Source organism: Malaya genurostris, chromosome 3, assembly GCF_030247185.1.
Source record: "Malaya genurostris strain Urasoe2022 chromosome 3, Malgen_1.1, whole genome shotgun sequence".
Classification (NCBI taxonomy): Eukaryota; Metazoa; Arthropoda; class Insecta; order Diptera; family Culicidae; genus Malaya; species Malaya genurostris.
The window spans coordinates 5774257-5918435 of NC_080572.1; the positions used below are offsets into that span (position 1 = coordinate 5774257).

At 36.7% G+C, this 144179-nt stretch overlaps 1 long non-coding RNA gene and 1 pseudogene across 1 annotated transcript; both read left to right on the top strand.

Annotated features, from left to right (window-relative positions):
• The first annotated feature begins 10683 nt into the window (after positions 1–10683).
• LOC131439708 (U4 spliceosomal RNA) lies at positions 10684–10843 on the top strand (annotated as a pseudogene).
• Positions 10844–11923: 1080 nt separating this feature from the next.
• LOC131438909 (uncharacterized) lies at positions 11924–111153 on the top strand. The gene is made up of 3 exons (XR_009231010.1): positions 11924–12859; positions 110342–110438; positions 110504–111153. It is a non-coding gene; the product is annotated as an uncharacterized LOC131438909 (long non-coding RNA).
• Positions 111154–144179: the final 33026 nt, after the last annotated feature.

Genomic DNA, 144179 nt, shown 5'->3' on the forward strand with positions numbered 1-144179 from the left:
AATGTAATGAGGCAAGTTAGGAACAAAAGACTTTTTATAACTTTAACAAAAAAAAAACAAATTTTATATTAGGAACATCTGCGCGGTTTTTTTTCTCGAAGATTGAACTAAATGAAACAAGTTTAAGGGACACCAATAGTAAAGCAATGACAAAAACACATCCTACTCTCAAACGTTATCAATGTCAAATTCTCTCACTGATGGGACTAAATTCAATTTATCTTACATGTCGTTTTCGACAATTGTTTTTCACCCAACAGCTAGCGTCATTCACACTAACAAGACACCGTCACTAAAGAAGTAGTGAAAATAATGTGAAACTCCATTAACGGCATGCAAATAAGCAAGTCCGTTATTAGTTTGGTATTCTTCAACAAGCTGCTGTTGTCTGGCGTCCTCACAAATGGAAACCATGAGCGAATACAATTTGCAGTCGCTCCTCGCTAAACTGGCAGCGTCGAAATTTCTCCAGCATAGACAGACATAGTCAGTCAAGCAGGCACGGGTAATTTCTCGGGCACTCTATCCCATGAAGTGAGAAAAACCGTCAAACCAAACAGGAAGAATGCAACACGGACCAAAACAACGCTACGGCAGCAACTTCTTGACGAGCGTGAAAAGAGGAAAAACTAGTTTAGTGTGTGGTGTCAGCTGGTGCAACTGCTGCGGCTGCTGTCGGTGCCGACAATGCAATGCTCCAAGGACTTCCAGCGAAATGCAATAAGAACTGCCAACTTGGAAGGCCCTTAGAACGCGCTACAAACACATTGTTTGAACAGATAGAAAAACATAAAATAGAAATATGGAATCGAGCTTTGCATTCCTAATGAAGTCAGTCAGTTGTTCGCTTCCTGGAAACAAAACGACGTTGGGGTCTTGGATTCCGACGCGGGGAGGCCAGCTTAACAATGCAGCGCGCCCAGTATTTGTATGGGACGATGAAAATAGAATATGTAAATGCACCCTAGGAGAAAATAGGAAAATTCATTATTTCTGTTGCAGCAGGCATGGATTGCTGCGTTCTCTGTGCAACTTCGCTGCAAGGACTTGGTGAGCCGAGAAACCATGACATCCTTTTCCTTCTTCTGCGATGCACTGCGGTTGGTTCTATCCCACGCCTGGGGAGAATAAGATGGAAGTAATTATTAAACTATTATGTTGTTATTTTCCACTTCATGGCAGTGACGTACGTTGTGACCATTTAGCTATTTGATAGGTATTGAATTGGATAACCGACAGATGAAAATACAAAATCCTTTGATTCTTCCTTTCTGTATAGTTGGCCATGGTTCAGTTCGATCAAAAGTTACTGGAAGAAAATTACGATTATTCCTAAGAATAATAACACTTATGTCAATATTTTCCGAAGCTATTGTCAATAGGAGAAAATTGCGAAACTTTACAACAATACTCGGTGCCGGGTTGCCCATGGGGAATCTACTTGTCTCTACCTACCACCCCGCTCACCCGCGAGAACTGTCGTATAGCTTTCGCGAACCGCGCTTTCCAGCAATTTTCTACCATCGCGCCGTCGTCATCATTTATGAATAATGAAATTCCTTCATAACAGTTACTTTTATTGTTATGATAGCAGGCCCTGTTTCGGTAGCTGATGTCTATGTGGGTGCCATTGCACATGTGAGTGTGTGTTCGAGCTGAAGGCCCTCGGATCTTTCATGAATTCGGAATGATCTAGGTTTTGGAAGTTTCCAACACTGGGTCGGAATGTGAGATCATTGAGTTGGATAAATGTTAGAGATTTACTTTTTCAGTTGTAGTTAAATTGATCTGTTTATTGATTCTTATACATCGTGAGCTAAAACGTATGTTGTTGAATAAATTTAAAATGAGCCTTTGTAGAAAAAAATTAATATTTTCATTGAAGAGTTAGAATTTGTGTTCGAAAAACTTTCATCCAACTTGATTGCTGAAATTCCTATGATCATTGGTCCTCTAAGAATCTCAACAAAAAAAAGCATGAAAGTCTACGTTTGTCTACGAGGGGGAATGAGAGGTTTTGTGCAAAGTCTCATTTTTTTTATCCACAAAGAAAAATTACGGAAGTCTGTCAACCAAGCCAGAATTATGTTTCATTCAGTCAGATTCTAAATAAAGTAAATGTATACCATTGCTGAAGTGTGAATTCCCAAAAAATATCCCTTTCCTATCGTTCATCCGGTAAAGACATTCGAGAATCATTGTATCTCATTGTCGCTTGTGTATCTGTAATAACTGAGAAGTTGAAGAACAGTCCCGTATCGACGGAAACAAAGCCAACAGAAACACATACAATGATCACGAGTAAGTGAATACCGTGGTGGCTAAGTACAGCGAAGCATGCTTAGTTTCGTCCAATCAATTGGACTTTCTCTTCATGTGTTTTCATATGCAGGGTAGTTTAATTATTAAAACAATTTCCTCGGTTAGGAGTTAGCTACGGCTTTGAGTCCCGTCTCTGCGGTAACATTTTCGCGGTTTTCATCACATCATTGTGTTCATATGTCAGTTTTTCAATCTGTTTTACCGTTAGATACTGATCCTGTATTGTATTTTTTTATACTCAAAGTAAAAGAAAATACTCCAATATGAGGTTTAAATACATTGTCAAACGAAGTAACTTCTTCTTGAAGTTTTTACGTTCTCAGATACCACTTGTTATCATTTAATTTTCAGTGCAAAATAAATCCAAATAACTTTCCATTCGTCAAACTTTACTAAAACTGTATTGTAATTTTAGCTAAAACTGTATTGTAGTTTTAGTTTACTACTCGGTAACTTATGAACAGTCCCTAATTTGGGCGAAAATGAAAAACTGACTTTTGAACGAAGCCTCGGAGACCCATAGTGTTATGCACCATTCGACTCAGTTCGACGAGATCGGAAAATGTATGTGTGTGCACTTTTCAAAGATATTTTTACCGCTCTTTTTTCTCTGGATGGCTAAGCCGATTTTAACAAACTTAGGTTCGTTTGAAAGTTACTATTGAATTATGAATCGAGTTCACTGCTGGCGCTTCCGGTTCCGGAGATATAATGGTACAAATGACGTAAACGAATAAACATAGGCTTATTTGAAGACTAACAATGTCAACAATGGCGAACATTTCCGTTTCGAGATAGATAATATTATATGTGACGTAATCAACAAATCCCAGTGGTTTTTGAAAGTTACTATTAGGGTACTCGATAAGCTCACAATACTAATGGATGAAATCTTCCAAATGTTTTAATAAGACTATTTGAATGGCAAAAGAAAGACATTATCACGCCACTAGGTGAATTATGAAGAGTTTTATGGAATAGTTTTGATAGAAATATGCGATCTTGCTATAATCCCTCCCATGGTTGGTGGGTTTGACGATATTGTAAACATCATCAAATACAATCATTTAGCGTTACAATTTGATAAAGATGTGTGTTACAACTTTTGGTGTATATGTTCGATAGATTGACTTCAAGAGTAAAATGAAATTAGAAGCAATTTTGGAACTAATTTTTCGGCGGTATTGCTTCACAGAGCCGAATCAAAGATATTGTATTCGATTTTATCACAATTCATCGATCGAAAATCGAGTAATCTGCAAAATAACATCCGGCGGGATTATTTTCTACCAAGAATTGGTTCACTGGTTTCCTGTTCCATGTCGTAAAAATCGTGCGGTTAGGAGGTTAAACAATGCAGTCGTGAACGGAATATCTTGGGTTTTTCCCTTACTGTGTTAAGTTAAACGAAGCCCTGCACAGTGGACGATTTCATTCTTCACAACTCGTAGGATTTAAATGATTCAAGCATTTAAAAAATCCTTCCATTAATGTCGGTTTCTTAAGAACTTTAGATGGTGAGTACTTGCCTGATGAAGGTGATGTACTTCACTACCTTTTTAACACTCACTTTCCAGGATGTATGGAGCCATCACCGAAAGCTGGTCCCGAGACTTTTTCGGATAGTTACGGTTCTTGGACCCTTGCTCGAAGCGTTGTGACGATTGAATCGGTCAAATAGGCAGTTGAGAGTTTTACTCCGTACAAATCTCCTGGAAAGCATGGAGTTTTCCCAGTGTTACTGCAGAAAGGGTATGAACATTTCAAACATGTTTTGAAGAAAATACTTACTTTTAGTCTTGCGACAGGATATATTCCAAGAGCCTGGCAGGAAATAATTATCAAATTTATTTCCAAAGGCGGTCGCGACACTTATGAGGGAGCGAAGAGTTTCAGACCTATCAGTCTTAGCTCATTTCTTCTTAAAACAGTGGAACGCATAGTCGATCACTATATCAGGAATGTTAGTCTGGGCGTGCATCCGCTACATGGAATGCAACATGCTTACCAGCGTGGAAAATCCACTACAACCCTGTTACATGATGTTGTGTACAACATTGAAAAATCTTGCTTGGGAGTTTTCCTAGATATTGAAGGTGTCTTCGATAACGTGTCTTTCAATTCAATTCTGGAAGCAGTCCGTGGTCATAGCATATCTTCAAGTATCACAAATTGGATACACGCAATGCTTAGCAATCGACTTCTTTGTTCATCGGCAAGCAGAGATTAGAAAGCTGAGTGTCTGTGGGTGTCCTCAAGATGGTGAACTATTCCCACTTTTATTGAACCTAGTTGCTGATGGTTTGTTAAGGAAGCTTAAGAACTTTGGAATATTCGCATATTTTCTCTAAAAACTATAGGCATTTATTGACAACACATCCAACATTTAGCAGAATCGGCAGATTTTTTAAAAAATGTATTTTTTGAAGAAAATCGAAAATAATCAATTTTTTGATCCACCCTAACGAGGAAATGGTCACTCTAATGACAAAATAAAAAAAATGCGGTTCTCATATATTCCGATAGAGAACGATTCTTCTCTATCTACGAATATTACGAAATTCGGAGAGATTGTATATCAGTTTCTCATATAATTGCTGATTGTGTATATATGTATATTATCTATAAAAAAACAAACAATCATACACGGTAAAAATACAATCATACACGATAATGACGAAAACTGCATCTGAATTCATAAAACAGAAACATGCACACACATAACAACAATTTTATGAAATCAGTTTGAATCAGCACAAAAAAGGCGGATGGGTAATGTTAGAGACATAACTGGATGTCGTGAATACGAAAACAACTGGCATATTCCTCAATACTTTGGATAAATCTGATGCTTTTGGTACGAAAGAGTAAATTCAATCAATTCTCTATAATGATCTGTAGCACTGAATAGTGCTTTGAATTGTCACGACCAACACACAGTGAAAAGTGCACAAATCTAATCAAACTGTTCTATATTTGCACTAAACTGAGGATACTTATCTTCGATTTGCAAAGAAGAAATCCTAATAGTTCTTTAGAAAACTTAGAGTCATTAGAACGGCTGATTTTGCGTGATGCTCTCCACCGTTGTCCTTTTTTCGTTGTTTTTTTACCAATGCAAACGACTGGCAGCTGTGACGTAATCGCTCTTGTCGGAAGCGAAACTAGCTTTGCAAACGACACACAATATATCTGCTCGCAGTGGCGATAGAATCCAAACTGTTCCAATTTTTGTTAAGAGGTGTCTTTTTACGTAATTTCATCTGTAGCTTTTCCACTAATGGGCGGTCCTAACGGCTATAAAAAATAGGAGCATGAAGAATTTTAATTTCGATTGTTTCGTTTCCGATTTGCATTTCATTGAAAGAAACTATCAGGATGCTGTACGGGATTCATTCCTGCCTTTTAAGAAGGACCAAATTGTGGAATGATGATGAGTTACGATATTAAACACTGTTCGGAACATTTTTCTCGAAAGATTTGTTGCTATGCATGGTTGAAGTTGAAAATTACGATTCATTTGGTAGTTAGATGATATAAATCCTTTCACAGATCACTGAGCTCTGAGCTTTGAAAATACGAGAAAGGCAAACGCGCCGTATGAATTATCCTCTTTGATTCTCGTTTATACCAAATATTTCAGAAAAGTTTAATTTTGAATTATTTGAGATTATGTCACACAACTGAATATTTTATCATAAAATTGTGATCATATTTTCGATGGCATGTAGCAAAAATTATGTTAATTCGTTAGATACAACAAGAGATATTCACGATCAAAAACTTATCACTCTCTCAGAGTGTAAATTTTGAGAAGGCGCCCCTTAGTAAAGTAAGTCGTATTCACGACAAAACAGTGACCAAGTGGGCACCATAGACTAGAAAGTCTGTGAGTTGATTTAAAATAAAAGTAAATCATATCAAGGGTCCAGTGCAGAACTGAAGCCTCTGTGACTACTTACAAAAGATTTCCATCTATAATCACAATATTATATTTGTTCGGTATCCCTGCTTAAATCAATCCCGTTAAAAGTGTCGTGGATTATGACAAGACTTCCCTCATACTTTGATTTGAAATTTCTGTACAAGTGTTTAGTGAGTAGATTCCTCTCTGTCTGCTTATATGCACAAACTGATGAACTGGGTCAGGGTAAATAATGCTGACTCCTTGAAATATCTCGACCTGACATTCTTACACAGCCCTTAATATATATAAATGTTACGAAATTTGAGTTAGAATTCGTTGTGTGATAAACGCAGCCAGTCATTGACGCTAATATCTAAAATTGTTGATGCTCGTATATGCCTCATTTAGGGAACGTAAAAATACCTGATTTTTATATTTGTGTTGTGTTTCCTTGACCAATCTTAAGTTGCAGCGAAACGTTTGCATTGAACGAACTATTTATCATATTAAATGTTATATCTAATCGTTTTGAGACCAGTTTTCACAACATGAGCATTGAATTATATTCAGCTCTTATTACTATTTAAGCGTTATCTTGTTATCGGTAAAAATTAATGGATAAACATATTTTGCCTTATCTTCTACTATTCCGAACCAGTGTCTGCATAACCGTGAGCGGGAGGCAAACTTTTCCCATACGCACATTTCACGGTCGAGCAAGAATAAACAGCACATCACAATGAAGATGCCGAGTATCGTGTTAGCAGTAACGGCAGCAGCGAGAGCACCAGTGAAAGTTTTATCCGGGTAACGAAACTTTTCACCGCAGTTTTCGTCGATCGGATACGTGAATGGAGCGGGCTACCGATGCCCAAACACATCTTCCCAAGAAGCTGCTTTCTAAGTTCATTTGAAAGCAATTTCCCATCAGAGTCGCATGCTGTCCCGGAAATAGCGTTTGGTAACGCGAAATACGGTGAAGCATGTTCCCGCAAGGACTTTTACTCATCCGGATGCTGGAGGCCTTTGGATGAAATACGGCGATAATGGAAATTTTTAATGAATAGAAAGCTGCCTGTGTGAGAATCCCGCTCTTCCACGAAGTATGTATTTCGCTGTGTTGCTACCGTGGGATGGATATTAAGCTTGTATAAATTGTTTGATTACTACCATGGCATGACGACCACGTATTCTAACTGCGGACAGTATGCCGTAGGAGTCACTGACATACTGTAGATTGCAGCACAAAAAGTGCCGACTGACCCAAGAGAAGAGACCTCAATGAACTAACAGTGCCAGGCGGGACCGGCGCAGAGAACGACAACCGCCAGCAGCAGCACCGAAGGCATCGATCGATGTTCACATTCCTGCCATAAATCCTGCGTCCCGCAGAGTACAGACTCGTCGAAACCGGGTGGAATTCGGTCCCAAACATGGTAACACATGGTCGCGTCGATGCTGAAGATGAACAAGAACACCATACCACCCGCAAAGAAGAAGCGCGTTTGTAATCAATCTGTCATTTGGCGAATTACGTTCATAAGTTTTTCTCCGACATATGTGTCGTAGCTACTGACTCGAACTGCTCCCCGAGCTCAGTGTCCACCGGATGCTGTCCATGGTTCATCGGCTCGGCTGTGTGAGTGTGTATTCTTTTTGTGCGGACTTTCTATCCGCCTGATCGACATGGTTGCTGCCATCATCCGACAGTGATGCCATATTCCCCAAGATAAAGTTAAAATATCTTACATGAGTGCTGTTATCAATATATTGATCAAATAAATCGAGCATATGGGACTCAAAGTTATTGTTTCTAATTTATTTGTAGAATTACAAAAGGGCACAGATTCACCAGGGCATTGATCTATTGGGTGTTCGCTTACATATCGTAAAAAGCGACAATTGTAGGTTACATCGCATATCGCTATCAAATGAGCCTACAATTGACGAAATTCTAAGCATTCTATTCAAAATCCGAATTCGAATTTGATCAATGATCAATCGTTTTCAGACATTCATGAACAAACCGATATCCTTCGATCTCGTCGAACTCCGATTAATGATCAATTTTCCAAAAATTATATATTCTATGTGTAAGGTGAAATCGAGGTAAAACGAATTCGATTGGAAGTTGGTTGGTTCCTGATCGATGCAACACTCTTGATCGTACTCCTCGTTAAGATTTTTTTCAGCTTTGACAGAAATCTACATGAAACATTTTGTAGGAAGCCGTCAAACCATTATTCAGTTATGTATAGAAGAGAAGAGTAGAGAAGAGAAGAGAAGAGAAGAGAAGAGAAGAGAAGAGAAGAGAAGAGAAGAGAAGAGAAGAGAAGAGAAGAGAAGAGAAGAGAAGAGAAGAGAAGAGAAGAGAAGAGAAGAGAAGAGAAGAGAAGAGAATAAAACGGTTAGCGAACAATATTAACGCCCTTGAACCTAGTTTCCTTGTCAATTTGATATGTTTTAATTGTATGTATCAGAGCCTAACTTCGGACAAAATCGTATGAATGAATGGTAAGACAACTTTTCTAAAGCCAACTTCGGGAGATCTTCAATTTGTCTTCAACTTGGATGTCTACACGGAAAGACCGAAATCAGCATTTTGGCGAAAAAATTAGTTGATTTTCTGATTTTAGTTAGTTATTTTTTGAGACAACTAAAAAAATCTTACTTTTGCTAATTCAGATTTACTAATTCTAGTTCCCTTAATAATAATAAAATATTTGTTGAAATGGCTATTTTTTTAGTTGAATTCACCAATTAAACGTGCTGTCATTTCTTAGCTAAGGCACATTTCATTTCCATTCAACTATTTTTTACTTGAATTAGAGAAATAAAACGTTGTTTTCAATCAACATAAATGGTTGAATTGGTTTCTGCAATTTGCAGCTATATACGCTCTGTCACCGAAAAAACGTTAACACCGTAATGACTACTAGCCACTAGATGGCACACTCCTATCGAAAAAAATTTCATTCGCGGTTATCTTTTCTGTATTGGCAGGTATAAATACGATGTTTTATTGGAGAAAAAGACATAAGCGAAACATAAACTTCTTTTTGAAAATTTTACTTCTAAATCGCTGTTTTCTTCATTCGACTTCGCGAAATCGACTCTCACACAGAAAACTTTGAGCGCTTGGAAAACAAAAACCGAATACAAGTAGAACACCGGACGGCGTAGCCCGGAATGCTAGAAGATACAAAAACATCATTTGACATGTACAATTAGAGTGCAACATTCGAAACTCACTTCACTGTTCCGCGTAAAAACATTATTACCCACAATCGCTTCAAATGCGCACAAATTCCGAATAAATACACTTTCCACTAACAGTTTACGTCATATTCACATATTCGTTTAGAAATTTATGTATGGATATATCGTAACACATGCGAAAAACATTTAAACAATTTTCAAGCAGTTTCAACAAGACTGTCCCTTTTAGCTTTTTAATGGATTGTTTTGCTTTGACACTTCTCATGAGTTTTTGGCTAATAAACTTGTTAATAATACCCATTTCAGTTTTGGTTTTTTTGTGCTGTCCTTCAGTAATGATGGTGATAGATAAATAGAAACAAATTTTCTGATTTTAATAACGAAATTAGTTGTCAATGAGAATTTCGTACTGGATTAAAACATTGCTGGTTTGTGTCCAGAATATTCGCCAACTAAACCCATTCTCTAAAAATAAAAGTTTTTTTCAGCAAAGCAAATTCTCAATTTTAACTAATTTTATAGTTATTTTGGAAATTTTATTGTTAAAATCAACTAATTCAATAACAGTAATACGAATTAGGCGCAGAGCTAATTTCGGTCGTTCCGTGTATATTCAAGAATTTTTTTTTCTAACAATAAAATAAAGTAAGTCGACAATTTTTTCTAGTATTTTATGGCCTAAGTGATCAGGTGCACGGAAAAAATATAAACGTTTTTAGATTGCGCAACACCACATATGACACAATTCATAGAATGTAATGCGTAAAATGGCTGAATTTTACAAAAAATGAACTTTAAGCGTTAAGCTTGTGCTCGATCAACTGTAAAAATGAGTCGTTTTGGGTTGTTTGAATACTTGGCGTTATCGGAAGACAATTTCTTAGGTACGTGGAAAAAATGGGTGGGTAATGTCAGATACATACCTAGATGACGTGAATACGAATAAAATTGACACTGGTTTGAATGAATTCTTTTCTTATTTATTATAAAAAGGTAAACAAACGTAATAGAAATTTATCGAATATTTTGAATAATTGCATGATTCATGATACTGTAAGTAAAATGATTCCGACAACCGACGTATAACATGTAAAAAAAACAAATATTTCCAATTTATAATGTAAATTATTCCTAATATTGTATTTTCAAGGGTACCTTTTGAGAAGTATAAAAACATGTTTGGTAAATTGTTATATCTGAAATATTTACCAAGATGTAAGTCATAAATTAAGTTTAGCTTTGCGCAGTGGCGATATCGTAAATAATGAGGTACAACCGAGGTGCGATTATTGCTAGTTGAAAAGTCATACATTAAAAATAAGTGGATACAATGGAACAAAATTTATTAGAATCTGCTCGGTTTGGGCTGCTTGAATTTGGAAATTTGGTTATGAATTGAATGACTAAATGTATCGTCTTAAACAACTTGCACAAATATGTTTCCCTCATACTGGTCAATTAGAAATACTCATCATACTATCTGTTTTACTAGCGAACAAAATGTGTCGTAAGCCAACGGCACTTAATCACAGAAATTATTCCGTATTTATATATGTCGGATGGCATATATAAATTCTTGGCACTGAATTTCACCTAAATGCTGCATATTAGAAAACTCTAACTTTGAGTTAATTTTGGATATCTCATAGTACTGACAGTTTTATTATAAATTGATAACAATGTTTCCAATGGCGCCCGATAGTAATGTGAAAAAAAAATTAAACACTTAGTTATAAATAAGATATCAATTGAATAACTTCAGCGCAATTCCAGCAACACTGTCCATTCCGGTAAAGTTTTTGTCGAGAATGCGAAGGCCACGGTTGCCAACAGTGGTATTTTGTTTATGAGTTTTGCTACATTAAATACTCTCAGACTCGAAGCGCAGTGCAAAGCTTCTTCTCATAAAGCTCCTTACCCAATCTCGGACAGCCGGTTCTACTGCAGAGAATCGATGCAAAAAACGAAGAAAATCTAGAGAAAATCGTCCAGAAAAAATTGCCTGTTTACATCTGTCGCCGTCATGCCGTTGCGGTTCAGGTTCTTTCGCTTCACTGCTGGGTCTACTGACCACTGGTGAATATATAGGTTTGCCCATATCGATTGCTTAATAGCAACAATAACTTCTACCCTGACTATCCACTGTTTGTGTAGTCTCGAAGCGTGCGTAGCGCGAGAAACCGTAAATGGGAAAATAGTTTTGCTACATGCTGGGTGAGGCTGGAAATGTAATCGAATCGGCTGATGAAGGTGTGATGAAAAAGATTCATCGTTTCCTAGCTATGACAAGCTTTGTTTGGAGTGAAAGCTGAAGCGAACAAAAAACATTTACTGGTGACAGTACAGCAAAAAGGAAACAAGTGTTCTTGACACGCGGGACACGGATAACGACTAGCTGCAAATAGGGATGGAAGTATATGTAGGTAAAAAAACAAATTGGCAACCATCAAGTCGATACGACGTTTCATCATTGGGTAAAGCATCGGTCGAACAGTTGATTTTTCACTGTAAATCTGGAAATTACGATTACTGCTTCGAGTTATTGCCTACTATTCTAGTCGCTGTTAAAAATTTGATTTGTGATAAGCTGGTTTTGAAACTTTTCTGTGGTAATTGGACTAAATTGATAATTGTTATGAGTTCTCTAGAAAGATTGCATGACATGCATGCTCTACTAGACGAGACCGTGAACAAATTTGGCTGAATTGTGAAGAGAAAATTTGTATCATGAAATGCTTTGGATTGAAAGTGAAGAATTTAAACTGCAATGCTTTTAATGAACTGATGGGTACTAAACGGAAACCCATCAGCAGTTACCATATTTGAAAACTTTCCAAATGAGGAAATCGAGTTGTGTAAAGTTGCATTTCGTCAAAGTTGACTTATTTGCTGTTAGTTTCTATGGAAAGGCGAAATGGAAAACAGGAATACTCCGAATAGTTGCCAACTTTTACTTGTCCTCGTGTCATGTCGTAGCTGTCTCCGCTGCAAAAGTGACGGAAGTTAGGTGAGACTAACTTTCATCACTCCAAAGTGTTTAATTGAGTTTAGAACAAAACACTAACTTAGTTGTTAACACTGTATACTTTGATGTTACACAGCTTCGCCGCTTGACAGAGAAGAGTTGCTTCAAGCGGACTCCATTGAAGATGACAGCTTTTTGCAATTGCAGCTGAGAAGAAAGTTGTTCCGGGATTACCTTTCATCTTTGAGTATTTCTGCGTACAAAACAATAACATCGGTCCCGAAAAGTAATACGGGATTAAATTTTAAAACAGAGGTGGAAATAAGCCCATGTTGGGCATGAAAATGTGAATCAAGATTTCCGATTGTGAATAAAAAAGCCGAACACCGTGAACTAAAAAAAGTTGGGTATCAAACTAAAATTGCTATTGAGGACCTTTTTAAATTGTAAGTAAAATCAAATTTTATTTTTTCAGAAATCAAATTTTATTATAATATCTACAAATAAATATGGGATCAGGGTCATTTCACCGAAATCCATTTCACCGAAAGCCATTTCACCGATTCCTGCAATTGTTTTAATATTATAATTGGAATTGATTTAAAATAAACACAAATGAATGATAATACGTTAAAGACCGTTTTGTTGACCTACAATTGTACTTCTTGAATAAAGATTGATTCTTGTAGTCTTGAATAAAGATTGATTAATCAACCTTAGAACGAAATTCCCAAGGAAACTTGTTAACTACTAGCCACTAAGCATCAAAGCAATTGCATAGGTGTGTGTACCAATCAAATGTATGTGATATATTCCGTTTACTAAGTAAAAAAGTATATAATGCGGCTTCGCCACATAGATTTGATTCGTATGATGTCCGACCTCGGTACCGTTCGTTTAGACCTGCCCTTTTCATATTATATATTACAGCAAAAATTCATCGAAATACTACAATTTAAAAAAATTGAGATGAGAAAGGCTAAAAATCATTTTCTATGCCTATTTGTAGAAACTGTCGCAACTCGCTTCAATAACACCGACGACATCGCACCCTACCGAACCCTGCCGCACCATACCGATTCGCTCGCGCGGTGCACTTTGCATACAGCGCGCGTATACAAAAAATCAAATATTCCCAAAACCCTATTTGAGCACAAAAATTTTTTTGTTGATTATGAAAACCAATAAAATATGCAACATTTTAGCATTTAACAGAAACAAAAATCGCGTGAAGAAGGTACTTTAATATCGATTTCTTTGGAAAATTGAAGCAGAAATTTTAGTAAAATTGATCATTTTTAAACAATTTTTTCTTCATTCTATGACAAAAATAGTTGTTTATGCATTTGCAAAGTTTCGTATATTTCAAAAGAGAACTTGAGTCTCAGGAAACATTACAATGAAAAGGTATATATATGTTAATGTAACTAAAAATAGTATAAAAAATTCGAATATCGACGAAATATTTCACAAACATGTTCGTAGATACTAATACTACAAAACACTAACACTTATTGTAAAATCGGTTACCTCGTGAAAAATGGGGGGGGGGGGGCACTTCGGAAATTTTTACTCATATTCAAGATAAAAAGTAATTTGAAATGTATGTGTGAAGCCAGTTTTAAAGATTTATAAACTTGTCGTGTTAATTTATATGCTAGTTTTAATTTGTTTGGTGGAGTTTTTCTGATCCGGAGCAGTGCTGTAAAATTTCATTCAAATCAATTGAAACTGAATGTGGAACACATTGACGATCTCTTTATGGCAGTAAACTTCACTCTCTGACACACACAATGTTTGCTGACGGCCCGAACGGGCAGCATTCAATTCATCATTCGTTTCTCTTCAATTGAGGCTCAGTTTAACCACCGTCAGTTGATCTCTTGAAATGACAAAATATATTTTCAATAGTGTGAGAGCGGACTTCAAATGAGGTTCATGTAAACATTCGAATTGTTTCAAGATAATAGATGAAAGACAAACCAGATAGCTGAAATATCAATCACAGAATACACATAAATTAATTGTTTCCTCCTTTAGTTTTCATTTTTAATACTTTACTCCATTTATAATTCTATTCGTTCGAATTTACTTACTACCAAGAGCGAAGGCATTGAAGCAGGTAGACTACTTGGCACTCGAAACTGAGCAAGCAAAACTTCAAATGACTAGGTACGATTAATCAACTGACGATGAATTCCGGAAGCTTCACTTGAAAATGGCAGCAAAAGTCAAATGAATTAGTAGGGATATGCTGACTGTCAGCGGCCATAAATTTCATTTTCATCTTATATTATTCGATTGAAAATGAAATTTTACCGCACTGATCCGGAGTGGTGAATAACCATAAGGTAAAAAGTCTCATAATCCTGGAATTGTAGAATCGGAAGATGGCTTTGAATAAAATTCAATTCCTAATAGCTTTGTTTTGATCCAAAGTTCGTGTAAATCGATCGAGACCAGTTTCAGCTTGGACTTATAGATCACTTTAATTTTCGATTTTTACATCGTGATTCAAATGAGGGACAACAACAAAAAAGTGAAACATGAATGAAACATTAATTTCCAAAGCTTTTTATAAAAAAATCTGTGTTTTTGATACTGTTTGAAACATTGCAGATTTCAAAAAGTGATTGAGCGTTATATGAACGGCTGATAAGTGCAACTTACCGTTGAAACTCCCTTTAAGTAGTTAAGTTTAAGTACGAAAACCAAATTATTTTTTGTGTGCCAAAACTGGACTTGAACTTTCCAGAGTACGAAACGTTTAAAGCCATTTTAGTGCAAGAACAGAACAAGAAGCTTTGAATAGGATAACCGGATAAAATCTTAGCCGGTTACTTTCAGAGCAAATGTGTTGATTTTTGAATATTGAATGTTAAGTATTTTATCAAACAGATTCAAAGTCGTCTGATGTATTAATTAAACTTATGCGATTGCAATCCACTATTTAACCTACAATTTGTTTGAGATCTAAAAGATTTTTGAATACTGGATATTGATAACAAACCTTACATTTTAATCTAATTGTATAGAAATCAGATATTTTTACATCCACGAATTAAGTTCGATAGTATATGTCTATTAAAATATTTTTCGAAATCAAAATTCATTAAAATGTGCAAAATTATCATCAATTAAAAAAAGTAGTTTAATATAATTACAATTACAAAAGTGATCTAGATTTAAGTAGAGTAATCTAGATCATATTTGAATGGTTAAGAGATAAAAAAGCTTTAGAATGATTGAAAAGTTCAGGTACTTTTCCCCGCTTTTGAAAACCTACACGGAACGATCAAAAATAAGCTCTGCGCCTAATTCGTATTACTGTTTTTGAATTAGTTGATTTTAACAACAAAATTTCCAAAATAACTATAAAATTAGCTAAAATAGAGAACTTTGCTGAAAAAAACTCTTATTTTTAGAGAATGTGTTTAGTTGGCGAATATTCTGGACACAAACCAGCAATGTTTTAATCCAGTACGAAATTCTCATTGACAACAAATTTTGTTATTCAAATCAGAAAATTTGTTTCTATTTATCTATCACCATCATTACTGAAGGACCGGACAAAGAAAACAAAAATGAAATTGCTTTTATTAACAATTTTATTAGCTAAAAACTCATGCGAAGTGTCAAAGCAAAACAATCCATTAAAAAGCTAAAAGGGACAGTCTTGTTGAAACCAAGGTTGCTGATCCTATCAATGAAACATTACTCGAATGAAACATTACTCGTGAACTATTCTCTTCACCGGCGATGCTCTCCGTGCGGCGAGCAGTTTGTATATATTCCGTGTCTGCTTTATTCATTCTTTCCTTCCACTCAGAGAATTGAACCGCTTGGCAAAGCAAGCAAGCATCATATATGCACTCTGTTCGCTCGCAGTGAGTTCGTTTCGAAGCATTTAGGTAGAAAGCTATTCGGTGGTGATGATGACTCGCGTTGAGTCGAATTTTCTACTCACGGTGATTCGTTCTCTGCGACGTATGGTGGTACAACTGAATGACCGCACAGGATAAAATTTTATTCCTGTATAAAGCTTATAAGAAAGATGTCGAATCTTTTTGAATTGTCTTCACTGCACATTTCTTCGGTGTTTGCTATACTTCAATCGTGATTTGTAGCATTAGGGACAACTTTGATACCTGCCAGAATATGTTATTGATTAATAATCAAACTGTAAAGGGTTATTAATGGAGCGTTTTTGTGTGTCGTGAATATGTAACTTTCACTCCTATTCCGTAGTTCTATAATAAATTCATTTTGTGTTTCGATCGAGTTCACCTTTCCAAACAAATTATACCTCATTCGAAATGCCAAATTGGTATTTTTCATTCGGTCGAATGTAGGGTTGTTTATTATGCCTGAGAAGTAATAGTCCCAAGTTTTTGTCAATTATTATTGTTTCTCATGATCGTGAAACTATTTATATACCGATTACAAAGCCATTCGACGATCGTTAACTTAATAATTATAAACATATGTGATGACACTAATAATTGCTTTTAATTTCATTCATAATAAACTAATAGTATTTGTATTGACTTCGAGACAAGTTGTGTCGAACCAAGTCAACTACCAAAAAAGTTGAGACCAACTTTGATGATAAACACTATCAGTTCGTACAAATACTAGAAGAACCATAAACACCAAATAATTCCGTCACATTCAATATACAGGGCGTTAGAGCTACAATATAATAGAAACTAAAACCGAAATAGAACTTCTATAATTTTATATAAGGCACTAATTTGGAGGCCAACATAAGATTTTACTGAAGAATGATTTTTCTATTATTATCAAAAACAAACAAACTCTCTACAGTTACTTGTTGGAAACTGTGCCATGGATAATCGTGCAATGAAGACCTTCCGCAGTTTCCAATAACGAAATAAATATCTAAAAATCAAGTATCATACAATCAAACACAACAACATTGTGACATTAGTGACGTTAAATAAAGTGGAATTAAATGCATATTTTTTTTCTTGATCCTATATTCTCCTACTATCTCCTGATTATGTGATAACAGAATTATATTTCATTTGGACTCTTTGTATGTGATCCTTGAAGTATTCACGTAAAATTTTTTTGGCTCAACACAGTTTTAAGGTAAATAATACAATGAGTAGTTTCAAAACTGAATGTGTGATATGAGTAACAAAAATTCTAAATCGCACTATCTGACAAATCGATAAACCACGCGGATTGTGTTATTTTTCAAATTGAAATCGTTTCCTCTGTAATATGAATATTGTAAAATGTTATGAAATTGAATTTACAATTTCTTCTAGCGGATGTTCTTTTTTAAAAAAAAGCTAAACCGATCACTTCGGGAGTCAATTGTAGAACATTTTATTTTCAATATATTTTTGACAGCAATATCAGATTGTAATCTTAATTTGATTTCAGCTCATCAATTTCTCAACTGATATCACATTACGTTATTATTTTGCTGTTTGCTTTTGGAAGAAAAACTTACGAGGCAATAGTTTTGTGAAACTCCAAAAATGATAATATTAAATGCAAAAATTTAATGAATGCATTAAAATAGGACTAAGTTAATAAGGCAATACAAAAATGCAAAAGTAAATTTCAATGGAACATCTATTCCTCCAATTTTATGTTGCGTTTTACAAAATGCTTCGACATCCTGTGGCAGTTGGCCGGAACCACAACCGTGATTCTCAATTTAAAATTCTTAATTTCCTGATCGTAGTACAGTTATTCTAATCGATAATTTGCGTAGATGTATGGTAAAAGATGCTGAATGAGTATTTAGTTAGTAATGACTATTTCTTTGTTAGCCTTAATTGCTTCTTCTTAATTGCTTTGATTTTTGCAGAGCAAGCAGTTACATGGCGTCTCAGTAGGTTCAAACGTTGTGGAAAACCCTGCACTCCTATTACTTCTATAAATCAAATCTATGCGAAGAAGCGTTAAATTGTGTTTAATATAATAAAAACATGAGAAAATAAATCATCCCTGGAATTAAAAGATTAGACTTGCCTCTATAATCAATATTCAGAATATATTTTTGTCACTCTATTTGCATTGCATATTGATATTGCGTATTGGACTTGATCATTCATAATCATATGTGATTTTAAAAAATATCACTGTAGATATTTCAGTCCATTTTCAAAATCATAAATAAAATAAATATCAAACCAACCCGAAAGAGAATCAAAAGTGTTGCTACAGTTATATGTGGAAAATAATTCCTTTTATTTTATTTCTTATATAAGCCATATAAACTGCAAAATTTTCACTTTACAAAAGTGATTGTCCTCAGGTGATTCAACTCCAGCTTTTTTAAAATCTATCTGCCATTACTTGCCGCAAAATTTCAACAGCACGGAGTACGAACGTGAGAATAGTATTCGGTGAAATCTGAATCAACTGTTTCATTAGTTTTATTGCAGTAGGAAGTACATTATATGTACATTAGTATACGATTTTAAACGACGTTTTGAAGTGGACTATTAGTTTTATTTATCAGTTTAATTTTTATCCAACCCAATCGTTTCGCCATCTTCCAATAATAAGTAATGATATTACGTTTAAAGTTTTCCAAGCTAATTTGTGATGTTCAACGCACACCTTTTATCAGGGCAATATCTACGAGACAATTAAACTAAGCAAAATAAAAAATTGCTTCCATCGCATCGCTAATTTTTGTCTTCAATTTTTTTCGCGTGCCTTAGCTAAGAAATGACAGCACGTTTAATTGGTGAATTCAACTAAAAAAATAGCCATTTCAACAAACATTTTATTATTATTAAGGAATTAGAATTAAAAAATCTAAATTATCAAAAGTGAGATTTTTTTAGTTGTCTCAAAAAATAACTAACTAAAATCAGAAAATTAACTAATTTTTTCGCCAAAATGCTGATTTCGGTCTTTCCGTGTAATTATTACCAATTGTGTCGTACGGCAAGAAAAGTAAATAAACAAGCCTTAGACAAGACAACTGCCAAAAAATATAGGGTTTAAATTGTATAAATGTTATATTGAAATCGGGGATTTATCATCGGAGAGTTAATTAGCATGTGTTGCGAAGCCTATTCTCATGCGACTGGAGCACTCGAACCTCGTTCTTAGCTAAATGCGCTGAAAACGTACGAAGTGTTGCACATTCATTTCTGCCGTGGTACGTAAATGAGCGAACGAGTTTTTGTTAGAGCAGCTCTTAGCCTGTGCATTGCTGTCTTTAAAGAAATAGAACAAATTTTCGCAATAAAAAGAGCGCATAGGCATAAGGTTTGCTGCTACTCTGTGCAATATACAGTTCCCAAATTTTTAAAAAATATCGCAATTTTAGTTTTGTCACACAATTTTTTAATTCACGGTGTTCGGTTTTTTGTTTCACAATCGGAAATTGTGATTCACATTTTCGTGCGCAAAATGGGCTTATTTCCACCTCTGCGTCAAATGAAATTATTTGATCGACTGCGGCACTCTATCTGTCCTCTCAGAAGATAACCAGCACAGGAACACCAGGTGAACATAGTCACACTCTGAATTAATTTCGGAGTGACCGGAATATGAAGAACTTTTCAGCGTTGGTGTCTCATTTAAACTTGCAAGTCATCTTAATTTGATCGATTCATCCATCCATGTATTTTCTTGTACCAGTCTTGTATCACCGAGGATCATTTTCCCCGGGTTGTTCTCTGAAGGTATTGGGCATATGGACGAATATAATGATATAATGTCAATATGATCTGCGAAGTCAAACTGCATGCACAATCTTAAAATCATGCCATTTTTGCCCATATTGTTATCCTAAAAAATGTTTATTAACAGATATTAAGTAGTATAACCTTGCCGTCTTCCGCAACGAAATTTGAAAGGACGTACATCCCTCGGTCCATTATAGCCTTGACCAACCATATAAGTTTTTTCCGGGAATTCGTAGTAGTGCTTAATCTTCCACAGCTGGTCTCGATTTATTATGTCGATGGTTGAATCGAAACCGGGTGTTCGTATCACGTGCGACCATGATCTATGCCTGATATTGCCTCACGAATTCGTTTGCAATCGGTGAAAGTTGACGGTTTAGGATTTAAGAGAGTACCTTGTAAGCGGCCTTCTGCAAAGTGATCGCACGGTCGTTGCAACAATTCTGCACCATTCCTTCCATTTACTCCTTCGGTAATAGGTAGTCTTTTCACATCTTGGTCGTTAGTACATCACGACCGTACTTTAGTAGCTCGCTTGGTGACTGATCAACGATAACAGCCTTATTGATTTTCGACCGACCAATATCCTCCCAGATTTCATGAAGATTTGGAGCTGCAATCTATCGTCCTCCACACGAGCTCCCAAGTTGGTTATCGCATCATCATTTTCTTTTACATCGCCGCAAAATGTTCTCGATCACCTCACAGTTGTTAGTGAGAAGATTTCCGTTGGTGTCCTTGCCCATGTCGGCCTATGGCAAATGGCCTCTGAACGAGCGCTTTAATCTTTTAATCTTTGCAGTCAAATCTCTTTCCACCGTGCCATTTCTTTAATTCATCCTCTGATCCTGGAGGAAAAGAATTTTATTTTTGGCCACATAAGCGCAGCCGATTCAGAGTGTACAGAACCATTGCATGGCTGGTGCTACGATTCTGCTGACACTACGAATCCTTTCAGGTCGGGGCTCGAACATACGACAACTGGTTTGTAAGACCAGTGCCTTATGCATTGAACCACCAACCCGGGCCACATGCAATAGCTTTTATATCATTTCCTCATTGAGTTGACCCAATAAATGTATATACACGGAACGACCGAAATCAGCATTTTCGCGAAAAATTCAGTTGATTTGTTGATTTTAGTTAGTTATTTTTTGAGACAACTAAAAAAATCTTACTTTTGCTGATTTAGATTTTTTATTCTCATTCCCTTAATAATAATAAAATATTTGTTGAAATGACTATTTTTTTTAGTTGAATTCACAAATTAAACGTATTGTCATTTCTTAGCTAAGGCACACTTCATATCCAGTCAACTAATTTTTTAGTTGAATTAAAGAAATATAATGTTGTTTTCAACCAATATGAATGGTTGAATTGGCTTCTGCAATCTGCAGCTATATGGCGCCCTGTCACCGAAACGGTAACACCTTAATGACTACTAGCCACTAGATGGCACACTACTGCCGAAAAAAATTCAGACGCGGTTGTCTTTTCTATATTGGCAGGTATAAATACGATGTTGTGTTGGAGAAAAAGACATAAACGAAACGTAAACATCTTTTTGAATTTTTTTTCATCTAAATCACTGTTTTCATCATTCTCACTGAAAACTTTGAGCACTCAGAAAACAAAAACCGAATACAAATAGTACACCGGACGGCGCAGCTCGGAAGATACAAAAAAACTTCATCACAATTAGAGTGAAACATTCGAAATTCACTTCACTGTTCCGCGTAAAAATATTATTACGCACAATCGCTTCAAGTGCGCACAAATTCTGAATAAATACGATTTCCACTAACAGTTTACGACATTTTTACATATCGGTTTAGAGATTTAAATAAAGATATGTCGAACACATGCGAAAAACATCAAAACAATGTTCAAGCAGTTTCAATAAGACTGTCCTTTTTAGCTTTTTAATGGATTGTTTTGCTTTGACACTTCTCATGAGTTTTTGGCTAATAAACTTGTTAATAATACCCATTTCAGTTTTGGTTTTTTTGTGCTGTCCTTCAGTAATGATGGTGATAGATAAATAGAAACAAATTTTCTGATTTTAATAACAAAATTAGTTGTCAATGAGAATTTCGTGTTGGATTGAAATATTGCTGGTTTGAGTCCAGGATATTCACCAACTAAACACATTCTCTAAAAATAAGAATTTTTTCAGCAAAGTAAATTCTCAATTTTAACTAATTTTATAGTTATTTTGGAAATTTTGTTGTTAAAATCAACTAATTCAAAAACAGTCATACGAATTAGGCGCAGAGCTAATTTCGGTCGTTCCGTGTAATGAATAAAGAGTGGATTTTAGAGTGCCACAACTCCATGATGATCCCGGACTACATTGTCCTACCTCCACCTGATACGTATTTTTAAAGTGGGAGGGACGATTTATATTTTGGATATTTAATTACTTACTTCTACTAAATTCAGTTACTTCTGCTAATGTCGAAAAATAATTTGCAAAATTTCCAAAACCGATTGTAAGTTTACTCAAAACCGAGTGTCAGTTAAATTTCTACTCATACTGATGTATACAGCTTGAGGAACGAACTTTATCAAATAGCGTTCCATGATTCGCATGTACCATGTAATCAAGGATAATGCAGCATCCCACCGATTCGTTGAAAAACCTTGAGCTCCACCTGAAAAGCCTTGCCGAATCGTGTTCGAACGCCACAATCGCTGCATCACTTAGTGGAAACTAATTTACATGAACACTTCAATTATATATATTTATTGCACAGTTTCCACTTCAGCAAGAGGGCTTTCGGGCTCATCGAACGTGATTCAATTCCAATCACACTCCCACCAAGAACCGTTCGATGGACCTGTGAAACAGGGCTTTTATTCAATAAAATATGGGAATGAAATTAAAATCGGAACGAACAACCTATTAATAACCATTTATGAGAATGCTGCTTCACGGATTGCAGCAAAGCGTCAGAATGGGAACACTCGTGGACGGATTGTGCAAAAAAGGCCCGTGGAAAGAAAAAAAATAATTACACACGACAACATAAATACTTCTGCGGTGGTGTACTCATAGGAGATGATTTTTTTCGCGCTTACTCGAAGGTTTACATTTATTAAGGATTACATGCGCGGGATGAGGCAGGTAAGTAACCAAACGAGCAGTATTGTGATGTGTTACAACTGGGTGAAGCTGAACATGACGCATTACATGGCTTTTGCGCGCGGTCTCCTACTGTGTGTCTACGATGTAGGACCTGTCGATTGGGGTAACAGAGCTGATACCCAACCTAGGCGCAACCGTTCTTGGTCACAGTGTGGTGGTGCTACATTACCATAAATGGATCAGCCTGTAGACAGGCTGAACGAATTAATCCTTGAAGAATGGAAATCATTGCGGTAGGTAATAACAGCATCCAATTGGGGATTGTGCTTAAGTGGGTTGAAGAATAATTCTCGTTGTCAACGCAGCTTGCTAGGTATGCATTCTTGATTATCGTCAATGAGCAAATGTTTCGTTGTTGCAGAATCGTTTCGGTCCTACTGTTTTTCAATAAACATCGGCAGACATTTTCCCTGGTGTTGTTCATCACCACCAACACCGCCTTAAGGTTAGGTTATGCATGTTTATTTGTTGATCTTATCTACCGTTATTTATTTTTGGCTTCATCATCATCATCATCATCATCACAGCCAATATTCTGCAGTAGAGGATTCCAACAGCTACCAACAATCTCATTGGTTGGACATCCAGTAGCTCTCCCCGGCTGAGCATTGATGGGTTTCTCATCAGCATTATTATTATCATCAATGTAATCAACGCCACATGTTCCTGCTCGGTGACTATGGCTGATGCATGGTCAGGAACAGGCCAGTGAAGGCGCTATTTCTGAGAAAGAACTCACATTCAACGAGACTACTGTTTGATGTGACATTACTCTCGAAATTGATGCTAGTCAACGACTCTCGGCAGAGCCATAGGTGAACCCATCTGTAAGACCTGCTGAGGTTCTAATTTAGACACCGATATGAGACATAAAACATGAACATTTCGTCGAGTGCACATTCATGAATAAGTTGACAAATGTGCGAGTGAGAATACTCAGTCTGTTTCGGTCTTGTTGCATCATACCTAAAATACATTTATTGTAATTATAAGGGCGATTAACCAAAATTTTTTTTTCATATTCGAGCAATGTAAATATGGTAAAGTAATTAAAAAATGGCAGGTGCTGATTATTACAATGTCTTATCCCATCATTCCGTCGTCAATCCCGAAGACCGTTTCTTAGCTCAATGCTTTTCGCTACAAGTGTCGGTCAGGAGCCAATCTTACCAACATTCTATTAAATGACCACAATTTAAACAAGTCTTCTGTTTCTCTTTTTGACTTCAATCCTGCCAGTCAGCTACTACGGGCTGTTAGGATGATGCAGTTAGCATAATCAGCAGCAAACAAACGGCACAAACAGAAGTGACATTAAATGATTATTTTTCCGAACTCCGCTGCGAGGCACTGAAAATGGGTGCATCAACCAACGGTGGTTTCTCTTTCGTTCCAACTGCATCCCAGCAGCTTACAAAATATATAAAACTGAATAAAAATACGATTTATTTAATTAAATCTGCTTCATTATGCAAATTTATTGAATGTTCTTGGGTGGATAGCCGAGTCGATGAAGGATCCTATCTTGTGGCCCAATGGAAAAGGTGGTGCAACCCAATCGAGAACATTAAACTGCTATTTTTACTGTGATTCGTGCCGGAGGATATAAATAAGACTGACAGGATTCGGCAAGGATAACGGATGGACGCGATGACAAAGGCATCATCGTCATCATCAACAAAATCGTCAACTGCCATCAACTGCTGCTGCTGCTGAAAAGTCGAAAACTTAAAACCGATATAAAGTCGCAAAATTTATGGGGCATCCCTCTTGGCGTCAATTCTTTTTACATTCTTTCAGCACCTTCCACAGCTGAGACGAAACGGAATCGACCGTATTTCAAAACACTTCAGCCCGGTTTGTTCCAAAAGACGACTGAAACAAGCCAAACCAAAAAGGCATCGGGAATTAAAGATTCAATTTTATTGTTATTATCAAATTTAATTAAATTTTATATCGAATATCAGACTTGCGAATGGTAAGTTATGTCCGGTCTCTACGGGATTCGATGCTTCAGCAGAAAGACAAACAATGTTGTAGGACGACCGGCAGCGAATCCTAAGGGCGGAACGCCGAGAATCATTTCAATCGAACTTCTTTATTTTTACGGCAACGCATCGTGCAAAAATACTTCCCAATTTATGGTGAAGTGGCACTTTTTTACACGAGCACGCTTCCAAAACACAATTTATTTGATTGGACCGCACCATGTTAAAACTGTTACAATTCAGTCGTTGCTCTGCCAGGACGAAACTCTCCTACTAGTGTCTGCAGTAGCGGTACAAAAGCGGCTGCGGTCGCGGCGATTTTAAATTCCATCCATGCGGCGATAATTTCTTGCTAATATCGTAAAAACAGAATTATTCAACTCAAATCAAGTAGAATGCTAATTTCTGCCACTTTTGTAAGTCTCGCCTCGTCTGAGCTGGGCGTTCATGGCTTTCATGGGTTGGCTCACGGGCAGGTTAGTCGCACAGTTGCGAGGCGAATACAAATTGTGCATTACCTCAATCATGCTTCAGTTACTGTCGGGGGCTTGCAGGTCATTTCTACGAACACTAGTAAAATTGGAGGCAGTAGCTGAGCCGCTGGCCAGTTATAAAAGGAACTTAGGTCGGTGGAGAATGGGCAATGGCTGGTGATAAATTTTTGAAGCTAACTAGCTATAATGTGGCATTTTAATGTCTTCTCAATGTCTAACGCAATCAGAAAGCCTTGATTCTGATGTCGACCGTAGTGAATTTAATAAATTACGATTGAGTCCCCAATGTAGCTTTAAGGTTTGTTTAGTATCTGACAAATTCGTAAATGCTGTAGTAGTAAACAGAGTATCACTCTTTTCGAGGATTGCTTGAATTATTAGTAAAACACACCATTTTTTTTTTTGCAATGTTTAAGCTAAACATAACTGCAATTGTCAAAAATTTAGATTCCGTTACTTGTAAACGAAAAAATAGAGATTTATAATAGAATGATCACCAGAATTACAAAATGGCAATGTCAATCTGTCAATCAATCTGACGGCTCTACGTCTACTAAAACACAAATCGTTGACTTGAAGAACGTTTCAGCGGGTTTTGTTCATTTTTTTTATTAGGAAATTCATTACAGAAAATGTTTTAGCAAAGTTAGTTTATTCATCCTCCGCTTCTAGGCTAAATGCCCGCGTCTTGGGCTAAACGCTACCCGTGAAATTCACTGCATCTGGTTCTACTTTTCAGAGCAGATTGAGGAGCGAATAATTCACTGATCGCATTCATTGCCATTTATGTTATGTTTAAGGACTGTATCGTTAACTATGAGTGCCAGAATACAAGCGCCACACGATGCGAGCTAGTTGGGGTGTTGTCAGAGTATATGCGGAATGCGGAGCGAAGCGATGCGATTGATGATGAAGATGATGATGATCATGGTCCCGCCTCATACCCCTACAAAGGTGTGAATTGGACGATTTATTTAAATGATAATAAATATTGCATCACATATTTTAACCTGTTAACTAAATATAAAACGATCTGGTTAATCCAGCAGGTATAGATTCTCTTTCTAAGGTACAACTGAGAATAAGAAAACATGCAAATATTTCCGGTTTATTTTCCAGGGTTATTCAAGAAAATTTCCTACCCGGAAGATTCTTGAACAAATCAGGAATCGAATCAGATATCTTTGTCAGTATCAGACAGTAATTCAACTGGCCCTTCCCGCTGGACCAGTTCATCGATACAAACATCAGCTACGATGGAGTAACGAGACTGCGGATGAGCAGAGCCAAGCCGAATTCCATCAAAAACTTCCGATCCCGATTAGTTTCCGAAATATAATCAATAAATCATTACTCAACTCTTACAAAGTCGAGATTCGAACTTGACACGTAGAATGCCAAAGCTCTCAAAAATAAAAGAGAACATATCTAGTTCCAGTCATATTCATTTTTCAGATTCAGAGATCTCTACCTGTTTTGCGCGCGCGAAGCTCATACTTTTGTAGACAACTTATTTTTTTTAACTCTGAAATTCATCATCATCATACAGAACATAACAACCTAATGCGTCTTACTTGAAAAAAAAAATAAATTAATAAAATAAATACAATCTTCGTCATTTTACACAATTTAAAAAAAATCAAATTGCACTAATTCATTAAAGATATAATTACAGAATAGATTTTACGTGTGAAATACACAATTTTTTGAATTCCCTCAATGTTGCAGCCCATTTGATTTGTCCTGGCATCGAATTGAAAAAAAAAACTAATTGTACCTATGCAAGTCACTTCCTCTTTCAATCCGATAACACAAATATCGAGACAGCATTCCATTTAAGATTTTGAAAATGAACACCATTGTTTAATAATATACTCTCTGTTTCACTGAAAGCCATTGTAATGCAATCAATAGAATATTAGAGGAAGTATATCTATTACATTTTAAAATCACTCGCATGACCTTATTTTGCGATAGACAGAATCGATGAGCAGAAGTCAATGTGAGGAAAGATTATTGATTTATACAGGAGAATTTTACTACTGGTCGTTAAATCATTTTTAGGTGGCATAATACACCGTACTTTTTGGCAACCTTCTTGATGACGTGGTTAACGTGAGATTTGAATGTTAGCTTTTCATCATTTATGACTCCAAGATACTTCAAATCTCTAAAGCGATCAATAATCTCTCCATCAATTTCAATATTGGCTTCCTCCTCAGTGCTTGAAGCAGAAATAATTAAATATTTAGTTTTTGCGACATTCAGTTTTAACTGCTTGAATTGAACCCAATGAAATGAACCCACTGAGCCAGAGAATGTGGGTCTTCGTTGAAATGTCAAACCGCTTCATCCAAATCCTTAGCTGTACTGAACAGAACAGTATCGTCAGCAAACAAATTTATTTCACAAAACCGTAAAACTCGCTTCATATCATTTATGTACATATGAGCTTTAATCCGTTGTTTTGATGGATGTTTACCCGTTGTTTAAGATCATCCTGCCTCTATGTTCAGATAATCGTCACTTCGCGTAATTTAGAATGTATATTTTTCATGTTTTCCACGATCGGGCGTCATGCTCCGCATATATTTCAATAGACAATTTTTAAGGGTTTTAGAAAATAAGATATTTCATGTATTTTTTAATGTATTCAGCGAGTGTTTGTACGTAATTTTGAGGAATAATGATTACTTAAGATCGTCATGACTGAAACTCTTCTGTGTTATTCTCTATAGTTAAGATATAGCTTTTTCCTTAGGGGGTACATTTTACCCCATCTACCCCTAAGCGTATAACGTTGGAGTGGTAGGCAGAAGGAAACGGTGAAGTAGACTGATGATGAGACATTAGAACTGATTTGCACCCGATCTCAAATGAACATGCATGAATTCTTCTATTCAATTTGGTTGTTTGTTAGTGTGTGTCATATGCAGAGTAGTTTAGTTGACGAAACAATTTCTCAGGAAAGAAAAAATCACGGGTTCGAGTTCCGTAGTGGCGGTAACGGCTGAAATGACAGTGTGACTGTGTGTGTGTGCACTTCTTCTTTACGAAAAAATCTATTTTAAACTGCTGAACCAATTGGCACGAATCTTGTTTCAATTTGTAACATCTAACCACTTGTGTGACTCAAAAAATGCAGTTTCTATTAGTGTCTAGCAACATATTGGATATCGGTTGAAAACAGTTGTCGTTACGTTGCAATGCCAAGCTGAAAAAATTTAACTACCTAAAAGTTATGTCGTTTTCACCTGATGCCAAACCTAATCCAGTTTGCACCCTAACTGCTGTCAAATCGCTAGTTTCGAACCTAGTTTTAACGTTGTTGTACTGAAAATCGAGTTAGTTATGAACCTCGATTTTGCTCAAACCCGTATAAAATCTGCGATTTTTGCTCAAACCCGTATAAAATCTTCAAAATTTGAATAAAAACTAGTAGAGTTTGTACGTCATGTTAGTTGGTGGCCGTACGAACCAACTTCAATCGGGTTCTGGTGCTGAAAGTACATATAATAGTGAACCCACTTCGTTTTCTAATGGATGGCCTAACCGACCAGAGAATTATTTCATTCTCTATGTTATACTAGTTAATGCACAAACAATCTCTTGGTGTCTTTCAAAAATCGAAGTGAAACATTTTTAAAAGAATACCACAGTATTACATATGAGGAAGGCATCATTACACCACTAGGTGAATTGAAACAAGTTTTTTGTTTTAACGTGAGAGTTAAATGGAAGTTCTTTAAAAAATTATGTTTTGATATACACGTCACCTATGAAAGCTTTACTATTCTCATTGAACAATTTGTAGAATATTAGATCGTGTCGCTTTCGAGGGTGCATCTTACTTCCAATATTCTCTAAATAAATTTACTGTAAATTTATAGAAGTCAAATATGAAGCTTATATACAACTGTTTCATCTACAGCGATAGTTTAATGAGGCATTTTGACATATCACATGTGCTGTTCATTGCACCCCTGGAGAAGCTTCTGACTCGTCAGAATAACGAAATAAAATGGGTGTTCTGTGAAAAAATACAGCTTTTCTGTGCCTTCCTCAATTTGTCTACCAGCCAGTCAAATGCCAGCAGCGGTCATGGCTTTACATTGTTTCCCATCCTCACGAGACGAATCTAATTAGCGCCGAGACCGGTGGACCGGTTGTCTTCTTGCAGTCGAATCCGATCCCACCCACAAGAAGTAGCCAAGAGCGGTTTTAGCTTGTGTACCGATTGTGTCCGTTGCCGGGATGAGATATGAGACATTTAATTTATTGCCATTCAATCTGATCGACTCATCTGAATCTCGTTTACTCCGGCCTGGGTCGGAACCGGTCGGAACATGGTCTGTTGGTTTCGAGCGGTACATCGGTAAGCAGATAGAGTATGTAATTCTCGTTCACAAGATTGAACTGAAGGTGGTGGCCCTCGTTTGACTGCAACAACGACGAAGACGGCGATGGTGGTTGTGAGAATTCCGACTGCATATTCGCAATTTAGCACTTCATCATCCCAGCACCTTAATGCGTTCCTGCCATGATCGGTTGGGTTGGTTTCGGATCCTGTGACTGTGACATCATCGCTGCTGGAGACAACATTCTCACACTGCATCTTCTTGCCGATGTCTGTGCGGATTGTTTTATACCACGGAATGGATAGCCCGGGGTTGTTGAATTTTCGAACGGATCAAGTTCCTGACTGTTTTATTGCTGCACGGCTTCTCGGACAACTACCCGTTGTACACCGGCTTGAGATAGCCCGTTAAAAAGATTTCAATGCGATCAGGGATTTCTAGAATGAATGGTTTTTTGCCAACCTGAAACGGACATCCTAGCGATGGAAAGAGGGCAAAAAATAGTTTATTGCCAGCGACATTTACACCAATCGCAATTGGTATGTAAGGAAAAATCAACTGAGATGTTCGAGTCCGTGTGCGTGGGTGGCGGTTGTTGTGGATAATTTATGTCACTTGTCACTCGGAAACACCTTTATTTTTGAGAAGTGGACCATCTTGCGGAATGCATGAGTACCAGGGAAGGTAGTAAAACTGAAAAATGTCTACAAGTATGTGAGCATACAAGCAATTTTATAATTTATCCCCAATAAAACTGTCAGTGACAAGTGAGGTAAGGAGCTTGTTTGATGCTGTTTCATGGTGAGGTGAAGGCGCGTTGAAGATGTCGCGTGTTGTCTTCAGTATTATGGATGGATATTCATTTATATAGATAAAAATAATTAAACTAGGATACTTAAAGGAGATTAAGCTATGCTAGGTTGTCACAGTGATCGTTTGTGTTACCGTAATATCTAGTAAACATATTTTAAATTATCATACGTCTACCTCAAACCTCATTCAGTTATTCAGAATGATACCTCGCATAATGGTCCTCTGGTGGGACAAGTATTTTTTTTTGACTTTCCTCTTCGACTTGTCAGTGCGGTAACATTTTATATTGACTTTCGACACGTCAGAATAGACATTGTACCTTTATTGTAAAATAAGTGCGTTGTAAATAGCAATGACTTTACGTCTGCTTAGCGGATTATGTTGATCCGCGAGATGGCATTAGTAGATCAACATAATCTGCTAATGCACTGATGAGCTGAATGCGAAACGTAAATAATCAGTTTATATTGGGCTGTTAACCCGATTTAGTAATACAACCTATTTGGAAACATTCTCGTGCATGATCAGTGAAATTCCCCTCACCCTTTCCCACCGTATTCCACCACGTAGCTCCAGGTTTCTTTCATACTCCGTGCTGATGGCGGAAGGAAATGTGACGAGCTTTGCCACCCCATCGTTGGTTTAGTGAGCAAAAAAAAAACCTGGACTATCCCATCTCCGGAATTGCCGTGGGCAAATAAAACAAAAAAAAAGGAGGAGCAGTTTGAAGCCTCCCTAAAAACGTTGCGCCCGGGCCAGTGCCCCCTTCGCCTCCCTTAGTTACTACGCCACTGTGATGACCCAAGTTGAATTATTGATTTGCATAATTTTTTCTAAGAATGGAAAATATTAAATTTGAATTTTCGAGTTCGAGCAGTAAAGCCTTGTTAGTTTTCTTCTTCTGTTGTGCAAAATAAAAAAAAACTGAAAATTCAACTCGAATTTGTTACTGTTTTTCTGCCTTTCTCATATAGAAAGGTTATGCAATCACTTGAAAAACCGACTAGTGAAAATTGGGCCGGAGGGCCAAGGATCATATACCATTCGAATCAATTCATCGAGCTGAGCAATGTCTGTGTGTGTATGTATGTGTGTGTATGTGTCAAATAATCTCACTAGGTTTTCTCGGAGATGGCTGAACCGATTTTGACAAACTTATACCGTTTTCGTTTATTGATCAGAGCAGCCCGAAAGCTGACCCAGAGTCGCCCAAACAACGTTTGATATGTTTGTTTTAGCAACCTGAGGTCGCTCTAGATCGGACTCCAATCGCGTAGTTTCGCTCTGAAAATTTTCTCGGGTCGCACCACGCATCCAGCCGAGTTTGTTTATTTTATCTTTTTTACATGAGTTGTTGTTTAGGGCGCGTAAAACGTGTTCGTTTTACTCGGGGTCAGAGTAGCCCGTGTCTAGGTTCAAAAACGAAAACGGTATTAGATTCAACTGTAAGGTCTCGTGGTCCCATACGGAATTTCTGTGTTTCATCCGGATCCGACTTCCGGTTCGGAAGTTATAGGGTAAAGTGTGTTCAATATTGTACAAACCTATTCCAGCTATCCTGGTTCCCGGTATCCGGTTCCGGAAGTACCGGAAATAGTGGTCATATATACCAAAATGGATCTCACTCACTTTTCTCAGCGATGGTTTGACCGATTTCCACAAACTTAGATTCAAATGAAAGGTGTTTCGGTCCCATACGGAATTACTGAATTTCATCCGGATTCGACTTCCGGTTCTGGAGTTATAGGGTAGAGTGTGTTCAATATTGTACACCGTCACTTAAACTGGCGGAACAAAAACCGTAAAAAATGTTATAAACTGAACTCTAAACCGTTATTCCTAATCTTAGGGTCAATTGAAAGGTCTTATGGTCCTACCAAAAATTACTGCATATTTTCGGAAGCAACAAACATTTAATTTAGAGTACGTACTAGTAGAGTTTGTATGTCATGTTAGTTGGTGGCCGTACGAACCGACTTTGACTATACCGGTTCTCGGGTTCCGGTGCCAGAAGTGCATAAAATAGTGAACCCACTTCGTTTTCTTAAGGAATCGCAATCGAAGCTCTGTTTTATTCTGTATGTTATACTAGTTAATGCATAATCAATCTCTTGGTTTCTTTCAAAATTCGAAAAGAATTTTTTTTAATAGAATACCACAATATTATATGTACATGAGAAAGGCATCATTACACCACTAGGTGGATTAAAACAGGTTTTTAAAGAAAGGCTTGCCTACTGCAGATCAAAATTTATCTAAAGAATTATACGTTTGAATCAATGCTATGTCTGAAATTCACATTGGATTCATTGCAAAAACATTGGATTCTAGAACTACGGAAATGTACCAAAGATATTTTTAAAAATAGTAGGAGACGCAGATCCTGGACTAAAAACGATAACTTAAAAATCCCATTGTCTTTATTTATATGTCAATATGTCAGAAATTTTTCGATAAATTACATAAATCACGTTTTTGTTACTCAATGAATGCTCTATTATTCACAAGGAAGCCAAACATCGCATACGAACACTTCATGCGAGTAGTTCGAGCAACGGAATCATTTCGATAAGACAGCTGTAGGGACTGTGGAAGCATATTAACATCCCGACCGGCCATGGAATGCATTGTACAGTAGAAGTCAGGTCGGAAAAAGCGAAACTTATAAAGGCGGAAATGTAAGAAGAATGTAAATTTAACCTACTACTATATGGAGAAATATCCTCCTCGAACAATGGTTTGAGGTGCAGCGTTTTTGTGAATATAATCTGGAAGGATACAATGTATGTGTGCCTTACCGGTATGTGTGTTCTCAATGTTTGCACTGGGAGAACGTTATACGAGAAGATTTTATTGCCATTAAACGTGGTGATGTCTCCGGCCTGGTCGGTGCGCTGCCACCGGAGCATTTGCCCATAATGGGTCCTAGTTAGTTTATGCGGGTTTGCACAAAGAGACTGCACAATGTTTGTTTTTGGTAGGAAAATTAAGCATGAAAGAGTAACCCTTTGCCTCTGGCAATAATACAGTCCTTTTGGTTGCTTTCTAGGTAGAGTCAACTAAGCCAAACCAAACAAAGCTGCTTGATAATGAATATTAAAACTTAGTTCCAAATTCCATATCAAATTGTTTTGTTTAGCTTGAAAATTGTGAAATATTTCTGGTTTATGTAGAAACAGGAACAGCATTTACTTTTGCTTGTTTTTGGATGTACTAATACCTGGTACTCTGGACAGGAATCATAGCAAGCTACGCTTAGACAGATACTATCGACTCGACTCCCTAATACACATCGTGTTAAAAATATTTACATAAATGCTACATAATGCATTGGATTAAAGCAACACCAGCTATTTTCTGCAATTTTTGTTCGACCGATTCAACCCTTTTTGCTAGCTAAATCCATATAAATTTGGCCGAGTTCTCCCGGGCCCCGGGAAGGCACTTAGAATAGGGTAAAAATGGCCACTCGGATCATTTATCCTAATTAGAAGAGGGTGGTGAGTTCAGCAGGTTCACTGACTGTACTTCAACTAATGCTACTCTGTTCGAATTTACCGAAGCAGCAGGTGCTGTACAACGACAGGACGGTAATCTTCGCTTGCTGAGTTGAACTATCATAGTTTTATACATTTTTATGATTTTTTCTTGCTCGGACTTTGGAATTGTCCTTTTGTAGATATATAAATGATTGATGTACCGATTAACCTATGTTAGGAAGTTCATTACAGTCTCTGAACTGGAAACCTCACCGAAACTAATCAAACTTTACCATGCGTACTGTCATTCAATATAAAATTCATTTCCATCACACCAACAATCGACTGTCTTGCGTCCCTCAGGCAGAACTGATGCCGTCGTCAAACCGAAAGACGAATCTTTCTGAAATGCAACAAGCCAGTCATTTGTCATTGAACACATCGTAAAATCTTTAGCCGCTCAACTCTGTCGTTCAGCGCTTCGGATGTTGCCGCAATGAAGGATATTTCTGCATGGGTTACTGCGCGCGCGAGAATCAACGAACAGCCGTCGCACTCTCTGATACGGCAGTGTACCTGCCTGGTGGTGGCTTCAAACTCAGGACAAGCTTAATCGTGACAGGCACCGCTTGCTGCGCATCCATTTTCGGCCGGCGCTCACATCGGTCAGTGCATGAGATTCGACCGGAACGGGACAAGGGACGGCCGTCAGTGCCTGTATGTTGCTTCAACACATGAACAATTTTTGCGAAGATAACTTCCAGCACAGAAGCTAAAATTCCTCTTCAGTCGTTTAACTGTCAGCCGTCTTGAATGTTTTCTGTTCTACAGCAGTATTAAGAATTGCAACTGAAAATTTTTCGTATCTTCCTTGTTCATTTTTTTCTGTTGTTCACGTACTGCGCAAAAATTATCGAATGCAGCCCAATAAAGCAACGAAAAATGACGAAGATGCGAGTATGAAATGAACATTTGCCAGGTCGTAAAATATTTTTGCTGACGAATTAATTCTCATCAACGTTCTTTTTGACAGGTCGTTACGAATTACTTTTAAGAGTGAATCGTTTCAATAAGGAAAACGAATTGAAGATTTCTGCTACTGTTCACGGAACGGACCGAGGCGAGTAATACATTAACCTGTAGATTTCGGGCTGGTTCTACCGATTTGAAATTCTTGACGGTCGGCATGTCGAGGGTGGTAATGTGACGAATTCCAAACTTTGGAAATACTGAAATATGAGCAAGAGAACCAAACCGTTAAAAGCTAACAAGCTACAAATGAGAAAGCTATAAAATGGCTTATATTACGTGTTTGATAAGTACCGTTTGGGAATAAAACACAGCACCAAGATGGTCGGCATGGAATGTTCCTGGTACGGTCGAATGACCGCCTACAAAAGAGAAAAACGAACGACGGGAACGGTATGAGAAAAAAAAACGATGGTTATATTTGAAGTGCATCGTAAAAACATCTTGTTTTACTTCGATTTACTACTAAGGCTGATATGGGTACCAATAAGTCCGTACATCGTTTTCCGTGTCCTTTGCGTGTAGTTTTGGGTGATTCGATACAGACACAAACGTTTCCAATCATTTGGTTTGCTGTGGAGTACAAAAATACCATTTTGTTATTAAGCCACGATGATCGTTTCGATTGTTTGAATTCTTCAATTCTGTTTATAATATTCTCAACCGGTTTCCTTAGTTAACACGTTGTTAATTTAATATCTTGGGGCGTTGTGCCGAAATTTCGGTTAACCGTCACTAACGCGATAAGATCACCTCAACACAGCACGGGTGCGAAGCGAGGGTTTCGCACCCCGAGAAAGGATCTCTCTCTCCACAGTAATGCATATAATTTCTTTACATTCTGAACTTCATTATTCCTTATTTGTTATTCAAATTGGAATGTAGTGCTTATACATTAGCCGTGCAGTTTGTTTATGAACTTCCTCGGACTACCGACCCGGGCATCCGCAGGGTGCAGAAGGCCATGACGAATTTTTGACGAGTTTCTGGTAATAAAAATAATGATAATGAAAGAGCCCAGCAAGCCTTGAGTCGGGACAATCGAACTTAAACGTTCGTTTGATATATTCCGTTTCCCAATTTATTTTTTCTTTACTACATAACATCGGCTCAGGCTATGAAACAGGGGTGCGACTGCGAAACGAACTCGATTCGGCTTTTGGAAAAAATGAATTAAGAGTAAATAACCTTACTTTGGAAATGGTGGCCAGTTTGTAAACAAGCTGTTGACAGTTTCATTTAAGGTTTATTAATTTTTGGATGCCTGTTTTCCAACTGCGAAAACTCGGCCGTCCCAGACTGATTTGATGTATGGGAACGGGTGGGTGCAAGATTTGCATAAATTTATTTCATACAAGGTGAAATACGAAGATTAACCTGGGGCTGTGCTATCTATCTCGACTTCCCTTCGGACACGGTGTGTAGCTCCAGGTTGGGTTCGTAATTCGGCAGCAAATTTATGACAAATTATGAAAAATTATCAGATAGGTAAATTTTCTGGTTGGAGAGTTTTTTTAGCTTTCAAATATAAAACTGTTATCTATATTCCAATTAAAAACTTAGGACCCTTTGTTCAGTAAACTAATGTTACAAAAGATTTAGACAAAGGGTTCGTATGTCAGAAAAACCTTCCCATCCACGTTGGTATGATTGACGACATCAAAAGTGTTGAAATATCGAATGGAAAGATTTTAACTCGAAATTCAAATTCAATTCTTGCTTCTGCAGTGCTGATCAGAACATTTAGTCGGGTTTGTAACACATTTCTAACTATCACTTCAGTCAACATATTCCTAAGCGTATAGCCTTACACTCATTTCATCCATAGAAAAAAAAATCGCTTCTTAATACAGATGTCGTGCCACGCAGAAGAAAAATCCGCCGCACTCATAAGCTTTCTAGTTCCTACGGAAGGCAATAATCTAACTTCTTGACGTTCCAATTTCCTTCTTGTGATGCTGGAGGATTAAAGTCCCAGAACAGTCAGTATCCGAAGGCATGTTTCACCGAAACGGTTAAGTTTGTTGTGCGGTAATAGTAAACAGAAGCACCGCGTGCGGCTGACAAAACCACAGACCTTTCTTTCCACGGATTAAATGCACAGGCACACATTTGTTGGGTCTCGGTGTGTCCGTCCACTTGGTTTTTCGTCCGCCTTCAAACCAACCAACAAGGTCAGCAGTTAGAATGGCGGGAAAAATTTATGCTCATCCTGCCGTCGACACCTATTTATTTTTATTATCGCTGACCACATCGTCCTTTGGTCCTGCGTGAGTGTGAGTGAATTTTACTGTCCAGGGATTTCCCCTGGTTACGTGCCCGAGATAGGACCAAATGTGATAAGAAAGAGGCGCCTTTCACATCGCATCCAATTCCGGCACTATCTTATCTAGTATGTTGAAGCTCCGGCACAAGGGAGAAAGGAAAGGATCGTCTTATTGATTATTTTGGTTGTTTGTACTATCGTAAAGCAATTTTCATCAACTTCAATTCAATCTGTAGGCAATTGATATAAAGTATAGTGTGCCTAGATTTTATCAGCTAGTTTGGATCCAGCCTCTTTTAAATTTACTTCAGGTTCCTACTTTGCACCAAGCAATCATCGTTTAGAACAATTTAGCTGAAGTAGTTGTTTCATTGATTGGAAGAATGTTCTCTGTCCGGCTTCATTTGTAAATTCTAATTGCACATTTGCGAGGTCCAGCGCAACACAACGCAGGCAACTATGTAAGGGGAACTGCGTTGCTGCATTCGTTTTTGTTTTTTTGTTATTGTTGTTCTTAAAGCTTTACTGACCGAAGGCGTTGAGGTTTTTAATGTTCAATGTTAATAAATTAGCAATGGTTTATGACCTTCGACACAAAATGGAACAAGTGAACATGTGTCAGCAAGGAATGTCTAGGAAAGCGGGTTCGACGAAGAAGATCGAAGATTCATTGGTGGACGTTTGAAAAGGAAGATTTTATAACTACATCAACTAATAACGAATAAACGAATGAAGTATGCTGTTGTGGGTAACAACTCTCGCTTTGTATGAAAATAAACACATATTCTATTGAAATCGATATTCACTCCACGCCTGGCAATTATTCGCAACCTTGCGAAGGACTTTGACTTGCCTGCTGGCTAGCAAGTGCTGTTGCTGTCAGCAGAATAACAAGGATGTGTTGCGATTTACTGTTATTAACATTAATTACTATCGCAAATAGGTCACCGCGAGTATCAACATGATTGATAAGGGATAGTTATCGTTCCCTCTAGGATATCAGTGCGGACGAGAAGGGTCATTATAGGTGAATATAACAGAAAGCATGTCGTCCGCATCACATGGGAACCGTTGATATCGCATCGACATCATTCTGCAGCAGGCAAATAACAATTGTAAAGCATTTATCATTCTTCATTGCTTTAATAGTGGAAGGACAGCGAATACGATTCACCAGTCGAAACAATGCGAGGGTATTGAATTGAAATGGAAATCGATACGAAATGTGCTATTTTCGAAAAGGCACGCGTATGTGACAATTATGGTAATTTTTATTATTCGCGATCTTGCCGGACGTTAGCTGGGAACTATTGAGGGCAAACAGGGGATCACATTCTCTCTGTTCCAGTACTGATAACGAAAAGTACCCGAGGGAGATACGGAATAGCGTCAGTCTGGTTGGACCCGATCTGTCTGCACACAGATATAACATCGACTCAATTAAACGCCACCAACCGAAGTGAACAACATAGGAAATAGATGGAAAACGGTATGTTGTTTGTTTAGCAGAAGGTTTTTATAAAGGATAGTTGTTTGCACTAGATCAAGCAACCATGGAACGCATGTTTATTTGTTTTTGGTTCCAAACACTTACTCATCGAATCGTCGTATTTGACTGGAATGTTAATTTTTATGGATATAAATCAACGACCCTCAATCATCAATCATCAATCATCAATCATCAATCATCAATCATCAATCATCAATCATCAATCATCAATCATCAATCATCAATCATCAATCATCAATCATCAATCATCAATCATCAATCATCAATCATCAATCATCAATCATCAATCATCAATCATCAATCATCAATCATCAATCATCAATCATCAATCATCAATCATCAATCATCAATCATCAATCATCAATCATCAATCATCAATCATCAATCATCAATCATCAATCATCAATCATCAATCATCAATCATCAATCATCAATCATCAATCATCAATCATCAATCATCAATCATCAATCATCAATCATCAATCATCAATCATCAATCATCAATCATCAATCATCAATCATCAATCATCAATCATCAATCATCAATCATCAATCATCAATCATCAATCATCAATCATCAATCATCAATCATCAATCATCAATCATCAATCATCAATCATCAATCATCAATCATCAATCATCAATCATCAATCATCAATCATCAATCATCAATCATAAATCATCAATCATCAATCATCAATCATCAATCATCAATCATCAATCATCAATCATCAATCATCAATCATCAATCATCAATCATCAATCATCAATCATCAATCATCAATCATCAATCATCAATCATCAATCATCAATCATCAATCATCAATCATCAATCATCAATCATCAATCATCAATCATCAATCATCAATCATCAATCATCAATCATCAATCATCAATCATCAATCATCAATCATCAATCATCAATCATCAATCATCAATCATCAATCATCAATCATCAATCATCAATCATCAATCATCAATCATCAATCATCAATCATCAATCATCAATCATCAATCATCAATCATCAATCATCAATCATCAATCATCAATCATCAATCATCAATCATCAATCATCAATCATCAATCATCAATCATCAATCATCAATCATCAATCATCAATCATCAATCATCAATCATCAATCATCAATCATCAATCATCAATCATCAATCATCAATCATCAATCATCAATCATCAATCATCAATCATCAATCATCAATCATCAATCATCAATCATCAATCATCAATCATCAATCATCAATCATCAATCATCAAGCATGACGTAATTTCTTCGGTGATATTACATGTATTAACATGCCAAAATAAATTTTAACCTATTTTCACATGCATTGAATTGTTAATGTAAGTGAATCGCGACGCTTCTTTTATGTGCATCTAAAAAGATGTAAACTTTTCTAAGTGTATGGAAACCGAAAGCTCATTGCTTATTAATTTCCCAACTAAGGATTTTTGTAAAGATGAAGAGATGGTACCATAATTACCAAAATATTGTTTGCATTTAATATTCCTTTCTTTTTATGCCTAATGGAATATTCAGACTTTTAGATCTTAGTTAAGCTTCTGTTGTACCTCAAATTAACAAAATATTTCAACTCCTTTGGATTTACGCTAACATTTGATTATCACAATGTTTAAGTTTTTGCTGTGTACTCCCTTAAATGCTAGACAAGTTGTGGTACAGATAAAATGAAAAGAACACCGTTAAACCATGTTCGTTATGATGAAGTAATTAAAAGTTATAAATTTTTAATGATAAAACAAATTAGATCATGCTCTGCAGGCACCCAACCGCACGGAGTGCAAACGATAATAAGCAATGTCATAAGCTTGTGTGCATCCTCCATTAGACTGCTTCAAATTGCCTGTGCCAGAAGGAACTGGTGGAAAACTCTTGGCACGACAAAGATAAGAGTCTGCTAAATTTGTTTTTCACAACTTTTGAAACGATGGGAAACTGAAGGAGGAAGGGATGACAGAGAGATTACAACGGAGAAGACGCCAAATCTTCCTCATTAGTATTCAATGTCGTATTTGTAGCGAATATTTGTTTGCCCACCCGTCCATCCCCTGGCAACTGATCAGCGGCGAAGAGGTAGTGCCATTATAAAACAGATTCCACGCCACCTAAGCGCCCACATGCTCAAGATTGCCACTGGAGAGGGCGAAGGGCTCATCTTCGTTACTCAGCATAGGTGTCTCCTTTGCATGTAACAATGCTTTTACGGAAAGAAATGGTATTACCGGGGGTTGCTTGAGTTACCTCCAGCTGATATTAGATTTTAGTCGTTAGCTAATCGAATTAAAAGATTTTAAGAAATGAAAAATCATCGGAAAAAACTTTTTTACTGAAATTGTGACTCGTCACAATCGTGCGAAAATACGATGGTTAGTTCTGTATAAGAAGGTAATGAATCGAAGTTTCTGCAAAGTACTGTAAAGTGTATTTCAATTTCGTTTCTTTCGTTATCCCAAACCGCCGCTAGAAGCTCAGAATTAGAAGAGCCTTCGAGATGCCAATAATTTTGAAACTCTTATCACGCGCTTCATTATTCACACCACCGAGCAGTGCCAAAGTGGAGTAACAACTTTTATTTGTTTAACTTCTTCTTGGCGAAACGTTTTTCGTATCGTTTCTGGTCGAGTTGGGGACTTTGAGAAAACTTTCGAAATTTCTCCACAGAATTGAGCTGCGCATTGACTGACTGGTTATTTAGCAGCTTGTGAGCCCTTGGGTTTGTTGGTTGGTAATCAAATTCGACACCCGTAAATATGCTAATGAGATGTCGAGTGATGAATAGGATAATAATTAGCTTAAAAAGTTGTCGTTCCTAACCGGCTCCTGTCGGCCGAATTTCTGGTTCGGCACGTGGTTTGATTGAATCGCTATAGACGGACGCGGGGAAACCGGAAGACTCTGGCGGGTTTCGAGATAAAAGAAGTGCTTGTTTGATTGCCACTTGAAAAGTTCCCCTTCTACAGCTTTTCTTAAAATCGCGAGATACAACACGGTACTGAGGGACAGTCGCAAATAATCAATTAGTGAATGATAATTTTGGCGATCAGATTTTTTTTGAGGATTTTGTCTTTCACGTGTAATGGGAATATCTAACAAGTGTCGTTTCAATTAATATTGGAGTAAATAAATTTGCTTTGATGTGGTTTAACATCTTTTGGTGTTTATTTATTCCAGAAGTATTCTTTATTTTACCTAATTATGGATGACTTGTTTCCACAAGCTCATAATTGGATCGGGTTACTTATAAGAACAAACAATTTCTTGATTTACAAACGCATCTTCGTTGTCATTTTGTATTTGGTTAACTTTTCAATTTCTAATTATAACTTTTACAACCTAATATCACAACCACCATCCCTAACACTCCTCATGACACACTTGTAAGTCTGCTCATATGCCGAAGAAAAAAGCTCCCCGAGTAGAAGATGACTTCTTCTAAAATAAATATGCAATTTTCTTCAGTCTTGGCATGAGACGAATTCATAAGCTGCTTGCTGCGTAGAAATACCAAACAGGAAAACGGTTGAAGGTAACTGATGAGAGAAATTCAGCTCGAAACAGTTACTTTTCAAATTACGACCATATGTCGTGTAGGTCTTAGAATAATCATACTAACTTGCCATCGTTCCACTCCGTCATCAATTTATGGGGTTAGTACTTTAAAACTTTTCCTTTGGTATAACTTATTCATTTTCAGTTCCATACCGACGATTGGAATGAACATCGTCCTCGCTTTGATGGGTGTGAAATCCGTTTATGATCTTCTAAGTATATTCGAAATTGCATGATGGAGCTTTGATCAGGGTAAGTCATTCTCGTTTGTGTATGATTATGCGCTGAACACGGCAAAAATGTGCTCGATTATGTTTGTTTGTACATTTTTGAACTACGAATAGAATACTAAATCAATTAAAATCTAATAGCAGATAATTTTGTGCATTTAATCGAAACTCTACCACACAGGAATGTCTTAAGATTTATGATGTTTCTTTTGATTTTGGGTGATTTTTGAGTTTATTCAAAAAAGAGAAGAATCATGGTATTATCATAGTCTTTAGTAAGGCAGAAAGTAAATATTTGTGTTAGTTCATCCTACTTTCGCTTTTAAATATAATCGAATAGTCTCTTAGAATTATCTAAAATTTCCGTAGACACCAAATCAATACGAAATATCGTTCCTGGAAAATACGTTGTTTTATTCAATAAAAAAATAATTCGATTTTTCGAACACAAAGAGAAATAATTAAGTTAGATATCAAGAGAAAAACTTCAAGTATTCCTATTGATTCAACTATTTCGAAAATGTTAGTAAATTTTTCCACTTGGTATTTCAACAAATAAAATCGGCTACCGATGGCGTTACAAATGATTGAATTGATCATTAGTTATCGTTATGTTATTTACAGTCTGTTAAGCAAGAGTGTGCCCATCATTGCTTGCGTTTCGGTAAGTGATATCGACTTATTTATTTTATCGGTAGAGGAAACCGCTATTTTTGGCGCTTTGAAATATATGTATATGGCATATATGTAATTAAAACAACTCGTTTTAATCCATCTAGTGGTGTTATGATGCTTTCCTACCAAAATGGTTAAAGCCGGGGTGTAATAAACGATATAAAAAAATGTCATCCACATATATATTACTGTGGTATTCTATTCAAAATTTTTCTCTTTGATTTTTGAAAGAAACCAAGGGATTGTTCGTGCATTAACTAGAATAACATACGAAATGAAACAGTGCTTTACTCGCGTAGGTCATCCTTGAGAAAACGAAGTGTGTTCACTCTTATATGTACTTTCTGCACCGGAACCCGAGAACCGGTATAATCGAAGTCGGTTCGTACGGCCACCAACTAACAAGATGTACAAGCTCTACTAGTTTTTTTTATTCAAATTTTGAAAATTTTATACGATTTTGCCATCGTACTCTAAACGACGGGTTAAATTTATGTTGAATCCGAAAATATGCAGTAATCTTTGGTAGGACCCTAAAGTTGGGAATATCGGTTCTGTTTGTTTTTTTTTTGTTCTGGTTTAGTGTGATTATCATAATTTTGTAAAAAGTACAAATTAAATAAAACGGAATATCAAGGATGGTAAACAGTACATATGATCCCATTTGCTAATGACGGTTTATCTATATTAAATTTTCGTTCGATTCTTTAACGTAATTCTTTATGTTTTTTTTTAAAATTAAGCCGTCTACGGTAACATTTTCGCGGTTTTCATTACATAATTGCATTCGCATGTCATTTTTCCAATCTGTTTTCCCCGTTAGATACTGATCATATTTAAAATAAGCTCAAGACGGCTCTACGTCTTAATAAAGACTGAAACACAAACCTTTGAAAGTCAATTGAGTATCTTCAATATATCGTGTTTGAGATCACATAATCGTCACTGCATCTATCACATATTGGCTGCGATCGTCGTGTATAGATGTAGGTATGACACTGATGTGGATCCCGATAGGTAGCGAAATTGATGAAACTAAAAATCGTGGTATTGTTTTCGCGTAACCCCGGCTAGTCTTTACTTCAAGTGACATTTTCGATGAATTTGTGTGAAGATTTTTTTATCATTAATTTATCGTTAATTTAATAAATTAATTTATTTATTAATCCTTCATCGATTGTTATGTTTGCTGAGGCCAATGTTAATACAAATTCGAAATAAGTTTAAAGGAATCTTAAATTTACCAAACAAGAAATGAATTGCCTGATATTACTGGATAAATTGTGTCAATGATTGATCCACCGTTGGGGAGCTTCAATGGCAGTGTTCTTTGCCTAACCGAGACGCCTAATCGGATGCGGTCATGCATACACCTTACAGTAGCTCAATTGACAGAACAGTACCGCAGATTGATGATTTTAGGCATGGTTTTTTACAGTTTAACTTTCGTTTTTTATTCACAAACTGTTTGTTGTATTTATTAATCTAATTTTGAAAGCAATCTGCTTAAGCTCTATGATGCTTTTGACATATTCAGCTGTTGTTTTGATCTATTCACAGACGTTGCACTAAATTAACTTAATTTCATTACGGATGGGATTCCATTCCAAACGGGCTTAATTCTATGTCTTCTAAGCCTTCATTTGATAGCTACCTGGAAGGTTTCAGTAATCATACAAGTTTTGTCTATCAAGTTTTTTTTAGTAAAACTTTCAGCTCTCACAAATTAACTCTATTATCAATCTTTTCTTATATAATCTGATAAATCTTCTACTGCAATGTTTATTTGCAAATCATAAGCTGCCGGTAAAAGTCGGGTATAAATAAATGATAAAAAATCGGGTATAAATAAATGATATCAAAAATCATAAAAGAGTTCGTGCTGGCATCTCATCAGACACGGTCGACAATTGCTTACGGTCGAGACGATAGAAACAAAGACAATACAGTGTAGTGAACAATAGAGTGTACGAAATGGGCAAATACGATTTAACAAAACCTGAAACTTGGCCTACAAGGCCAAATTCAATTTGTATTGATTTCAAGCGCTGCAAAGTTAGGCCAGCAGCAACCGAAATTGAAATCTTGCTTAAGGAACGAATGCATCTAAACGTTACTGATGTAAGTGAGATTCAATTCAACAAGGCGTCTAACTGTGTGTACATTATGTTCAAACGTGAAAAAGATGCAATTGCATTTGCTTCGGTTAATAACGGGGTGCACAGTATTGATCATGACAATGTTAAATATAAAATCCCTGTGTACATGGTGGACAATGCCATAGAAGTACGCGTGCATGACCTTCCCCCGCAGACCAGCGAGGAGTATGTTCGTGAATGTATGTCGCAGTACGGTGAAGTTCTTTCCATCGAAAGGGAAGTATGGCGGAATTTTTTTCCGGGTATCCGGAATGGCGTGCGAGTAGTACGTATGCAACTACGTAAAGCAATTCCATCTTACATCATTTGTGATCAAGACGGGATACATCCGTGTAAAACGCTGATTACGTATGAACATCAACTGGTTACATGTCAGTTTTGTGAACAACCTGCACACTACGGCAAACCTTGCACTGAAACTGCAAAAAGGACATCTTTAAACAAAAATAAGGACAACCGCCCAACAACGGAAACTAGTGAGCGCATTACTTCTGTTGTATCATCAAACCCACCAACAACTGCAATTAAAGCACAACAAGGCGCGTCTACAGCAACTAACAACCAACTCAAGAATACGAATTACAAGGAAAACGAAGAAAAAACGGAAACCAACAACGATATCACCGATGCGGCAATGGAGGACGAGACGAGCCACGAACAAAGTGCCCCTCACTCATCGCAAGATAAAAATGGAAGCTCCTCTCCCCCTAGAAAAAGGGTGACAACGAGATCCAACGGTAAAAAAATTATTTTATCTAATAAAAACATGGCTCATTCGGCCACGTAAAGCTTGTATGCAAATTGGCCTGAATAAAAAATTTTTTATATACAAAAAAAAAAAAAATCATAAACTGCTAACAGTATGACGAAATATTTCAAAGTATCGAAAGTATTGTGAAAGCTCAATAAACCTCAGTCAGCTCAGCGATTAGCGATGAGTTTCCTTTATAATAAAAGGAAATGACACTTTTAGTGGTCAGCGGTGACGATTGTTCCGCTGTCTCAATAATTTCTGTTTAATTCTGTGTGCATAATGAACGAATTTGTTATACTCTTGATGGTCATTTACATCAGTGTATTAATCACGAGTTTAATTTGAGTTGAGCTTTTCTATGATTGCCGAGATCATATTTTTCCTAAACATACTGAAAAAATGATTCCATTGAAGAAGGTCCTTCAGATTTCATAATTTGAAAAGCTTTTGGTACGTGCTCTGGTGGTACAAAAGCCAATGCTTCTACTTTCTGGAATGTCATATAAACGTCTTTGTTCCCAATGTAACATACAGTGAGCGAAGTCCAGTGCACTGTACATTTTTGAAAAAAAAAGCATTTTTACTGCGAATACGGAAATGCTTTTATCAAACTATTGATTGTTACCTTTTCAAAATCTGTGAGTGTTGTTCTTGGATTGAGAGTAACATTGAAAGATTTTGCAACTTTCGATAATTCACTGAAGGCACGTTTATCGGTTCGTTCGGTTATGTTAGGTAAGAAGAAGTAAACGGAACGAACCGTCTTGCCTCACCTGCACCCACATGCCAAAATATCGAATAAATAAAAAGTAATGTGGAACCGTTGCGAAAGTAGCATCTAGCATCCAGAGATTCGCACTTGCCAGTCGACGAATATTTGCACTGGTTGAAAACAACAATATTCGGACATGTTCGCTATGCAAATTCTTCAAAAGGAATGGGACTCCATCTAAAGTTATTGGTGAATTCTTCCATAAGGTCATCGAAATCACTCTCAGACAAAGGATCCTTCGGATTAGAATCAACAGATCTTTGAGCTCTTTGACATATGCGCTTCTGTGCCAGTTTCGAGATCATGGTTTGAACCTGTAACTTCTTCATTTTTAAAAAGGCATGGATGGGATAGTCATTAATCTGTAAATTTTAATAAGAGCTTTAAAATAAAAATTATCAAAAAAAATCGAAACCGTGATTTTTTTTAATTTAACTTTTTTTGTTCATTTTGAAATTATTGAGAATTTTTTTTTCAGTGTATATTTTTTTTAGAGAGCCCAATCGATTCCCTACAACTTCTTCCTGCACGCTATTTTTGTACAATTACCGGTTTCCGAGTTACAACGATTTCAAAAAGACAATTTTTGTGAAATGCAGAAATACATACGCCCTTTTTAAAAATCAGACGTGAGTCGGATCGACCTCTCCATCGGTTCAAAACTTATGGTTTGCCATACTGAAGCCATGTGCAAAGTTTCATCCTAATCGGAGAAGGTCGATTCTGATTTTGTCACTTTTTTCGTCTACTCATTGCTGGAATTGCTCTACTGGTTTTTCGGTCGTTTGAGTGAAGGAGTTCCAATTTTTTTCGTGGTCATTTTCTCATTCAATTCTCTACCCGATTTGCTGGTCATTCAATAGAGTACTCAACATTGTTGTTCCCCAGTTGCATCTCACACACAGCTGGAACTTAGTGAACTCGTCCTGCAATACGTTGAAAACGTTGGAAATCGGTTGGAAAGCACATATACCAATAAAATATCAATATTCATTTCCATGCCACCCTCTTCAGGATAGTTTGATAAGAAACACTCTTTCTTGGTACAGGGTTGAAGTGAGTTTGAATATTTCATGCGTTTCAAATCTGCATCAATTTACGAGCTTCAAAACCAATCAGTTCGACCCTGCGACACTCCGACACCGCATCATCAGCATCGTTTTTCAACTTCCTTCCGTCCATATGATCCGGATGCTGAGACTGCAGAAAACTACTAAGCGTATTTCTATACCGAACTTTTTTGCTTCTAGGAATTCCTCTCAATGGTAAAGTAAGTCCGATGCAACTACTGGCATCACCTCCATCACACGTTCAACTTTGCCCAGAGACCTTCAGTCCTGTCGGAGCATACGGAAGCCATCGATCTCATCAGGAGCTTGGGTGCTCCTTTCTTTTTGGCTTGGGGAAAAATTATCAATAAATTATATCGAAGGAACGTGCTTATAATAATAATTTATCGGAATGTTTTCTCTCAATTTACTATGCACTTATGAAGAAGGATCAAGTTTTTCGGGAGGTAGGGTGCGGTTCTTTTGTATCATGCTCGTTGCTCCGAGGAATTGAACAGCTAAACTATTGGCCTTGAGAAGTGGAGAAAACTTTCATGGCAGTAGATTCCTACAATTTGGTTGGTAAGCATTTCCGCTCCACAATAGGAAGGAAATGCTTCGTGAAAGTATGCTGGTGTGAAAAGTTTAAATCAAAGAAAACCTGCAATGGTTCGAAATGGAGACCAAGTTTTTGGTGGGATATGGTCGTTCTTAATGATCCTGCGACTGTTGTCAGGGTCGAATTGCTTCAAAGAACTTTTAAATTTTTTATTCTCAGATCAACCTAAAGTAGGATATTTCACCTAAAACATAAATTTTAACTAGGTAATTTGATGAACCATTTTTTGATCCTTTGGCTCAATCCGGCTCTGATTAGCATGATGCACCCGGTGTGGAGATGCTTTCCTGCTTGTTCATTATTTATGAGTGAGATATTTATGCATTTTTAATTGAATTTTTGCTAAATATGGATGAAAGAATTTTAAGTTTTCCTCGTGAGTTTCAGAAAAACTCATATTCGAGAAATGTAAGGTAGAACTGTCATCCGAAACGGCATTAGCAGAAGCTGCTTGTGTCTGGGTGAAAAAGGGAAGTAATTGTGAAACCGATGAATTGATATTCGTGCAACGTAGTTGATAGCTAATATTTTACTGATTGGCATAGTCTCGATTTTTCTGCAGCATGTTGCACAGTAATTCGATTCGCTGAAAACTTCAGTGAGTATACAGCTCGAAACATAATTGCTGCCCAAGATTGTGGAAAAGTATGCATTCCAATTCTCGTTTATAGTGATATTTCAAGCTGTTGCGTCCCACCAACAACCTGCACCGTTGAGCGAACAAAGAAAAATTCCGAAAAGCCTGTTTGTCAGCCATATTTTGCAATTATATTTTATTTCATAATTATTTATCGGTCCTCCTTCAGTCCGAACAGCTCAACAGAATGTATTTGGAGTGGGGATGTAAAAACTTTTGCTCTGTCCAAAAAGTATTTACCGGATTTATATTGATGAAACTGATGGAGGATTTGGAGTAAATTTTTCAGATTTCGCATAATTCGTTAAAACTATAAAGGAAGACAAAAAATGATAGTAATTTTTGTATATACCAATCCATTCAGCTCAATAATTTCGTCACTTGTCTGTGCGTTTCCGTATGTAGAGCTCTATATTTCAGAGATGTAGGAACCGATTTTGATAAAACTTGTCTCAAATGATAGGTCTTCCCGTCACGGTTTAGAACCTGATGTTGATGCTTTTAGAGTTACATAATATATATATATATATATATATATATATATATATATATATATATATATATATATATATATATATATATATATATATATATATATATATATATATATATATATATATATATATATATATATATATATATATATATATATATATATATAAGTTAACAGCCAGCGTTTCCCAAGAACGTCACCAATAGCAGACGATCGAGATTCCCACAGAATGAAGACCGCAGCATCAACAACAATCGTCGCCCCAGCATCAGTCACGTACACGGTAAACAAATCTTGTATCGCGTTACCGGCGCTAGGGAATAGTAAATCGACAGGGTTCTCACGATCGGCAGCTAGCTAGGTTAGGCTTAGAGTAAAGTTAGAACAAAAATAAAGTTAGTTTCAGTTTAACCTTAGAAGTGAAAAGTGTTCTCTCTTTTTAAAAACCCCTTTGCGAGGGTAGATATTTTAAATGGCGCAGTCGTTCGGATTGTAGTGCGGTTTTTTAAGTGATTTCTTTCGGCACGAAGAGCCATCCCCGAATGTACATCGGTGATTAGTGAAGAGATCCAGAAGAAGCTGCACCGGACCCATCATCTAGTTAACAGCGAGAGAATATCGCAACCTAACCGTAAGTAATTTTAATCTTTTAATTAACTATTATCACATAAGTTTAACGCATTTAACATTTCTTAGCTATTGCCTAAAAGTGAGCTATTGACATTGTAGTGAAGTGAAATTAATTTTAGTTAAACAAATCAGTGAAAATGGAACAGCACATCGCTGCTCTCAATCAACAGATCGCCTCACAGGAGGACGAAATTCAACAATTAAGAATGGAGCTTCTAGGTGCGTCAGAAGCTGCCCAAGCGGCTCAAGTAGCAGCTGCCGAGGCTAGAACAAATATGCTACCTCGAGCTGCAGGAGATCCCGAGAGTATTTTAAAATCTCTCCAGACTCCCCAGATCATTCGAGACCTTCCCAGTTTCGATGGAAACCCAATAAAATTGCATTCTTTTATTAGAGCCATTGATAGTTTAATGCCAACTATCAATAGAGCTGTTGGAACAGATTGCCACCAAGTTTGGATTCAAGCAATTCGAACCAAAATAGTGGGAGAAGCAGACAATATTCTAGAATTGTACGGTACAAATTTGAATTGGACCGACATAAAGCAAAATTTAATCACACATTATAGCGACCGACGGGATGAGGTGTCTTTGACACGCGACCTCTTCGCTATTCACCAAGTGAACACTGTAGAAGAATTCTACAGCAAAATCTCGCATGTGGTGTCTCTGTTAGTGAATTTGCTAAACATCAGTGAAGAGCACACAGCTGTGAAAGCAGCGAAGAACAATTTTTATCAGCAGCTAGGACTAAAAGTATTTTTGGGAGGATTAAAGGATCCGTTAGGACCAATAATCCGGGCTCAGGCCCCAACAAATTTAAAGGATGCTCTTCGATTATGCATCGAAGAAGGCAATTACTCTCACACACGAAATAAACCATTTGGCACACCTCCACCAATTCCACAAAAGCCAAATTCATCTCCACAATGGCCCATTAAACCGTTTAACAATAGATTACAATTTCCACCATTTTCACAAAAACCCATTCAATTTCCACCACAACGACCAATTCAATTCACACAACAAAGACCTTTTCCCTTCCAACAACCACGATTCCAATTCCCGCAACAACGACCATTTTCCTTCTCACCGCAAGGACAATTTCAAAATCCCCAACAACGACCATTTCCGTTTCCTCAAAGAGTGACTCAAAACCCACAACCAAAGCCAACTCCAATGGAAGTGGATAGCTCCATTAGAAGTAGGCAGATAAATTATATGAACCGTCCACATTTTCAAATAGAGGAATTTCCAACAAATTGTGATGATTCCTATTTCTATGATCCCAATGAATATTATTATTACGATAATTATAACCAACAATATCAAACTGCGTATGAAAACACTAACGAACCTCCACCAGTCGAAACAAACCCCCAACATTTAGAATCCAATCAAGAAACCGATAGCAAGGAAGCCGAAATTGATGATCTAAATTTTCATCAAGTGGCGGCAGACTTTCATCCGACGTAAATAATTTCATCCCTTACATCGAAATAAACACTTCCAAAGGCTTACTAAAATTTCTCATAGACACAGGTGCAAACAAGAATTACATTAGTACCAAGCACGTAAACCTTCAAAAATGCAGATTTACCGAGCCAACCTCTGTTCAAAATATCAATGGTTGTCATAAAATAAATCAATTTGTTGAATTTAACCCCTTTATTCAGATTCCTGGCACACAAAAATTGAAATTTTATATCTTTGATTTTCATCCTTATTTCGATGGATTAATTGGATACGAGGCGTTACAATTGCTGAAAGCCAATATTCTTACTGCTAGTAACGAACTTCAATTTGCTTCTGGAAAAATTCAAATGCAACGAAAATATCCTCATTCTCAACGAATACAATTAAACTCTAACGAGACGAAATTCGTAAGCTTTCCTGTTAATATCAATAACGGCGATTTCCTAGTATCAGAAGATACTTTTATTTGCAACAATATACTCCTGCACTCAGGCTTGTATAGCGCAGTGAATAGTCGAGCTTGTTTAGCCATAACTAATAGTTCGAACGAGTTATCGCGAATCGATATTAGTCAACCCATGGAATTTGAATTAAATAATTTTGAAACCCAACCTTCACCAAAATTTGCCAAGCCGATAAACCAGCGTTTATTCGATCAATTGCGATTGAATCACCTTAACTCGGACGAAAAATCGAAATTGTTGAACGTCATCAGTAGAAATCAGGGTGTATTTTTGTTAGAAGGAGAACACCTTACCTTTACTAACGCAATAAAACATAGCATCAAAACAAAAGATGATTTGCCTATTTACTCCAAATCGTATCGGTACCCCTTTTGTCATAAGGAGGAAGTACAAAAACAAATTCTCAAAATGCTTGAACAGGGTATTATAAGACACTCTGTCAGCCCTTGGACTTCTCCGGTTTGGATCGTCCCGAAAAAGATGGACGCTTCCGGTCAAAAGAAATGGCGATTGGTAATCGACTATCGGAAGTTAAATGAAAAGACTATCGATGATCGATACCCAATCCCGAACATAACCGACATCCTCGATAAACTCGGGAGATGCAATTATTTTTCTACGCTAGACTTAGCATCCGGTTTCCACCAGATCGAAGTTGAAGCATCAGACATTCCCAAAACGGCTTTTAATGTCGAGAATGGACACTATGAGTTTTTGAGAATGCCCTTTGGACTAAAGAATGCCCCCTCTACGTTTCAGAGAGTAATGGACAACGTTCTAAGAGAACACATTGGCCTAAGATGTTTCATCTATATGGATGATATCATCGTTTTTTCAAGTAGTCTTCAAGAACATCTGGATAATTTGGGAAAAATTTTCGATACACTATCTAGATGCAATATGAAAGTACAATTAGATAAGTGCGAGTTTCTATGTAAAGAAGTTGCATTTTTAGGACACATCGTTACTACTGAAGGAGTTAAGCCAAACCCAGACAAAATTAATATTATCAAAAATTGGCCATTGCCAAAGAGCGAAAAAGAACTTAGAAGCTTTCTTGGAATTTTGGGTTACTATCGAAAATTTATAAAAGATTTTGCGAAAATAGCGAAACCTTTAACAAATTCACTTAGGAAAGGCGAAACCATCATTCATTCTGAAGAGTTCATTAAATCATTTCAAAAATGTAAAGCAATCCTCACTAGTAATGACATACTCCAATACCCAGATTTTGATAAACCCTTCATTTTAACTACAGACGCCTCTAATCATGCAATTGGCGCTGTTCTTTCACAAGGACCTTTGGGTAAAGACAAACCCATCGCGTTTGCTTCACGCACATTGAATAAATCTGAAGAGAATTATTCAACGATCGAAAAAGAACTCTTGGCGATCGTTTGGAGTTGTAAACATTTTCGACCGTACCTCTATGGAAGAAAATTTACGCTCTACACCGATCATAAACCGTTAACTTACAGTTTGAATTTAAAAGAACCGAATCAAAGATTGATCCACTGGCGTTTAAGCTTAGCAGAATTCGATTACGATGTTCAATACAAACCTGGAAAACAAAACGTCGTAGCAGACGGATTGTCTAGAGTTGTTCAAGAAATTAACGTTAACGAAAATGAACTATCATCAGATAACGCAACAGTACATTCCGCAGACACGGATGATTCCGAATACATTCCGTGTACAGAAAAACCTTTAAATTATTTCAGTAATCAAATAATCCTTCAAGTTGGCCCCGAAGAAGATAATATTCACGAAGAGGTTTTTCCGAGAGTTCATAGAAGAACCATTACAAAATTAATATTTGGTATCCCCCAATTGATAACAATATTTAAAGATTTTATGGACTTGAAACGCAATAATTGCATATTGTGTCCCGAAAGTTTGATAAATACGATTCAAATAGTATACAAAAATTACTTTAGTCGATGTAAGACTTTCAAAATTTTCATCACGCAGAAACTTTTGGTTGACTTAAAAACCCTCGAGGAACAAAGTGCCACCATTGAACAAACTCATGAATCAGCCCACCGAGGAGTTTGGGAAAACGAAAAACAAATATCCAATCGGTTCTACTTTCCAAAAATGAAGCATAAAATTCAACAGTTCATCAAAATTTGCGAAATATGTAATCGAAACAAATATGACCGACACCCATACAAAATTAAACTTGGCTCAACACCGAACACGAAAAAACCATTAGAAATAATTCATATTGACATATTTTTAACTCAACCGTACATCTTTTTATCTGCAGTAGATAAGTTCTCTAGATTCGGAGTATTGATCCCAATAAAATCCAGGAATATAGTCGATGTTAGAAGAGGCCTGCTGAAACTTTTCTCAACCTATGGTACACCGGAGCTTATCGTAAGTGATAACGAACCTGCATTTCGATCAGCCGACATAAGAGGTATGGTAAATAATTTGAATGTACAGATGCATTTCGTGCCTGCTAATCACAGTGAAAGTAATGGTTTGGTCGAAAGATTTCATTCAACAGTTGCAGAAATCTTTCGATGTATAAAGCCCCAGTACAATGACCTTACGCACAAAGAAATTTTCTTAATTGCTTGTACTTTGTACAACAACACGATTCATTCAGCCACCGGTTTCAAACCGAGAGAGATTTTCTTTGGGCTAAAGGACGAACACGAACGGCCTCTTGACATTCAGAAAATGATAGAAGAAAGAGACAACTTCTATGATGAGGTAATTTTGGCAAACGATAAGACACGATCAAAAAATTTATCCTTCCATAATAAAGGAAGAGAAGAAGCACCTCACATAGCAGACGAAGAAATAGTTTTCAAAAGGATTCAAGGAATCAAAAAGAAAACTAAAGAAAGATTTTCACCGACTGAAGCTATGGAGGACAAACAAAGAACGATCCTCGATAGGTCCGGCCGGGAAATTCACAAAGAAAACATAAAAAGACTTTGAAATTAATATTTGTCTTTCTTTCAGGATGGACTTTCGGATCATTGCACTCATTTCTCTCATTCCCTTTTCCTATCCTCAATTCATTCAAATACATGACATTTCGAATAATCCGGGTGCGTTAATTATGAAAGTTGGAGAAGGAAGAATTAGTTTAGGCTATGATAAGGTTTTGCACATTATAAAATTAAACCAGTTCCAGAATTCAATTACTACAATTAAAAATGTGTTGAATCGAATCGACAATAGAACAGGAGATTTTTCAAATTTAATCGAATTAAAGCTTTCAATGATAAATGATACATTCATGAGCCTTCTCCCAAGAAACAGAAAGGTAAAAAGATCAATAGAAGTGTTAGGAAGCACTATCAAACTAATCACCGGAAATTTAGACGCCCAGGATTTGAGAAATATTAATGCAGATCTATATGCACTGAAAAACAATGAAAATAGCTTATTAAATGAAAATAACAAACAAATATCTATCAATGCAAATTTTCAAGAACGAATTAATATTGTAAACAATCAGATCAAGGATCATGAGAACAGTTTAGCTAAAATTTTACTTAAAGAAGATTATATCATAACTGAATCCACTAAAATTTCAATCTTATTTCAATTAGATATGCTCTTAAACTCATTACATTCTATAGAAAATAGCTTATCACTCGTCAAGGTCAACATAATAAACAAACAAATTTTATCAAATAGTGAACTAGAGGTCATAGCAGCAAAGCTAACCAAGCAAGGATTCAAGATTGATAGTTTAGACGAAGTTTGCGTGTACCTGACAACTACAGCGTTTTATCAAGGAGATAACATCATTATCAGCATCAATATCCCTAACGTACAGCCTATTGTGTTTGACAAAATGCTTTTATTACCGCTACCTGTGAACAACAAAACAGTGAACATTGACCACAAAGTAATCTTCAAACATGTAAACGAGACGTTAGCCGTTTCTACAGGATGCCAAGAAACGCCCAAAATTACTATCTGTAAACGAGAACTATTGACAAACATCAGTGCAGATGATTGCATCGCACCATTGATTAGAGGTTTGAACGGAAAATGTCCCTTCTCAGAATTGCCACAAACCATCGAATATGAATTACCCGCACCTGGTACCATAATAGTCAAAGCGCTCACCAACAAAATTACATTGAGCAGCACGTGTGGAATTAATCAAAAAGAATTGAAAGGCATTTTTCTCGTCTCATTCCACAATTGTACCATCATTATTGGAAACAAATTATTCGAAAACTATGAAATTCAATTCCGTCACCCTATTATCGCACCTCTAAGGTCAAACCAAATCGCAGAAACACATTTGGAAAAATACGTCAACATAACCCAGTTACATGACCTACATATCGAAAACAGGAAGAACCTTCAATCTTTGGAATTGAAACAACATTTATCAATTGGTTCCTTCATATGCGCAGTTATCCTGATTACAACAATTCTAGGCATCGTTTATCATAAAACCAAAATATCTTCAACAGCATTAGTCGAACGCACGGGTCGTGCTTCTTTAAGGGATGGAGGAGTTAACAGCCAGCGTTTCCCAAGAACGTCACCAATAGCAGACGATCGAGATTCCCACAGAATGAAGACCGCAGCATCAACAACAATCGTCGCCCCAGCATCAGTCACGTACACGGTAAACAAATCTTGTATCGCGTTACCGGCGCTAGGGAATAGTAAATCGACAGGGTTCTCACGATCGGCAGCTAGCTAGGTTAGGCTTAGAGTAAAGTTAGAACAAAAATAAAGTTAGTTTCAGTTTAACCTTAGAAGTGAAAAGTGTTCTCTCTTTTTAAAAACCCCTTTGCGAGGGTAGATATTTTAAATTATATATATATATATATATATATATATATATATATATATATATATATATATATATATATATATATATATATATATATATATATATATATATATATATATATATATATATATATAGAGAGAGAGAGAGAGAGAGAGAGACTAGCTTAGAGTGAGCATAGTAGCCCGAAAGCAATTATTTTAAGAATTGAATAGTGAAACTTTGTTTGATCTACCCTCAAAGAGAGCAGAGTGTGTCATTATATAGGGGTAGATGGGGTTAAACGCACCCCATAAGGAAATGTAGCTATATCTTAACTATAGAGAATAGCACGGAAGAGTTTCATGCATGACTATCTTTCGTAATCATTATTTCTCAAAATTACGTACAAATACTCGTAGAATGCATTGAAAAATACAAGAAATATCTTATTTTCCGAAACATTTAAAAATTGTCTATTGAAATATATGCGGGGCATGACGCCCGGTCGTGGAAAACATGAAAAATATACATTTTAAATTATGCGAAGTGACGATCTTAAACAACGGGTAAACATCCATCAAAATAACGGATTAAAGCTCATGACAACCACGGGGAAAGATGCACTCTCATACAGCTTTTTGTTCTTTGTAAAGAAAGCTTTAGACTTTTCGTTGGCAAAATATTTTCCAGGTGGAAGATTGTTCACTATTATTCATTAAATTGATAACTTATGGATGATTTTTGTAAACGAATTCTTGAGCATTTTGCCTCACACTATTCGGGTCGTTTTGTCCCCAAAAATATGAGACGATAAATTTGACGATTTTTCTATAAAATTGCAAATACATCGTCTGTATTAGAACTAATTTTAGAAACCCGAATAATCGGCAAAGAAGTTCACTGGTTACATAATTAAAATCGTCTTCCTCACCCTAGAAAATTACTATGGAACGAACATCAAAAATTACTTATAACAAAGACATAATTGTTTTTTTTTTTAATTTTTCAGATATGATTGAACAATCACTACAAAAATTTCATAGTAATCTGTTGTTATGGCGGACTTTCAGTTTCATTAAAATTTCAGTGTAAAAAATTGGTAACTTTTGAAAAAAGCAAAAGGTACATTATGCCTCGGGGGTACGTTTTACCCCATCTTCCCCTAATTACTCATACGATACCGTGCAGTCGTTTGTTCAGTACAGGCGAGAATTTCCGGAACCGGATTCAACGTCAGCAGCAGCAAACATCGGTCGGAATATAAATTGGTTGATGCCAAGCGAGGCGTGAATCCGCAATTCTGTTCGATTGTAATTTGCCTGATGTAGCTATTACTGTTATAATACTGGTGTTTGAATCAGAAATGAGTTCTCGGCATGAGGAATGGTAGTTGGAATGAAAATTAGAATGTGTGTCACACATCCCTAACGCCGAACAAAGCGCCGGGAAGTGTGTCGTTACTGGTTTCGGTTCAATGTGTGGCGGATTCGACAGCCTTCAGAAGAAATGAACGCTAAGCTAATCGATAGCAATGACTGCATTGTAAAATTGATTTTGTAGAAATTATTTATGTGAATTGGATTTCGTTACGATAAAAGATTATACATACATAGCTATTCAACTTTTCGATGTACATATGGTAGCTTAGTAACGTAGTTGGGTTGGCAGTTCAATGCATGAGGCACTGGTCTGACAAGCCTGTTGTAATCTGTTCGATCCCCGGCTTGGATTTTTAGTGTCAGTAGGATCGTAGCACCAGCCATGCAATGGTTCTGTACGCTAAAGATCAGCTGCGAAGTCTGTTGGAACAGAAGATTAAATTCCACAGAAGGAATGTAATACCAAGCCTTTGGTTTAATGGCGTAGTCACTGCCACAAAAGGATTTCCATTTGCCTTTGAATTTCACTTCATGATTGCAAACGAATTCCCAAATTGTATACTTGAAATTTCACGCCCGACTGATTGTCAGTTTATTTTGTAAATGATTGGGAATGCTTGGCACGAGACCGACAGGATTGAGTGTTGCATCGTTGCTCACGAAGTGTAATCTTTTATCATTCTTCTTTTTCCAACAGGCAGCATTCTCGAATTCCCAGTCAAATTTTCGTTGGATACTGCGTAAAATTACATTCTGCCATTTGTTTTTACTTTTGTATACACGGTGGAGAAGTTGTTAGAGGCCAACATCCACATGAATAAAGAGCGAAGACGAATCGTTTGCGTGTTAATGTTCACATTCCATCAGACTTGAATTAATGTGGAAGCATGTTTATTCCTGTGACTCATATATCACAAATCTTTTAATGGTGAGTTGATGTCTAATTCAAATAGCGAATACTTGAAAACTATCTCGCAGACGGTCAGTACTCTGTCATCGGTGGAAAATTACTTAAAGCTCTCCCCGGATCACGTTTAAAACATCGAATGATATGAAAACTTCGACATAGAAGGGTTATTGGCCATTATTTACCATTTCAACTCAATACCGTAACCGTAATATTTAGTGATGCGTATTTTGCGCGTTGGTGAAGAGTGAACTATATTCCTCGTTATTTAGGATATTAACGTTTATTTACTCTACCGTTCATTAGAAATGTTTAACGAACTACTATTATTGACATATTTACAGGAAATTCTTCTCTGAAATGGTCTTAATCTGTGAATTCTTATTCAATTTTCGAAATTTACTTGACGAACGGGAGAACCACAATTTTCCAACCCATCTACGGATCGTTTTCTTCCACATGTGACCTTTTATCTCGTCTGTGGTGTGGTGGTGGTTTGTGGTTTCTGTTCACTGCTTGCAGCGAAATATATTTTCCTTCTATTTCTTGGCGAGAAATCCTTTCGTGTATTATATTCTCATTACATCACTTTGATTTTGATCAACAGCACTGAGGCGCAGTACTAGTTTTCACTCATCCGAAGTCGGCTATTAGTGGGTGTGTGATGTGTCAAGGATCGAAGCTGGCTCCTTAGCTCCCATGAAACGATGCTCATATTCTGACCGCCTATTGGGGACGGGAAACCTTTGTGGTTTTTCTCGTAATGATGGAAGAAAAACCTACATACTGCGTCTCTTAGAGTTTCAGCCCAACTACAACGTTGCTTTTAACGACACTACAGACGGTGGAATATATGAATCCGGTTCCACAAGGAAACAGAAAATCCTGTTAGCTACGTAGCCAATACTGATTCAAGCATCTGCTTCTAACCACATCCTGTGATTACACACGTACGAACAAGTTTAGGATCGATTTACAGTATAATTAGTGAATGTGTGAAAGATGGTATTCTTTCAAACATGAGTAAACTAAGGGGTACTGCATTTCATGTGTTTTGTATTTCAAGAGGGGTTTCTATATTTTTAATGTTCATATGATCATCTGTTTTAAAATTATCTTAGTCTGGAATTTGATTTTGGATATTCTTTGTTACTTTCTAAGAGTTTATCATTTTTTCTTTGTTAATATATATAAATGTTGAGTCATATTTTTGTTTGAAAATGATATTTATCGCACCGGTCAGAGACATACATACAGATATTTGAAATGATGTAGGTACACGAGGAACTGATGAGGAAAATATTTCATCTTGTCTTTAGGCATTCCTCAGCCAGTGAAGCAGTATCAACAGTACAGAAGGAAATTCTTCTGAATAGAAAAAGGAGTACATTTCAAACATCATTTTGGGGGGCTTGATAAGTTATGAAATAAACAACTACAAACAGAGTGTTATTATCAATTAATTGCTTTTTATTCTTTTTAATTATCCTTCTTGAAAATCAATACACTTTAGAATTTGTAAATGTATATTTTTATGCTGCTGTTCATATAGTCCATCTTGGCTTGTAACCATCACCTACCTGCAAAAAGTTCTCTCCAGCTGTTTTATACCTAGAAGAGAATTAGTGAAACAAACTTATCTGTTATCGGAATCATTATCGCTGCTCTCACTGATCGCCGTCAGTTTTGAAACAACCAAACAGTCGATTGTTTTTTTCTGCCTTTACTAGCTCAGACCTACTCTGGTATATTGGTCAGGTGTCTCAAGTGGATGTCAAGGATATGTCAATTGACATACGAATTCGAAGTAATATTTTGATTTCTCTCTTGTTTGTGTGTTATACTTTGGCATTTAGCCAATCGATTGTTATTCAGTCTCGGGCTCATATGCAAAGATGCATGATTCGTCACCTGCAACGATTTTATAGACGCCTTATGTTCCTAATTTTGTTTACGTTTCGTCTTTGACTCATCATTGCATTATAGCTTATATGAACTGTTATGCCACCTGGCCGTTCAACATAAACCGCTCAGTATAGTTTCTACTATTTGCAGAACACGTTTTGTTTTACACCGAAGTGCATTGTCTTAACTAGCAATCCAAATGGAAACATTTCTTCGACATAACTTAACCGCGGTTAACCTGAATTGTAAGCCTTTTAAACTCCTTTCATGTATTTCACTGAATCAAAACAAATAGAGATTGGCCTTCGGATTTAATTTTTACCCGAAATAGACTCGTGTTTGATTCTATAGGCTTTGACCTTGTGAGTTATTTGCATCAAACAACACCACCTATGAAATATGGTAGGAATCGAGGTCAGCAAGGCTGCATGAGAGACGGATTTGACAGAAATTAGTAGCATACTTTTGCATCTTTCGTCCAGTGCACTGACAAATATCCGGTAAAAAAATCTTTGAAGGTAGTTTTGAGAGCAGAGATATGGTTTCTTGGAACCTTTCAGACAAAATTTTAATACAGCGAAAATGTTCAAAATTCAAAAACGAAGCATTGTGAGAAGATGCTTGGATATGATTATAGCAACTAGATCCTAAGTCAGAATTCCTAGTTTCCTGGAAAATGGTTCCTGTATGAATTGTTTACTCAAATATTGATAATTTGAGTCTATTTTATTATTAAAATGACTTACTCAAATAAATATTTTAAAGTTATTATAGAAGGAAATTTTCTGTCGCTTTCTCACAAGACAATGTAATATTTAATTAAATAAACATATTCGAATCATACTTTGACATTTCACACATATTATGATAAACTCAAATTTATTGTATAAACTAATATAAAATTTTATTTTGTTTTTTTTATATACAAGTTTTAAAACAATTTATTTTAGTCATGCATTTGGAGAAAAAAAGGGGAGAAATATTATAACACAATGAACTCACGGTATAGTGCTTTCACATGCACGTGTTGTTGTGCGTGCTGTGCATTTTAACAAAAAAGGATATGCAAATTGCGATGTTTTTAATTTATTCAAATATATTTATTTGTTAAAATATGATATGGTTTTGTTGAAAAGGTGACATAAAATTTCATTTTACAATAACTTTAAGAAAAAATATTTTTTTTGATTGTTGCCATTCACTAGGTTTTCTTAGCGACGGTTTAACCGATTTCCACAAACTTAGATTCAAATGAAAGGTCTTCCGGTCCCATACGGAATTCCTGAATTTCATCCGGATATGTTCAATATGTGTTCAATATTGTACACCGTCACTTAAACTGGCGGAACAAAAACCGTAAAAATGTTATAAACTGAACAGTAAACCGTTCAATTGAAAGGTCTTATGGTCCTACCAAAAATTACTGCATATTTTCGGATGCGACAAACATTCAAATCGTAATTTAGAGTGCGTACTAGTAGAGTTTGTATGTCATGTTAGTTGGTGGCCGTACGAACCGACTTTGATTATACCGGTTCTCGGGTTCCGGTGCCGGAAGTGCATATAATAGTGAACCCACTTCGTTTTCTTAAGGATGACCTACGCAATCAAAGCACTGTTTTATTCTGTATGTTATACTAGTTAATGCACAAACAATCTCTTGGTTTCTTTCCAAAATCGAAGAAAACATTTTTGAATAAAATACCACAATATTATACATGAGAAATGCATCATAACACCACTAAGTGGATTTTATCTTTTTATGTAGAGGTATTGAAGAATTTATTTGAAATTTTTATTGTATGTAAGGTGAGTAATTTCTGTGACCTACACCCAAATTTCATCAAACATATTTAATTACTTCGAATAAAATAACAAACCTTAGTTTTGCGAAGGCAATGTCAATTTTTGATTTTTTTGACCGAATGTATGTTTTACCTTATATATATATATATATATATATATATATATATATATATATATATATATATATATATATATATATATATATATATATATATATATATATATATATATATATATATATATATATATATATATAACAGTTCGGCTGAAAAGTTCGTATCGTTTAATAGAAACACACATTTTTTTGCCAAAATTCGTTTTTATTATTCAACATAATTGCCATCAGAGGCGATACAGCGATTATAGCGATCTTCCAACTTTTCGATACCATTTTTGTAGTACGATTTGTCCTTTGCCTCAAAATAGGCCTCAGTTTCAGCGATTACCTCTTCATTGCTTCTAAATTTTTTACCAGCGAGCATTCTCTTGAGGTCTGAGAACAGGAAAAAGTCACTGGGGGCCAAATCTGGAGAATACGGTGGATGAGGGAGCAATTCGAAGCCCAATTCGTTCAATTTCAGCATGGTTTTCAATCATCAATTCGTTGTTGTTTTTGATCGATTGTGAGCTCACGCGGCACCCATTTTGCACAAAGCTTTCTCATATCCAAATATTCGTGAATAATATGTCCAACACGTTCCTTTGATATCTTTAGGATGTCAGCTATCTCGATCAACTTCACTTTACGGTCATTGAAAATCATTTTGTGGATTTTTTTCACGTTTTCATCAGTAACAGCCTCTTTTGGACGTCCACTGCGTTCATCGTCTTCGGTGCTCATATGACCAGTACGAAATTTTGCAAACCACTTACGAATTGTTGCTTCGCCCGGTGCAGAGTCTGGATAACACTCATCAAGCCAATTTTTGGTATCGGCGGCACTTTTTTTCATCAAAAAGTAGTGTTTCATCAACACACGAAATTCCTTTTCTTCCATTTTTTTCACAATAACAAAAGTAGCTTCACTCAAAATGCAATATCCCACAAACTAATAATCAGACAGCTGTCAAATTTATACACGTATCTTTTGAAGGTTGGTACTAACTGAAAATGGTATGGATTTAATTCTAGTGGCACCCTCTCATAGAAACGATACGAACTTTTCAGCCGATCTGTTATATATATATATATATATATATATATATATATATATATATATATATATATATATATATATATATATATATATATATATATATATATATATATATATATATATATATATATAAAATAGGTATAGAATTCGCTCCAACTTTTGAAAACTTTTCTGAGGCCCGGAGGGCCGAATGACATATACCAATCGATTCAGCTCGACGAAATGAGCAAATGTCCGTGTGTGTGTGTGTGTGTGTGTGTGTGTGTGTGTGTGTGTTGTCAACTGAGAGGTCGAGATCTCAGAGATGGCTGGACCGATTTTGATCAAACTAGTCGAAAATAAAAGATCTCCCCGTCACCCAAAATGCTATTGAATGGTTTTGAGATCGGATGTTTACTTTTTGAGTTATACGAAGTTTTATGTCAAAATTTTCAGTTTTTTGACAGTATCTGTCACAATTGACCTTGAAAACAGAATATGTTTTCAGACTTAGATTCGGCACGTCCATTTTTAACGGAGATATTGATATTTTTGTGTAAACGACTTTCCCCCCTATTCCAGCAGTAAGAGTTTTGAGCGCTGTATGACAAAGAAATGCTTGCGAGCAACGAAAAACACGATTTTTTATACTGTTACATATAATTGTTTCTAAGTACCAAAAAGACTGTGTACAGCATCCTTTTTCATGACATTTAGCCTCGGACCGATTTTAGCACGGCTCGTTTTTGTCAACATAATCGTTCGAATATGACATATATAAACCAGATGATGGCAAAATTTTTGCCTTTCTCTATAGAAAGGTATTAGAATTGCTGGAAAAACCGACTTTCGAACGAAGCCTCGGAGACCCATAGTGTCATATATCATTCGACTCAGTTCGACGAGATCGGAAAATGTCTGTCTGTGTGTGTGTGTGTGTGTGTGTGTGTGTGTGTGTGTGTGTGTGTGTGTGTGTGTGTGTGTGTGTGTGTGTGTGTGTGTGTGTGTGTGTATGTGTGTGTGTGTGTATGTATGTGCACTTTTCGAAGATATTTGAACGCGCTCAATTTTCTCAGAAATGGCTGAACCGATTTTAACAAACTTGGGCTCGTTTGAAAGTTACTGTCGGGCCATTGATCAAGTTCAAAGATCAAATGGCTGTGACTTTTGGTTCCGGAGATATGATTGTATAAGTGACGTAACCGACAAAAAGCGTTGTATTTGAACGCGCTCAAATTTCTCAGAGATGGCTGAACCGGTTTTAACAAACTCGGGCTCGTTTGAAAGCTACTGTCAGACCATTGATCAAGTTCGAAGATCAAATGGCTGTGAGTTTTGGTTCCGAAGATATGATTGTATAAGTGACATAACCGACAAAAAGCGTTGTATTTGAACGCGCTCAATTTTCTCAGAGATGGCTGACCCGATTTTAACAAACTTGGGCTCGTTTGAAAGCTACTGTCGGGCCGTTGATCAGGTTCGAAGATCAAATGGTTGTGACTTTTGGTTCCAGATATATAATGGTATAAGTGACGTAACCGACAAAACACGTTGATTTTTACCGCTCTTATATATAAGGGTGCCAAAATTTTGGGATCAACTCTATTTTCGTAAAGTTCTAGTGCTCAAAAGTTTAAGCACCTCGAAAAAAGTCTTCATGCAAAATTTGACCTAAATCGGACATGCTTAAGGGGTGCTGCCCGGTGGTAAAGGTTTGACAATTTTCTATCTTGAAAAAGCACCATAGGGGGGAGTACATGAAATTTCCAAAATCGAAAATTTTTTTTGATGCCAAAACTCTTAAAACTGCATAAAACATCGAAATTTAGTGTCATCTCAAAAAAAAATTTTTTTGAAAAAATCAACTTTCTGGGACTTCATAATTTTTCTAAGTCCCAAAAAGTCGATTTTTTCAAAAAAAAATTTTTTCGTGATGACACTAAATCTCGACGTTTCATGCAATTCTAAGCCTTTTGGCATCAAAAATTTTTTTTCGATTTCGAAAATTTTATGTACTCCCCCCTATGGTGATTTTTCAAGATATATGAAAATTTCACTAAGTGGACTAAGAAGGCTTTTTTTAGATTAGCATCACTGTTCTCATACAAATAGGCAACGCAAATGTCAAGCACTAGTTTGGAAAAATGATGCTGACTGTGTGACATAAACACTGAAGCATGCTTTTGTGAACTACTCGGATCAATCTGAATCAATTGGCGTCTAAAATTATTTAATAAATGTATGAAACATATTTTCATGAGACTGTTATGAAAGATGGATTAAGAAGGTGGATTAAGAAGGGTTTTATAAATATTGTTTTAAACTACTGACAGCAATAAATTCTGGAAGAACATAACATCCACATACCATTCGGATCAATTCGTCGAGATCGGCAAATGCGTGTTTCACTCAATTTTCTCGGAAAATTTTTTTTTTACAAATTCAGATTCATACGAAAAGTCGTATGCTCCCAAACAAAGTTCCTGAATTATGTTTGGTTCCGACCTCTGGTTCCGGAACTACAGAATGATATGTGAAACGAAATCAAAATTGTTTAACTCATTCTTCTCGTAGATGGCTGAACCGATCTAAGATTCAAATAAAAAGTTTCAAGATTTCATAAAATATCTTGCTCTTCAGTCAGATCCAACTTCCGGTTTCGGGGATACAGGGTGATTGGTATAAAAATGTCTATTCCACATTAATTAATCAGGTTTATCGGGTTAGCAGAAATTTTTTTATCGATTCGAACGTATTATCTACAGATGTTTTATAACCACAAGCTCAGTAGATAAAAGCCACAAGAAACAAAATATCGATAAAGATAGCAGGGACGAATGGAAAAGATAAGAAAATATACGATGTCCAATGCGAGAAAACTATCCTTACGAAAAAAATGTGACAACGCAAAATTATTCGAAACGTATCATATTTTCTATTCATTATGTTTATTTTGTAGATTAGATTTGATTCGAATCTAGATTAACTGTTACAAATTCCACAGCATTGTTGATTGATAATTTATCACTTTGCTCAATCAATCTTTTTTCCTCCATAGAACAAATCACATTAATGTTAGTTTCCTGCTTTCCAATATAACATAGTCAATACACATTCATTCGTGGCTGAACTTGCGATACCGATGTAGTTCCGAAAAATGCACCCTGCATATGGCCCCGGTTGCAATCGAGGTATGTGATTAGTTATGCGAAGCGCATCTGAGAAGGGCAACTTCTGTATCTCTCCGTTTTCTCTTGTGCATGGAAGCAACGTTCCCATGAACAGACTGCAACCCGTTCTCCCATTGGCAGTGATGGATGTGTCTAAGTCGAAGTGTTGCACTTTGAACCTACTTGGTTCGGCCATGCTGTTCTGATACAACGTTGGAACCCGATCGAATAACGAAAAAAATCATTCAATCAAGCAAAAGCGTTTGATTTCTGTGCTGGACGTGATTAGCATGTCAAAGAGAGTATCTTTATTCAATGTTGATAGACGTGTTTGCTGACCTACCCAAATTTAAATTATGCAAGTGATAAAAATGACCGACAACTCAAAATACCAGAATCTAACCTATCCACTCTATTAAGATGTTTTTTCCGTCACACAACTGTTCGGACTGTCGACTAGGTCACAACTGGAACGATGGTCATACTGTGAGAATGACAAATCAAGCAGAAGCCAAACAAATCGGTTGGGTCATTGGAAAATTTGAACACCTGTCAAAATTCCCACAATATACTACCATTCCGGGAGGTGGAATCGATTTGCTTTCACAAATATTTTCCTTCTGGAGGATGTCTTATTTTTCCGAACGAAAGTGAAAGCATTTCGTTTTCTAGCTCGCTCCGCTCAAAGTCGACTGATGATAAACGATCCCACGGAAGTGCGAGAAACATATTCAAGCGGTTTTTAGCCTCCCGAAGCTCCGACAGATTGAACGTTGGAGCAAAGGTTTTCCGGAGCAAATCATGCGAGGTGAATGCGAAAGCCTTTCAGAGTAGGAAGACTTACGAACTTCTATCGGGTATTTGGATGTTTTCCCCATACCTCCTACCATCACTTTGTTGAATTTCTACTTTGCTCACATGATGTTAGTTCTGTCGGATGGATTTTCACAGACTAATGTCTGGTTGGTTTTGGTTGAGGAAGGCGGAAACTGATACAGGGTCTTGTCCTTATCAAGCTCGTCTTGGCGTTATGGGATTTTGATGGATTTGTGGCCTATATTCGGTGTAAGAAAACGCCATAAATATTCAACGTTCTACGAGCTTTCGGAATCGGGTTGGGTGTTTCATGGTAGATTAGGGGGAAAGGTCTTCTAATACCGGATAATTTATCTACTTTTAATGCTAAATGTCAGCTTTGATAGATTGAAGAGTAATCGAGTAAAATTGCGATAAACATAGCTTGAAAACAAATCTGTTTAACTCAACCGGGAGATGTGGTATGAACACTATTCAAAACATGAGAAAACAATTAAAACGATTTTGGTGTCACATACGATATGTTCTGAATTCAGATTTAGGTACGGTGACTAGTTTCGGTCGTAAACTTGGGCATAAATGTTTGTTCCAAAAGTCTGTATTCTCACCGCACCCAGTTACATTTTCACAGTTTCGTTTGAAGTAAAATTGCATTACCGAAATTTATATTCCTTCCTTGAAGTATGACTCCGGAGGCGAAATGTATCCATTTGTCGATGAATTTATGATGTGAAGCAATATATACTAGCTACAACCGCACTGCGGCAAACCTTAGGGTGTTTCATGTTTTTGCAATCAGTAAAGTGTTTGTTTCATTTATTTAATTTTTGAAAAGTTCTGCAGAGACCTTTTGTGTCATTAGAATTTTGAGAGCAAGTTAATTTGATGTTAGATAAATATAAAATTCCAAACAAAAAATGCATGCTTGAAATGCAGAATACATTGCGATAACATTTGACACAGATGTCAATCAAAATGTTACACAAAATCAGAATTATGTTTTACTTAAAATTGGACACCAATAATAAATTGTGAAGTCCTAATATTGCAGAGCATTTTTTCAACGAGACGGACATCCTAACGAACACAGCCAGCTGATTGGATTGCCAAGTGGAACACATTTTCCGATTGAAGGAAACACGTTGTCGGTATGAAAAAATAATTTTCCAAGCTATTTTCTTCGATCAGCAGCACAGAAACATCACTCACATTATTGTGCGCTTAGCTCCCATGTTCACTCGGTGCACGTATGGCATTTTAAAAAGCTCAAAAGCTTCGCTTGAATAACCAAATGCTGCCGGAGGGCGGCAAAATTTCATCCATGTGAAATAAGGAGGGTTTATTGAATTTCGGTTTCCATCTGTATCCGGCTACTAAGGCGATTTGCTGACCATCGGACGGAGAAGTTCGTAATGCGGTTCAGCTTTTAGATTCCCGCTCTGATCTGAGATCAGTATGGAATAATCATGTGCTACTTTTTGTGCACGAATAATAAAGAATGTAAAACGTACTTCAAACACTACTGGCTGGTAAGTTTACAAAACACACAGGGTTTTTATCAAAGAAGTCGTCTCATGTTCCGTAAATAATAAAATACGTTATTATACTATACAAGAGCAACCACAACCGTACCCGAACGGTCATCATGGGTGCTAAAGATCATCATGAATTGCAGAACACAAGATGCACATTTCCTAGGCAAGGATGCGACATTCGCGAGGACACAACATTGAATAAACAACGTCAATTATTTTTTTTACAGAGTTAACCTGGTAATAAATCTATACGATTGTTGATTTCTCTAAGCTAGATGGCATAAGACCAACAGCAAGGATAGATACTAAAACAAACCTGTTTTCAAATCCAGTAACAACCTTCCTCCGATCCTTCGGATTTTCAAACACACCAACCAATGGTCCTGTTCAACCTACGGCCAAAAGGTAGCAAAAACATATGTACGCCGACGGGAGTCGTATCACTTTGGTCATCAACTCTGCAACCTCGCGGAATCAATACAAATCGAATGGGTCAGTGAAGAAAAATGTGCTTCTCCTAAGGGTTCAATTCGGGAGGTTGACTGTGGTTTGGGATAACGCTCTCGAACAAGTTGCATAAAATATCACGTCGGATCGTCACACCATCAGATGAATGGACTGTCAAACGATCAGTAAAAGGACGACAATGTGCTAGTCGCAAATACATGCGATTCGAACGATGAGCGAATGAACGTTTTAATTTTTCACTACCTTGTCAATCGATTTTTTTTTTGGTTTCATGTTCGATGCAGAATAATGCTCCAGGGGCTGGGGTCCACTAGGAGATTGATAGTACCTATTAGCTCTCTCCGGACTGTACCAGCCTTGATGCCGTGTGGAATCCGGCGGAAAAAAATGAACCAAGAATAGATCCACTGGGTTCCTGCTTCCATGTCGTAAAAGGCGACAATTGCAGGAGTTTCTTTTTCCTTTCAGTTATCAGATATTTTCAATGTTTCACTTCTGATTACTCTATTTTACTAAATCATCTCTTTATTCAATCTATCAATTTCCGTCTAGCTTCGGAGAAAAGTTTCATTAGGAATGATTTCTTCTTCCATGTTATTGATTGTCTTTCAGGATTATAAAATGAATGATAAAAATAAACCATTGCGCAAATCCGTTTATATTACAAAGTTAATAACAGAGATAGCATGTATCGGTATATTGAATACATAGTAAAAAAAAACACTTGATATTAATATTTCAAACAATAAATTAATATTTTTCTCGGTAGCCGGCTGCCCAGATCAACTAATATAACCAATTAATAATTTCAATAAATAATTAAAATAATAAAGCGGAAATAATAAAGAATCAAGACGCGCGTGAAAACTGTTGACCTTTGTTTGGTGATTTAAAATGATTTTATAATAACTGTTTAGAATATTTCAATGCAATGAATCAACTTTTTTGTCTAAATCCTATTCGCTCGTTTATTTTGTATAACGTAGTTTCATTTATAAAAACGTGCTTAATCCACCTAGCAGTGAGATGATACCTTTTTTTATCAATCCGCATGTTTTTTTTTGCATGACTAAAAAAAACGCGAAAGGTAGATGCATAAACGAGTGACTGCATACTCGACAGCCGGCTGTCCGGAGTTTTGTCAATTTCGGAGATTGACTGTTTCGTGCATTATATTGCCAGCACAAAGTAACACATAAAACGATAATACTTAAAAACATTCTTGGTAGCCGGCTACCCAGAGCAATAAACACATGATAACATTATTAAAACATTTACTAACAAAGTATCCTCTCCTGTGATGCATGTGGGAATGCAGAGGATTCCTCGGTTCTTAGTAGCAACATGCATCGAACTAACAATCCTTTCCCTCGCAAGTAGATCTGCATTCGGACGTGGCCGGCGTCGGTATTGATCAGCATGCATGGTTCAATACAGTTTGCACAGTGTGAAACAATGTGTTATTCCCAAACATGTTACTTCAAAAAATCATTTTGCAATCTCAATTGGTCCAGATCAATAACGGAGTAGCAACACACGGGCGGTCTCTAATGCTAATGCTAATGCTAATGTTCGATGCAGAATAATGCTCCGATGGGAATCGCATTGAGCGGGCATCAAAGCTTGAGCTTTTTTGCCTCACGAGAGTCATTTCGTTGTATAGTGCATCTTTTTGAAACTCGGTGGAACAGCATTATTGGGTTCACTTCGTTATAGATGGAAATAAGTGCACCAACTTTTCTCGATGATGGCTGAACCGATTTTCACAAACATAGATTCAAATGAAAGCTCTTATAGTCCCATACAAACTTCCTGAATTTTGTTTGGATCTGACTTTTGGTTTCGGAGTTATGGGGTAAAACGTGCAAAAAAATGCGTACTAATTTTTCTCAGAGATGGCGAGGCCGATTTTTACAAATTAAGAATCAAATGAGTGGTCTAATAGTCCTTCATAAAACTTCAAAATTTCATCTGTATCCGACTTCCGGTTCCGGAATTAAAAAGTGATTAGTGCAATAATTCCATCTTGCAGAGATGGCGTAACCGATTTCAACAAATTTTGATTCAAATGAGTTGTCTTACGGACCCATACAAAACTTCTGAATTTTATTTGAGTCTAACTCTAATTTTTGCTCTACTGTCTTCCATTCTCGCGCTTGCAATATTTCAGTGCTCAATAAAAGTCGATCTGCGTGGGAAGTGCTTGTGTAAGTTCTTTAGCAAGATACATAATTCGAATTAAAATGACTAAACAATTTGTGTTCGTATGCCTCGTTTTGTAATTTACATTATTTCAAATTTTACACCATATTAGATGAATAATATATTTAGTCGGTTGAGTACATTTTGTAAAACCATTGTATTTTGTGAAATTTTCCGTGCCTAACTAATGCATAAAATTATAGTTGAGAAAGTAACATGCTTTCTCAAGGCAAGTTTTGTATGCAATAGGTACATATCTCAGTAAATATCTTATTTAAATAGTAAACAAAATCATTAAGCCAAAATATCCCCGTTTCCCCTACAAACAAATTTGAACTCTTTAATTCTGTTACTAGCGCAGAGAGCGACTGTATCCAGCTGATGCCGATCAAATGTCATCATAAAGCATGATATAGCAACTAGTGAGCACATAGTTATCTCTCATTATGACGACCAACGTTAATATTTGTATCTCGCCGAAATTCGTCGTAATATAAATATCATCGTACATGAAAAAAATTTACAAAGTAAGAAGTACTTGTGTAAAAATTTTATCTCTAAATATATCTCAAATTTCGATGTATTACCAATTCTGTATAATTTTGACATAAACGTTTACTACATGTCAACAAAGCATGAGTCAGGTTCGTATACAAGTGGTGAGGGGACGTAGGAAGAGGTTCAAATCCCACCCGAAACACAAGAAATTATTAGGGGAGACCGGGGCTAGACCGGGCAGCTTATATATCGTATAAACCAGCAATTATTACTTTATAAACGCGCTTTCATGTGATAGACAGACATCAGTTAGCTGGATGACGGTGACGAGTCAATTGAAATCGAAAAATAAACTTCACTAGTAACTCTAAAGCCAGTTTCAGTATAAATTATTCGATATGGCAGGGTGTCAAGTTTCGATACAGTACCTATATTTCCGGCGAGCTGGATTATATCTCACGAAAGCTTGAAACCGACAATGAATCCATTCAAACATGTCTCATTTTCTTCGTGTTCATTAAAGTATCTCGAGATTTGGCCTCCCATTATGTCAGTATTCATTTTTGTGTGAAATTTGAAAGCCCGGTTTTCTTACGCAGTTCCAAAAATATTAGATTTTGTGTAGATCACTTCTACGCAACTACGCGTACGAAGAGTAATGCATATTTTTCCAAACCACAGATTGGGAAGTGTAGGTGAAGGTTGAAACTACACAACTGTAGAAATAATTCAAAAACCCTTCTTAATTCACCTAGTGGTGTGATAATGCCTTTCTATTTCTTCAAAACATTCTCATAAAAACATTTTTTATCTGTTTATGAAATAATTTGTGACACTAATTTGGGCTCATTTTTGACACCAATTGATTCAGATTGAATCGAGCGGTTCACAAAAGCATTCTTCAGTGTTTATATCGCATAGTAGGTATCATTTTTCCAACCAAGCGCTTGACATTTGCGTTGTCTATTTGTATGAGAAGAGTGATGTTAATCTAAAATCTGTTTTAATCACCTGGTGGTGTAATGATGCCTTTCTCATATCAATCATACTATCATCTATAATACTGTGGTATTCTTCAAAATAATTTTCTTAGATTCTTAGAAGAATAACCGAAATCGGTTTGTTTGACCGTCTACTGATAAAAACTATCAATTGGAGAATATTTGAGGTCGATTTAGAAATTTTTTTACGGTTTTCGCCCTTTTCAGTGATGGTTTAAAAATTTTAACACACTTTACCCTATATTTCCTGATCCGGAAGTCGGATTCGGATGAAATTTAAGAATTCCGTATGGGACCACAGGACCTTAAATTTGAACCTAAGTATGTGAAAATCGGTCGCGCCATCTATGAGAAAAGCAAGAAAACATATTTTCATTTTTATGCACATTTTACCCCATAACTCCGCAACCGGAAGTAAGATAAAAATGAAATTCAGGAATTTAGTATGGGGCCTAAAGAGCTTTCAGTTGAATCTAAGTTTGTGAAAATCGGTTCAACCATCTTCGAGAAAAGTTAGTGCAAAAAACATTACTTACACACATACGCACATACACACACATACACACACACACATGCACACACACACTCGACAAACTGAGTCGAATGGTGTATGACACTCGACCCTCCGGGCCAAATGCCATTTCGCCGAATAGGTCATTTCGCCGAAAGGGTCATTTCGTCGAAAGGGTCATTTTGCCGAAAGGGTGTAACTTATTGAAATTTCAAGAGGTTCTACAATTGTTTTAGAATTGTTTTTTTATGTAAGATAAGTTCAGAAAGGTTTTCAAATATATTAAAATCGGTTGTGCAACTTATAACTGTTAAATTTTACAATACCTCCCAAAAAATCACTATAGAACAATTTTAGGTGCACCTGAAACAATTGTGCAGCAAATCACCAACTTGCCCACTTTGCACTAGTAGTTATAGAAGCACTGTAAAAATTTTCACATCGTCATGTAAAAACGAAGTAACTTAAACAATTGTTCAACTTATCAAAAATTTTCCAAATGACTGTCATAATTGTATCCGACTCAATATATGCCGAAATGGTTGTTTATCTCTTGTGAAGAAAAAAATAGTGAAATTATACTCTCCGCAAGGCAAAAAATGGTAAGCCGAATTGAAAACCGTAGTAAAAACTATTTTGCTGCCGAGTCCGCATTGTCTTGGTTGCCTAATGAAATATTAAGTCAGTGTGTGCAGTTTCCTTCATTTTTAAAAACACAATTCGAAACTTTCAAATAAGTTGTACCAGATTTATCTGCTTCGAATGAATGCAGAACTTGCCGACATGAGAATATTATCATGAACGTTTCAGAAATACAGCATTACATATGCAATGAAAACAAAAAAACAATGAGATAATTTGTATCCGATTTTTATCTCGCGAAAAAAATGAACAGACCTGACATCACTTTTTAAAGATATTGAACGAAAAGTTAAGTTCATCATAGTTACTCTCCTAGTTATATATTACCGCTTGTGCAACTTGCTTTTGCAACTAAAGCACACCTACAGTACATATTACAAAAGTCGGGTTCACTAAGATGAATGACTAAACTGTATTGTTGTTTAAGATAAAAATAAAAAAAAAACTTCTCTTTTCAATATTTACATGCTTATATTTCCTTTTATTTAGGTGAAATAAATCATTACGTTGGGTGAACCATTTTCTTTTCAACACACTGTTATCCTCGATGCCATATTGGAAAAAATTGAAAAAAAAATTCATTTCAAATTTTTCAGATTAATTGAAACATCAATATGATTAAAATCGTCTGAAAAGATGTATGAATGTTTGATAGCTTTCTTATACATATTTTGAACACTATTTCGATCATATTCATTGAAAAGAATAGATTGTTATTTTCATAAAAACTGATGTGCAATCATAAAAACACGTACATTCAATTTCGGGTGTACAAAGACATGTTTCACCATAAAAACAAATTGCACAATCAGTAGAAAATACAGGACAGCAACTTAACGTTCTACTTGGGATGACACTATCCATCCTCTTTCCGGTAATTATTCCTTCTTACAGAACTTAGAAAACACCAACAGTAGCCTCTCACCGAGGTTAAAGTTGTTAAAATCAGTTGACGGGAGCTTCTTCTGGAAGCGGAGTTTTTTACTTCTTAATTTCAAGTCGTGCGTTTAAATAACATCGTACATAACAAAATGGATCGATTTTATACAGTTAAGTTTTCAAATAAGTCAAAACAGATAAACACTTCCACATCAAATATTCTAAAGTCGCAAATTTCCCTTCCAAACTGTCAGTTACGTTTCTATCACAAAAACGAAACTCACCGTGCCCTTACAGAACGCATTTATCATAGCTTCTAATACGACAGTGTAGCCTTTTATCTGCAATTTCCAATTGTACCTTAATTCCTGTGAACCAGTCAGTCCCAGTCCAAGAAGAGGATCGGGTGAAAAGATTTGATGAAGCAACCTGTCTGCTAGTATTATCGTTTCGGAGATATGAGGGAATCCGTTCAGTCTGTTGCAGGAATTCACTTTCACACTTAATTTATTTTTTCCACTTCAGACCGGACGCCGGTCTGTCTGTAGTTTCCTCGGGTCGACACCTACTACGTGTCCCGGTCTCAAACGAAGACCCGCACATTACCGTGCAAAAGTTTTCCCTTGTGCAGAATTTTCGTTCTCTTTCTCTAGTCGGCGGTTTTGGGTCCAAGATGACAAACGGTTAAAATATTCAAATCATGTCCAAATGTCTTCCGACGATTCCGAGCAACAGCACCACTAAGTTTTCCTCTTTTGTGGTATATTGCTGATGGAAAATATATGGGAGAACTGCTCTAGGATCGCTGAGCTCCGGTCCATGTCGGGTGTAAGTAATAAAGTGACAACTTGTTTCATTATACCAAAGTCAAATAAAATAGGCAACGAAGTAAAACAGCGGAAGTGACGATCGTAGTTCAGTTCCGACTCAGGAATACGTTCGCAAATAAATAAGTTAATGGTTTTGCGTTGAATCGTTTCGGATACCGAAAGACAGGAACAGAAAATTCTGTACAGGAGGTGTAAATTTTATTCCTAAGTTTTCTAAATCCAATTTTATTTATTAATACCCAAATTGGTGGTACCAAAATTAATATCCGATGTCCAATAGGGAAACATTTTTCCTGTATGTATATAGAAGGTAGTCATTAGTCTAACGGTTTCAGACAAAACCGAGCTCAGCTTGAATGAAAATATTGATGCTTGTAGTACACGGTAGTTTTTATTTAATATTTCAAATTTGATTGAACTAGCGACTGAGTAATTCTATTTACGGATGGAAATCAGCTCAACTGGAACGACAGGATAAGTTCGTATCGATGCGGATATTGGTTTTGTGTACATTTTGGATTTCTATATTGGTTTTATGCTGAATTCTAACTAGAAAAGTGAACAAAAGTCGTTATCTATGAGGCCACAGTAGTTGAAATGCCCTCGAAGTTCCTTACATCAAGGCTTGATATGTGCATATGCAACAAAAAATCGCGTGATTTTCCAAAAATATTACAGTTTCGACAGCCATCGTACTTTTGATTGCTCTGTCCCACGCAATTCAATAAATTGTACCACACACTGGAAGACAACGGAGTCAACGAAAATCCATGTCCAACTCAAAAGAGTAGCTAATATGATAATTTGATACCATGATTGGCATGATGAAAATAGCCTATGTCAGATTTCGTCGAAACCCGCAGAATTTACCCCACAGATCGATAGCCCGCGAGTTCCCAACAGTTTCCGATCTAACTGGTTAGCGGTAGTTTCAGAACCCTCCGTCGCCAATATCATTTCCGGATCTTTCCACGAATAAAACCGAAACGTTTAAACAGCAACGGTGAAAACTGAAAAACAAACAAAGGTTTTCCCGGTTGGTAGTTGGGGTCACAATCGGCTCCCTTTTCACGAAAATTGACAGCGGAAGGCGAAAGTTTTGACACAATTCATGATTGCTGAGTCGAAAACAAAGTCGAGCGATAACATGTATGGACCTATTCGTTCGTAAACAGAAGCTAAACTACCTGTCATTAAGCTGTCAATCATTGGCCTGATATGCGTGTGTGTAGTTCGGTCCTACGCCAAAAGTTGGTTCTCGCATGACACGCGCTCTTTCATATTCGATAATGCGGAGCAAACATTTCACATTTCAGTGCGTCCCTTGTTTGTGCAATCATGGCTCGACTGAATTCCGTGTAATTTCACAGCTAATGCATTAATATTTTAATGCATTAAAACTCGATAGCGCTATTGAAGCGAAACAGTTTACCGAGATCGATGGATTGATTTCCGTTTGATGTTAGTTGAAAAGCACAATATCTGATACCGGCAATTTTCCTTCAATGGAGATGCACATTATTTGCCTTCTATATTCAGGCTGATAATAATTACGATGCTCAATGCGCACCATCATAAATAAATAGCCATGGCATGGCTCTCACCTTTCGTACCAGTATTGGAGTAGTAAGCAGGCATTTTCTTTCTGGTAGGTATAGTAGATATTGGAGCATTTAGTGAAGAGTAGTGCGATTGGATTGAGGAATGGATACGAAATTAATCAAAATTCCTACGAGTACGTCTATTGATGCACATGATTATCCGATTGCTTTTCTCCAAATACTAAAAAAACGATTTTTCATATAAATCCATCGGTAACGATCGGTATTAAATTTGCTTTCAAATCGCCACGAAAACCTTGAGCTAATCCATTTTCAAATGACATCGATTCACGAGCGTTGTGTAATGAGAATCGTGATTCAAACTAAGTCAGAACTTTAATTGCTGCCCGTTTCATTTCGCTGGCTACCGCACCGACGGGATTGCCTTCGACATTGTGAATCCCATAGTGGCTAACAGGACGGAATCGAATCGGATCAAAAGATTTTTTAATGATCTTAAAGGTAGTGCGAATTCAATACCCAATGTCGAGCGACTGAAAGTTGAACGATACAATAAAATAAAATTTAATTATCTATAATTTCTCATTAGGAAGTTACTTTACCGTTTTTTTTTGTCGTGGCAAACGCGCCGCGTGGCGAATCGACTAACCGAGAATCAAAGCCACCAAGCGAGATGTGAGATGTTTAATAAATTAAAACTCGACATCTTGTGTTGGGACCGTGCCATTTTAGGTGCACAATTAAATCAATAAGGTTCGTAATCCGCGTCGTGTCTCAAATGTCGGTTGGAAAAACTGCAACCGTGCAAAAATAATACATTCCAATCCAGATTTACCTGAATCGACGACGCGTCAATTCAAATTAAAAGACCGTAACGAAACCACGAATTGAAGAAAATGCATGCCTGCCCGTTGCGATTATTTGTTTACCTTTTGAATAAATGTTCGCTTGATTGAATCGCTCGGTAATTACATTTTGGAACCATCTGATGCGCAAAGATGTGCTTCAATTTCACACGCATCTGACGCACATCTTGAAAAGAGAAAAACCGCGCGTAATCACAGACCTCCTCTCAACTGAACAGAAAATGTGGGCATCGGAGAATGGTGAAATGTATGAAAACTCACAAGACTGAATTGGGTTTCGGCGCTCAAAGAGTTTAGTTACCAAAGCAGGCAATTAAAATAATTTGTAGATGTCAAAAACAATTACACATTCTTATGGAACTGATGTAGGTCCCGAAGAGGATTCTTCTGTCTGATTTAGGCTTTCTGATATCATCACAGTCATAGATTCGTATTCGTATCCGTAGAGGCAATATAATCCATTTGGAACCAATGGAAGCTCAGTTCTCTCTGTTTTTCATTCAAGGAATCTCAATGTCGGCAACAAATCAGCAAACAAATGGGCAGAGACATCAACAAGTGTTTAATAGTTTTTGATTGTTTTTAAGGAATTGTTCCCCCGTTTTAATTTTCATTCGTTTTAGGTTTTCAAATTCATTACATTGTACATATGTAGTTGGATGCTAGTTTTCGTGTGTTGTCCAGAATAGTGAAATATTGATCGAACAAATATTTTGATAAAAACAAATCCTGTTGATCGATTCTACTGGAATTGACAATTTATCAGTCAAAGTTTGTTTTGATATGGCTATAATTTCTCGAAAGCATTTTTTATGGTAAAACTGCAAGGATCAGCCCCATCGGGCTGTTCGAGCCATTGATGTGGAACAAGGCAACCAAAATTTCTAATGATCTACAATCAAACAGTTCAATTAATCGTCACACTTTTGAATCCGCAATTGCACGAGAGTCTGCTTAGATTGATCTTCATTAGGAACATTGTTGGATTTGTATTTGTTTTATGTCGTTTTCGTTTTTAAACTGCATTACACCGGTGCAGTGCTACACCATGGCATAAATAAACGAACAAAAATGATGAAAACATAAACAGTAACCCTTGACTACAATAAACAATCCCTCTCAGCAGGCCGTTCAATTTTGTTGGTTTTTGAGCGCTTGTTGAACGACATAATGCACGAAATATTCGTTCAATTTGCTGGAACGGTTTGTTGTTGTTTTTTCTCTTGCAAAAATAGTGTTAAAAGTAAGTGTTACCTTTACATAAAAAGAAAATTTGTTGTTATTCTAGGTGAAGTAGAAGTATTGTACAGGTATGTATTGTTAGTTTAAACAAATAAGTTAAGAAAACTTCAGAAATTCTGCAGTTAAACTAGTCCAACAGGGCTCCAACTCCTCATGTTAAAAATGGCTCAACAATGAACCTCTGCCGGGTTTGTTGAACGAAAAAAATGGCATTCAGTTCAACGGTCTGTTTCAAAATCGGCAAACGAAGGTCCCGTGTAGGCCTCCCGTTGAACGATTCATTGGACTTTTTTATTGGACCAATGATCCAACGTATTGGACCAATAAAGGACCACCGTTGAACGTTTTTTTCTAAGTGGGATTCCATTGCACAGAGCTACACCAAACTTTTGATGAGTGCTACACCAGTGGTATCGGTGCAGAAAAAGTGTAGCACTGGTGTAGAGCTATAGGTAAAAACGAACGGTTTCAGTGCAGCTTTCGCTACACCGGTGTAGTGCAATTAAAAAATGAAAACGACATTATAGCCGACGAAATTACACCAATATCCCAAATGAACGGCTGAAAGCAAAAGTCGGATAATTGCAACTTAGTTTGGAAAACCCGTTTAAGTATTTTTGAATGCAAAAACCGGATAAAAACATTGAGCGCAAAAGTCGGACACGGACTTTTAAATGCAAAAACCGTTTAAAAACATTTTTATTGCAAGAACCGGACAAAAATACTTTGAATGCAAAAACCGGACAAAAACTTAACCGGTTCTTCCAAAACAAATGTATTTATCCGGTTTTTGCATTCAAAGTTATTTTCGGCCAACTGTCGCTGCGGGATAAAGCATGGGTCGCTAGTTTACTACGGGTGGCGTGATACGTAAGCACATTTTCTTTGAGTCTCGTCTTGTTCCGCAGGGAAAAACGAATGTGATTCCATAATTATGTCAACTCTACTCTATAAATTTTAATGGAAACTCTTTGCAATAAGTTATTAGAGAATAATCATAAATGTACAAAATTCTTGGTACGAAGATGAAACGTAAAATATAGCTTGGTAAACATAGTTCGTATCTGTTTTCATATGACGCAACTATAATTTCCATAATGGATGGAACTGATATACTTTATTAATGGCTCGTAGCTATGATGCATAAATGTTCACTAAATTCATAATGTTTTCACCAATTAACAAGCAAACATGTATTAAGGATTACTGGAAAAAATGAAAACAGATATGTGTTTCTTTTGATACTTCTGTTAATCATCTGTGTAGTCAAGTATGCGTATTAGTGGTTTCAATTCGAGGAACATCATAGTTGTATCAGTTCAATTGTGAATATAACAACAGATTTGAAATCAGAGTAAAATATTCAACATATCTTAAACCTTTTTATAGATATCTGATAACTATGCTATATTCATGTCGGTACTTCTATTCATTCAATGTACTCATAACATGCAATCCTTTGAATGTAAATCGAGTGATTGAGTTTACTGTTTCGAATAGTAAGGTAACGGTAACCCCGTTCAACTCATCTCCAGTTCGCTTCTCGTATACTATAATCATTGCTTAAAGTAAGAACTGCTGTCTTTGTTCGAGCCACTGGCTCAAAGGGAATGGATGGAAATAGGATCATTCGCATCGAGTTTTTGCGTTGATAAAACAGTAGTATTGCTCAATTCTCAAGCCTTTTTTCTGATATACTGTTTCTTAGAGCCGAAGCAAAGATTTTGAATTCGATTTTATCACAATTTGTTGATTGAAAGTCGTTATTAGCTAAAAAATAAAGCGAATGAACAAATGAGATGACTGTCGGTATATTAGTCTAACTTATAAGTCATCTGGTCTAGCTCCATTTTCTCTTATCAACAATCGACTTTGAGTTTTGCTATGATTCATGACTTCTCAGCGTATACCTTGGGATTTCAAATAGCCTCACAAAAAAAGTCTTGTGGCGTCAAATAGGGTGATCTCAGGGGCCAGTTAAAATCATCGTTATGACTCGTAATTTTCATAACAAATCGATTGTTGGTCAAACTGTATGGCATGTTACCCCGTCCTGTTGAAACCAATAGCCATTGAAACCGTTTTTTTGTGTTAGGATAATCTAATGAAGCTCAAGCTCTCCCTCCGTTTTTAAATAACAGTTTATGGCTACAATGTACTATTGAATATTACGAGCTAACAATGCAAATTTTGCAAGGATACCCGATCATCAAGCCTTAATGCAAAATTTAGGACAAATAAAAAAATAAATTCGAAATACATGTGTTTTAGTGGAGATAATATTCGAATCAATCCTTCCGATTTTTACTCGATCCTTTGAGTTAACGCCATGCACACATAAACATATTTTGTACAATTATGCCTATTTTCATGCACACATGTTGAAAAGGATATTACATTCAAAATTACTTTACAGTTCTTTATTTTTCTTTTACCTAAGAAGCAAACCTGAGCGTTGATTGAAAAACAAAGTTTCATTCATTTAAAATGAATGCATTCGTATTTAGTTTTATATCGATTATGTTTGTCAATCAAATTGATTTCCATTTCATATTACTACTGACTTACATGGTTATAAGTTTCTTTTTTTTTTGTGCATAGATAGTGAATCCTACTCCAACTGACGGTTTGAATGAATTGAATGAATAGAAGATGTTGAACATTTCACTCTAATTTCGTTTGAATAAAAATTTCAAATCTGTTGTTATATTCACAATTGAACTGATACAACTATGATGTTCCTCGAATTGAAACCACTAATACGCATACTTGACTGCATAGATGATTAACAGAAGTATCAAAAGAAACACATATCTGTTTTCATTTTTTCCAGTAATCCTTAATACATGTTTGCTTGTTAATTGGTGAAAACATTATGAATTTAGTGAACATTTATGCATCGTAGCTACGAGCCATTGATAAAGTATATCAGTTCCATCCATTATGAAAAATATAGTTTTTACTTTTTTTTTTATTTATGACTTCTGGTCAGTCAGTATTTTTTACTTTTTTTCCGGTTTTTTAACGATATCAAACTAACTAGAGATTATAAGAGGAGAAAGAATATGAAATCATAGACCGCTCTTTTGCGCTCAATGTTTTTATCCGGTTTTTGCATTCAAAAATACTTAAACGGGTTTTCCAAACTAAGTTGCACTTATCCGACTTTTGCTTTCAGCCGTTCAAATGTATGCAATTATATCTTTGTACATACTTGCGATACGGATTTCGTTATTTAAGCTTTCCTTCGTCAAGCTTGTGTTCAAGTTTTGTATGCAAGCACTTAATTTTATAGCGTTAAGTTTCTCTACCATTATTACCATTCTGCGATTTCGTTTGAAGCGATAAACTTTTTCTCATGAGAAATGGAGTTCATCTTATATAAATTAGAAATTAATCTTAAGTATTCTAAATTTACCCTGGGGTAGTTGTCAATTTCTCAGGCGAAACAACAAAACATGGAATTTCATCCGAGCTTGCATACCAAATAAAGCTTCAAATCGTTTTATGGCACTTTTGTCTTGCTGTCTAACAAAAACCTACCTCTAGCATGCTACGCGTAGGTCTGAAACGTTAGCTATAATTTCGCTTATATTTATAGATTCGCGTGCTTCCAACAGCTTCGCTTTTGCATTGACTGACCAATCAGAGCGATGCTTTCCCTTTGATATATCGCTTACTCCTTCAAAACCGTCGCACAGTGGGGAAAAATGGACCAAAAACGCGACGATTTTTTTGGCGGCATGATACAGCTGACCACAAAGCACTTTTTTGGTGTAAAATGGTCAGTAATCGATTCCATGTATTTAGAAGAACCGCACGAAACGCTATCATATTCATTTTACTCCAAGTTCCCTTTTTATACTGCATTGTATTCTAGTTTAACTATATAACATGAAATCGAAGAACTTGCAGAAGAGCGAATAGAGTGTTACCGATGTAAAAAAGTCTAACAAATCGATTGCATATAAATTTATTGACAGCAGAAAACTCGTTGCACCGTTTTACCCTATTTCTTTTCTAGTTATAATATTCAGTTGAAATATGATCTACAATCCAAAAGAAGATCCAATACTATCTATCAATATTGGTTCATAATACGTGTAAAACATCTGTGATCCAATTAAACACAATGGGAACGACAGTACTAGGCTGTTTAACCCGTATTACACCAATTTATATCAAAAGTCGTATTTCTGGTTTAACTTTCTCTCGTATACCGAAAGCAGGCTGATTGCGGTTGATGAAAATCGATTGATATTACGAAGAAAGACCAGAAAATAGGATTACAAATGAATTCAATGTGGAGCAAAATCTCAGTTAAAGGATAATCTGACTTGTTTTTCTTCCGTGAAAACCCCGTCTACAATTGATCTGGTTCTAACAGATCAAAGTCACATTTGTAGTGAACCGATTACACATGCTGACTTTGACTCAGATCATCTTCCTGTAACATTCAAACTTTCCAACGAAGCTATAATTAATCCAATTAGTTTCAACTATCATAGAGCTAATTGGTTGGATTACAGATCTCACATTGAAATTCATGTGGATCATGAAACTATTTTAGAAAATAGATCATTTGAATCAATTCATTATCGAAGCTAGAAATCTCTCAGTTCCCAAAGCTCAAACTAAATTAAATTCTCCTATCATCGATGACAATCTTCAACTGCTCATTCGGTTGAAGAATGTTCGTCGACGAGAATGTCAACGTTCTCGTGATCCTGCTATGAGAAACATAGTTAATGATTTACAAAAAGAAATTAAACATAGATTTACTCTTTTGCGAAATGAAAATTTCGCTAAAGAAGTTGAACAAATTAAACCATATTCTAAACCTTTCTGGAAACTTTCTAAGGTTCTCAAGAAACCTCAGAAACCAATTCCTGCTCTCAAGGAAAGAAATCAAATACTTCTTACGAATGGCGAAAAAGCTCAAAAACTCGCTCAGCAGTTCGAGAGTGTCCACAATTTTAATTTGAACGTTGTGAGTCCTATTGAAAATGAAGTCTCACTGAAATATGATCATATTTCAACTCAAGTGTTATTACCAAATGACATTATCATTGAGACGAATTTTGATGAAGCTAATTCAAGTATTAGGAAACTTAAAGACATGAAGGCTCCTGATAATGATGGAATTTTTATATTTTTATTAAAAATCTTCCCGATGTTGCCTCGAGACTCTTGGTTAAAATTTTCAACAAGTGTTTTTCTTTAGCTTACTTCCCAAAAAGATGGAAAAACGCCAAAGTAATTATGTTAAACTTCTGTTTGAGCTGTTAGAAGAATATTCTCACTAATAGTACTGTTGTTGTACTGTTTAATTCCACTATGTCACGTCACTTTGAGATAGTCACTATTTTCACAGTCACTATTTTCACGAAAGTATAAGTTATAAAACCGATACACTGAAGAAGGATGTAAAAAACATTCCGAAATACGTATATGTATTATAACGTTGGATACACTTTCGTGAAAATAGTGACTGTGAAAATAGTGACTTTGTGAGAGTGTATTGACGTAACATTGTGGAATTAAACGGTACAACAATAGTACTATTAGTGCTAAAGTAATTCCTATCCTCAAACTTGATAAAAACCCATCAGAAACATCAAGTTATCGACCAATTAGCTTACTTTCTTCTATCAGTAAACTTTTTTGAAAAAATTATCTTGTTGAGAATGATGTCTCATATAAATGAGAATTCAATTTTTTTACCAAAGCAGTTTGGATTTCGTCATGAATATTCATCTACTCATCAACTTGTAAGAGTAACGAACATGATAAAAGCAAATAAATCTTCTGGGTTATCCACTGTTGCTCTTCTAGACATAGAAAAAGCATTCGACAGTGTTTGGCAAAAAGGTTTAATAGCAAAAATGTCTGATTTCCAGTTTCCTATTTATGTGTTCAAAATAATTCAAAATTATTTAACTGATCGTACTCTTGAGGTTAGCTATCAGAATTGTAAATCTGAATTGCTACCCGCACGAGCAGATGTTCCGCAGGATTCGAGCGTAGCTCCAATCTTGTATAATATTTTCACTTCTGATCTTCCAAATCTACCCGTTGGTTGTCAGAAATCGCTATTCTGTGACGACACAAGTTTGATAGCCACAGGTAGAAATCTAAAAGTGATCTGCAGTCGCCTACAAAGAAGCTTAAATATTTTTAGTGATTATCTGTCAAAATGGAAAATCAAACCAAATGCAGCTAAAACTCAATTAATTATCTTTCCTCATAAGCCAAGAGCTCTTTTTCTTAAACCAAATAATAATCACATTATCAAATTGAATGGTTTGGAATTGACATGGTCTGATCAAGCAAAATACTTAGGATTAACGTATGACAAAAAAACTCACTTTCAAGGATCACATTGAAGGAATCCAGGCAAAGTGTAATAAATATATTAAATGCTTATATCCTCTCATAAACAGAAATTCGAAGCTCTGTCTAAAGAAGAAATTATTAATTTATAAACAAATTTTCAGACCAGCCATGCTTTATGCAGTACCAATTTGGTCAAGTTGGTGTTCCACCAGGAAGAAAACGCTTCAAAGGATTCAGAATAAAATTATGAAAATGATTTTGAAGCGTCTTCCCTGGTTTAGTACAAATGAGTTACACAGACTCACAAATATAGAACCATTAGATGTAATGTCACATAATATTATAAGCAAATTCCGACAAAAATCGATCCAATCTTCAATTGAATCGATTCGCTCTCTGTATTAGTTAGTAAGTTAGTATATAAGTTCCTTTTCCCCATTACACAATACAAGTAGGTTTAAAATTTTCCCTACACAAAAATCACAGAATTGCGGAAGCAAATCATGTCTTCATGGTAATAACCAAATCATGTATATAATAGGGCTGAAAAGTCACCACTTGTGATTGAACAACCAATTTAAATATTAAAAATTTAATTTTAACTTATATTCCAACAAATAGTTATTAAAAAAATAAAATAAAAATTGTGTATCTATCAAAGCGTAAAGTGAGATTTTCACGGTTTGCGTTGCTAAGAATTAAAGTTTTGTAAACATTTTTTTGTTTCGTTTGTTTGAAGTTCAAAAATCTTCCTACAGCAATTCTTTCGGGTGTAAAAAATTCTACATTTTTGTAAACAAATTTACATGGAAATACCTAACATATTGATGTAATCGTATTCCAATCTCCACTTACTTACAATACTCCTCTTACACTACATAATGAAATAGAAATGTGGGATGTGATTATAAATAAAATATTGAATATATTTTCTTCTTGGAATCGTTTGAAGAAGCATGTCATGAATTTATTTTCATCTTGTTTCCATATGTTTAAAATATCTTATATTTTCACTACTTAATTACACAAGAATACATCGGTCGAATCAGTCGCTCGCTGCTGTTTTGCATCTAATGCCCGGGTTTCACTCAAGCGTTAACCAAAAGCTAGTGAACGCATCATTGTCATCATTTTTCTTCCTCCGCAGTGCTGAAATAGTGACCTATAGAGAAAGCAAAAGCTATTGCTAGCCTAAAGGCCTGCAGCTCTCCTAGTCGGTTGTGTGACAATTTGATATAAAACAAAAAATAAATAAAAAACACACAAAAAGTACACGGATTGTTCATTAGTTTCAGTTTGTTATGCTGTTGTAATAATGGGTCACGTTACGGACGTAAAATGTGCGAACGTGAGAACCTGCACTGCACTCCTTGCCGATCTAGGTTAGCTGTTTTGCGGCCATGCATTGGAACTGGAGGTTCGGGTTCGGAGCATACTTCGATTGGCTGCTTAAAAGCTCATAAATAAAAGCGTTAGTATCGTGTGGCATGCAAAAATGCACCAAAAAATAAAAGGAATATTTTGCCCGTGGAAACGATCGGCCGAATTGTTCCATTCTGATGCCGTGTGCGAGAGAGCCATTTTTTTCAATCGCTTTGCGGGTTGGTTGTACAAACAACGTCCTATTTTATGTAAATGTTGTGCTTTTTAGACATTACCGGGTACATTGCCAATTATGCCGTGCAGAGCTGCTATGACTCCAACCGAATAAGTGAGCACCCTTCGAAGAAAGGGAAGGTGTTTGAAACATGGCACCCTTTCCCGAAGTGGTCATTTTTACATGAACGCAGGACATAATTGGGTACGGGGTTGTCAAAACGGTGCTAACTGTGGGTTTTATGGTGAAAGGTGCCTGACGGTGTTGGTAGCTGCATAGCAAATGCATATCACATTCCAGCTCTGTTGTAAGGCAATATCATAATAGATTACAAGACAATATGTTATTAGTGTGGCAAATTCAACGGAAACATAGTTCCAACGATGCTCTTTTTAGATTTTACTCTTTTTGACGGTACGTTCGGGGTCGCACAGACCACCAAATATTATGTAATGTATATGACGAAGTCTTCTGATCGCTGTAATGTGAAAATTTTGCAATGCAATGTTTAAAAGGTTGTCTTTGGAAAGCTACAGAGATTTATCCACTTAAGCCGGTTGGGAAGAGATTTATCCACCTAAGACCGTAGTCAATGGATATATGAAAAAAGGTTTAAAACAAATACTCAAGAACCTCTCAAACAAGAAGCATCATAATTTTTGGTGATCTACTTACAGCAAAACGGTAACTCCTTCCTCTCGAAGCGGAACAATTTGCTTCTCGATGCTCCTAGGTGCAGCCGGATTTCTTCTTTGCAGCGATACCCGCTTACGTTCGTTCTCATTTACATTCTGGTCATAAACCATCGGGAATTGCGAACATTTAATAGGTTTACAAGAACCGTTTTAGCACTACAACTCTCGGCAAACCCATCAACTCGCGAGTAAAGAGTAGAAAAAATACTTTGCCATTTCATCGCCGAAGATTCATGTCGGCGGTGTAGGCAGCCGCATCTGGTCGTATGCACAGCTCACTTCCGAGAGGGCATAAAGATCCCTCCGAGGGATCCACAAACAAGACTAATTAACTTCTCTCGTTTTCTCCCTGCCGTTTCATTATAGTAGTTGAGCCTCTCAAAATAAATAGTTGCACCGAGAGACGAAAAATTGCGTTTAATTATTTCTTAATTGCGCTTCATAAATTATGCACGAATGTTACATCTATCAGACCAGCTTTCGATGCGTGCAGCCTTCGCACTGTCCGCCAACGACGATTGGATGGTAAAAATTCCATCGGTACTGGTAAAGAGTTTACCGACGGTTGCATTTCGAAGCTCTACTGTGCAGCCAAGGTAGCATCATTTCTAGACGAAACCGAGAAGTAGAAATGGCACCAACATCACAAGTAATCGTGTTCATTTAGGAAGACGTAAAAAAAAAACCGCCAGAAGAATCAGACTGCGGAATTAAAATGATAGTTGCCACATACAAATTGAGCCTAGTTTCTCCATTTCAATCGATTGACATAGATAAGTCGTCGAATTAAAGAAGTAGCACAATTTTTGCTTTTCATTTTTCGTATGAGATGTGTTATTTTCGTGAACAGATCCTCGCTGGGATTCTCAAATCAACACTGAAGGATTAATATTTCCTCCTTTTACTAGCTTGATTCTAGACTTCTAAGTAATTTTGATCTTTCTAAAATATGAAAGTTATGCAACATTGTGTAAACCGACTTTCGAACCGAGGCTTGGAAGACATTCAGTTAACCGAGATTACAAAATGTTAGGAAAAAATCGTATGCATGTGTGTATGTGTGGGACAAATAATATCTCTTATTTCCACAATTTTTTATTCTAATAGAAAATCTTATAGTTACATAGAAAATTCCAATTTCAAGCGCGATGTTTTTACAAAAAAAAAAAACAATAACGGTGTTAATATCTTGAAATTTCTGTTAATAACTATCAGATTTTTTAGTTGATGGATAAACAAACTCACTATCGCTGTACCATAATCCGGTCTCCGGTTTTGGAAGTTCAAGAAATTATGGTTAGAAGATTCTTGGACGAAACTGCCATAAATTGGTCAGAGAAGATTGAATAAATTTCCATAATTTTATACTTATCACTACTAACGAGAAATGAAGAAAATTATAAAGCAGCAAAAAATGCGAATTTTGCGAAAAAGTATCGCCTAGATGAAGGACTCGAACCTTCACCCTTCTCCTTACCGAAGATTTACTACGCTACTCTGGAACCAAAGAGGGTAGAGCATCGCCATGGTGAGGAGAAGGGTGAATACGTTTTCGGAAATTTTCATTTTTTGCTGTGCCATTCATTTTCATATTTTTTGTCTGTCTGTTACTTGTTAGTAGTGATGAGTAAAAAACTGAATGCAAGACTGCTTTCTGCCTGAACACCAACTTCAGTAAACAGTAATTTATATAAGCTTTGAATCAAATGAAAGGTCGTATTCCTATTTTCAACTACTTACATTCATTCGACTTCCGGTTTTTCAATCGGAAGAGGAGAGTTGGCATCACTGGGAGTGCGATGCGGTGTCCTGGTGCTGCTCTCAAAAAAGTATAATTTCAATGTGTTGTTCGATACGTATGGTTAAAAATTTGGTTGAAACAGTTATTTTTAGTGATAGTGCAGGTGTGGCAAGTGTGTGTTTAGTAGTGAGAGTGCTATTCATTGAATAATATTGATCCGCGAAACTAAATATGCTCAAGCGGCGAAAACTGAGAATTTACCGCCCAAAAACTCAACGAGGTTAACCTGTTAACCGACCGAAGCGCCGTCTGCATGTCATTGTCGGTGTTGTCGGATTTCTATGGAATATGTGAAAGTTTACAAGTCGATCGTGTCATTCAAACTGAAGGTCTAGAGTTGGTCTGCAGCGGACCCATTCGCGAGTGTTTTTATTTTATTCTTTCAGTGGTCGTGTTTCATATCGCGTTGCTGACAGCAGAGTGAGCAGGAAAAAAGGGATACTGATGAGATCGTTCCTTAGAGATATTTTATATTTTTCTCACTTATATTTCTCCTGAATATCGAAAATCAGGTTTTGCTGAGATCATATTGTTTACCAAAACATATCCGGATCTCTTCCCTTCCCTACTAACAAATCTCCTATCCCGTGATGCTCGTGGAGATACAGTGGTACCCGCGGTCTATGGAAACAACGAGTATCGGACTAACATTCCTTCCTTTCCCTCAGTAACACAACCTTTGGTCGTAGCCAGCGTCGTTATTGATCATTCTATAAAAAGTTAGGAGTGAGTGGGTATGTACAGTGAAAATGATTTGCTTCTCCCAAGCTTCATTTTCTTGGTTCATTGTACATTTCCACTCATTCGGTCAATCACGAAGTGCAACTACGGGCGATCTATTTCAGCTCAGCTCAGCTCAGCTCAGCTCATTCGACTTCCGGTTTTTCAATCATAAGGTGTTACAATTTTTCAATCTTCAAAGTTTTTCAAATTTGTTGGTCTTCGGAGATTCTAGTATTCCATCGACTTTGCAGCATTTAAATTCAATACAAATTGAATTTGGTCTTGTAGGCGAAGTTTCAGAATTCTGTAAATGTATGTGCCCATTTCGTATACTCTATTGTTCACTACACTGTATTGTCTTTGTTTCTGTCGTTTGGACCGTGAGCAATATTCGACTGTGTCGGATGAGATGCGAACACGAACTGACAAATCTTAATGAAAGGTATCAAGTCAATTTATATTTGTCTGTCATTTTTAATATGTCGACCCTCGATTTCCGCTTGATTTGTGAAAATACTTCAAATTAATCATTTATAAGAAGGGCAGCATTACATCACTACCCAGGTAACTAATGATTAATGTTGCGTTCTGACAGCATGAATTCGCTAAATGGCATTTTCGTTGCTCATAAAACTGTTTAAATACCAACTATGCCTAATATACAGCTAATCATTGATTAAGCTTATTCATGGGTAGTGAGCATTCAGAATTTTAGATACTGTTCGATTTATAGCTGATAAGCTTGCTGATGACCTAGAGCTAGAAGAATTTTCAGTGAGCATAAGAAGCTATTTTATTGCCAATATTAACGCTCTTTGGTTACCTACCTGGGTAGGTAGTTAAAAACAGTTTTTTTATTCACAATACACATATATATTCTTTCTGATTCACCAAAACCGAAGAAAATATTAATCCTTCAAAATTATACTTGGCTTTAAACTTAACTACTATCTTCATAATGTATCTTAGGAATGTCAGAAATGGCAAACAAAATTCTTTGTTTTTGTCTGTTTCTAATAAAAAAAGTACACAAAAAAGGTTTTTTTCCTGATACAAAACGAGCGCTAATATTTACTTTCAAAATCAGATGTTAAGAAATTTTTTTAACAAAGCGGCTCATAATTGTGGAAAACATCTGTGACAATGTAAATATAAAATACACAATGCTTTTCTATCAACAATAAAAAAGCAACATGCTAATCGAAATTACAAACTTGATACGATGTACATATATGATAACGATATTTTAGCTATAGAGCGAAATGGAATTTCAATTAAGTTTTTTTAATGCGTCTTAGATCAAATCTTTCTTGTTAAGATATTACAAAACTATAAAATTGTGTTCCAAATGAACATTCATCCATGTACATTCAAGTCTTTTATTATGCGGGGGATACGCATTGCATACAAAAATCACATATGGAATGCATAGCTTCGAAAACTCATTTAAAAATCGCTTTGCTTTTAATGTTTGCATAAAAACCGAATAACTTTGAAAATTCGTAGAAAAAAAAAACACCAAACTAAGAAAAACAATTTGTTTTTGTAGCCAGATGTCTTGAAAATTCGTGAAACATAGGGATCTGATGTTATCTCGAAAAAATCTGTATTGTAAAATATTGTAAAAACTTTTGAGATTTCCGAAATCAAATTTTTTGTTGTTGCCAAATGTTTTAGAAATGCTTAGAACGTCAATGTTTGGAGTTACATATATCTAATTTTTTTCCTAGATGTATGTATGTATGTAGGTAGCCACCATTCTAGCTAGAGCCTTGCTCTGCATGCGATTCCACTTGACAGTGACTTCAAAACTCATCACCAATCTAAATTCAACATACCGGGGGTGGGCGGCACCGTAGGCTAAGTTACCTACTTGACCGTGAAAAACAGAGATTCTTTCCAACAGAATGATCCATAAGATTAAATAATGATTTTTCATCATTGGTTATGAAGTGCGTGTCAAACATTTTACTACCTTTGCAGAGAAATGAATCACTAGTAAGAACACTTTTCCTCCTTGAATCCGATTGGCACTACACTTCATTCCAGTTATAACTTCATTGATACCCTGATGCAACGTCAAATAAACCTATTTTCAACTAGTAGCTAAAAGTATAGCTATGATCAAATATAAAACAATTCGGAAATATGATTGCTAATACACAATTAAACCCTTCATATTTCGTGTTGGCAAATTTTTAAGTTTATAATAAAAAAAACATCGTCTAGTTTTCGAAAAGATTCCGTTATCTTATCGCGAGGATTCAGTAAGCCAAATTTAATCAGCCACATTTTTTGTGTCGGTCGCATGTCGCATGTGCTCAAAACATTAGATGAGCCTGGCTTCAAAATGTTATCATCTGCCTGTTAGATTGGCTACCGGACTCCACAAGAGTGCTTGTGTTTGGTACAGTTTCCATTCGAAAAGCTGACGACGGAACGAAAGACAATTCTGTTCTTTTCCCAGCGGCCGGCATAGACAAAAGTGAGTAATTAAAGAATAATATGTAATCATTAATCATTTATGCTCATACCGATGCTGGAAGGAACCGGTAGGTTGCTACAACAGTTCCGGACGGTTTAACTGAATGAAAAAAAAAAACAGCAAAAATTGCAGCAGCTTGTCCAGTGGTAATAGCTGGATTGTCCAGTTTCCTGCGATTGGAATGAGAAGGATGTAGCATGGATATTGACGATGCTTCTACGAATGTAGTTGAGACTTACCATCACTGGCAGGACCAGATGAAGAATGAGACAGAAATGGTAAGTGAATTAAGGCGTTGCAACACGGTACCCGGGAAATAATCCTGCTAACAAACCCGACGTTGATGGTGGCCGAGATTGTCTTTGTCGCAGCTCGTGGTTCTGTCCGTATTTTATGTTATTGTGCTAGGGTGGTTTTTTCAATAGTATCAACGTGTTCAAAACATAGCTAGTGGATCTTTTTTGGGTTCTCCCTAGCGTCATCAAATGCTACGACAAGCTTCGATCAGAAACTGCAATAACAACAATGCACCGGCTGTGCAATGGCAACGATCCTATTTCTGAGTCGAAGATGAATATGTATGACTCGGGCAGCAATCCTTCGCTACCTCACAAAGTGCAGCTGCTCCATCGTAGCATAGGCAGCGAAAAATCATATAAATAGTCATATGTCAAAGCTCAATACTAGGAACATATCTATTTAATAAGCAACATCCGTCCAGCTTCGGGCCGCTCTGATCCAGTGCAACCCTCTGGTAAAGGAGAAAATGTACGAGCCTGGAATTGAGAATCCAAGTATTTAGTGCTGATGCCGATGGAAGAATGCTAGAGTGGGAGACAAAGAAAGGATCATCATCAACGACATTGGCTGAGTCCGAAGAATATCTGCTACATTTGCTGATGCATGTCATGTACCGTCTCCGTCGGATGTATGGGGAAATTGGGTCGTGGTTACAGGAAGAGCCCCCAACGGAATGATTATGGGTCTTTGGAAATGGATTATTCGTCCGACCTAACCGACCCGATCCAACCTAGGCAGAGAGCCCGAGATTGGATTATTGGAATCCTAGCCTAGCCTAATCCTGTTTGGAGCGGTAGCAGAGCTGGAAAACAGTGGCATTACAGAGGCAGTAATTACATTAGTCATGATAATTATTACATTATTTCATGTTTGTATTTCCTTTTAATTATTTCAAGGCGAAGGAATGGTTTCCAATTAGCAACTGTTTGTTTGGGGGCTATGGGTTTGATGACATATCCTGGGAGAGATATTGGCAACCATTTAATTGGCATCTTAAATGGTGCTTGTAATTGCGAAGATGAGCTGGAATATTCGATTAAACTTCTGCGGAGTCATATGCCATGCCTTTTGTGTATGTCTCTTTGCTGCAGTAACGATATTGAATGTATTACGGCCAGTGATAGCAGAAATGCATATGAACGATTGGTGAGATTACGATTGAAATTGACATTACCAGAGTGCATCTTTCGTCCCTACTTGATTGTCGTGACCTGATCTTCGTCAGCTTAGCTTTGAAGGAAAGTGGAGGAATTCCAGAAATGCTTAGCAGATCATCAGACTCGACCTTCTCCTATTTGGATAAAACTTTGCACATGGCTTCAGTATGGCAAACCATAATTTTTGAACAGATGGAGAGGTCAATCCGACTCACGAATGATTTTTAAAAAGGGAGTATGTATTTTTGCATTTCACCAAAATTGCCTTTTTCAAATCGTTGTAACTCGGAAACCGTTAATTGTACAAAAATGGCGTTCAGAAATAAGTTGTAGGGAATCGATTGGGCACTCTAAAAAAATATACACTGAAAAAAATTTGATTTGTTTTATCAATAATTACAACATAATCCGAAAAAGTTAAATAAAAAAGGGATGGTTTTAATTTTTTCTATAATTTTTATTTTAAACTATTTTTAGCTGGAGCTGTTATATTCAATAGTTGCACTATTTATGTACCATTTAATTCCACTATTTCACTGTCACGTTATTACACTTTCACAAAGTCACTACACTTTAATGAAGCCTAACAAACGTTACAATACAGATACGCGTATTTCGAAATGTTATTTACATCCTTCTTCCTGAACGCCACTTTTCTACAATTAACGGTTTCCGAGTTACAACGATTTGAAAAAGGCAATATTGGTGAAATGCAAAAATATATACCCCCTTTTTAAAAATCATTCGTGAGTCGAATTGACCTCTCCATCGGTTCAAAACGTATGGTTTGCCATACTGAAGCCATGGGCAAAGTTTCATCCAAATCGGAGAAGGTCGATTCTGATTTTGTCACTTTTTCGTCTTCTCATTCCTGGAATTGCTCAGTACCATAAATAATGACGAAAAACTCTAAAGTGGAACTTACTTCGATATCTCATGGAATGTTCAACCGACTGTTACACGTTAAGATTGAAATTCAATACGATTTGCAGTGTCGACATTACAGGGTGATGAGTGATTAAAATCTCAATTTGCCGTTTAAAACGACGATAATTGAAATAATGTCGGGAGAACTAAAACACCGAAGAATATTCAGGCAAAAAATACATGCAGATTGATAAAAAAAGGTATCATCTCACTGCTAGGTGGAATAATCACGTATTTCGTATTGTAATTAAACCAGTATCGTCAATGATTCGTAGTCGATTTTTTAAACAAAGTAAAAATCCCTATCCTGATGGTCACCGCCGTGATCGCGTATATCACCGGAAGCACCAGTAAATTTTAAATTATTTTGATAAACCCCTTTCAGATGAATTCATTAAGTTCAGAACCTGAATTTCTTTTGTTTACCTATAGAACATCCTCGCCCGGAAACGATAAAACGCGACAACGCCTGCCTGTTGACAAAACCATTAATAAGTTTCACAGCAACGTAGCCAGATCTAATTATTTATGCAATCATTTACATTTTTCATATCAACACTTCCTCACTCTCATTCACAAACACGCACTTATTTTACCGACTAGTGGCGGAGTAAATTTAACTTTTTCCCTCACCGATGTGAACCTTCTGTACATGACAGTTTAACCTTCTCCACCCCCGAAGGGACGGACGCGCAATTCAACAGCTGTCGGATTAACACTATCTTGACCGAAACATACGCACGGTTAACCAGGTTCCTGTCGGCAAACAGTTGGCTCAGTATGACATCATCACATTTGTCCTTTGCTGGACGCAGCTCAGTAATTCCTACTACAGCAAATGGAATCCTGTTACACGAAGTTAGATTGTAATTAATTCGAATGAAACGGAGCACATTAATATCAAATGGTGCTGCAATTGTCGGTCATCTTCCCTGGTGGATGTTCCAGCGCTTTTCAAGTGCTCGCAGAATTTTCATTACCATTTAATGTTATGACACTTTTTTCACTTAGAGACCGCGACCATATTTTACTGCCTGAACTGATGTGTTTCAATACTAATAAGCAGAAAATTAATCTTATGGTTCTATGAAATTCAATGATACTGAGAGCAAGATACGGGATAACATTTCTTAATTTTTTCTAATTATTCAGTTTGTATTGTTTCGATTTTCAGTGGCTATCATTTTGGGTAGTTAATTGATTCAATCAATTTGCACTTCACATACATAGTAGCCGGAAGCGACGAAAAATTTTCACATTAAACTGTGCGGTTGATTGCAACACCATTCTGTACCTTCAAAAGCGGGCATCAATATTACCTGATCAAAAGCCCTCGGCAATCTTCCTCCCGCGAGAAGGGAAACCATGGCGAAGAAAAATTTGCAACTATTAATCAACCAAGCCGAAAAACTACCCAAAATGATAGAAGCTCTTTTGGGAAAGTTTTACGATACCGAACAGACACCATTTGGAGAAAAGACACAGATCGGACAGACCGATTGCACGAGGAACTCGGCTAACGATGTGCTGAAAGTGAACTTTTGATGTGCGCCGCGAATTTGAATGTTCCGCCGGTGCGAACTGCATTTTATATGCATTTTGCAATGATGTAAGATCGCGGCTTGAAATGGGTGTGGATGCGAGTGCCTTTTAATTGGTGGTCATTTGTCGGCGGAGCTAAGTGATTGGCACTACTTGCGGAATTAATCACGTTGAATGGTATTTTGGCAGGTGTTACAAGACAGTTATGGACGGCTTGGAAGAAACATGTTTATTGTCGTGTACGATCAAAGATATACTGGGAAAAATATATTGTTTGCTATCTAACAGTATCAGTACTGGTAAGTAGAGAGAGAGATGATCCGATTTTAACCAGTGACCAATCGTCGAATGCATCACTCCGTTCCGGCATGATTTGAATTTGTATGACTCAGCAAACCGACTAACTCAGTGAGTTACTTGTGGTGCAATAAATTTCTTCTGAACGACATTTGGTAAAATGAACTTGAGTCAAAATAAGTTGTTTGTTTAACATTGTAATTTTCTTTTATCTTGACAGGCTTATTCCAACAATTTCCCATTTATTTAATCACGTGCAAAAAGTAATTTTCCGGAAAGTCTAGGAAGTGATATCGTGCAAATTAAGTTTGGTCAAACACATTTCCGAGGTGCTTGCGAACGTGATTTCATTGACACGCGCGATACCCATCGGCAGAGCGTTGTAATATAGAATAACTTTTATTCTACAATAATATTCATCAAACTTTTCATATGTCACCATTGCAGAATAATGTTTTACTAGAGCACGAAAACTGGGCAACATATGTTAGCCTCGCAGATAAAAATCAATGTTTCGAAAGATAAATAAATAGAAAGGTATCAAAATAGTTTTTGTGGTTGCAGCGCATTTGAAACCCAATTTTTACCTTTTTTTATATATATAAAAAAATATGTATCGAATTTGATCAAACTTTAGAAAGACTAGAAAGACTAATGCACAGCAACATGATCGTTCGAACCTAACATATGTATTAGATAAATGACAGTATTTTCAAATTCAAAACAATTTCATATTTATATTGATTTATACTGCTTGCAATAATAATGGCTGGAAGAACACGACTTCTTACACCCTTATACCCTGATCGATAGGGTCATCTACGAGATCTCAACTTCTTTGTTGGATACACACATGGATCTGTACATACACACATAAACATACGGATATTTTCTCAATTCGTCGAGCTTATTCGAATTGTATTTGAAATGCTATATAAGTTTTATACCGTAAACTTTGTTATTTGCTTTGGCAAACAGACTAATTTGATGAACTTTGAATGATTTTCTAATTTAAAACTTTAATTCGTGTCAGTATTGGATTTGATACTCTATAAGAGTAATAATATAAAAAATTGAAATGAAGTGTGCTACTAAATTTTGCAAAAACCGCTTCGATAGAACGTGTACCACTGTTCGTTTTATTTTTTCGATTTCTTCAAAATACAAACTCAAGAGATAAATGGATGAAACTTGTAAACTTCAGTCTGACAAATAACAGAAAATTTTTGACTGTACTTCATTTATGAACGTGATTTATATATTGCATCCGAAGAAGGAAAAGTAATGTTGGTTCCAAGGGCTACGACGTTTACAAATCAGTTCCGAATTTAAGCGTTGCAGAAAACAACCACGAGAGGTTTGTGTTTGTACGACAAATTTTTAAAATACATTTACTGTGAAGATCACATTTTGTTCACTTGCAATGCTGGTATTTTTTTTCACAGAAATAATCCTTCGGAAAAAATGTTAATCGTGAGTTATGATCAGTGTTGCGAAAATATCAAATAATCAAATCTCACCGCTGCAGAAAATCATGCGCGATTTTCGACAGCGATTATCACTATCTACAATATCAATGATAATTGTGATCACTCGAAGTGAGTATGGAAAATATCACACCCCGTCCAATATCACCATAGTGATGTTTCGTAAACTCACACATGATTATAAATTATCATCATTGAAAATCATTCTCACAATTATCAGCCATGCAAAGATTTTCACTATCACATGGTGATATTCAATGAGGTGAGTGAAGTTTTGAAAATCAATTTCAACCAAATCTTATCATGCAGTATGATTATTTTTGGAATGGGTGGTGTCGAATCTCGATGTCTGAAGTAATTTGAAATTGTTGATAGTGAAATTCGGTTCGTAAAAATTCATCTAAACCCATGGCAATATGGATATTTTTGAAACGGGTATGATGAGTAGATGTTAAATATCGATGTCTGGAGTCATTTTGAAATCCAAGATGGCGGCTCTCGGATCATGAAAATTCATCTGAAACCATGCAATATGGGTATTTTTGGAACGGGTACGATGAGTAGATGTTGAATATTGGTGTCTGAAGTGATTTTGAAATCCAAGATGGCGGCTTTCGGTTCATGAAAATTCATCTGAAACCATACAATATGGGTATTTTTGGAACGGGTACGATGAGTAGATGTTGAATATTGGTGTCTGAAGTGATTTTGAAATCCAAGATGGCGGCTTTCGGTTCATGAAAATTCATCTGAAACCATGCAATATGGGTATTTTTGAAACGGGTACGATGAGTAGATGTTGAATATGGGTGTCTGGAGTCATTTTGAAATCCAACATGGTGGCTCTCGGTTCATGAAAATTCAACTAAACCCATGCAATATGGGTATTTTTGGAACGGGTATGATGAGTAGATGTTGAATATTGATGTCTGGAGTCATTTTGAAATCCAAGATGGCGGCTTTCGGTTCATGAAAATTCATCTAAACCCATGCAATATGGGTATTTTTGGAACGGGTATGATGAGTAGATGTTGAATATTGGTGTCTGAAGTGATTTTGAAATCCAAGATGGCGGCTTTCGGTTCATGAAAATTCATCTGAAACCATGCAATATGGGTATTTTTGGAACGGGTACGATGAGTAGATGTTGAATATTGGTGTCTGAAGTGATTTTGAAATCCAAGATGGCGGCTTTCGGTTCATGAAAATTCATCTGAAACCATGCAATATGGGTATTTTTGGAACGGGTACGATGAGTAGATGTTGAATATGGGTGTCTGGAGTCATTTTGAAATCCAACATGGTGGCTCTCGGTTCATGAAAATTCAACTAAACCCATGCAATATGGGTATTTTTGGAACGGGTATGATGAGTAGATGTTGAATATTGATGTCTGGAGTCATTTTGAAATCCAAGATGGCGGCTTTCGGTTCATGAAAATTCATCTAAACCCATGCAATATGGGTATTTTTGGAACGGGTATGATGAGTAGATGTTGAATATTGGTGTCTGAAGTGATTTTGAAATCCAAGATGGCGGCTTTCGGTTCATGAAAATTCATCTGAAACCATGCAATATGGGTATTTTTGGAACGGGTACGATGAGTAGATGTTGAATATTGGTGTCTGAAGTGATTTTGAAATCCAAGATGGCGGCTTTCGGTTCATGAAAATTCATCTGAAACCATGCAATATGGGTATTTTTGGAACGGGTACGATGAGTAGATGTTGAATATGGGTGTCTGGAGTCATTTTGAAATCCAACATGGTGGCTCTCGGTTCATGAAAATTCAACTAAACCCATGCAATATGGGTATTTTTGGAACGGGTATGATGAGTAGATGTTGAATATTGATGTCTGGAGTCATTTTGAAATCCAAGATGGCGGCTTTCGGTTCATGAAAATTCATCTAAACCCATGCAATATGGGTATTTTTGGAACGGGTATGATGAGTAGATGTTGAATATTGGTGTCTGAAGTGATTTTGAAATCCAAGATGGCGGCTTTCGGTTCATGAAAATTCATCTGAAACCATGCAATATGGGTATTTTTGGAACGGGTACGATGAGTAGATGTTGAATATTGGTGTCTGAAGTGATTTTGAAATCCAAGATGGCGGCTTTCGGTTCATGAAAATTCATCTGAAACCATGCAATATGGGTATTTTTGGAACGGGTACGATGAGTAGATGTTGAATATGGGTGTCTGGAGTCATTTTGAAATCCAACATGGTGGCTCTCGGTTCATGAAAATTCAACTAAACCCATGCAATATGGGTATTTTTGGAACGGGTATGATGAGTAGATGTTGAATATTGATGTCTGGAGTCATTTTGAAATCCAAGATGGCGGCTTTCGGTTCATGAAAATTCATCTAAACCCATGCAATATGGGTATTTTTGGAACGGGTATGATGAGTAGATGTTGAATATTGGTGTCTGAAGTGATTTTGAAATCCAAGATGGCGGCTTTCGGTTCATGAAAATTCATCTGAAACCATGCAATATGGGTATTTTTGGAACGGGTACGATGAGTAGATGTTGAATATTGGTGTCTGAAGTGATTTTGAAATCCAAGATGGCGGCTTTCGGTTCATGAAAATTCATCTGAAACCATGCAATATGGGTATTTTTGAAACGGGTACGATGAGTAGATGTTGAATATGGGTGTCTGGAGTCATTTTGAAATCCAACATGGTGGCTCTCGGTTCATGAAAATTCAACTAAACCCATGCAATATGGGTATTTTTGGAACGGGTATGATGAGTAGATGTTGAATATTGATGTCTGGAGTCATTTTGAAATCCAAGATGGCGGCTTTCGGTTCATGAAAATTCATCTAAACCCATGCAATATGGGTATTTTTGGAACGGGTATGATGAGTAGATGTTGAATATTGGTGTCTGAAGTGATTTTGAAATCCAAGATGGCGGCTTTCGGTTCATGAAAATTCATCTGAAACCATGCAATATGGGTATTTTTGGAACGGGTACGATGAGTAGATGTTGAATATTGGTGTCTGAAGTGATTTTGAAATCCAAGATGGCGGCTTTCGGTTCATGAAAATTCATCTGAAACCATGCAATATGGGTATTTTTGGAACGGGTATGATGAGTAGATGTTGAATATTGATGTCTGGAGTCATTTTGAAATCCAAGATGGCGGCTTTCGGTTCATGAAAATTCATCTAAACCCATGCAATATGGGTATTTTTGGAACGGGTATGATGAGTAGATGTTGAATATTGATGTCTGGAGTCATTTTGAAATCCAAGATGGCGGCTTTCGGTTCATGAAAATTCATCTAAACCCATGCAATATGGGTATTTTTGGAACGGGTATGATGAGTAGATGTTGAATATTGATGTCTGGAGTCATTTTGAAATCCAAGATGGCGGCTTTCGGTTCATGAAAATTCATCTAAACCCATGCAATATGGGTATTTTTGGAACGGGTATGATGAGTAGATGTTGAATATGGGTGTCTGGAGTCATTTTGAAATCCAACATGGTGGCTCTCGGTTCATGAAAATTCAACTAAACCCATGCAATATGGGTATTTTCGGAACGGGTATGATGAGTAGATGTTGAATATTGATGTCTGGAGTCATTTTGAAATCCAAGATCAGCAATAAAAATATACTACGAAAGTAAGAAAATTGTTTGAAGTGATAGATTAAACATAGCAAATTTTCGAAAATATGTATAATTGGATTGTGTTAGTTTTCAATCGCCAATCATTTGGTTGACAGCAACCAATTTGATGTCAACAATTCGACTACCAGAATGCTCAACAAACGAGTTCCTTACTTTTCCCAAGCTTTAGAACAGTAGTATTGGTTCAAGTGCAATATTTGCAGAACTGTCGATGATAAATTTTTGATAGTGATTCTTAAATAAATGTCTGCTTTCGCACAATGAATTCAAATCTACAATACCGTCTCGAAGTGTTGCACTAATTTTTCAAAGAAAATTGTCCGTTTTTATTCGAAATTTGAAAAAAATTACCTCTATAAACAAACGGTAAGTAATGTCGGAAACATTACTGCAAAATCGACGTTAATGCGCAATAGCCTGCACAGTTGTCTTCTAGTAGACCTACAAGCTTATGAAATTAGAATTTAGAGATGCAGATTATAGCGACAAAATTACAAGGTTGTGTAGCAGATACTACCAATCACGGTGACGTTTAATATTTTCAATTCACACTTAATGCCATTTAATATATAGTAAATGGTTAATTGATGAGTGTTACTTGCCGCTAGATGACACTCAACTCCCGAAAAAGTTAAAACTCCGTGGTTTTCACTTCAGTTTTGGTGGGTAAAACACGGTGATAGATTGCATTCACGAGAATAAAATACCAACACCAAAAAAGAACTTCCATGCACTGTCCACCCTTCTGGCATCAGTTGTAGTTTCTTTCCTCTTTCAAATTCATCATTTCTCCGTTTTTAACAACAAAAATATTGAATGCAACACTGGAACCTGCAGAAAAATCCGACCGAAACACAGCGAAACAACGCAGAGCAACAAAGAAATACAATCGCACGCGACGAGCGTTCTACACAAACTAAGTTCAAATTTTTCGAAAAATTTTCATAAACTAGAAGTTCACATTTTGGATATCAAAATGACTCCAGACATCGATAATCGACACCTACTCATCATACCCGTTCCAAAAATACCCATATTGCATGGGTTTAGTTGAATTTTCATGAACCGAGAACCACCATGTTGGATTTCAAAATCACTTCAGACACCAATATTCAACATCTACTCATCATACCCGTTCCAAAAATACCCATATTGCATGGTTTCAGATGAATTTTCATGAACCAAGAGCCGCCATCTTCTATTTCAAAATGACTTCAGACACCAATATTCAACATCTACTCATCATATCCGTTCCAAAAATACCCATATTGCATGGGTTTAGTTGAATTTTCATGAACCGAGAACCACCATGTTGGATTTCAAAATCACTTCAGACACCAATATTCAACATCTACTCATCATACCCGTTCCAAAAATACCCATATTGCATGGTTTCAGATGAATTTTCATGAACCAAGAGCCGCCATCTTCTATTTCAAAATGACTTCAGATACCAATATTCAACATCTACTCATCATATCCGTTCCAAAAATACCCATATTGCATGGGTTTAGTTGAATTTTCATGGACCGAGAGCCACCATGTTGGATTTCAAAATGACTCCAGACATCAATATTCAACACCTACTCATCATACCCGTTCCAAAAATACCCATATTGCATGGGTTTAGTTGAATTTTCATGAACCGAGAGCCGCCATGTTGGATTTCAAAATGACTCCAGACATCAATATTCAACATCTACTCATCATACCCGTTCCAAAAATGCCCATATTGCATGGGTTTAGATGAATTTTCATGAACCGAAAGCCATCTTGGATTTCAAAATGACTCCAGACATCAATATTCAACATCTACTCATCATACCCGTTCCAAAAATACCCATATTGCATGGGTTTAGTTGAATTTTCATGAACCGAGAGCCGCCATGTTGGATTTCAAAATGACTCCAGACATCAATATTCAACACCTACTCATCATACCCGTTCCAAAAATACCCATATTGCATGGGTTTAGATGAATTTTCATGAACCGAAAGCCGCCATCTTGGATTTCAAAATGACTCCAGACATCAATATTCAACATCTACTCATCATACCCATTCCAAAAATACCAATATTGCATGGGTTTTGATAAAATTTTACGAACCGAAATTCACTATCATCAATTTCAAATAACTTCAGACAATGATTTTCGACACCACCCGTTCCAAAAATAATCATACTGCATGTTAAGATTTGGTTGAAATTGATTTTCAATACCACACTCACCTCACGGAATATCACCATGTGGTAGTGAAAATCGCGCATGGGTGATAATCGTGATAATGCTTTTGAATGATAATCATGTGTGAGTTTACGAAACATCGCTAAAGTGAGATTGAACGGGTAATGATTTCCCCCATACTCAGCGGTGATATTTGATGTTTTGAAAATTTCGCACACCGATATTAAGTGATAATCGTTTTCTAATATCATTCTCAGAATATCAAATGATTTTCTTCATGATGTTCGGCGATGATTTTGTAAGTGATAATCACCAACAATTATTATCGGCGATAATAACTGATTTTTGATATTTTGAGAATGATAATGCCAACACTGGTTATGATAACTCTACAGTTATAAAAAAATCGATTCTGGATTAAGCTTATCACTATGGAAATAATTTTAAGTACGTTTTTAGTTCAGTATACACGTGATCCATATTACTTGATTATCAAAACAATATATGACCTTTATGAAACAAAACCATTTCTTTAACATTTCATTAATTAAATTCCCTGGCTACTTTTTTTGCTTCGATAACAATACTCCGCAGGAATTTTTAATCAACAAACAATTTTTATTTGATTTGCTCGTTTGGTTCAACGTTTGGTTCCTTTTGGCTTCCTCTCCGTACGTCTCGAATTCTAATTGGGTCTTTATGTAAAGTATATAAGAAATATTTCATTTTTTCTGACATAATATTTGAATTCAGTTTGTACGAAACATTTCAACGGAACTTGACTTAGGAGGAATCAACTCAGTAATCTACTCTAAAAAATTAAAGCTAGCACATGACGAAAAAAGCCAGACCGTGTCTTTGGGAGTGAAGACTTCATATCAAATCGATGACCATTTAAATGTGAGCTTTCTGTCTGCTTTAACGTTAAATTCAGTTTATCTAGCTTTGGAATTACTGACATGACCTATTGTTACATCTTTTGGGATGTAAATTTAGATCGACTGCGGCACTCCTTTTTTACAGATGCCAACTTTTGGAACTATCGACGTCACACACTTGAATCTTATCGATAAATCCACTGCAAATTGAATTAGGCATGATATTTAATTTTACATATTAATATATTTTCTATCATCAACCAAGAAAATGCAGCATACTCGGAGGTACGTCATTTTTTCTAAGAGCGCAGATTCGTTCCATCTACAACACAATGTTAACACAACACACCTAGAAAAAATCGAGTAAATTTTCGTCTTTTGAGCCCGACGACATATGTGAGCCTCAATAATGACTCATTTTTACAGTTGATCTATCAAAAATTTAGTGTATTCTGACAAATTTTTTAGTGTTGAACCATGTAAGTTAACATCAGTTCGCTTTCTCATCTCATCCAAGTCAGTCGATAAAAAAAAGCCGTTTACGTTCGGGACGGAAGAAACCAAGTATAGTATTGTGTAGTGAACAATAGAACGATCTCGAAATGAGTGAACCAAACGAACAAAAGCTACCGCCGACACGAAAGAATACAATTGTTGTTGACTTCAGGCAGTGCGAAATTCGACCTTCGATACGAGAACTTGAAGGTTTGCTTAAGGAGCTAATGCATCTTGACATTAAACGTGTGCATTTACTTTAATGCAATAAGACAAATAATGTTGTTTACATCCAGTTTTATAAAGAGTTGGATGCAATCCAATTCGCAAAAGACAATAACAATGTGCAGTATGTGGAGCACGAAAACATTAAGTACAACATTCCAGTATATATGGAAGATAGTGCTATAGAAGTGCGTGTGCATGATCTTCCCTCAAGCGTCATCGATCCTTATATTCGCAACACTTTGTCCCAATACGGAGAGATTCTCTCTATCGAAAAAGAAAAGTGGAATAACTTTTTCCCCGGTATTCTAAATGGCGTACGTTTGTTACGCATGCGCTTGAAGAGGCCTATACCTTCTTATGTGATTTTTGATCAGAATACAAGAATCCCGTGCAAATCAATTGTTACCTATGACAATCAGATGGCCACATGTCAATATTGCCATAAAGCTGTTCACTACGGTAAGCCATGTGATAAACTGGACAAGGAGACAACTACACCAAAGGACAACGGTGCTTCCTTCACACCAACCCCAAACAACCCATGACAGCCACCAACAATAATGAAGCATCCCCTTCAACGAAACCATCAGTATCCCCTAGAGAACAAAGTACACCAGTTAGAGTTAACAACTTACCCTTTAACCAACCAGCAACTGCAACCAATGTACAACAAGGCGCATCTACAGCAACTAGCAACTAAAAGAAGACGGAAATCGACAACAATACCATCGATGTAACAGATCGGCTGAAAAGTTCGTATCTTTTCTATGAAAGGGCGCCACTAGAATTAAATCCATACCATTTTCAGTTAGTACCAACCTTCAAAAGATACGTGTATAAATTTGACAGCTGTCTGATTGTTAGTTTGTGAGATATTGCATTTTGAGTGAAGCTACTTTTGTTATTGTGAAAAAAATGGAAAAAAAGGAATTTTGTGTGTTGATGAAACACTACTTTTTGATGAAAAAAAGTGCCGCCGATACCAAAAAATGGCTTGATGAGTGTTATCCAGACTCTGCACCGGGCGAAGCAACAATTCGTAAGTGGTTTGAAAAATTTCGTACTGGTCATATGAGCACCGAAGACGATGAACGCAGTGGACGTCCAAAAGAGGCTGTTACCGATGAAAACGTGAAAAAAAAACACAAAATGATTTTCAATGACCGTAAAGTGAAGTTGATCGAGATAGCTGACACCCTAAAAATATCAAAGGAACGTGTTGGACATATTATTCACGAATATTTGGATATGAGAAAGCTTTGTGCAAAATGGGTGCCGCGTGAGGACGAAATTTCCAAAAAACGGCCTCATTTGAAGAAGAAAAAAGTTTTGTTTCATCCAGACAATGCACCGTGTCACAAGTCGATGAAAACCATGCTAAAATTGAACGAATTGGGCTTCGAATTGCTCCCTCATCCACCGTATTCTCCAGATATGGTCCCCAGTGACTTTTTCCTGTTCTCAGACCTCAAGACAATGCTCGCTGGTAAAAAATTTAGAAGCAATGAAGAGGTAATCGCTGAAACTGAGGCCTATTTTGAGGCAAAGGACAAATCGTACTACAAAAATGGTATCGAAAAGTTGGAAGATCGCTATAATCGCTGTATCGCCTCTGATGGCAATTATGTTGAATAATAAAAACGAATTTTGGCAAAAATATGTGTGTTTCTATTAAACGATACGAACTTTTCAGCCGAACTGTTAAGTTAACACGTCTGCTTGAAATGCAGGAATAATTGACACATACTTAAATCATTCTAGTGAAATTCTATCATTTTGCGAATTACATTGAGTCATATGTAAATTTTTGTCACCTGTAAATTTCACAATTTTTTGCTGTTGTATCCTGCTAATACGTACCTAGAAAAAATCATGTTTACGTCTTCTGGGACCGACATATTCGAATGCTTGATGTTTAATGTGTTCTGGTATATTTTTAAATGCTAAAATATGTAAATTCACACGCCAGCTTAAAAGGCTGGGTTTGTGCGTCACATATGTTTAAAATCATTCTTGTAAAATTCATTCATTTTACGAACTACGTTCTAATGAATTGTGTCATATGTGGAATTGTGCCACCTGTGAATTTCAAAACTTTTTGCTGTGCAAGGAAAAATAACCATACTGATTTCGGAACACAATAACATTGAAGCAAACCAATGAAGAGAAAACGCTCACAGTGCGGTAAAATTTTAATTTGAAACCAGCCATTTTTAATGACTGCCTATTTGGTTACTATGATTATAAAAGCCATATTTGTATGTGCAAATGATATAATTGAATTCGTTAATTAAACCTAATAGTTACCTAGAGTGAATTTTACTACTACAAACGCGAGCCGATAATTAAAAATGATAATTTCGCAATCAACATAAAAAATACATTAAAATGCTAATCCACGCAGAGATAAATCTCTAACGTGATGAAATTTGCGTAACTGGCGTACTTTGATGGTGAACTAATTCCTCACATCAACATGGGGACCGTTCCGAAGTGAATTTGATATCAGCTGTCATCACAAGACAGCTGAACGAGTCACAATCACGTCCCGTCTTACCGGTGTGCCATATGACGATGGGACAAGTACTGGTCCGTGCGGTCAACACGGTTGCTCAACATGTAATTTATCTTCGCATCATAACTCAAAAGAGACAAATATGTTAATGCTATAATTACATAATCTAAATTTCATTCTCTACCTGTAGCGAATCGTCGAGTCGTCCGGCACGGCAGGAACCATTATTGGAATAGTTTGCGGTAGATGAAAACTAAAATGCTGAGAAGCGGGCAAGTGGTGCGATGGTGAGTTGGATCAACTACATTTACATATTTCATTACCGGGTCAACTGGAAATTGTGTCGTTACAGCTAGACAAAGGATCCGAATCGTTAGGCATAGAGTTCAATACCAGGACTAGGATCAGGACCAACAAGCTTGAGGCTCTAATTTTCTCCAATTAACTTCGATTCAACATGCGAGCTTTAAACTTATTAGTATCCGATGAGATGTTGTTCGACACTTTCGGGCTATAAACATTCAATCTACCACAGTTCTTGTTTGCCGGCTTCGAACAGTACATGCACCACAAGCCAATGGTTGGCACCATATTACATTTCCAAGCGGATTTTACACAAATAGTAAACACTTCTAAAGTAGTATTCATAACGCCATCGTGGAACACGATTACCAGCTCAGTCCGGACTTTACGTTTGACTGTGTCAGACAACTTGGTACACAGACTCGGAGTCACACTTGCCATATAGACAGTGAATCACTACCCAGCCTCTTTGGCTACGACCATGAACGCAGTTGGGAAGAGTGATGCATTTAAAATATGCAAACTACGAAGAACAAATGTCCACCGTTCCGCTGCCATCACCCACATCGTGACTGTTGGTGGCAGTTTTTATTCATTTGCCTATCCACTTGGTTGTACCGTCCGGTCTCGTAGCAGGTAATCGGTACCTGTGTAGAGAATCTGCGGTACGTAGGGAATAGGACAAAAACAGGACAGGCACAAATAGGAATGCCAGTCCCAACAGGACCCGTTTCTCGGGTTGTGCTTTTTTTGAATGAAATTTATTAGTGAAACGCTGCAAAAGTGTTGTACAACATTACAAGCATGAGAATTTGTCGCAACGAATGATTCGCGCTGTTATTCCCTCACCATCACCACTACCGCCTTTGCCGGGGTTGCAGTCTATCAGTTCATTGAATGTCAGCCAGTCAATGCTGGCGAATGAAGTTCCGTTGTTTTTGAATTGCTTTGCTGCATTTTCTGTGTCACTAGGACCACGATATGCAACCTCGCGAATACATGAAAAATCGAAAGCGAGTGATGCAATTCGTTTCGTTTGTTGTTTGGCTGGTTAGTGAGGATGATTTCCATGTGCCGTTCGTGGTAATTATCGTGATAATCCCGCTGGAGTTGCCATCATTTCCCATTTGGGATAACTGTATTGTGTGTAGCCATTTTTTGTGTTACTGCAAGCGTATACAGCAGCCTTAAACCGTTCCACTCGGAAGTTACAACAATGGTCAATAAATCGATTTAAAATTGTAACCGCATGCAAATTGCAAACGAAAATGCTATTACATGGCCGCAGTGTTGAGCGATGTTATTGACGTTTTTATTGTGGCATTTATTTCTGCCAAACAATGTCGATGAATATTGCTACCACTACAATCTCGCGGTCATGTAATCAGTTTAACGATTTCTACTGTTGTTTGCGATCGGCATGACAGGTCAACCTCATAATTGTTGACAAAATAAGGATTTGCCTTGGTTATATTTCAGTTATCTGTGATTTCATATAATGTAACGAATAACGCTGCATCCTCGTGAAATCCTGCTGTCACAATATACAAAGCAAACGAACTACCTGAAATGATACCATTTTAATTAGTGCCAAAGATATATTTTATCTTCTTTGTTTATGATAGGTGTACCTTTCAGATTATAACAGAGCCCATAAAAAAGCGGATGACACTAAGCTCCAAACTATTGCCATATCAAATGACCGCCGTTTGTGCTGATCCACTGGACTCCGGGTATCCAAATTAGACACGGCATGGGCCACACGGCGCACGGTCGTAAAATCTTCCACGGGGCTTTATCTACAGCTTGGCTAAACACACAAACAAACCAGGATGGAAACCGTCGTCTGGTGAATTATTTACTACCCCTGTGAAAATAAAACCGAAAGCAAAACCGGTGTGCACCCAGGAAACCCATTCATCATCGATTTTTATAGCTGGTGGGGGTAAATAAAATTCTTCTATGCTAGATGATTTGTAACCGTCTGTTCAACTGTCGGTCGGCGAATTTGTTTCAATTTGTGGTCTATGATCTCCCAGAGGTTATTTTCGCACGTTACCTGCCTTCGGAACATTGAATCAGTTCAACAATTTCTATACCATTTAAATGAGAATTCTGACAGCTACGAATGCATCTTCACTTCGAGCCGTAAAATATGCTTTTGCCACTAACTTTTTAACTTCTGATCGCTTGCAAAGTAATTTTACAATTCATCGGAGAATGGCATCACTTTTAAGTAAAAAAATTTTTTTTCCTGAAACGATTTTCTACGCTATTTGCTGTGGTAGCATAGCTTGATTGTTCCCGAATCAGAGTTAACTAAACTGAAGCGAGAAAAGATTGTTGGCTTCGTTATACTTTCTATACCGAAGTAAGTTGGTGGAGAACGAACCGGAAAAAGCTCGATTCTATTTTGTCGTCCCTCTAGGGACATAACCATTGAAACTTTTTCTTCCGTTGATTACGTGCTGATGATGGGAAGATTTTCGCTTCTTCGCAATTCGTATCTTGAAAGAGTAAAGTTTCCGTTTTTTTTTTTAATTTTTTGAGAACCTTTCCTAACATTATGAGACGATTTTGTGGAAATTGCCATAATTGCATTGAGAGGTGATGAAGAGTGGTCTTTTCTTACGGGAAGCAATAATTACATTGAATTGTCACCGTTTTTAACGTGTGATTTTTCTCAGAAAACTTTCAAACGGCATTAAAGCATTCCAAGAAGAGGAAAATTTGGACTTATTTTAAATCGATACTACGAAAACGATCTCGTTTTGCTCAAATCAGATTCAATTATCAGGTAGTGAAAATGTTTCGAAAGTTTTCTATTCTAAATCGATAAAACCTCAGTACGTGATAGTTGGCTAATGATGATTTCGCAATCTTGCACATTCAGGCTTACCTATTTCCATTACACATCGGCAGCATCGTCATCTTTTGCAATAATCCCCCGTTTGTGCAGCAAAAGCGCATCCGCCTCACACAGATCGAACCATGAAACCTCAAAAACTAGATCAATAATAGCTCCACTCTCCGTTCACCAATGTGATTATTATTTATGAATCACTGCTGCTGTTTCTGTTGCTTTGACGGGACTTTGCTGGTTGAATATTGCTATCTCCCAATAACTTCCAGTTGGAAATATTTTCTGGTTTTATCCGTGCTCAACTTCTCGTTAACCGTGATGACGCCGACGGTGGTGGAGGTGGTGATGGTGGTCGCAAAATGACTAACCAAGTGTATGCTTTACGAAGATCGACGAAGCATTATGGTTGCGGTCAGCCTTTGAAGGTGCCTCATTCATCCTTGCCCGTGATGAAACTGCTCCTTTGCCGCTCAGTTCTCTCGGAGGAAATTTTGCAGTGCCCCGCTGCTCGGTTGCTTCCGGCTTGCGTGTTAGCTGATCCTGAGCACGAAGATTCTCTCGATAGATGAAAAATTAGATATACTACAAAATCGATACCCGTTTATAGTTTAAACATGTTTGAAGTTCTCTTCAAATTAATTACTTATTGGATTGTACCATGTGGAGGAAAATGAAAATCGTAATTTTTACGTGCATTTTACGTGTCAATTCTTGGTTTCCTAATTCGGGTCAAAAAGGCACTGTTTTGTTCTACAATTTAAGGGTAACTTCAAAATGACTCTCTAATAAAATTCTTTGGTAAATATTGGCGAAAATCTGCAGCAATTGATTTTCAGTCTTCTCTTGTCCACTTTATTACTGCTATGAAAAATCTTCAATTAGGAAAAACAAATTATCACCCTCATTCTTGTTTGCGTCCATATCGACCAAGCGACGAATTCGAACACGACTAGTTTGCCACAAAATATATGAATATCAGTAAACTTCTTCAAAAAAAGTTAAGCCTTGATGAAATCAATTTAATTCTTGTGATTAACCATATGCGAAGAATAGACGAAATTTCGCCAGTATAATGTTGCGAACACATTGAAAAAAGTTTAAACGATTCCGAACAAATTTATTTTCGAATCGAAGTTTGCAATCAAATCATAAATTTGTGTTTTGCATAGAACATTTAGAAAGCATAACAGTCATAGTAAAATGCTGTATTTTTCTGGTGAGCCTTGTCCCAGAAAGTATGGACGCAACCAAAAACCGCTGCCATTTCGCAATGGTTCAGAATCTGTCAATTTTTATGACTGCGTCTTGTTGTTTACAATCTTCTCTAACCACTTGTGCAGTTGTTTATTCGTTTTCATTAGTTTGTTTCGAAATGCGTGGACTTCAGCAGCAGAACAACGTCGAAAAATTGTGTACAAATGGTGCACCGAACACGAACTGTCACTGAGAAAAATAGCAAAAATGGAAGGAGTAAGTGAAAAAGCTGTGCTAAATGCAATCAGGAAGTTCGGTGAGGATAACACCTTTGAGGATAAACCGAAAACGGGTCGAAAAAAAAGTCCTGCTAACCCTCAGTTGAATAAACGTATACTGAAGGCGTTCGAGCAAAAGAAGGAGGTTCCAGTTCGGGATGTGGCCAAAAAAGTCGGCACTTTGAAGTCAAATGTTCTTCGTGCTAAAGAACGTTTGAATCTTCGAACCTATAAGAAGCAGAAACAACCAAAACGTAAGTGTAAGTGAATACCGTGGTGGCTAAGTACAGCGAAGCATGCTTAGTTTTCGTCCAATCAATTGGACTTTCTCTTCATGTGTTTTCATATGCAGAGTAGTTTAATTGGTAAAACAATTTCCCCGGTTAGGAGTTAGCTACGGGTTCAAGTCCCGTCTCTGCGGTAACATTTTCGTGGTTTTCATTACATCATTGTGTTCACATGTCCCCGTTAGATACTGATCATATTAATCAAAACGTAGTCCGAAAAAAGAAGCATCGATCAGGCCGAGGGTTCGAACGCTGTACAATACGATTCTTGCTGGAAATTTGAGCTGCATAATCATGGACGACGACACCTACGTGAAACACGACTACAAATCCTTGCCGGGACCACAATATTATACGGTGCAAGAAGGGCAAGTGTTAAACCAGTCCGAGACATCGATTGAAGTCGAAAAATTTGGTTAGAAAGCTATGGTCTGTAAGCAATTTATAGCTGCTGTAAGATTTCGAAACCCTTCATCACCACTGCTTCAATGAACAGCGAAATATACATCAAGGAATGTTTACTAAAACGATTTCTACCCATGATTCGAAGCCACAAGGATCCTGCTGTCTTCTGGCAAGATCTTGCTTCTTGCCACTACTCGAAATCAACGGTAGAATGGTATACTATCGAAAATGTCACTTTCGTCCCAAAAGACATGAATCCACCAAATTGCCCACAACCTCGACCAATTGAGGAATTTTGGGCATTAACGAAGGCACATCTTAGAAAACATGTCTCGGCAGCCGAAACCATTCAACAGTTCGAAAAAGATTAAAAAAAGTGTCAAAACTTGTCGCCAAGAAGTCTGTATGGAATTAAATGAGGAACGTTTGCAAGAAGGTGCGCCAGCTAGTCTACAATGGCTAAGTAGCAAATGTTGAGAATAATACCTATTCTGTTGTTGCAGTATAATATTATCAGTATATCGAATAAAATTTGAATGTCTAACACTTGTGGATTATTTACAGCGAAATCAAAACGCGTCCATACTTTCTGGGACAGTCTTTAAATGCGCGGATCCAAGTTTTTGCGGATCAAATTTTACATCTATTAGGTACTTTATGGAAAATACGTCATGGGTAAACATGCTTTATTTTATATTAAATGCATTATGTTATCAATGTAATAAATATGTAGACTATCGAAAACATGAAAAAATTGTAAGAAAAATGCAACATATTGTTCGTAAATACTACTGATCGGACAGCTATTTTGAATGTTTTTTTTTCACTTTGCACGAAGTTTAATTTGAAAATTTCATTTGTCGACTTGAATAAAATTGGTCCTGAGTACGATATTTATTTATTATGTAGCATTCGTCACTTCGGAATCTTCCTAAAATACTACCTATCCTTCTTTTGCACAGGAATCGCGTTCGTACACATTCGAGTGAAAACAAGAATGGCTTGTTCGCATTCGTTCGAAAGTATGTATTCGTCGAAAAATTGATACGGACGTACGCAAGCATGATAATACAAAACCAGCGAAAAAACAAGTCAAATAACAAAAGATATCAAACATTTTTATTTACAACTCAAGTCTGTACCAGAAGTGATAGTTTAAAGTTGGATGGGCGTTGTTTTTATACATACACGATGTTTAAAAATGCAAAAAGTGTGATTTTAGAACGTATCGTATACGACCGTAAACAAGAATGAGGGTATTTAATCGCTTGGTGCCACGCCATCACTATATGATGGATGCATCGACACTTTCCAATCAAACTCCCAGAGTATCTGATAAGTAAGTATACCCAAACCTCCGTTTACGTAAACTTTTTTTACGTTACCTCTTTTTACGTAACTCGAAAGAAATCCCAAATAACGCAATCTTTTTTACGAATCAAATCCTAAATAACGTAAACTTTTTTTACGAACCTACTTCGTGTAAAGAGGTTTTTGCATACAATGAAAATCATTTCCGGCTCATTCATATTCCATGGAAATTACTACAATGTGGGTATTTTCGGAACGGGTTTGATGAGTGAATGTCGGACAAACGATGTTTTAGGTGGTTCTGAACTCCAAGATGGCGACTTCCGGTATATTGATATTCCTCAATGTTTTGGTGTATAGACTTCTGTGGCCTGGCGTTGTCCTAATGGAACACGATGCCTCTTTTGTTGACCAATTTGCTAAGTTTTCCGGTCAAGTGCGATTATCTCAATGATACTATCGCCATATTTGACAGGTCAGTGTAAATTCACAGCAAACCGTTTCCCCTAAATTCTTTCCGTCGTACACAATTGTTTAATATCGTGTTAAAATTAATTTAAAAAGATGGCAAATGAAAGATGCTAGAGTTAACGCTCAATTTTTTAATCATTTCACCATGTTGTTTTTTGTTTTGAAAAAGAAATTCCATTACAAAACTTTCCGGATTAATGTATGATCAAGGAATTTTCAGGAAAGCTTCTAAATATTATAACGTATAAAAATTGGCACTTTTCGTCAGTGCTAATAAAAGTCCTTTTCATTGACTCAAAATAAACAAAAATGACAAGAAATTACTGTCACTCTCAGGTTCGTTTGCAAACTATGAGAACGAAATCCATGTCCAGTCAATGACATAAGCGGGAGACTAGTTTCAAAATTGTGTTTTTTCTTTCATTTGCCCTTTCAGTCACTTGCAGTTTTCAGTGAAAATACCATAGTATGCAGTGTCGATATTCAACCGAAGCGGTAAGAATCGAAAATGACAGAAAAAGGTTTCACAATAACTTTTATCTGTTGGTGCTCGAATTTGTAGTTGTTTTGGTTTCCAAAGAGGCTCTGGGATGTTATTACTTCGATTTGTCATATTTTAGTCGCTATTTATAGCCAAGCGTCACAGATTTTCAATACATCGATGAAAGAATGAGAATTGAAATTCTGTTGATACTCCCTGAAGACGTTAGTTTGGTTTCGTCGTGTCAAAGAGTGGCAGTTATACTCTCTCATTTTTTCAATGAGAAACGAAAATGATTCGTCTCTCTTCGTTTGTTATGGTGTCGGTCATTTACGTATGAGACAGTAAAATATTGAAAATGAGACTGTTGGATTGGGTTCTTTCATTGAGAATGCGTGACAATTTTAAGCTCTGCTTTTGGTAATCAATAACCTGAAAAAGCTCAATGGAATGCTACGAAATTTCTTTTTTCATCAGTTTGGATTGAGATAACTCACTGATAAAATACACAATTTCTTCCTCTACGAAATTTTAAATAATTCATCAGAATATACTAATACGACTAATATGAATTGTTTCGTCACTAATAACAGGTAACTCTTTGAGATGTTTTATTTGCATCCTGTGAATTGCGTACACAGTTCGAAAAATTCTTGTGATTTTACATCTTATCAGATGCACATAAATGGAGCGTCATATTTCACACAAATTTATATTCAAGAACATGTAAAATTGTGTGATTTGAAAATTACATGGCTTTAAAATGAAAGGAATAAAAATCAAAAGATCGACATCAAAAACGCGACTTGAACCGAAAAACATTAGATCACAAAGCACACCAATTAGCCGACTGAGCCACAGAAGCACATATCTGCTTGGCTGGTCAATCGTGCATATAAATTCATACAGTCTCACTTGCTAGCCGAGTGCAAATTACACTCGGAGCCAGTAAATTTCTGTATGAATGGAATATTGTGGCATTTGAGAAGTTAAGTAGTCATGAATTCTATCGTTTGAAGAATTATGTCACCTGTAAAATTCATAATTTCTTTCTGTGTAGTTGTGTGGTTTGTTTTGGCCAAAATAAAGAAGGTCAAGTGAAAACGCGAAAAACACAATGTCCGCACTCATAGAATATCCGTAGCCCCATTGTACTTTGCAAAACCTGTTTTAATTCACCTAGTGGTGTAATGATGCCTTTCTCATGTATAATACTGTGGTATTCTATTCAAAAAAAATTTCTTCGAATTTTGAAAGAAACCAAGAGATTGTTTGTGCTTTAACTAGTATAACATACAGAATAAAACAGTACTTTGATTTGAAAACGAAGTGGGTTCACTATTATATGAATTTGCGGCACCGGAACCCGAGAACCGGTATAACAAAAGTCGGTTCGTACGGCCACCAACTAACATGACATACAAACACTATTAGTACGCACTCTAGATTACGATTTAAATGTTTGTTGCATCCAAAAATATGCAGTTATTTGTGGTAGGACCACAAGACCTTTCAATTGACCCTAAAATTGGGAATAACGGTTTGAAGTCCAGGTTAGAATTTTTTTACGTTTTTTATTTCGCCGGTTTTAGTGACGGTGTACAATATTGAACACAATTTACTCTATAACTCCGGAACCGGAAGTCGGATCCGGATGAAATTATGGAATTTAGTATGGGACCATGAGACCTTTCATTTGAATCATTAGTGAGATTATTTGACACATACACACACAGACATTGCTCTGTTTAATTTAACCATCTCAAGATTCAAGAAGCGGTTGACCTTGAAGCGGAGAAAGGATAAAACCATTACATGCATACGATCTCCAGAACATATCGCGATAAATGTTATTAAACTATTTTCAAAACCTCTAACGAATGCCAGGACAGTGTTCTACCATGGAAAAGATAAATTCAAATTAGTTGGTTGGTTCAAAAATACTGAAAATATTAAAGTTCGCAAACACTTCATTTGGAGAGAAATCTGAACATTTAAAATTGAAGAAATATTTTCGCCAGAACAAAGAGAAATTTATGGAACTGAATACCTTGTTTTGTTGTTGTTGTTTTTTTGGAGAACAAATAATAATCACTATTTTGATTTGTTTTTGCTTCATGCCTTATATTTTTGAGTGCAATGAGAGGGTATGGGGCTAATTCGATACGTTTCATCCCCAAAAACGTGAATACTCGTAACTGCTCTGAACTGCGTCTTATCTTGAGTCAAGATGAAGCGGAAGTTCCGTAAGACCAATGTGAATTTGTAGGACACAAATAAAATGCGAAAAAGATGACAAAAAGGTACCTGATGCAACTTAACCAGCTCTTATGCATGTCGCGAAGCAAATCGGTTGGAATTTTATCAAACAACCTTCAAAAATGGTTCTAATGTATGTGAACTGAACTTGATACATGAATAAAACTATGATAACTGATCATTTGATGTTTGGGAGATGATATCGTAAACATGTTTCTCTTCTTTGGTTGAGCTTCTTTGGGAACGCCACTTGAGCCCATTAGTACCCTCAAAGCGGAAATCTGTGAAATTTATAATAAGAGAAAAGGATTTTTGGGATATTTGTTTTAAAATGCTAGTGTTGTGAAGAACTATTTCGAAATTTATTGTGAGCAAAACAGCTGCTCTAAAAAAATTTTAAAATTCACAAGTTATATTGTTTGAACAACTTAATGAAAAAATCAAGAAAAAACCTAGTTATACGAATATATGTTTCATCATCTAGGATTGTGAATCATAACCAACGTGTTACAATATTTCAACCATCGTAAAACTCGGGTCACACATCAATCGATTCTATGGCACATGCTTCACTTGTCCTGCCAGATTGGGTTTGGTGTACAGCTCGCTATCTCGAATGGGTGGTAAAATCGTCTCCCACTATGTCGATATACGATATACAGTAAGTAACGTCATGGCCCCAGCATAGCTCGTTTCCTCTCCACCGGTATGACGTAGCGGCTGCAGAAATTGGTCTTCGAATCGTGCATCGATGCGATGTGTGCACATTTCACAGATAATTTTCCATAATCATAAACCCTTGTTCACCGTGAATGTGGTCAGGATAGAGTAAACTTACGTGATTTCGCAAACAGTGCGCGCTGGTTTCCACCATGCTAGTCAGCAGCAGTTCATCCCAAACGATAATGCGGATGACGATAATGATGATAATGATGATAGTTTTAACAATATAAATGAGTAATTTAGTGGAAATCGAAGTTGGGTTTAGTCGATTCGGAACTTTATACTGCAAATAGCTTCCCTTAGTTCGTTTGTCGATGGTTGTATGAGCTACTGATTTCGATCATTCAGGTATAGTAGGAGATGAAGTAATCGTGTTTATCGAATTTTGTTTATGTTTCACTTTTCTTGCGTGACTGCGGGGATTGCACTATTATCTGATTGAGTTAACTCGATTTGTACATTCATTGTTAGGTTTCCTCTTGCAACTGTTTGAGATTTTAGGTTGATAATTGAGAACTGATTTTACTTGCCTGAAAAGTTTTGCTTTGCTTTGACGAAAGGTGTATTTTCTCTTGCACCAAATTTACAATCATACTACTACATATTTTACTAAATTTAGCCAACCTTAGATTGTGATGATTACACTGTAGATGCGTGGATTAAGATTGAAAAAAAAACTGAAACAGAATGCGGCAGATCGAAATCTTTGGGAAGATTAGTCCAAACACAATTTCAAGGATTTACCATTCAACTTCAAATATGCATTAATCGTTAATTGCATTATTCATGAGACGAGCGTGTGGCTGTCGGTGGTATGATCCTTAGTAAGAGAAGTAGCCTTAAAATGAAATGAAATCAATTTTAACCTTTTAATTATTCCCATCGAACTACACCGTGGAGTATGAGTGAGAAAGGAAAAAAACCGTTTTACATATTACAAGAAAAGTACATTTAGCGGTTGAAGGGTTGTAGAATGTTTAGTTGCCCTCGGAGTTAAACGTTTCATGGCCAGCGGCAGTTGTGACCGGACGTGCGTGGCCTGGCAGCCCAAGGGCAGCCGGGATTTTATTCTGACAGTCAGGCAGCCTAACGAGACAGAAGAAAAATCAACACTCCGTGCGAGTGCGAACGATGCCAGTAAAGAGGCGATGGCAGGAAGTTCAGAGTTGCAACACATATTGAAAATTCCTTTCAATAATCACGCAATTTCGATGCCAATCGGTAAAGAGTTGGAGAGTTTTCCTATACCGTGTGCTTATAAGTGCTACAAAGAAGCTGAGTCACATTGACTATCACGAAGAGGCTACACGTGACTCGGATGTTCTGTTGAACGGTTGAAACACTTCAGAAGAAATTTAAAATTTATTCTCTCTCACAGGAAAATGAAAATGTTTATTACTTTTTCTTGAAATGGTGCTACATTAGAGACAACTTTAAATTTTTCTAACTATATTACGATTTGATTGTAAGTTGAAACTAGAATCGAATTGATATTTTTTCTGGTAGAGAGAAAAAATTGGACTCTGTCACATCTATCACATTTGTTTCTTTTTGGCTGATTCAGGTTACAAAAATCCGTCTCTGACTTTCAAAGATTCATGCATTTAAATTTTGATAGTACATTATTTTAGTTTTTCGAATTGAACTTAGATTTTTAAATAGAAAACTGGAACGATATAGCTAGAAACCATTTCTAACATGTCCAATGTCTACGTAGTCTCATCATCTTTTATTCAAAACTCAGCACAGCATTAAGACTCGTTTTAAATGAAAAAACATGTTCCAAAACTCGCTGTGAAGACACAAAATAGTCTTACTTTATAAAATGAAAAAATAGGTTTTTGGTGTCTTCGACAATGTTTTAGATAATTCAAATTTTGGATTAGATGATATGGACGATCACATTTTGTGCAAACAAAAATACAAAACACAATTTATATCCTTTCCCATATACGCATATACATGATGAGAAGAATGATCCAACAGGTTTTGACTTTCAAATACCTCGGAGTGTGGTTTGATTCCAAATGCACGTGGGGAGGACACATTAGGTATCTGATAACAAAATGCCAACAAAGAGTAAATTTTGTTCGAACAAAAACATGATCTTGGTGGGGTGCTCATCCGGAAGATCTAATAAAATTGTATCAGACAACGATACTTTCAGTGATGGAATATGGATGCGTTTGTTTTCGTTCCGCTGCAAACTCTCATATTATCAAACTTGAGTGAATTCAATATCGTTGTTTGCGAATTGCTTTAGGCTGCATGCATTCGACACACACACTGAGTCTTGAAGTTCTGGTGGGAGTAAGTAAGTAAGTTCAGGCATATTGACTCTGAGAAAATGTTTTTCACGGACGGATCACGAACTGAAGAGGCTATTGGGTTTGGTATATTCAACAATAATGTTTCGGATTCATTTAGGCTTCAAGAACCTTCATCTGTTTTTATAGCAGAGTTAGCAGCAGTTCATTATAGGTTGAGTGTAATCGTCATATTATCTCCAAACCATTATTTTCTTTAAAAAAAAGGCTGAGTGCAATTGCTGCTGGCAAAAATGAAACGGTTTTCTTGGGCAAAATAAAACAGTACCTGAACGTCACATTGAATAATAATTATCAAATCACAATAGTTTGGGTCCCGACTCAATGCTCCATTCAGGCAATGAAAGAGCCGATAGTTTAGCCAAATGTGGTACTATTGAGGATGAAATTTATGAGAGACCGATTGCTTTCAACGAATTCTATAGCGCGTCTCGCCAAAGAACACTTGCCAGCTGGCAAGCTTCTTTGGATAAAGATGATCTGGGTCGGTGGATGCACTAAATTATTCCTAAAATATCGACAAAGGCATGGTTCAGGGGACTAATAAATTCCTTGCGTACCCAAGGTAGACTATTCAATGTCCCAGTTCGCGACATTCTCGCTTGTCGTGACCTTCCTTTCATGAATCTTCTTTATCATGTCATTAAGTCTATTGGAGTTCCAATTTAAATTTTATTTTATGTTAGACTGTTTTCTCTTCCATGAGTTCAACCAATAGCCAGCTATCTTATATTAAATAAAAATGATGATACAAACAAACTTGAAATAGATCATATACAAAATGAATGTGTTTTTTTTAATGTAATTAATAATAGCAAATCGCTTGATAAAAACAGTGTTTAGATGAACTAATGAATACCAAAATACTAATATGATATTCGAAATGTATTAGGTTTAAAGTTCTATGTATTGTGGATGCCACGGCGAAGGAAAACTTATGTGTATTGCCTATGAAATAAAGATATTTATAGACAAAATATACGCATATACACGCTTATGTTGTAATAATGACACAACGACGATCTCTCGGAGCTAATTAAGAATAATTGATATTTTCGTTGTTACCCTCCGTTGGAATGATTAGTATGGTGGGACAAGGTTGTATGGGAAAAATTAAATTTTCTCGCTCTACCGAACTTTTTGGATTCCATATTGCAAAATTTTAGTACGATCGGTGAAACTATATTTCGAGTATGGGATTTAGTATGGAGAACTTGATTTTTAACAAAAAAAAAATCGGCTAGAGATCAACCCATAAACTTCAAAAATCAGTGCTTGTGCTATTTTCGTAGGAAATGTAGACGAAGAAGAAAACCTTTGAAAATCTTTGTTTACTTTTCGTCTTAGACTCATCAGTGCATAGCAGTTCAAATTGAACTGCTTAATGCAAAACACGGCAGTTCAATTCGAACCGCTAAGTAGACGTAAAGTTTCTGCTATTTGCAGAACACCTTTTGTTTGACACCTAAGTGCCATGTCTAAGCTGACGTGCCAAACGAAAACGGACGTTCGACTCTAACTAGCCGATTCAGATTTGGTCATTTAGAGGTAACCCTAATTTTGTGCTTAGGGCATTTAACCGTTTTGAATTTTGTTTACGTTTCGTCTTAGACTCATCAGTGCATAGCAGTTCAAAAGTTCGAGTTTTGCATTCAGCAGTTCAATTCTGAAAGTGCACACACAAATATTTTCCGATCTCGTCGAACTGAGTCGATTGGCATATAACACTATGGTAGCAATTCTAATACCTTTCTATACTGCCCATACTCGCATATCAGTCCCATATCGATTTTCGTCAATTTTGAGTTAGCTTGAGAAATGAAATCTATCCTCAATATACTTTCAAAAATTGCAATAAAAATGGAGGGTTTGTTCAGTGAAATGTGAAAAAAATATCAACTCATGTCTGTCCTATATGCAAAGTACCCGCATATCAGTCCCATTCAGTGCAAATTTCAATAATTTCATTTGTTGCAATATTGGAATAGTAAAGGTGTATTACCGATATTGCAAGTAATAATAACATGATTTAGCATTAGGTAGCACAATAAATCAAAAAAATCGGAAATAAAATTTTAATCGTCTTTTTCTCGACATGCCTATTTTCCATATGGGACTGATATGCAAGTATGGGCAGTATAGAGAAAGGCAAAAATCCAGCGCGATATACCGGTGTTCTTCCGAAGCTTACTCTATGGTACCTTGTTTTGGAGAAGCGAAAACTGTTGATCAGAATATCATAAAAATTAACTCACTTTAAAAGTACGGGTGTTTAATATCAGAGACATAACTGAATATCATGAATACTAATCAAAAATTAAAACTCTTTCTTTATACTTCCTATTATCAATTAGTTGATCGACTATGTGAATTGTGCAAGCTTTCCCCCTTTTCACTACTAGAGTTTGAAACGATACACCTAAACTAAAGTACAGATTAGTTACATTAAACATTCTGACACACAATTAAATATTACGAAAGAACCAGTATAATTTTTATGATAAAATAATAGTGGTTTTGAAAAGAACCTTTTATGAAGGCGTTCGTGATGGAAAGTTCGAATTCCGTTGACTTCCGATGGACACCGCCATCTATTTTCAGACTGGCCTGTTGTCCGTGGGTGCGATACTGATATGTACTGATAACTACAACTGGTTGAAGAATGGGCCGTATACAGTATAGTGAAGTAAAGTTTCGAATAATTCTTTGGGTATACAATTATGGTACATACAGAATTTTTATGTCGAATATTTAATTTCGGATTTGAATATTTCATTGAATCAAACTGTCAAAATGTTGTACGGGATTGATTTCTGGCATTCAGAAGGGCCAAATTGTGTAATTCTCTAGGATATTAAACACTGTTTGGATACAAACGATATTAAACACTGTTACGAATTTTGCACTGCGAAAATTGCACAAAGCTAATCAAATTATCCTAGATTTGCACTCCACTGATGGTATTAAATTCCGATTTGCAAAGAAACAATATTTATAGTTCTTCAGATAACATTGGGAGCCATTAGAAGGGCTGATTTTGCATAATGTTCCCCATTGTTGTCTATTTTTCGTCGTATTTTGCTCTAATTCAAACGACCAGCGGCAGGATGATACAATCGGTCTTCATTGAAGGGAAACTGTCTCTGCGACCTGAGCGTTTAAGGTTTTGTATCATGCAAAAGGTCTGCTTCCATTGCCGACTGCTGATCCCGACGATCGAAGTCCAAATGAGAACACGATCAGAGCATTTCCCGCTTTATGCTTAGTTTGTTCTTACTGATGTTGGTGGGAAAACCTCACCTCGACATCCAATTCCGTTTGAAGCACTAGAAGAAATGAACGATTTTCAATCAAAGTTTACATTTTATACTCTTCCAGTAAATAATCAGAACTGATATGTGTCTGACTACCTCAAAACCGTCGTCCGATGCGAAAAAGGCAAGCGTGAAGAATTTTCCTCATTATTTCCAAAAGTTTTAGAAAACTTTGTTTTTCAGTTTTCTACTGTTACGCTGTTGAAAATTAAATCACGAATTCCTAATTATATTGCCGTTAGCTTGTAAGAAAAATTATGTTGTTGGGTCAGGTTTGTGCCATGTGTTGGGTTAAGTACATCAAGTGATATACTCGATAAAGTTCTGCCCATTCTTATGCACTTTTACACTGACAACACTTGATTCTAATCATACCGACATTAATTTTTTTTTTGTCATTCCATGTTACAAATCAACTAAAGCGAATAACCAATTCTCTCGGTTTCGAAATCAATATTAAATCCCCGCTCATTTCCGAAAACCATTCTCGCTAATGGCGATAACCATGGCGACATTAAAAATCACAATCACGTAGAGTATCGTTGAAAAAATGCCGCTAAACGAAAAAAAAAAGATGCGATACCACCCGTGATGCAGTCTCGTCACGGTGATGATAATCACTTTCTCGATTCCGGTGGATTTTTGTTTTCGTCCGCTATCGCAGGATGCATTGAAAGTGCATCGCCCATCTCTCTGTTTGTTACTTCCTCATCCAATCGATAATAATGTTGTTTATGAATGTAAATGACGTGCTGCTCGTCGTCTAAATGAATTGATTTTCCGATGGCTCCCGATGGTGTAGCATTAAAAATTCGATGACCCATGCAAAATTATGCCTGTGTAATTCCATCGATATCACGGTTATAACTCTTGTTTCCAAATCCGTGACTTTCCTTGTGACAATGGCTCTCATACAACACGCATACAGAATGTTCGCATAAATAAGAATTAAAAGCTCGTTATATCCAATTAAATGAATATTATCAGCGCAAGCAGACCTGAAGCGGTCTGGCCTGGCTATAATCGTACATAACCACAAATATTTCGACATAAATTCCGTCGCTCTTTTCGGCTTGGTTTCTATTGTCGTTTTCTATTCGCGGGTTTTGGAAACAACTCCAGATGCATTTGATGTGACCGCTTACATACGCTTATTTTCTGGGGTTTATTAGAGGGGTAAAAGTATCAATAATTTGCGGAATATAACATTACATGATCAATGATACATGCATCGTTGCCAAATATTCCATAACACTGCTCGCGAGCCCAGTGAACGCGGAGTGTAAATAAGTCGAATTTTATCACTGTACGGTCGCTCTCATTAGCATATAGCCACGATAAGTGACATTTTTCGCAACTCCCAACGGGCGGCGAGAAGCACTCATGACTGGAGGAATTTATTGCGTGCCATTGCAGCAGAAGTAAAGTGACATCAGGCTGGGATTTTCCACTTATGTGCTACCATGCTCTGCTCACAATCTCTCGCAGTCCTGTCGCCAGTCCGCAATGCTGTTCACTTGGCACCAGTCAAGAGCGAGAAAAATGTTGTTTTTCATGCACAATATGCTAATGAAACTCGATTGATGGCGTTTTTATTGAATAACCAAAATTTTTTCATACATTTGTTATTTTTTTTTACGAATAGTTTTCTTTTCAAGATTGATTGAATAAAATTTGATTGTTATTGGCTTTAGAGGTTAAGCAAAGCGAAATACGTCGCAAGATTTGTTATTGAATTATAAAACAAGATCAAAACCTGCAGTTTCCAGCTCCCTGCTGGTTCCAGCTGATTCGTTCAAGGACAAAATACTTTGTCGGGAAACAACGAACTCCATCTGATAACAAAACCACCTTTTTCGACTAGCGGTCAAAACACCTGCCCTCTAACGATGGCAAGGAGAGGCGGATAAAAAGAACTGGATGGACCAACAAACGGCGATCGTTCAATATCAGCAACCGCAACCGCAAACTCCCGACGGTGCCCAAAGGCTTGGCAATGTGTATCGCCCAGTTTAACCGTTTCGGACAAGATAAACTTCACCTAACGAACGAGCCACCCAGCCAAAGCAGAACTCGGACGGGCAACAACTGAGCTGATAGCCTAAACAGGGAAAAATTTATAGGAGAAATAATGTTTCTCTAACGTTTCAATTACCACCGTAACAGCAGCAGCCGCCGCATATGTCGGTGATAGATACTTTATCTCCTCGCATATTAAGCTCCTCCACTCCAGTGTCCTAGCGTCTCACTGGAGGCCAACCGAGATTCGAGAGCACTTCCACCGAATGCAGCAATTGAACGGCAGACAGCTAATTATGAAGGAAGCATCGCTAATATTTTCCAACCGTTCGTTTCATAGAATGGATCCTGCGGGCAAGCCACAAAAGGCATTATTGATAATGTTTCCCTGGTTCTTGGTTTCTACAATAAATCATAAGCCGTATCGCATACATTGCCTAGGCTCAGCTCGACTTGCCAATGAGAAAAAAAAAAAAGATTTTCAGTGCATGTTTAGCACTTTCTTTTTTTTTTACTCTTACGCGGTAACACTGCACCGCTTTCGAAACCGAACTATGTCCGCTCTGACTGCAAACGATCTGTTGGAGATAAATGGTGACTAATTTATGAACTGTAAAAATGTTTGCCCCTGTGTGTCTAGTTTAAGATTTTATAGATGAGCTTGGTCTTGCTTGACCTTCGAACGGTGCGAAGGAAGATAATTGCAACGGTATTTTTTTGCGACCTGAGATCTAATCCTATAGCTTTACAACTTTGTGATACTTTTCAACTAAAATAGGGCCGGACAGTACTACTGTTATTTTAAAAACCGAAGCGTCTACTAAGTTTCACAGGAATAAGCATTCAGTTAATACATTTTAGAGAACGCTTCGATGATAATCTATTACCAGAGTTATCCTCAAGGAATTCTTTAGTTTTTTGAGTTTAAAATCGTCACGATCGATTTCTGAGCACACTTCAAAGACTTTTATAACAGAAAGCCTTCAATCAGGAATCAAATTTAACTGGTTCAAGTCGCTGGCCTTATTTGGAGAGTTATATGGTGTGGCTATGCCTTTTCAACATTTTCCAGAAAAGAAGAAAGTTTAGAAGTATGTACGGAAAAGACTTTTGTCGAGGCTAAGATAAAGAGACAACAGTAAAAGTATAGGAAAATTTTTTGGTATCGAAATACACTCTTAATAAAATTTCTAATTCCCATAACAAGATACAATTAATTCAATATGATGATATAAGTAGGTATTTCTCGCAAGGATACCAATTAATTCAATGTGATGGGATAAGCAGCAGCAGTTTCAAATATTTGCTCTAGTAAAATATATGTAAATTAACCGGAAACACTGACATACTCACCTCTCTTACACAAATCAAAAATTTCACCAGTTCATTGACTTTTAAGTTTCGATCTGATAGCTGTTCCAAACTATGTGTTGAGTATTTACATCATCCACGTAACAATAGGAATGACTGTAGAATTTAATAATAATTGATAAGAATTTCGTAATTGATTTGCCTATGACAGCTACAATCATTCATTTGTTGTTGAATTGCAACTCCTTAAAAATCAAATAACTATACTGAAAATAGAGTTTTTTTTTAGAAGTGATCGTTTATAGTCGAGATCAGATCGCAGAACTTCATATCATGTTCTTGTACCTTTTGAATAGAAATTCATACTTTTGCACGATTGGTTTTGTAAAATATGTATTCAAGCAGTTTTATATTTGATAACATTCAAGATTCCCTCTTAGCGAATGAGTATTGGCTGTACAACTTCCTTGTTTCCGCCAGTTTACATTGCATCTCGCTGAATAAATTTCTCATTTTTTCAGCCATCGGCATTCGATTACTCCGATCTTTTCCTGATAGTCTGGAAACGTTTTTCAATGACAGCTGATTTGACCGCATTCAATAATTTCGTCCAGTAGTACGGAATTTAGCGATGCAAAATGCAAAATTCTCTTGCGTTGATAACATTTCCACAATGGAAAAAACAGATGTCAAAATTAATCAGTCGACATAAAGACTGTCCCAGAAAGTATGGTGAAAAGTGAGAATCTGTCAATTTTTCTGGCTGCGTCCTGTTATTTACACTCTTCTCTAACCACTTGTGCAGTTGTTTATTCGTTTTCATTAGTTTGTTTCGAAATTCGTGGACTTTCAGCAGAACAACGTCGAAAAATTGTGTACAAATGGTGCACAGAACGCGGACTGTCACTGAGAAAGATAGCAAAAATGGAGGGAGTAAGTGAAAAAGCCGTGCGAAATGCAATCAGAAAGTTCGGTGAGGATAACACCTTTGAGGATAAACCGAAAACGGGTCGAAAAAAAAGGTCCTGCTAACCCTCAGTTGGATAAACGTGTACTGAACGCGTTCAAGCAAAAGAAGGAGGTTTCAGTTCGGGATATGGCCAAAAAAGTAGGCACTTCGAAGTCAAATGTTCTTCGTGCTAAAGAACGTTTGAATCTTCGAACCAATACGAAGCAAAAACAACCAAAACGTAGTCCAAAACAATAAGTATCGATCAGGCCGAGATTTCGAAAGCTGTATAATGCGATTCTTGCTGGAAATTTGAGCTGCATAATCATGGACGACGAAACCTACGTGAAACTCGATTACAAATCCTTGCCGGGACCACAATATTATACGGTGCGAGAATGGCAAGTGTTAAACCAGTCCGAGACATCGATTGAAGTCGAAAAAATTGGTAAGTAAGCTATGGTCTGGCAAGCAATTTGTAGCTGAGGTAAGTTTTCGAAACCCTTCATCACCACTGCTTCAATGAACATCGAAATATACATCAAGGAATGTTTACAAAAACGACTTCTACCCATGATTCGAAGCCACAAGGATCCTGTTGTCTTCTGGCCAGATCTTCAATGTTGTACTTAATGTTTACGTGCTCCACATAATGCACATTATTATTGCCTTTAGCGATTTGAATTGCATCCAACTCTTTATAGAACTGGATGTAAACAACATTATTCGTCTTATTGCATTGAAGTAAATGCACACGTTTAATGTCAAGATGCATTTGCTCCTTAAGCAAACCTTCAAGTTCTCGTATCGAAGGTCGAATTTTGCACTGCTTGAAGTCAACAATAATTGTATTCTTTCGTACCGGCGGTAGCTTTTGTTCGTTTGGTTCACTCATTTTCAAGGTCGTTCTATTGTTCACTACACAATACTGTACTGTGTCAAAACTTGTCTCCAAGAAGTCTGTGCGGAATTTTATGAGGAACGTTCGCAAGAAGGTGCGCCAGTTAGTCTACAATGGCTAAGCAGCAAATGTTGAGAACAATATTCTGTTGTTGTAGTCTAATATTATCAGTATATCGAATAAAATTTGAATATCTAACACTTGTGAATTATTTACAGCGAAATCAAAGTGCGTCCATACTTTCTGGGACAGTCTTTAGTGACATCTTTAAAAAGAACCATGTACACTATACAAGATAGAATATGCAAATTCTTTAACCCCATCCCGGCCCTTCCTTCTTATTCGAACTCAAAACACTTTGTCTAAAAGAAAATTCGTTGAATTGACTTTAGCTCTGCGTTCCGGACAAAAAGTTTTCAATTAATTTCAAAGAGATCTCTATCCGCATTGGAGGTGTTTCTGGCATCTATATCAAAACTAATGTTCTATTGCCATGACGTTGATTAAACAGTATAGATTGGATTTACTGTCTTTGTCAATATAAGAACAACTACAATGTCGTAAACATAGTTTATTGTAATACAAACACTTCGCTCTTGTTAGGTGTTTTAGAGTATTTGAGAAAAAAATGAGAAATTCATTCAAGCATGGAAATGTTTCATATTGATACATTTTATATTATATAACAGAGCAAACGGAAGACTACTTCAAACAGAATTCGCATACTCTTTGAAGAATACAGAAAAGCTTATAAAGGGTGATTTTTTAAGAGCTTGAGAACTTTTTTAAACAATAAAACGCATAAAATTTGCAAAATCTCATCGGTTCTTTATTTTAAACGTTAGATTGGTACATGACATTTACTTTTTGAAGATAATTTCATTTAAATGTTGACCGCGGCTGCGTCTTAGGTGGTCCATTCGGAAAGTCCAATTTTGGGCAACTTTTTCGAGCATTTCGGCCGGAATAGCCCGAATTTCTTCGGAAATGTTGTCTTCCAAAGCTGGAATAGTTACTGGCTTATTTCTGTAGACTTTAGACTTGACGTAGCCCCACAAAAAATAGTCTAAAGGCGTCAAATCGCATGATCTTGGTGGCCAACTTACCGGTCCATTTCTTGAGATGAATTGTTCTCCGAAGTTTTCCCTCAAAATGGCCATAGAATCGCGAGCTGTGTGGCATGTAGCGCTATCTTGTTGAAACCACATGTCTACCAAGTTCAGTTCTTCCATTTTTGGCAACAAAAAGTTTGTTAGCATCGAACGATAGCGATCGCCATTCACTGTAACGTTGCGTCCAACAGCATCTTTGAAAAAATACGGTCCAATGATTCCACCAGCGTACAAACCACACCAAACAGTGCATTTTTCGGAATGCATGGGCAGTTCTTGAACGGCTTCTGGTTGCTCTTCACTCCAAATGCGGCAATTTTGCTTATTTACGTAGCCATTCAACCAGAAATGAGCCTCATCGCTGAACAAAATTTGTCGATAAAAAAGCGGATTTTCCGAATGGACCACCTAAGACGCAGCCGCGGTCAACATTTAAATGAAATTATCTTCAAAAAGTAAATGTCATGTACCAATCTAACGTTTAAAATAAAGAACCGATGAGATTTTGCAAATTTTATGCGTTTTATTGTTTAAAAAAGTTCTCAAGCTCTTAAAAAATCACCCTTTATTATGGCGTTAACGTTTCCATTACACCGATGGAGTGCTACACCAAAGAATGAATAAATTAACGAAAATGATGTAAACATACATAGTACGGGAGAGTTAGCAGCCTTGGGCCATTTTTTGCTTCACATTTCTATTTTAAACTATAAATGAAATGTATTTAAAAATTCCACATTCTGACATTTTAGTATACCACCTTACTTACATTATGAGTTTTGTTTAAAAAGATTTTTTTTTGTAATTATTTGAAACGAAATTCATCTCTACATTTGACGCAATACACCCTTTTAACGTTTATGTTTTACTGATTTTCTATGTGTTGAAGACTTCTTACGTATTTAGTCTGAAACGGAAAATTTCAGGGTCGTTGCTGATGATTTGTCTATATTCTCAGTTCACCCAAGGCACCCGATTGTGCATTCTTAGATCTGTATTTATCAAACATTTTCTGCAACAATCGAACTGTAATGAAATCTATAAATTCATATTTTTTGATACTCAATTTTATTATTCTCTGCAAAACGGAAGAAAAAAAACTTACATTCTGTCAATTTATTATTTGAAAAACTTGAAAGTAAAAATGTATATTGCCCATCTAAGAAATAAGGCTATATTAGCTCTCAGTCAAAATAATCTTTGCTGAAAGTCACTGAAATTACTTTACTTACAATAAAAAGTTCTTACAATAAAAAGTTCGTATAAATTCCTTCAATACTTTTCGATAAAACACGAGTGACCCAGGGCTGTCGACCCTCCTCTAATCCTTGATAACAATAAAAACGATTACAAAGAAGTACGTCGAACTTTTGATGGGTGCAACACCAATGGTATCGATGCAGAAAACGTGTAGCACTGGTGTAGTGCAATTGAACGGTTTCAGTGCAATAAGAAAATGAAAACGCAATTAATACTCGTGTATGTGCTAAAAAATGTCACACATTTTACGTCTACTTGATTGTCGACTTCAATTTCAAATTGTGAGATTTTTAAGGAACTCCGTATTATTTTCATCAATATAAAATTTGACATAAAGCAATGCAATGGATGCAGGATTGCAATGGACAGTATCAATGAATGCACTACATTCAAAACTGGATCGCACAACCAACAGTGATATAAACATAAGCTTTTCCAATAACTGTCGAGATTTGACGTTGATTAGCATTCCTAATTGAAATTCAGGCTTCTTACTACCAACTAGTTCCTGTCGAGATCTGATGAACCCGGCAGCCTTGTTGGTAGTCCCTGTTTGAACGAAACCAATTAATAGCAATCCACCTTTCTTGGTGCTGGTGGTAGTGGTAGGGTTTGTGTTTTGGTGTTTGGCATGCAAGCGATAATCAAAGTAGTTTCAACTTCATACGAAGGTAATCACTTAGTCATGCTTTTCGTCCGTCACTTTATGCTCCCCCGCAGTGATTTTGCTGGATGGTTGCTGCTGGACAGTTCGTAGATCGTATGTGAGAAGCAGGCTTCGGTGAGTGAAACTCGTTAGGAACAAACCAAAGTGATCTATCGCTATTCAACCATCAACAACAGACAACAATCAACGTCAAAATTTCCGAAGCGATCAGCTGTACATATGTGTGTCCGACCAAAACTGATTTGCTTTGGCGGAGTTGGGGAATAGACCGAACGGTTGAATCGACCAGATGATGAGATTGATCATAGTGTACAAAGTGTCTTGTGCCACCCACCTGGTTTGAACGAGGGTGTGGTCGATTAGCCATCATGCTCACCAGGAGGTGAGTAGCTTCTGTTAAGGTTGGTGCCTGGATGTCAAGGAATTTCGAACGGTGCTTAGGTGAAATTCAACCACTAAACAAATGCAGTTTCATAAATGACGAATCCGATCTATGGAATTTGAAACGAATTCCATACGAGACGGTGTGAAAAGTAGTCGTTCACGAAGCACCATCCCAGAAGAAGAAATGAGGTCAACAGGCCGCTCAGAACAATCGAAACAGACATCTCAAATTTCACAACATCAACGACATTAGCTCGGGAAGTTAAATTTCCCCTGGTGAGGTTGGATGTCGGAATGAATTGAGTTTGATGGATTTGACATGATTACATTATCTCTAATTGAAGCCACACGTCTATCAAATATTTAAATCGGTTTTTCTCTCATGCACACTTGCCGGTTGTGAAGCCATTTTGAAATCTTTTAATACGTTCAGATTGTTAGTGAAACAACTTATGAGTGGATTTGCAAGAGATTTGATCTGAACAGAAGATGAACGATGAGTAGCGTTTTTTTTTCAAAATTCTCTTCCAGATACAACAGAATTGATCGGTAGCAACTAAGCAACTATGAGCGAAAATTATTATCTCACAGAAAATTACCCAAACGTAACCGAAACTAGCAGAAGAGTTACTATCACATCGATAAATAGTAATAAATTATTTTCTTTTTCACAGTTTGTATCGGTCGTATAGAAAATTTATAAAATAAAAGTAAGTCAGAGTGCGGTCGAAATTTACTTCATGATCTTTTGATCGATTAACCTCGAAAGTGATAGATTGGTTGTCTGTTCCATAGCGCATTCTGTAATAAAACCCAAATTCCCCGCTCGGCTTGAAACAAGCCAGTCTATTAATCATACTGCGTTTTGTTTGCCCATTACGCGAAGCTGTAAATTTGTCCTATTAACGGTACGAAGGAAACAAGAAGCAATCATCAGCATCGAAATAGATGATGATTTCATCTCCAACAAAACAAACAGCTTATCCCGCACCAATCGATGGCTCAAGCGTAACCAGCGCAAATTGGTCTCCAGTTGACTTGAGAAGGGCTTGGATCCAAACACTCATTAGAGTCTAAATTACACTAATAAAGCCCACAACTGGTTCCATCGGGCATGAATTATCTCGTTTCGGTGAAGAATTATCAGCCATCAAATCAAGATGATCTGTGCGTGCTTTGGAAGCTACTTCTACGCTGCTCACCAGCAGCTACAAAGTTGCCGAACCAGTTTTTCCGTTGAGGTGCCGCTACGATCCCGGGATGTTGTTGACGGACGAGGTGCCCTGATACTATCGGCAACTCATTCACTCTGTCATTCCCTGTTTTGGTTCGGTTTGGTTTTCAACGTACGGTACTAGACAGGATAGGAAAAGATCTAAATCACCCAGCCTAGGCCGGGCCAAGTGGCTGTCATCAGACCATACCGTCAACTGCTATCCAACGCCGCCAAAGGTGACACTAACCAGAGCTGCTTAAATTAGGAATTCGGTTACGCACATTATGAGGGCAGGTACCAGTGAGTTGATCAATCGTTCCGAATCTGTATCAATTTCTCACTTTGCTTTTATCAGATCTGTATCTGGCAGATAGCTTTCTGGTTTCTGCTGAAATGTTGATGATTCGCTTGATTTAAAAAGAAAGATTTGTTTTAAATCAGAGCAAGTTATTAAATTTATCTTCAGTTAAATGAAAAAAATAATGTTCATGATGAAATCCAAACTGCTCTGGTAAACAATAGAATTCTCATTTATATGAGACATCATTCTCAACAAGATATTTTTTTCAAAAAGTTTACTAATAGAAGAAAGTAAGCTTAAGCTAATTGTTCGATAACTTGATGTTTCTGCTGGGTTTTAATCAGGTTTGAGGATAGGAATTACTTTAGCGTTTTTACATTTTTTTGGGAAGTAAGCTAATGAAAAACACTTGTTGAAAATTTTAACCAAGAGTCTCAAGGCAACATCGGGAAGATTTTTAATAAGAATAATAAATATTTCATCATTACCAGGAGCGTTAATGTTTTTAAGTATTCTAATAATTGAATAAATTTCATCAAATTTTGTCTCAATAATGTCATCTTGTAATAACATTTGAGTTTATTTATTTATTTATGGAGCAAGGGAATAGCCCGATGGAGATGAAATTTGGTAATCTCTCTCTCCAGCAGGCATAAAACCTTCTCATTATTTGTATCAACAGATTACAATGATCCAACAGATACATTTGGACTTATTACTAACAATTGCAACTAACAATTAAAACTAAATCTATAACCCTATAACTTATTGATGACGCTAAGCCTTACATGGCAGTAATAGTACTCTTGCTTAAAAAGTGAGTGAGAAGAAAAGAGTGGGAATATATACAAGGGTTGGTGGAGAAGGTGGTAGACGAGCGTGGGCTAGCAACTGTGTTAGAATCGGCATGAAGATCTAATTAGTGACCAAAAAGATGGTGGAAGGCTGAGAAAACGACGGGTTTAGAATCGGCATGTAGATCTAATTAGTGATCGAAGAAAGCATGGTGGAAGACAGAGAGAAATAAGAAATGACGACCGGGTTAATTTCGGCGGGCGAATCTAGTTAGTTTCCAATGGAGAATGATGGAGAGGAGTGGGGTTGAACGAAAATACAATAATGTATGTATGCATGTATGTGGGGCAGGGAAAAGCCCACTGGAGTTGAGCATTTTTAAACCTCTGCCTCCAGTAAGCATAAAACCTCCTCATCTTTGTACCAATCTTTGATTCTAAAACTAACATGATAAGTGACTAAGAAACAACCGTTTGATTACATTTCGAGATACATGAAAATCGAAGACATTATATAAGTTAACGAATAAACGACACATACTAGTAAACGGTTCATTGAATCCATAGTTTGTTCTGGCGGAAGGTAATCTTAAAAAAGGGTGATAACGCAGACTGCGACGATGAATGTCGAAATTAATTAATTGTAAAAGTTCGGGACAATCGATACGTGATTGTAACAAATCGGCTATAAAAACTGCTTTTGAGACATTCCTACGAACAGATAATAGATCCAAGCCTATAAGTTTACAGCGATCTTCGTAACTAGGTAGATTTGCAAGGTCGTTCCATGGTAGATTGCGTAGAGCAAACCGAACAAATTTTCGCTGGATAGCTTCGACGCGCTCATCGTCGATTTGATAGTAGGGTGACCAAATAATAGCGCCATATTCAAGCGTCGAACGGACTAGTGCACAATATAATGCCTTAAGGCAGTGTACATTGACAAAGTTTTTGGTTACGCGAAAAATAAATCCTAGAAGCTTTGAAGCCTTGGAAATTATATAATCGATGTGATTTTTGAAGTTCAACTTGGCAAGTCCTTTACAAATGATTCGCGTTTCAGCACTTTTCCCGTAATGTTGTATTCGTATCTTATAAACGAGTGTTTGCGAGAAAAGGAAATAACAGAGCATTTGGAGGCGTTTAATGCCATTCTGTTTATTTGACACCAATTGGCGAATGAATCAAGCTGTGATTGTAGAAATATTGTGTCTTCTTGAGATTTAACCTGGTGATATAGCTTGAAATCGTCAGCAAAGGACAGCTTACAGCATTTCAGCAAAAATTTAAGATCATTAAGGTATAGTAAAAATATAAATGGTCCCAAATGACTGCCCTGGGGTACTCCAGAGCTAATGGCGAAGGGTGTCGTCGAGCAGTTTCCAATTTTTACAGACATTTTGCGACCAGTTAAATATGAATGGAGCCAGTTCAGTAAGGATCCATTGAAACCAAGCCTATCGAGCTTAGCTACTGTTATTTGATGATTTATCTTGTCGAAAGCTGCGGAGAAATCAGTATAGATTGCATCAACTTGGAGACGTGCTAAAAGAGAACGGATGATAAAAGATGTGTAGGAGAGTAAATTCGTTGAAGTTGAACGATTGGGCATAAAACCATGCTGAGTTTCGGAGATGTAGTTACTGCAATTGTGAGTGATAAAACCCAGGACGATAATTTCGAGTAACTTGGAAACTGCGCATAATGCCGCAATCCCACGATAATTGGAAGCGTCAGACTTATTTCCTTTCTTGAATACTGGAAAGATATATGAACTCTTCCAAATATCAGGAAACGTTCCTGAGGTGAGTGATGAGTTGAATAGCAGTGAGAGTGGGACTAAAAGGCTACTCGAACACTTTTTTAGCACTATTGAAGGAATACCATCTGGTCCAGCGTTCGAAGATTACTTCAGCTTGACACACGCTAACTCGATCATAGAAGTCGATATGATAGGGTGAGGGCCGATAGGAGAGCGGTGCGGAACATTGTTGATGGCTTCAGAGATTTGATGATTAGATAGAGTTTCGTCGGAGAAAACACTGCTGAAGTGTTTCCGGAAGAGATTGCATATATCATGTTGCGTTGATGATTGGACATTGGAGTTGAAATATGATCATATTTCAGTGAGACTTCATTTTCAATAGGACTCAAGCAAAGCTTTGGTATTACATTCCTGTAGAGGAATTCAACCTTCTGTTCAACAAACTTTGCAGCTGATTCATAGTGTACAGAAACCATTGCATGGCTGGTGCTACGATCCTACTGAAACTACAAATCCTACAATAGGACTCACAACGTTCAAATTAAAATTGTGGATACTCTCGAACTGCTGAGCAAGTTTTTGAGCTTTTTCGCCATTTGTAAGAAGCATCTGATTTCCTTCCTTAAGAGCAGGAATTGGTTTCTGAGGTTTCTTAAGAACCTTCATTTCGCAAAAGAGTAAATCTATGTTTAATTTCGTTTTGTAAATCCTTAACTATGTTTTTCATAGCAGGATCACGAGAACGTTGCTGTATTCGAATGCTGTAACTTGGCCGAGAACGCAAAACGCAAACAAAAATTCCAATTTCTTTCACCAGAAAATAAAACATTTCTGGTGAAAGAAATGACAATTTTCAAACAATTCAAATTGAACGGTATTTACTTCAGTTACCCAGTGGCCATTACATGCAAGTGAAAGTATGCAGAAGAACATAAGAGTTAATTTTTAAACAAGTTTTGTATGAACTGAACAAATATTCATACAGTTTAAATGTTTTAATTTCATCTGCGATTGATGTTTTTTCGTGCAGTTTATGTCAATATAATTAAAAACGCTTAACGCTTAAAAGTTGCTGCTAAAGTGAAGTGATTGTATTTGTAATGTAAGTGCAACTCTAGCATTACGCTTATCAGCAACATTCCTGGAAACGGAATTAGAAATGCTCTTTCAGCTAGTCATTCTGCAAGTGGAGTAAAAATTTTTAATACCCAGTGAACATTTTGCTGGTTTATACCATCTTGGGAGTTGTAATATATTGTTGCATTTCTATATCACCTGTGAGCTCAGCGATAAATCTATAAGCAGCTACTTAAGCAATATTTCGTGACTCAAACTGTGAATGATGCCCATCAAACAAAAAATTGGTTGTTTCAAACCGTAATGTGGTGTTTCGAACCAAGTTGTTGTGGATTTATACAAAATATACTTTACTCTAATTAGAGCTTGGTTGTTCCAAACAAGAAACATTTGTTGTATCACACCAGAAATATGTTGTCACTTGATAATAGAAAGAATATTCAGAGTGATTCCAAAAGTCAACAGCAGAAATGGTGTAAAATCAATATCGGCTTGCTCCATGTTGAATGAAACTTTACACACGTATTTGTCGTGCCAAACCATTCACTTCGCACAAAGGAAGAGGCTCATTCAACTCATGACCGTTCTATTTCGAAAACTGTTAATTGTGAAAAAATGGTATCCAAAAAGGAGTGTTAAGATATCAATTGAATACCAAAAATTACACACTGAAAAATTGTTGAGTTTATTCTGACAACTAATTTATATTATTGGTTTTTAAAAATGACCTTATCTATGAAAGTGGTGTAAACTTAAGTAAAATATTTAGTTACAGTGACCAGCTCACTACTAACAATATGAGAATCTCATTGCAAAATGTTAAGAAGTAGTTTTGAAAACAAATTGTGTTAGTAGGATTCGTATGAAATCAAGTAAACGGATTGCCACCAAACTTGACACAGGTACTTCTTGCTTCTTAGGGATGGTTATAAAGGTAATTTATGGGGGAGGAAGCATAGCAAGTGTCCTCAAGAATCGATTCTTTTTGCACAAATTGGATATGCTTATAAGGATATTTGTGTCGGATAGATGTAGTAAGTGCCTCTGCATTTTCAGGGGGAGAGTGTGTAGAATAGGAGTGTAGGCGTTCAACTAGCAGGAGAAAGTTAGGAATGTTTTTCGACAGATACAGATATAGGTTGGGGATTTTATAAACCAATTTTCATCTCCAATTTTTCGTGAAACAAAAAAAGGGGGAAGGGGGGCAAGAATCTCAAGGTCGTGTATTTTTATTATTAATTTGAATGCAACGCAACATTTTTCAAATCATTTCAAAATATTTGGTTTCATTTCGCCGGGGAATTAAAAAATCTGAGGCAAAAATAATCTTTATCTGCCTAAGAATTTATTGAATTATTTGTTTCAACTTTCAACTAGCAGTAACACCTGCCAACAATCTGCTAGTAAGAAGTTATTATACTTCGTGAACTCACTTCTTGTGTACATTTGATTTTCGTCCAGAAAAATTACTTTCCATTGGTGAACCGTTTATGAAGGTGAGTCCATACCACATTTTTTCAGTGGTTAAATTTCACTTTAAACGTAACTGAAGTTTGAAGCATCAATTATGCTGCATAATGAAACTATCTCAGAGCCGAGTCAAGTTTTCTAGTATGCGTAGATTTATGCAGGAAATAAACATTCATGCCGAAATACTTCATGGACACGACAGCGTCATCGAGGATTGTTATTTTATTCAGCAGAGATACGGTTGATGCTAGACCATAGCTTTCCGAAAGGCATTCTTAATTTTCATTTGGATTCTTATTGATTTTCTCTACATGTAAAGCAATGTCTTGGTATTATATTCCTTTTGTTTCAACAGATTTTGAAGTCAATTTTTATCGATTTTTTTCAACATTCAATAGATAAATCACATCAGATCAGATTTTTCTACTGTTTGTTGTTTGTAAAATCAGACTCTAACGTACTGTCAGTATATGATTTTAGTTATTTTACTAGAGCAGCCAGTGGCTTTGCGAAAAAATTTAAAAATTAATTTTTTATTCATCCATATTTATATTATTCCTGATTTCCAGTAGGTTCATTTAAAAGAATCATTTCAAAATTCATTTCGAAGCGTGAGAAATTTAGGATCCCAGAAAATTCAATATTTCCTCTGCAAACAAACATCACGCCTAGTCAATTTATTTCTTCGCTTGAGAAAATCATCATCTCGGGACCGGAATTCGGTTTCGAAATTATCTTACTCCGACTATAACCAAACCCCAAAAGTGGCATTTCCTTTGCAATAAACGGCTATCATTTTCTATCGGCTATTCAGCATTATATCCTCAATAAGCAAACTCGCTTGTTGTAACAAGCAGGGTAAGATACGGACAACACCACCGTCTCTCCGTTCCGCGACTAAATGGCGGCCAGTTGGCGGGATGCTTCCACCTCAGTAAACACGTACTACCCATAACGGCATAGCTAGCAACAGACGGGCGATTTGTTCCTTTCCCGCAGAATGATGGCTTCAATTGGAGAAAATGGCGAAAAGTCACCCGCATTGCTTACTAATGGGTGTCTGTTATGGAGCCTGTCGTGGAATTGTGAAAAGCAATCCGTGGCTCCTAAAAGGGTCCCATCCATTCAGCAGTAGCACAATCAAAATTGCGAGCGGACAGTGCGCCGTTGGTTGTGTGTATTTCGAATATATGTTAGCTACAGTAATTATCAGCAAATATGACGAGGTGCGCCACTATCAAGAATTTTTCCTCGTGATAAAACGAGAAAGGTTTCTTTACATGATAGTATAACTTTCAAACTATTACCTTAAAACGTATTCACGGCGAATCAGAGCAACGAACCGTTTGTTTTGCACGGATGGAGAAACCATTTTGACATAAATTTTAAAAATGGGGTATGTATATTTGCATGAAATTTTACACTGTAAAATAATAAATAAGCCGAATTCAATTTTTGTTTATTAATTTTATATCGAACTTGAACCGCATTTGTTTTTAATTTGATAAGATCTGATTGAAAAATGAAGCAGTTGCAACTGAAACAATTTTTAAGCATTTTCCATCTTTAAGCTCCTTTTGAAAAATAGTCATTTACTCATTGCCTTCTTCTTCCTAAAAGTAGCCATTCTCGAGATATTTAGACATGAAATCGATTGGATAGTCTACCTTGGGTACGCAAAGAATTTATTAGTTGAGATCTGACATCACGATACTCCACACATGTCCAAACGATGTCCATGATCAATATCCCGATAACCTTCTCCGCAAGCACAATGATTAGTCTCGGAGAGCCCAATTAGAAGGAGATGTGCATCTAACGTGTAGTGATTGGACATGAGTCTGGACATCACACGAATGAAATCCCTACTCACATCCAGTCCCCTGAACCATGCCTTTGTCGATATTTTCGGAATAATTGAGTGCATCCACCGACCCAGATCATCTCTATCCCAAGAAGCTTGTGTTCTTTGGCCAAGAAGCAAGTGTTCTTTGGCGAGACGAGCTATAGAATTCGTTGAAAGCAATCGGTCGCTCATAAATTTCACCCTCAATAGCACCACGTTTGGCTAAAATATCGGCTCTTTCATTGCCAGGAATGGAGCAATGAGCCGGGACCCATACTATAGTGATTAGATAATTATTGTTCAATATGTCGTTCAGGCACTGTTTTATTTTGCCCAGGAAAAACGGTTCAGTCTTGCCAGTCATGTTTGAGCGAATGGCTTCAATTGCACTCAGACTATCTGTGAAGAGGAAATAATGGTTTGGAGATAATGTGACGATTACACTCAAACTATAATGAACTGCTGCTAGCTCTGCTATATAAACAGATGCAGGTTCTTGAAGCCTAAATGAGGCCGAAACATTATTGTTGAACATACCAAACCCTGTCGCTTCTTCAATTCGCGATCCGTCCGTGTAAAACATTTTCTCAGAGTCAATATGCCTGAACTTACTTGAAAATATTTTTGGGATTTCCGTCGAGCGTAGATGATCCGGGATTCCACGCACTTCGCGCTGCATGGATGTATCGAAAAATAAAGTTGAGTCAGGGGCACTTAGGATGCTGACACGGATAGGAATA